Raw genomic sequence first — 144,179 nt, forward strand, 5'->3', positions numbered from 1 at the left:
ATTCGAGTGTACTTCCCACTTTCTCTTCTCTAAGGTTCAGTGTGGCTGGCTTTATGTTGAGGTCTTTGATCCATTTGGACTCAAGTTTTGTGCATGGAGATAGATATGGGTCTATTTTCATTTTTCTACATGTTGATATCCAGTTATGCCAGCACCATTTGTTAAATATGCTTTCTTTTCTCTATTAGATATTTTTTGCTTCTTTATCAAAGATCAGGTGTTCGAAGATGTGTGGATCGATATCCAGGTCTTCTATTCGGTTCCATTGGTCCTCCTGTCTGTTCTTATGCCAGGACCAGGCAGGCTGTTTTCAGAACTGTAGCTTACAGAGTATTTATTAAGGTGGAGCACAGAAGAGGTTAAATAAGGTACCTTAGCTCTTCTGCTTTTCTAGCACATCGGAGCCCAGCTGACAGGAATCCAGTAGAGATGGTGTCAAGGTTCACACTAACACTAACAGCTGTAACTTGAGCAGGATTTGTGATCCACATGAAATCCACAATGAATTGCAGCAAATCTGTGACCCTCAAACTTGCTCAGGCTCAGTATCTGAACATACAGATGTTTGCAATGATCACTGGCTTCAGGGTTTTCTTGTTTGTTTGTTGTTTTGTTTTGTTTTTCCACGAGACAGGGTTTCCTTGTAGCTGAAGTTTAATGGCCTGGTGGTTTGAAACGTCCTCCCTACTTCTATTTTTGTGTCTTACTGCTTCAAAGAACTTCTCCATTTCTTTATCCCTAAGGGAAAAGAAATATAATCACTAAATACTTCTTTTTTATTTATTTATTTTTTTATTGAAAAAATTTCTGCCTCCTCCCCGCCTCCCATTTCCCTCCCCTCCCCCTACTCCTCTCCCCCTCCCCCCAATCCTTTCCCCCCCCTCCATTCCCCCTCCCTCTCCAGTCTGAAGAGCAGTCTGGATTCCCTGCCCTGTGGGAAATCCAAGGTCCTCCCCCAGCTCCATTCAGGTCCAGGAAGGTGAACATCCAAACAGGCTAGGCTCCCACAAAGCCAGAACATTACGTAGGATCAAAACCCAGTGCCATTGTTCCTGGCTTCTCATCAGCCCTCATTGTCGGCCATGTTCAGAGAGCCCGGTTTTATCCCATGCTTATTCAGTCCCAGTCCAGTTGGCCTTGGTGAGCTCCCAATCAGCCCCACTGTCACAGTAGGTAGGCGCACCCCTCGCGGTCCTTACTTCCTTGCTCATTTTCTCCCTCCTTTTGCTCCTCATTTGAACCTTGGGAGCTCAGTCCAGTACTCCACTGTGGGTTTCTGTCTCTATCTCCATCCATCACCAGGTTAAGGTTCTATGGTGATATGCAAGATATTCATCAGTATGGCTATAGGATAGGGTCATTTCAGGTTCCCTCTCCTCAGTTGCCCAAGGAACTAGCTGGGGACATCTCCCTGGACACCTGCGAGCCCCTCTAGAGTCAAGTCTCTTGCCAACCCTAAGATGGCTCCCTTAATTAGGTTATATCCTTCCCTGCTCCCATATCCACCCTTCCTTTATCCCAACCATCCCATTCCTCCAAGCTGCCCTCATCCTCCCCTTCTCACTTTTTTTCTCCCCATTTCCCCTTACCCCCATCCCACCCCACCCCCAAGTTCCCAGTTTTTGCCCGGCAGTCTTGTCTACTTCCCATATCCAGGAGGATGACTATATGTTTTTCTTTGGGTTCACCTTCTTATTTAGCTTCTCTAGGATCACAAATTAATTATAGGCTCAATGTCCTTTATTTATCAGATATTTCTATGTTAGCTATGGTCTCCAAGGTTTCTAGTGGTGACTGTGCTCCCACTCAATAGTGTCTTATGACACAGGAGCATGCCTACTTTCATTTTTTGTAGATATTATAAAACTGCTTGTCAAAGTACTGTAGCACAGCTTGAAACAGATTCAGGGAACATGGTGGAACAGGAGGCAGAAAGAACGCAAGAGATGGACGATGGGGAGGAGTGTTGTGGAATGCTCTTTTCTGGATATGGCATGAACTCACAGGTGCAGTGGTGACAAGACTACACAAGACTTGGCCCATCACCATTCCATCACTGATGGAGGAGGGGACTTCTCCTTCCCAGAGAGCGCAGTTGTAAGCTGTTAAAAGGTATTGAGTGGAAGTCATGTTCCTCAGTGACATTGCCACTGGTACATTGTCCCCACTCAACCAAATACATACCACATACTCAGGCATGCAACCCTAATTCAATTTAGTGTGTTCACAAAAAATAGGCATGAAAGTAGGGAAGGAAATACAGAAGAAGGGATTTGGTGAGAGGGGGGGAAATTGATAAGAAAGAATAATGTAAACTTTGATCACAGAACATTATATATTATATACAATTGTGTATAATTGTAGAAGAATAAATAAAAAGTCTCAATGAGATGTCTTTCAGTGAAGTTTGAAAGGACTTTGTGAATATCATCTTATTTTATCTTCAAATAATCTTTAAAAACCTTGAAGATAGGGATTATTGGTCATAGGCTCTAATGTAACTGATAGCTCCTTGTGGCAACAAATGCATAACACTTTGGCTCTAAATTCCCATTTTTCTGAAGCAAACAGTGAGGCTGGGGTAGGTTCAGTTACTTGTTCAAGGTTTAAGAGTGGATGAGCACCAGAGCCAGGGCTTCCAAGGTGTCTGACTTTCAATAGACATAACTGGTTCCGTGGATGTCTTGAAGTTTTTAAGTCAATGTGGGCCTTAGGAAGGAAATGGGAGGGTGCCCTGTGTAGGGCCATGTCTGCCATTCATTCCTGAGGCCAAGCAGACATCCTAGAGCTTTGGGGCTATCTAGTTATGCAGCCCTCAAGCCTTTGTCAGGGCCTTCCATTGAGAAGCAGTCTCAAGAGGCACAAGAAATCAGTCATTTGGCTCAGAAAAAGGCATTGGGGAAGCAAATTGCTGTTGCATCATGAATGTAATAAGGCAGTTAAGTGGGTGGAAATAATTCTCTTTTGATTATATGCATGAGGACTGTGTAGCAAATTTGAAGTCCAGGCTGCCTTTTTTGGCCTTTTCCTCCCACTAGCCACACTTCTATATGTCCAAACTGTCCAGCTGGTGTGTGCTTGGGGAACACTTAATCTAACTTTTCATATTAGCCCAGGTAAAATAGAATCAGGGAGAAACTCTTCTGCCAAAAGAATCACACATCACTGTCAAATAGAGATGATTTTTGTATATCTATTATTTCCTTATTTGCATCAAGATTGACTCATAATTATATTGTACAATTTGACTATACTGCCAAAGATGATAGGAAAAAAATTAACTGAAATTTCATTTGTTTTCTCTTCTTTTTCTCCAAATTTGCACAGATTCACTTTCCCTGAAAGGAAAAAGGCTGGATTTTTATGGAGAAGGCGAGACATATGTCAGTCTGGCCAACACCATGCCCGGACTCAGCCGTCTCACAGCATGCATTGATCTGATATCCATGACCGACAGCTCCCATCACTGGATGGCTTTCTCTTATATTACTAATAATACTCTCCTGGGAAGAGAAGATATAGCCCTTGGACTTGCGGGAGACCAGCAGCAGCTGATACTATACAACTTTGGCAAGACCTTTTACATCAGCTATCGTCTGACTCCATTGCATTGGCATACCATGTGCTTGACATGGGATGGAGTGAAGGGCAGATTAGAGCTTTTCCGGAACAAAGAAAGGATACTCGCAATAATGGACCAGCCACACAGCCTGCCTTCTGATGGGACTTTGTTCTTAGGGCACTTTCCCGGGAATGGAGAGAGCCTGATTAAAACTGTGGTACCTCGCTTTACCAGTAGCTTGTATTACTTTCAGCTCTGGGACAGCATCCTGGAAAATGAGGAGTTTATGACATGCTTATATGGAAACGTAGTTAGTTGGGAAGATGACGTTTGGCTCATGCACAAGATAAGTCCAGCTGTTGACAGGAGACTGCGCTGCTGTGAGTAACATACACCTTTTTTTCCTCGGCAAGGGTAGAATTGGTGCATCCCTGCTCTGTTCACAAATAAGGCTGAAATTATCCATTCCTAGATCAAGGCTCTGTCTTCCTCCAAGGCACCCAAGGCTCTCACAATTTTGTCACCTGCTTTTTGATGTAGAGAAAACACTGTTTTCTTTTCCCTTTTATTTTTAATATAACTTCAAACTCATAGAGAATATATGTGAACAACAAAATCTATAGATTATTTACCTATGAATCAGTGGTTAACCCTTTTTTGTCCACCTGCTTTATCATTCTTCTCATTTTCATCTCTTTCTTGCTGTGCATTTGCCCATCTGTCTGTCTGTCAGTCAGTCTCTGTCTGTCTCTGTCTCTCTGTCTTTGTCTGTCTGTCTGTCTGTCTGTCTGTCTGTCTGTCTCTCTCTCTCTCTCTCTCTCACACACACACACCCCATATCACATTCCTCATTTGTTTTGGGGTCAAGAGAGTAAGAAGAAGGCATGATTCTTTCTTACTCCCATTTGTCTCAGCGTATATGTACCCTAAGGATTAGAAATTGTGTTAATTGTATCACAGTGAAGAAAATAAATTTTAACATGAATACAACATTAACATCTAATTGCTAGCTGATCTTAAAATTTAGTCAACTATTCTAATAATTTCTTTTGTAATTTTTGTTTGGCCTAAGATCTGTTTTACAACCATGCATTGCATCTAGTTACCAAGTCTCTTTACATCTTCAGTCCTTCCTTTGGTTTTGTAACCTAGACATTCCTAGTATATAGCCCACTTGTTTCATGGATCATCCCTTAGTTTGGATTTGTCTGTTGTTTTTGGTAGCTAAATTCTGGCTGTGTCTTTTTGGTAGGAATACTGCAAAAGTAATGCTGTGTTCTCTCAGTAGAAACATGGGGCCAAATTGTCCCCACATTCATGATGATAAATTTGATCACTTGGTTTTGATGTCTGTCAGAGTTTGTCACTGGAAATGTATCCTTTGCAATTAATTTCTTGGGAGATGTTTGGAGACAATGTAAACATCCTCCTATCAAACTGTTTTTTGTTTGTTGTTTCAAGACAGAGTTTCTCTGTGTAACAGTCCTGGATGTCCTAGAACTCGCTCTGTAGACCAGGCTGGCCACAACCTGGCAGAGATCCTCCTGCCTCTGTCTTCCAAGTGTTGGATTAAAGGTGTGTGCCATCACTGTCCAGCTTCTCATAGTCTATTATTCTATTTTAAGGAAGACATCTTCCTTTTTCCAAATTAATTAATTAATTCATGTTTATTTGTATAGACATGAACTTATGGATTCTAATTTAATCATTAGGTTTCCAGTTGTTACTATCGCTTATTTTGATATGACAGTTGTTGTATATTTGGCCAGTGGGAACCCTTCAACCTGGCTCCCCTGTCCCTTTGATACATTCCATCATTCTTTCCATATCCTCTGGCTTTCTGGTAAAAGAGGAATACTGCAGGCTCATTTCATACCTTTTTCTGTCAGCCTAGAGTCAGCCATTTTGCCAAGGAGACCTGGTTCCTTTTTGTAAATATATATATGTACATATGTATATCTAGTATTAATTATATATTGTAATTCATAAATATGATAACATACACACATAAATATTTTACTTTTCTTGGTATAATGATGTTAACCAAAGCCTTCTTGGAATTATATATATATATTTATCCTTCTCTCTGGTTTTGAGATGGCAATATAGGGTTACTTTTCTCGATGCAATGGCATTTTCCTTTCAACTTCTATCATGATCAACAATAGCATCCCTGAAGTACATGTGTTCAGTGACAATAGGATTTTTCAGAAATGTATGTGTTCTGTTCTTTTGACTTTGGCAACAAGTTAGGCAAAGAATAGGGCCTAGGTATAGACCCAGGAATGTTCACATAGGTTTGGGGCATATGCTTTCTGGGTGCAGAATGGGTTGAAGGCATCAACACATTGCACTGGGTTTCTGTTGCTTTGGGACCAGTATGGAAGAAAAACTATTCTTTATGATTTTAGGTGAAGACCCTGGTTTTGCTGTCGGTTTCCCTCCTTTTTGAGGTCTTCCAAATAAAGGAGATTGGTTCTAGGTGACTCTAATTACAAAACTGAGTTAGAGATTAAGAAATCAAGCCTGAATGGCTTATTCAACATATAATGAAATTTTACTTTTGTCCTAAGAAACCAGAAGACTAGCCCTTATAAATGCACAAGCTTTAGAGCAGCCTTTGAAAACACAAGGAAGAGTTCTCCCGCTCCCCCAACCAAATAACCAAGTCTAATTAAAATTAAGGTGCTGCAAACCCTCATTTATTCTTTCTCTTTTGCACACCTTTTCCTTTTATTGTTTAAAAGAAAACAAACTATCTTTTTTCATTTTACATACTAATCCCAGATCCCACTCCCTCTCCTCCTCTCATTCCCTCCACCTTCCCCCATTTCACCTCCAATCCACTGTCCAGCAACTGATGGAGAAAGGGACAGAGATCCACAGCAGAGCACTGGGCTGAGCTCCCAAAGTCCAGTCAAAGAGTCAGAGGAGTGAGAATATGAGCAAAAAGGTCAAGACCATGATGGGGACACCCACTGAAACTGTTTACCTGAGCTATGAGAGCTCACCAACTCTGACCAGACAGGGAAGGAACTAGTATAGGACCAAACTAGACCCTCTGAATGTGGGTGACAGTTGTATGGCTGGGCAGATTGAGGGGCCACTGACAGTGGCACCAAGGATTTGTCCCTATTGCTTGTACTGGCTTTTTGGGAACCCATTCTCTTTGGATATATACCCTGATCAGCCTAGATATAGTAGGGAGGGTCTTAGACCTTCCCCAAAGCAATGCGTCTTGTACACTTTTTAAGGTACAAATATACAATCCATTGTCATGGGCTGAGTCCTTCTGAATATAATACATAATAACCCAAAATACCAAACAGGAAAAACATTACCTAAAATGACAATTAAGCAAAAGAACAGAAGATGTTCTCTCTCCTATTCAGGTTTCTCCAAGTGTTCTTTCAAAACCTTTGAACAGGAGTTCCTAAACTGAGGGACAGAGTAGCCTAGACTTGAGTTGAAAAGGCCCTTGAAATTGTCTAAAGCAGCCACGTAGATTTTTTTCCCCTGAAGACAGAGGCTCCAGTTTCCGGTATATTCTGGAAATATTAGTTCCTGCCTTTTACCAAGTTCTTGCCAAGGTCTGGGCATTTTAAAGATTAAGAAAAGAGAGCTGATAAGCATTCTCTAAGGTTACCAGTCAAGCAAGTTGTGCTGCTGGCATTTAAGCAAAGATGTTACAAAATCCATGTTCCTTTCACTCCTACACCATGCAGAACAGTCTAAGCCAGGGCGTCTCTGCCTTCCTAATGCTGAAACTCCTTAATACAGTTCCTAAGGTTGGGGTGAGCCCCAACCATAAAATTATTATTGTTACTTCATAACTGTAATTTTGCTGCTGTTATGAATCGCAGTGGAAATATCTGACATGGAGGATATCCAATATGAAACCCCTGTGAAAGGGTCATTGAACCCCCAAAGGAGTCATGACCCACAGTTGAGAAGCACTTGACTAAGGAGAATCTGCGACTCCACATGCTTCTAGGGTCAGAGGTGCTTTCTTTGCAGGGAATTTCTGCTGCTGATAGTCTCCCTGCAGAAATTAGGCAAGCAGCTTGAGTCACTGCCATCCTCACCACTAACGGAAGGGTAATAGCATAACATTTGTCTCATTTCTGTCTTCACCGTAGGACAGCTAGGAACATGGTGGATAAGTGTGAGTGATTACAGCATACCTAGCTTCAGCTTCTAATACATTTGTATTTATGCTCTAGAGAAGGATTATGACCCTTAAAGATCAATTTTAATGAGCATATTACTAGGTCACAAATCTCAATAAATCTGTTTACACATAAAAATATATATACATATACATTTTTATTCATGAGAACAAGGTTTTGGGGGAACATGTAACAGAAAACCATGACCCCTGTCTAGGTTTAATGACCATGTACTCACGACAGCTGGAGCTAACTCAGAAATATTTAAACAGCATACTGATAAATAGTAACCGTAAAGGTGCTGGTCATTATGAATTTATTTCTGGGACGATTAAAGTTTCTTTATTTTTGAAAATTTCATACATGGTTGTGAATGAAATAATTTTAACAATACAAAAATGTGCAAAGCAAAACTTCCCCTTCAGTTTTTTCATAGAGGTATCTATTCTTAAAATATATTTTTATGTTGTATATAAGTACATATGCACATATGCATGTATATGTATGGTATGTACAATTTAATAAATAAAACATACATACTTAACTACATATTGTCCTACAAGTTGATTCAACAGTAGTATTATCATGGACATAAAAGTACATTTAAATCTATTTTTGGAGTTCTCCATATTTCATAGTATATATGTAACTTAATTTATTTAGCTGACCTACGATTGATGAATATTTAAATTGCTTCACTGTTTTAGCCACAAATAATGCCACAACAAATTTCCTCATGTGAGTATGCATCTTGCTCTTCGGCTTGAAATGTTGTAGAATTTTTTTCTAAGAATACTATTTTTCAGAAAATGTAAATGAGCTTTTATAATTTTATTGATCAGCATTTAGCCAGTTATTTTTTATCAATGTTCACTAAAATTAATATACCTTTCCAGGTAAAATTATTAGATACATACAGTAAAAAGATAATACATAAAGGTATAAATAAAATCTCCTTTCACTGCAATCCCTTACCCCAAGTGACTCTCCTCAAAAGTAAGAGTTGTTAGTACTTCTGCAGAAAGGAACTTTGGTTTAAACACAAATAGTTTGCTGCTTCACTGTTAGGTTCATTACTGTATCTTTTTCTTAACCAGTATGGATTGGTGATATTTCAATTTCAGAAAATGTAGAACTCCTTGATTATTTGGAGGTATAGGCTATAGAATGATATAGTAGAGTGAGGGTACCCTATACTTTAGTCCGTAAGGTCAAGCCATTTAAAGGACTTTTTGTTTCCAGTTTTGCCCAAGACAAAAGCCTCCATGATTTTAAAGTGGTGGTGACAAAAATCCTTGAAGCAACCATTTAGCACCAATACAAACTTCAGATCTTCTCTTGTTTTCCGTTCAGAAGCATGGCACAACAAAGGGTTTGTTCTAATGTGTGAATGAATGCATGAAGACAACGAGTCTTCCAAATACACAGAAATAAAATTCCTCTTGGTTATGTATCAGAGACCCTCCTATTGAAAAGAATGAAACGCTATGAATTGAGTCCATCTTGGGAAATCTACAGTCTATTAAAGCATAGCAGTCCTCCATCTGTGGAGGCATTGATTTGTTGAGCTTTATTAATTGATAGAATGTTCCAGCTGCCTTGGATTACTTTATGAAATATGCAGAGATGGATTGTATTGTCGGTGTACTTTCTAAAGGCCTTTGTTTGCCCCGCTATTAATCCTTCTATCCAATTATCGGTTCTCATCCGGACAATTCTGTGGTGATGGGCTCTCCAGCTAACAGGCAACTTGGCCTTGCCCTTGTGCATCAATTCTTTCTGCTAGCCTCATTTTTCATCAGGAAAGATAAGCATGAACAGTTGTAGTTCACTTCGACCTCCCTTATTGGTATTCTCCCGCACAAGGTGACATTCTGTAGATTCAGAGATGAGGTTTGTAGCTGCTCTCTCTCTTACAAGATTCATTTTCTACTTCCTTACTTGAGAACTGAAATCAGGCACCATTTTGGCAAAGCACTTTTTTTTATTATTATTTAAAGATACTCATTTTGGATTTTCATACCCCATGGGCAATTCTGTTTGTGGCAGTTTCTGGTCACCATTAGTTCTCACAAATTTAATCAACACATTGAATTATATTTACAGGGGTTGTGATTGAAAGAAAAGCCAGATGCAGTGTGTGAGCTAGAACAACACACAGATTTAATATGAGTTGATATATCCAAATCACAACCAGAATTTGGTATCTTGCTAAATGTTCTACTTAATATTCTGTTGGCAGGTACATCTGCCACCAAATGTCTCATAAATATTCAGCTACTCTATACCTCTGATCTCCAGCTCCAAATGACTACACTAACACAATTTAATGTAGAGTGAAAGAGCAAATGGCAATTAAGCCCATAGGCCCCTGTGCTTTCGCATGGATTATCTCCACTTTACCATACAGACAGGGAGACTCATGTATGTCATTTCTGAAGTGATCATTTGCTCATAAACAAAAACAGAATGAGGGTGGCAAAATAGGTTGGATCCCATGGATTTTGAGATCCCTGCAGTACAAATGGATATTTGTATTTGATATTTAATATTGCTTTACTGTCTGGGCAATAGGAGATTTTATAGTTGTTGTATTCATTTAAAATTTAAAAATGTGTTTCTATTATGTGTATGCCGTTTTACCTGAATGCATTTCCACGTACCATGTGTGAACCTAGTGCCCACAGAGAGCAGAAGAGGGCCTTGGATCCCCTGGGACTGGAGTTACAGATGGTTGTGAGCCATCATGTGTCTGCTGGGAAATGAGCCTGGGTCCTCTGGAATAGCAGCCAGTACTCTCAACCACGGAGAAATCTTCCCAACCCCCACCACATGCTTTGTTTTTAATCAAAAGTTTTAATAAAATAACTGTAGATTCCACGGCAGTTCGAGGTTCCTTCTATACCTCACATAGTTTACCTTAATGGCAACATTATGTAAGACTTTAGTATAGGAAAAAGGATACTAACATTGCTATAATGCACCATCGTTTTCAGATTTCTCTAGTTATACTGGTACACGTTTTTGTGTGTATATTAAATTCCGTGTGATTTTATCATGTGTGTTTATTAGCATATCCACCACCAGAGTCAGTTTTGAGTACTTTTTACACCATAGACCTTCCTCATGCTGAACTCTCTCACCGAACCCAGCTCACGTAGTTTCCTCCAGGCCCTGCCCCTTAATGATGATGATTAGATCTCCTGTTTCTAAAATTTTGTCATCTTAAAAATATAAAAATATGTGGCTTCGGAAGCCCTTTTCTGGCCTCAGAGAATACTGGGTATATGTGTGGTACACAGACAGGCATGCAGACAAAACCCCCAGGCACAGAAATAAATTAATAAATAATAAAATTGAAAAAAATATATGAATGCAATTCTGCAGCCTGTGGCCTTTAGAGTGTGACTTTCTGTTGCTCAGCCTGACACTTTGGAGAGCAGGTAGTTATTGTGTATCCACAGTTTCTTCCCTTTTGGAAATCTTTTTTAAAATTTATTTATTTATTAAAAATTTCCACCTCCTCCCCACCTCCCATTTCCCTCCCTCTCACCCCCCTCGCTCTCCAGTCCTAAGAGTAGTCAGAGTTCCCTGCCCAGTGGGAAGTCCAAGGCCCTCCTGGCTCCATCCAGGTCTAGTAAGGTGAGCATCCAAACAAACCAGGCTCCCACAAAGCCAGTACATGCAGTAGGATCAAAACCCAGTGCCATTGTCCTTGGCTTCTCAGTCGGCCCTCCTTGTCAGCCACATTCAGAGAGTACGGTTTGATCACACAATCCATCAGTCCCAGTCCAGCTGGCCTTGGTGAGCTCCCAATAGATCAGCCCCACTGTCTCAGTGGGTGGGTGCACCCCTCGCGGTCCTGACTTCCTTGCTCATGTTCTCCCTCCTTCTGCTTCTCATTTGGACCTTGGGAGCTCAGTCCAGTGCTCCAATGTGGGTCTCTGTCTCTATTTCCATCCATCGGCAGATGAAGGTTCCCTTTCATTGCGGATGGAGTGCTTGGTTCACAAATCTTCTTTTAACCTGCGGAGAGTACCTGGATTGATTCCAATGTGAGTCTATTACAATAACGTTATGAATGGTTTCATGCAAGCAAAAGTTGTTTTCCTTTGTGGCCAGTGCTTAGTTTAGCTTGTGGATCATGTGACAGTTGCAGGTATAGTTTTATAAGGAACTTTTGTACAGGTGGACGTCCATTCCTTATCCACCCTGGCAGAGTAATCCAGTTTCTCTGCTTCCTTGGTGGCATTTAGAGGTACATATTTAAATCATGCTTGTCAATATGTAGTGATGCTTCACAGTGCTTTGAATGTGCATTTCCTTGATGCCCAGTGTTGTTCAACATCTCTCCTTGTGCTTTCTTGACATCTGTTTGTTAACAGTCTTGGCTGTCCTGGAACTCGTTCTGTAGACCAGGCTGGCCTCGAACTCATAGATCTGCCTGTTTCTGCCTCCTGATCGCTGGGGCTTAAGGTGTGTGCCACCACCCTGCTGTTCTTGTCTCTTGCTTTTTTTTTAAAAAAAAATAGAATCAGGACATTTGTTTGTATTACTGTTTAGGTTTTAAAATTTGTAGCTATTAAATTTTATTCGCTCTTTGAAAGTTTTGTACAACATATTTTGATCATATTCACCCCTCCTCCAGGTCTTCCCAACAGATCCACTGTCCTTTCCCATCCTTTTGGTAGTAGATACACTGAAAATACTTGACAGCTACTTTGAAAATGTCTTCATTTCTGGTCTACAGAGCTCCAAAGAATTAAAAAAAAAACCTTTCATACCGGTTTTCACAGGGCAGAAACTTAATAAAGTCTAATTTATTTTTGCAGTTTGTGGGTTTGGGGTTAAATGCAAGGACTCTTAGCCCTAGAATCCAGTACTTTCTATTTCTTTTTCTTGTGTTACAATGAGGAGATGTAGCTAGAGTCTCTATCTTTTGCCTTATTCCCAGTCTTTGTAGGAAATCACTCAGCGTTTCACCATTATAACAGGCTTCTTCTCATTTTAACATTTACTTTTACTGAAAATCACACTGTGTTCCGCCTGTGTATGTGTCTGTGCACCACGTTCATGCTCAGTGTTCACAGCGGTCAGAAAAGAGTGTTAGGTCCCCTGGAAGAGAGTTACCCATGATCGTGAGCAGCCACGTGTCTGCTGGGAATGGAACCCAGGTCCCCTGGAAGGGCAGCTAGTGTTCTTCACCTCTGAGCTATTTCTCCTGCCCCTGCTGGGGATTTCTTGACCAAGCTCTTTTCAAGTTGCTGCAAATTCCTTCTATTCCTTACCCACAGAGAAATGTTATCGTGAATGAACGTGGTAAAGATTTTGTTAAATGCTTTTTATGCATCAATTGATAAGAGGATGTCATTTTCCATCTTTAATCTTTGGATATAGTGGATGTTGATTGTTTTCCCAATGCTTAACAAGTCTTGCATATCTGGAGCTAGCATCACTTGATCATGGTATGGACTTCTACAGACTGCTGCATTCAGGTTGCTAATATTTGGTTGAAGATTTTTGTAGCTGTCACATTCTGCAGAATAAAGCAAATTCACAAAGTTGAATGTAGCTTGTTTTTTTAACCTGTGTGGAATATAGAAAATGGAATATATGAAAACAGAAGGGACTATTAGAGAAGAGGAGCAGACTCAGAGAGGGGAGAGAGCTAAATATGATTAAAGTACATTATATGCCTGCACAAAAACATTACAATGAAACCCAATGCTAGGAACAATAAACCTTTGGTAATAGAATTCATCAAACATTCTTGTCAGAGAATCCCAGCACTTGGTTCATCTTGGTGTTACTATGAATCGATTGTCTTTTCTCATTCAGATTGTCTTTGTGTCCGAATGTCTGGTCCATGTGAAGAGAGAATGGGTCTTATTTACATTTTTAACTTCTGCAGCGAGCCATCATGTTTAGGTTTAGCACAAAAGACTTACTCTGTCTTTGTGAGCTGTGCTTTTAAATGCAGATCAATTTTTAGAGTCCCTTTGGTGTTTGGTGTTACTTTGTCTTACTTGGTTTATTTTGTGACTCTGTGGCTCCCACTGCTCCCTGGCAGGGCTGCCTGTGTGAGAAACATAACGATTCTCTTCAGGTTGGGAATCTGGATTCTCTCATGGAGGGGTTGGGGTGTGCTGTGATTTCCTTGGTGATGTCTCTTGACTTTGCTTTATCTGTGTCTTTGAACCAAAAAAGGTAAATTTTCAATCAGGCTTCCTGGGTCAGGCCACCTGCTGCCACTGGGTCCCCATTGTTTGCCTTGTTGTCCCTGAATGGGGAGAAAAATCTCAGGGCTCCAGAGACAAAGAGGCTGCTAAACCAGACCACTTGTTGTTACTGGATCCACCATTCTTCCTTTTTATGGATTTGTGTTTCTGTATGAGCTCAGATACTCTTGGGGCAATGGAAAAAAATAGTCTTCCTGACCCAGGTACTATTAAACAGGTATCTACTGGTCAGGCAAGGGACCTCAAGCCAGTAGGGATAGAGAGGCATTTCATTTGGCTGCTTATTGGTAGCAGGCCTCCCAGTTAGTTGCCTTCGCTGATAGTGTCAGGCTTGTAGAATGTTGTTAGAGATCCTCCTATTGGATCCAGAAAGAGAGTAAGTCCACTTGGACTATATTCCGTCGCCAGGTTGGTGACTGGGATCCCAGCTCTTAGGTCACATTTGTTGTTTGGTTGAGGGGAGGCTTTCAGCTTATGCCATTCCTTTACTCCTAGGAAGAAGAAGAAGAATGATCACAATAACAACAACATCAGGAACTAGGCAGCCAGTGGCCTACAGAGTAACATGCCCAAGCTTTATTCCTACTATTGTGATATGTATTTTGCCCATGACTCCCCATCTGTGAGAAAGACTCACTGCAGTATAGGAAGTGCAAAGAGACTATGAAAGGCTGCTACCAGAAATGGATGGAAGGGAAAGCCCGAAACCTGTTGGACAATATAGCAGCTGCACTTCAACAACAACAAAAAAAGATATAATCTCTTGCTCCATTCTTTGTTCTTTCTCCTGCAGAGGCCAAGATCCCACTTCCTCCAAGCTCCCCGAACCTCTGTGTCCTGGTACGATGATGCATGGGAGGTCCTCCTATGATGTCAATTATGGCCCTATTCTTTCTGGGATGATGCCCATGGGACATATTTCTGGAATGAGGCCACAAATGGAAGGTCACAGGTCCATGATGCCTGAGCCTCCAATAATGAGGCCTCTTGCTTGTTCTCTGATAGTACCTGGAATGACATGACCAGGCAGATACAAGCCGAGGGGCTCTTTTATCTGTTGCGTGGCAGGGCTTTCTAGCTGCATGCAAGAGACTTTCCCTCCTTTCCTAAAAAAGAAATAGTTTTTTTGGGGGGGAGAAGTGGGGTTAAAAGTCACTTTTCAGTTGTGCTATGAAAAGAGAAAACAAAAATAGAAAGGAGAAAACCATCTACTCTAATAATAAAAAAAACAAAATTTAAGGTTTTAAATAAAAGAATTAAAATAGAGGCTCTTCTGGGAGTCAGCTGACTTGGGAGATGGAAAAGCAGATGGGATCAAATTGATTGCCAATTTAAAAAATTTGTTTGAACCGCATGGCTGCATTATCTGTTTAAAATATCATAAAAGTGAGTTTTTAACAACACCAAGGGAAAAAAAGCCCAACTACTTGCCTGGGTGGTAAGCATTAATGCAGCTTACTTTCTTGAGTCTTGGCCAAGATTCTTTATAATTCCTGTCATAGTTTTATGTTCCCTTACCAGCAAATCTCAACCTTCCTGATGCTGAGACCCTTTAAGACAGTTCCTCATGATGTGGTGACCCCAACCATAAAATTATCTTCATTGTTACTTTATAACTGCAATTTGGTTACTGTTATGAATTGTAATATAAATACCTGATAGGCAGGATATCTGATATATGACTTCTGGCAAAGGGTTGTTCTAACCCTAAAGGAGTCGTGACCCACAGGTTGAGAACCACTGTTCTGTGCCATTTCCCCGACTTGTAGTTGTACTTAGTGGTGAGGTGCTGCAGGAGAAAGTAGGTTTGTGCCATCTTGTTCTGTTGAGAAATGTGCTTTTTTTTTTTTAACACCAGTTCTCAGGCAATAGAAGCGCGCATGTGCGTGCGTGCGTGCGTGCGTGTGTGTGTGTGTGTGTGTGTGTGTGTGTGTGGACAGATAGCATATAACAAAATGACAGAGCTGACATGGTTAGCATTGTAGCTGCCTCAATCACTTGCAAAATTTTATTTCTGAGTAGGCCAGTCATTATATTCAATGGAGATAAGTATAGCATTTAGAGACCATAAGAAAAAATCTTTACCACATGGAGAAAAGGGACTGATGAAGCAGAAGTGCAGCGAATTGAACTTGTCCAAAATGATGGGGCTGGAGGAAGTCTGCAGTGCTCAATTTGCTAAAACCCAAAGTGCATGTGGATGAGGAGCCCCAATGAAGAAATTATTGAAGCAGTTTATGTTCACAATCAGCTTCCATTGCACACTAATGAGCGTGAACACGTTTGTTGCTTCGTTGTCATGGATTGCTAAACTTAGCGTTTGAAAGCCAGAGACTGCCTGGGAAATAGTGAGGCTTATATTGCTCTATTTCAACCACGGAAGCTTGCGTTTGTATATTTCAGAAAATCACCCGTTGAATCTTTTGATGCAAAGTTTTCTCCCCAGAATGACTGCTATATCAATCCCTCATTCTTACAACAGATTCCTGTTTTAAAGATTGGTTTCTTTCTGAGATATGAGCAAATTTAAGGTGGATATTGTTCCAGGGAATGTCTGTAATTTGAGATCCCCATTGGTTTTCAATTCCTGGACTAGCAAGTTCACTGTAATGTTTAAGTTTAGCAGTAGGATGCCTTCCATTGAGATGCGTATCTTGGACGCTATTTGGATGATTGCTGTTCAGCATTTACAGAACTTAGCTTTTTAGTATCAAGTTTGTTTTTCCTTGGTTATATTGAGTAGTCTTTGCATCTCTTTCTCTTGCATTTGGAGTATTTGGGGTTCATGCATTTAGGGGTGCAAGTTCCTCCTTCCTGTTTCTCTTCCTATAGTCTCCTTCCTTCTCCCAATCTCTCTCCATCTTTTATTATATATGTATATATGTATGTAATTTTTTGTATCTATAAATAATTTTAGGACCCACAATTGAGAGAAAATATGTGGTATTTGTCTTTCTTATTTTACTTAATGTGATGACCTCTGGTTGCATTTATTTATCAGCAAAGGACACAATTGTTCTTTATGGCTGACTAGAACTCCATTATGTATATATATATATATATATATATATACATAATATATAATATATGTATATAATATATAATAATATATATATGATATTTTCTTTATCCATTCATCACTTGACAGGCACCCAAGCTGATGTTTGCTTTTTCAAATAATGCTGTGATAAATGTGGATGTGCAGGAATGTCTGTGGTATGCTGACTCAGAGTCTTTCGGGTATATACCTAGGCATGGCATTGCTGGGTTATATGGTAGTTACATATTTAATTTTTTGAGGAACTTCTATTGCTCCGTACTTATTTTCATAGTGCCTGGGCCAGCGGGTATTTTTACCAACAGTCTGTGAGTCTTCCCTTTCCTCCATACCCTTGCCAACATTGATTGATAGTTGTCTTATTAATGATGGAAATTAAGACTGGGTGAGATAAAATCCGTGGTTTTAATTTGCTTTTTCCCAAAGAGGTTCTTGTGTGCTTATTGGTTGCTAAAGGAAAGCCTGGTGAAGATGCTTCAAGATAAGAGGTGTAAGGTAGAACTCTCTGAGAAGGACTCCAATAGCTCAGAAAATATGATTAAGAATTGACAAATTAAAAGGTTTTGAAAAGCAAAGGAAGCAGTCAAGATAAGATAACTTGTAGATTGGGAGAAAATCTTTATTATACACTTGACAGAGTTAATATCTGGAATACTCAAAGAACATTAAAAAACCTATATACCAAAATAAACAAACAACTCAATATTTCTGTGATTTTTCAATGAATGAAGATTTGAATCTTTAGTAATAATAATTTTATAGAAAAAATAAAAGAAGAAGTCTTTGCATCTGAAAGATTCAATGGAACATTTTCTGAAATATACAAACCCAAGCTTCAGGTTAACATGGATCAACACAAGATACATTGTTTCCTAAGCCATCTCCGGTATTTAAAAGTCGGCCTGCTTGCAATTTTGTTCAACTCATTTGCTTTTTTTTTAAATCTTGGTTTAATTTTAGTTTTTGAAACAGGGTGTCTCTATGTAGCCACGACTGTCTTGGAACTCACTTTATAGTCCAGACTGGCCTTGAACTCCGAGTTCATCTGCCTCTCTGGAGTACTGTTGTTAAAGGCAGGCTGCCACATGCGGCCTTCTTTTTCTAAAGCTTTTTCCAAATCTTAGTTTCCTTTTTGATAGACTTACTGGAAAAAAAACGAGACTAGTCATATCTGTGGCTCAGCTCATTCTGATGAAATTATTTCAGAGTGCTATCCTCTGCTTGATAAAAATAAAAAATGCTTCCTGTTACATATTACTACAGATTACTCTAATAGTGTTCTGAATGCTGCATCTGAGCAGGTGACGGGCTTTTTGTGTGTATGTGATATTTAAGGTTACCCCCAAAATACAAAAAACAAAACCCCAAAACCTGACTGCAGCTCAGCTACTAAAGGAGTAGGAGTCGTAGACTATTAATACCAGTAGTTAGCATGTCCAAGAGCAAATCCAGCTGTGTGACCACTCTCCTCATGTGGGTTAGAAGTGAGGTCTTAGGCAGAGGATCACAAATCCAATTAGCCGAGAGGAAATCATTGTAAAACTCTCCTCATGTGTGTTAGAAGTGAGGTCTTAGGCAGAGGATCACAAATCCAATTAGCCGAGAGGAAATCATCGTAAAACGAGAAACCCAAATCCTGCCACTCTTTTCACTTATGGCCACTGTCAAATTTAAAAGCAGAAATCTTAAAATGAAAAGTGTACTAAAGAAACAAAATGGCCTCCTGGCAAGGCCTAAGAGAATGGAACTCTGGTAGGGACAACAATGTTTTCACTGCCTTAAAGCAAGATGGACTTCTTATACAGCTTTGATTTTCCTCCTTTATTCATTCATGCACTTTAAAGAACTCATCTATATAGTTGATTGAAGACTTCTGACTGTTAGCTTTTTCCTTTCACATGGCCACAAAATCTTAAAAGCATCCTATACAGACTTTAGATTTTCTGTATATGCAAAGAGAATTAATTGTAATCAAGGCTGTGTCATAAGCCAGTAGTTGTCTACTGCCATAATTATTTCTACATCATAGATAATATGCTTCTCAGGCAGGTAAATTCAAAATACCAATTTCTCTAAGATAAATATGCGCAATTTTATTTTGAGAGATTTGAATTGAAGAAAGATTGTGACTCACTTGTGACTTTTACTGAGTGCCATTTTCTCTCGGATGTTCTGTCCTCACCTTAAGTTACACATATCCAGGTCTAGCAGGATATTTTCCTGTTCCAGTGAGCTTCATCCATCCTCTGTGATTTTTCCCAAAAGCAAAATGTGTGACCTCTGAGGGTCTTCTGTCTTCTTTGCCTCTTCCTCTCCTTTGTTACCATGCAATGCCAGCAATTCCTCTCCGGTAGCTGTAGGCGTAGGGATCTTCATATTATTTTGACCTCATCTTTTCAATTTATTCACTAAGCCAAAACTTTTGTCCTGAACATCTATCATGGGCTAGGCACTCACTAGCAACTTAGTTAAAATGGCAAGAAGTTAAAAGCTATGTTTATATCCCTAAGTTTTACTGAGGAAAGCAGGCATGTTACCACATGTAAAACTACAGCTGTGGTAAATGCTCTAAAGAACAAGGATGTGGTAGTGCAATAGTTCTTGATGAGCTCGTCATGGGCATTTGGGAAGGGAGGCTTCTCAGAAGGAGTGATACATGAGTAGATGCCTGAAGGCAGGATAGGTGCTACTGACATGAGGAACTATGGGGGAAACTGCAGTTAGTGGCATCAGCACGCGCAAAGCTCTTCTGGTAGAATTAAACGTTAAACACTGAGTTGGTGTGTGGGGGGAGACTCATAAAAAGGGTAAGACCTAGCCCAAATTTACACTAGCCAGTGAGAGAGAGAGAGAGAGAGAGAGAGAGAGAGAGAGAGAGAGAGAAAGAGAAAGAGAGAGAGAATTGTGTGAGACTCAATCTGATTTACATTTTCAAATGTTCGTATTTGTTGCATCTGAGATGGATTGGAAGGCATCCAAGCATACTTAGCAGAGACTTTACAGGTAGCTGGGGAGTGCTGAGAGTGGGAGAAACTGTCCTCTCCTGGGAAGAGCACACCAATTGGTTACCCAACAAGTGGTCATCCCTGAAAACATACATACTGCATGCTGGAATGTTTGAGGGGGCCCCTGGCAGTGGGATGAGGATGCATCCCTGGTGCGTGAGCTGGCTTTTTGGACCCCATTCCATATGGTGGGATACTTTGCTCAGCCTTGATGCAGGGAGAGGGCCTTGGTCCTGCCTCAACTAAATGTGCCAGGCTTTGTTGACTCACCATGGGGGAGGCCTTACTCTTTTGGAGGACTGGATAAGAAATGGGTTGGAGATCAGGTAGGAGGAGCAGAAGGAGGGGAGGGAGAGGGAACTGTGGTTGATATGTAAAATGAATAAAAAATTTAAAATAAAAAGAAAACATATGTACAAGTAATGTTATACAGATGGAGCAGATTATATTTAGGAATACACATACATACATACATAGTACATACATACACACAGACATATATATGTATATATAAACAATTAGTGAAAAAGCGGACATGAATTTGAAAGAGAGCAAGGGGGGTTTTATTGGAAGGTTGGGAAGGAATAAAGGGAAGGGAGAAACAATTATAGTATAATCTCAAAAGTAATAGAAAAACAAACCAAAAGAGGGTAGGACCTGTTGGGAGGTAAGCAATGGAGAGTGAAAGAAATTAATGGGGTCAAGGGATATTTAGTGAGTTGATCTCTAGGACAAGATGATAGGTTTGTTATAGCAAGGGAGGAAGACTATGGAAGAGGCACCTGGAGAAGGATGGGTTGGCATAACTGAATGGACTACTCAGTGAAGGAATACTAGAAGACCCAACATGGAGAGAAGCTAATGTGTTCAAGTTAGGGTGTGTTCAGTCTGAGGTATTAATGAACTAGCCAAAAGATAATGCAAAGTGACTGATTGGTTCTTAAAAATGTGGAGCTCAGAATAGAGATCTGACCTAGAGAGAGAATCATTTGCCTCTTAATGTAAGTTGCTAGCCTAGGTGGGAAAGTACCATGGAGTTAAAGGAGAAGAGGGGTTGGGACAAAGCTTGGTCCAGGCAATCTGGCATAAGTGACTTCAATGAATTTTAGATGTGATGGGAGGGGGGCTATGGCAAGAGGGATGTGGTATTTTCATCTTTATTGTAAGAGAGGAGAATAAGTTTTAAACCAGGAGGGAAAGGCTCATTAGGGAAAAGCGAGGCAAAGTCTGTGAAACAGCGGATGACAGGATCTAAATTACAGTTGAACTTCTGTCTGATGATCTCAATTACTTTTTCCTTTGAAGAAGGAGGCGTGATTATCTGATAAACATGTGGAGGCGGTGCTTGACAATGGGGCATGTTTGAAAGGGTTATTGTAGAATAGGAGCATAAACTGAACAGAGAGAAGTGGTGGGAGGCAGCGTGGAAGGCTCATTTGAGGTTGGCGATCATGAGTTTTTCAGAGGAGAAAGGCATCCTCTTGTCACTGGCTCTGTCCGTGCTTGACTGCTCAAGGGAAGGTATAGAGGACATGAACAGATGAGGAAGCTTGAACTTCCAAGTTGAACTTGAGCTAGTTGTGTGAACTTTCTGGAGCTCCATTTATTCAACTTTGAAATGGTGATAATTACAATATTTTCCACAAAAAGTGGTTTGGTGGGTTAAACAGGATAACATATGGCACAGCACTTGGCTTGGGAATAATAAGTGTTCCATACGCAAAGCGTGTCGCCTTCCCTTCAGATCCGTCTCATCTGAATGCTTCATTAATACATACTGCCTCTCACTCCTAGCTGAGCTGACATTTTCCTCCATATGTCTTTGTCTTCTCCCCTCAAGCCCCATCATTGCTCAAATGTGGCCATCTTCTCAGACAATGGTTATTAGTCTCCCTAATGCTGGGACCCTTTAATGGCATACTTCATGTTGTGATGACCCCCACCCATAGTTATTTTCATTGCTACTTCATAACTGTAATTTTGCTACTGTTATGAATCCTAACGTAAATAGGTGGTATGCAGGATAACTGATATACAACTCCTGTGGAGAGATTATTTGACCCCTCAAAGGGGTTGAGAGTCACTGTTCTAAGTTAGAATCTCTTCATCTTCAAGCCAGTTTTGCTGCACTAATTTTCTATTATGCTTTAAAGATATATTGAGGCTGATTATATTCCATTGTTGGCTTTATTATAAATCACATCACTTTACTGTTTTGTTTAAAATACTACTTTATCTTTTCTTTTAATAAAGAAAACATTTTAAGTCAAGCGTGGTAGCATGTGCCTGAGCTTCCCAGTGCTTGTAAAGCTACGATGGGAGGATCCTGAGTTAGGCTAGCCTACACTACATAGTGAGTTTTAGGGCTGAACTAAATAGTGAGACCTCATCTCACCCCAAGCAAACAAAAATCAAAAACAAAAAACAAGCAAAAACTCAACTGAGCAAAATATCTCAATAATATGAAATTTCCAATAAGAGTCTGAGTTCTCTAAGGGAAGGAAACATGGCCTAAAGTTTTCTCCTCCTCCTGGGGCTTCTAATGGCATTCACCATACTTGTGAAGTTTAACTGACATGAAAGGAAGCATAAACTGTGCTCCTGTGGTCTTCACAGTAGGATTGCACAGTCATATGGGGCGAATAGACACTATGATAGGGTGCTAGAAGGTATTATACTTTGTTTTATTTTATCACAGCCTTTGAAATTCCTATTACACGTGTTTATAATGTCTATAATGCAGATTTTTACAACATATACAGTCACGCATAATCTACAAATGTATATTCATATGCACAAACATAGATGGTCAAGATTCAAGACTTTTTGATCCAGTCTTCAGTGTTCTAATGACTGATAGAAATTTGACCAAGGCAACTGGTCATAGAGCTGTTGATGGAGAAGGGTTATCTGTCTATTGGTTAATAAAGAAACTGCCTTGGCCTTTGATAGGACAGAAAATTAGGTAGGCGGAGTAGACAGAACAGAATTCTGGGAGAAAGAAAGCTAAGTCAAGAAGACACTATAGCTCTCCTCTCCAAGATGGATGCAGGTTAAGATCCTTTCCAGTAAGCCACTACTTCGTGGTGCTACACAGATTATTAGAAATGGGTTAATCAAGATGTGAGAGTTAGCCATTAAAAGGCTAGAGCTAATGGGACAAACAGTGTTTAAAAGAATACAGTTTCTGTGTAATTATTTTGGGTAAAGCTAGCAGTGCAGGAGCCGGGTGGTGTGAAGCGGCCCGCCGCTCTCACTACTACAAACTGTGAGCCAGTAATTCCTTGAACCAGAAGGGTGAGGAATTGAGAAGAATCTAGTCTCCATAGCAAGACCCTGCCTTGTGGGGAAAAAGGAAGAAGAGGTTTAATCAACTCAAAAATCAAAGAAACTTTTCTTTTATTACTTCTATGCACCAGACAGTAAGCATGGTGGTTTACACACATTAACTCACAAGTGTCAGGTAAGTTTTATAAGGTAGGATTATAATTCTCATATCACAGACAAAGGTGCCGAAGCACAGAGAAGTAGACTAAGGCCATAAAGCAAGTTATAAAGCCTGAATCTAAAACTACATCTGACTGAATCCAAAGCTGAAGTTTTGGGGAAGATTTTTAACTCCGCAATTGAGTTTCAGTAATGGATGTGAACTAATCAGGCTATTGATTTCTTCTTCCATGAGCTTCGATAGGTCTCTTTGCAAAGGTGAATCACCTCAATCAGTGTACAGTTTTGTACGAGTGCCCATATCTTTTATGCAGATACTATGTAATGAATGTCTTCCCACTAGTTATTTATCCAGGGTATTATGAAAAGATAGAGATTTACAAAGTAGAAAATCATCTTAAGAAAAATTAAGTAATCAAATAACACGATTATTTCTGGCACTTACCTCTCTTTAAAAATGAAAAGAAATTATAGAGCTCTTTCTTAAAGAATTGTCTCTAATTTCTAAGGCTGAAGCTAAAGTAACACATGCTTTCTGATTTTTCAGTTGTTTCTGAAAATATGACAATTCAAGAAAGAAGTACAACTGTTTCCCAGCAAATAGACTTAACAACTCCTTCTCAAATTACTGGGCTAAACGCACAGAAAACTGTACATCTATCCACAGTGTCACCAGAAAGCATGCCTATCTCTACAGTCAATCATGCAGCTATATCACATTCTAATACAATACCCTCACCTCTAGCCACGGTGAGTGTATCAAAAGATTTAAAGACATCTATGGCTCAGACTGCTACATTTTCAGATGGCTTGTTTACTTCAACAGCCATCCCTCTGCCTACCCAGAGTACACCCATTCCTACTGCTACTGACTCCATGAAAGTAACTCAATACCCACATTTAGGAAAAACAAAGACAACAAAAATAGTGGAGGTCATGGCTACTGAAACCTTTCATCCAACTACAGCTGCTGATTTCTTTGACACATCTGGAATTACCAAGAATTCCGTTGTACCTGAAACTTTAACATCTAAATTCCAGTCAGCTGTTGGGAAGACAACTTTATTCTTGGTGACTGAGTCAACATCCATGTCTACAACGTTTTGGTGCAAACACAAACACACAGATGTTGCTACACTCCCTACCTCTAAATCTGTGCAAGAATTTCTTGTATCTCCAGCTTCCAGAACCGCACCTTGGTCCACACTAGAAGAGACTTCAGCTATTGCTACTGACATTGGAATTGCATCAACCTTCCCTCCAGAGTCTCTGCTCACCTCCACAGCTGCTCCCATGAATCCTGTTTTTTCTGGAAATCACGTGACATCTACATTGTCAACAACTAATGTGGAAATGGCATTCCCAGTCCATTCAGTGTTGCCTATGAAGACCACACCTTCCCTAAGAACAGCGAAAACAGAGTCAGTATCTAGAAATTTCCAAGATGTCTCTTCATCCAAAATGGAGGATGCTATATCTACCCCTATGCCTAAAGAGACCTCTCCTATGGCCTTTTCTTCCACTACATCCTCTCCAGTCATTGGAACTCAGGGTGTACCGACAGTTGATACTGAGAGTACACATTTAGCCTTAACTCCCAGAACCAAACTTGTCCCCCCATTGGCTACTTCAGTATTCTCTACCATAGAAGGGCTAGTACACACCCAGAATATGCCCACCACTGATGAGCCCATGCTCACTTTGATTTCTACTGAGTCATCTTCTACATATAATGCATCTGAATCAGGTCTCACATCTGTAACTGAGAAAACTGACTATCAATTCTTCACCACCTGGACTCCAGAGCCAGATCAGACACTGTTGACCTCTAGAAATACAACCACTCCACCTACATTCATGCCTAATGAAAATCTTACATCATCATTCCAAGATAATATTGCTAATATAGACAATTCATCCATGACTACTATTATCACTCTACTTGAAACATCCACAGACAGCAAGGGTACCACCAACTCTGATGCTACTACTGCCATGTATACAACAGTTCTATCCAAACCAACATCCCAGTGGCTTAGTAATTTCTCCAGTGTTGCTGGAATCACATTTATAACTAGTCAGCCTGAGTCGAAACGCACCACCTTCTTATGGCAAAGCAACTCTAAGCCCACAGTAGCTGCAAATGAACTTCCCTCAATACCAAGGGAGACAGTTGTTCCATCAGTGGCTATATCTACCCTCACTTCCAGTAAGTCAAATTTTTCTACTGAGAAGAGCACTTCTGAGACAGCACAGCTATATACAAATGGTATGAGCACATTGGGTGATACTATGGTCCCTCCACCAATGTCTGGGACAACACAGAGATTCCATACCACTGTGGCAAAAGAAACCACTTCCCATCATCCTAAAGTAAAATCAACTATAGCAGCAGTAGCTGAGGTTTCTCCATTTGCAGCAATGCTGGAAGCAACAGATGAATCAGCGCAAATGGTGACAGCTTCCGTCACTGCTTCCCCCTCTCCAGATATAGACAAATTGACTACTGCATTGGATAACCAAACTGCAACTACTGGGATAGGAGTGAGCTGGCTTTCAACAAAACTGATGCAAAGCACACCTAAGAGTTCACCAGAACCCTTTAACTCAACCCATACCTGTACAGTACACAGTACTGCAGAGACATCTGAGGGGAATTCAGCTTCATCGCCCATTTCTCTGAGCACCCATTCACTCCCTGAACTTCTGGGTTCTTCAACAAGAATAATAGGAGCCACTTTCTCCACTACTTCTTTGCAGAAGACAGCTGTTTCTTTCTCTGCTTCTATCTCGCCTCCACAGGCTACAGCTACTCATTCCTCAGAAATCCCTCAACCTACTACCTACAAGTTCTCACTGCCAGTTAATGTCTCTGCTGTCATCTCTCCTGCCACCACTATGGTGTTTTTCTTTGAGACCAAGGTTACCCTGCCTCAACCTTCTACTTTGGCCGGGGATGTCACAACATCTACACTCTCAGTTGGCCCTCCTCCGCCAACAGGGACAATGACCACAGCAGCGGTGCCACCAGTGAGCCCAACAGCTTCTAGAGCCAGTGATATCTTGCCTACCCACAGTGACTCATTTCTTAGGACATCAGGAGTCACAACTGTCCCTTCCACAACAGCACCCGTGGCAGCTTCCTCACTGAGACCTCCCACTCCTGTGATAACTAAGGCTATAACCACCCTCCCACCTATCTCAGCTGACTCAGTAAGTCCATCCGTACACACTCTTGTCTGCTCAAGACCTCCCCTTAAGAACAGTACTCTTGTTTCCTCTACTTACGCTAACTCTACCACATCTACATCGGTAGCAACACCATCTGGATCTCAAGTTGAGGATTCCACACATGTTTTTAGCTCTCCCTATACTTTAAGTAGCAGCGGAGATGTTGGTATGGCTTCTAGACCTGCAGAGACATCTACTGGTGGTGAGACCATGTCCCTCGGCACCTTTGTCGATAAGCTTACTACCTCAGCAGAAACCAAATCTACCGCATATATTGTAAACATACCCGTCTCCACCCAGTTGGCGGCTGCAACCTCTATGTTATCTTCTGAGAAAGAACAGACCAAAACCTCCATGGGGCAAATTCCCAGAACTACAAGGGTGGCAGAAATTTCTCCATCCAAGACTTCCTTTATTTCGGACTCCCAGGGCACCTTCCCCTGGGAAATGTCAGACACAGAATTTTCTGAGACCACAGAAATCTCCAGCCACCAAACACATTTGCCTTCCGAGATTCCACCTGGGAATCCAACTTCTCTGAATTTCACCACATCTTCTTCTGGGAGCACACAGACCACAGAAACATTGACCTCAAGTACCATAGTAGGTCTTCATGTTTCAGAAGGGTCGACTAGTCTTGAGGAAACAACACTCTCTTCACAAATTCAGACAATAACCAAGTCTTTGTCTCCTGATAAAGAAAGGACAAGTGCCCTTTTGGAATATCCTCCCAGGACTGTGGAAAAGATAGAGAGTCCCTCTGCTGTGACTCATTCAGACACAAGTCACCAGGCTACTTCATCCATAGACACTACAACTTCCAGGACACCTAGAACATTCCATCCTGTGCTCATCAACACAGTTCTTTCACACCTCCTTTCACCAAAAACACAACCCGAGTCAACATGGATTGCTTCTTCCACGTCTGAAAGCGCACAGACTCTCCCTCAATCCTTCTCTCCTCTCACACCTGGACCACTTGACACCAATTTTACAATGATCACTCCTGATGGGAGCACCACCGTCTTTTCTGCTCCAAATAAACCTATAAACTTTCCTGGAGAGACCTCTACGGGAATGTCCACTCCTATTCACCAGGTGTCTTCGTTGCCACTCAGCATTACTACCTTCACCCCTAAAAAGGTTTCTGACACCCCTACACTACTAATGACTAAGTCTTCCCGAACAACAAACTCAGGCCATTTGAAAAGTGTCTCTATAGGTACTTCAGGACTGATGTCGGAGAAGTCATCAATGCCAGTTAATAACTCTGTTTTCTCAACTACAGTGCTTTCTTCTAACAGTCCCACAAGCCTTTGGGCATTCTCTTCTTCATTGTCTTCACCTTCCCCTAAGCCTACAAAAACCACTCATGCACTGACATTGGGTACCACACCAGTATCATATGCTGGACCTCCTTCACAAAGCATAGTTGTTTCCCCTACTTTCACTAATTCAGCAGAGGTAGAGGTGCCATTCAAGAATACAACTGCACCTGTTTCCTCTCCAACAGAGCTAGATTTTTCATCTACGAAAACTATTCCAACCGTTATGGTGGCTGGGACAGTGACTTCAGTTATAGGTGCCACCTCCTCCTCTCCGCTCAGTTCTAGGAATACTGAAGCCATTTCCTTCACCCTAAAGACCATGTTTTCTTCGTTACTTTCAACAACCCAGCAACCATCACAAGAAAATGAGGCTACTACTCTGGACATGTTGCCTGGGATTACCAACAGTTCCCCATCTCCTGAGAGCAGTGGTGGAGAGACAGAGCTCATTAATACCTATTCTGCAACTCCCATCCCTGGAAGTGGACTTTCAGCTACACCTTCAGATAGTTTTTATACTTCCTTGAATATTCAGGTTTCCCCATCTTTGACTAACTTTAAAGGCACCCCTACACCTACAGAAGGTGTAAAGTCCACACAGATATACCTTTCCCGCGATACAGGAAAGATGACTTCCTCGTCAGAGAATATTTTGCTAACCAGTGAACTAACAAGTAGCAATGGATGTGTGGTTACTCCCGCTTTATACCCTTCACAGACCCAACCCCCTGGAACTCCACCTTCTTTGGCATCGTTTCTTTACTCACCTCATAGCACTGAGGCCAAGTTTCCCCTTACATCTCAAATGGGTGAGGTCCCAGCATGGGGAACAAGAATCACACCGGGTATTGCCCAGTCACTACCTACAGCCTCCAGAAACACGGCCGGAGGTGAAGAAGATGCTCCGCTTCCAGTTTTCACAACTAGTGTAACGACACCAGACAGAGTGGGAACAGAAAGCCCTCGCTTTACTCTTGGGACTTCATCAACATCGCAGATTGGTCTGGTTTCTAGAGATAGTGAGACAATGCCATCGATTTTCACATCAGAAAGCCTTCCTACTTTTGGGTTTTCTGAGAATACTTCCTTATCAATATCTTCCACAGTTCTCCCTACCACGTTGGCTGTCATTTCCGGAGCTACCTCACCGTCTAAAACTTTATCTAGTCTCCCTTCAGCCTCTCTGGCATCTGTATCTAATCCTTCGCATCTTCTAACTTCACCTGCAGGAGAAATGGCAGAATCGATGTTTTCAGTTTCAGACACAATAGCAGCATCCCCTAACTTTCCAACAGTATCCTTTTCTGATGGAAGCGCCACTCCCACCCAAAGCACTCCTCCAGCTACACTAGGTGTCATCGCTGCTGACTCTCTGACTTCTCCGCTCATATCTACAAAAGCCAAAGGTGAAAGTCCACACACGTCTACATCCCTTAAATCATCCCCCAGGACTACTGTGGCTCATAACTCCAGGACTGTGTCTGAATTCACGTCCTTTAGCAGAAAGAGTATATCACCTTCTGTAAGCAGTCACGACCTATCTACTACATCCACAGCTATAGGGCCCTCATTTCCACTGATGTCTGCTGAGATGACACACCCTTCTACAGCGACTGGGTCTTCATTAATCTCTTCATCTTTTAAGTCAACTTGGGTAGACTCCACGTTTTCCTTTCTGTTTACACAAGCATCTACTTCGCCAATTGCTACAGTGTCTACAGGTATTTTATTCGTATATCTTTACAAGTACTTTGTTCACATATCCTTAACGGAGTACATGAACAATGAATGGGCCATTTGTTCTCCGAGTTTTCTGAAGGCAGAAAATGAGAGAGAAGGATGTATGTGTTTCTTTTCCCCTTAACATCTTTGGCACACAATTGCCTTTTCTAGGCACAGAACTCTCCAGCTGTCTTTCTTGTCTCTACTTAAATATATTACAAGTGGGTCTTTTCACAAAGTATGGCATTTTGAAGCATTCTGTACAGTTGTCTTGTTCTTGATGTCCTGAGTGTGACTCTGCCCATATGAATATAGACTAGGAACATCATCTTTACCCTGTAAAAGCATTATACTGGGGGTGGGAGGGATGGAGAGATGGCTCAGTTATTAAGAGTACTGTCTGCTCTTCCAGAGGACCCTGGTTCAATTCCCAGCATCCACATGGAGACTCAAAACCCTCTGCAACTGTCATTCCAGGAGATCTGATACATTCTTCTGGCATCCTGAGGCACCAGGCATGAACATGGTGCACAGACATACATGTAGGCAAAACACCAATGCATATAACAAATAAATAAATGAAAAATGATCATATACCTTTAGGTTTGATGATGTTTTCCACACAACAGAAATTACACACACACACACACACACACACACATGCGTGTGCACACACACACACACCACCACCACCACCATCATCACCGTAAACAACAACAAAAACCAAACCAACACATACACACAAAACCCAAAATTGTATCGTTGTGTCTTGGCTCTTGAATTCCTCCTGTGTAGGTCTGAACCCTCTCTAATCCTTACATTTAGCTGACTAGAAATGCTTAGGGAGTATTTGACTTTCATTTTGTTCAAATATTAACAGTTCTGCATCTTTTAAACCATTTGCTTAATTTATTTCATTTTTATTATTTTTATATTATTTTATATGTAGGGGTATTTTGCTTGCATGTATGCCTGGTGCCCAAAGAGACCAGAAAAAGGTGTTGAGTCCCCTGGAAATAGAGTTACAGGTGGTTGCGAGTCACCATGTGGGTCTGGGAACTAAACACAGGTCCTCTGCAGAAGCAGCAAACGCCCTTAACTGCCGATTCATTTCTCTACCCCCTATTTGTTTATTTTCTGTATGCATGTGGGGGCATGTGTATCACTGTGTACTTGCGGAGGAAATTGGACAACCTATGGAAGCCAGTTCTCTCTTTCCACCATCTGGGTCCTGAGAATCAAACTCAGGTCAATAGGTCATCAAAGCTAGGTGGCAAGTGCTTTTATTTGCTGAGCCATTTCCTTGGCTTGGGCCAATAACTTTTAAGATTCTAAAATAAAGATATAAAAAGATAAGATCAGGAGGAACATAAAGAAAGAAAACTCTGAAGTAGGAAGGAAAGCAGTGGGGAGAAAATAATTATTTTCTTAGGACAAATAATCTTAAGACACAGCATGTAGCGTGTCTGTTGAATGAGCTAGAAATCAGTTGGCCAATAAAAGTATGGATTTTTAGGGGATTTGCAGCAAGTCTGTATAGAAACTTCATAGAGACCCATGGGAATGGCCACATCATCAAAGCAAAGATGGGATGGTAGTACCTTGCATATTTTGTTCTTAGTTATGCAACCTCAAATGCCAATTCTTGGTGTTAAACTAAGCAAAATTTAGGAATGAAAATAAATTGTCGTTTTGTTTGCTATACAATGGAGAGCACTTCTCAAATTTTGAGAAATCAGATTTCTTCATGTAAATAGCTAAAATCAATCTGTTTATTTTTTATTACAGTTTCCTTCTACAATATCAAAATTACCTTCTCTGTGTTTGATGAAGAGCCAAGAGTCCTTCTTACCACTGCTATACATGACTTTACAAAAGATTGGGTAAAATGCTCTTTTAAATATTTATGGTACTTATTGAATACATATGACCAAGGCCAGGTAGATTGAAAGTAGCCTCCCTTTTCTACTGATAATCCATTTCACAGATAATCAGTTCAGATTGTTTTCACTGCATATGTATTTACTCTGCAGGCAACATTCTGAAGATGTATGCAATCCCTTTCATAGTAGCAGTGTTGAAAGCTTTTATGAGATGTTATTTTCATTTGTTGAGATCTGTACATTTTCCTCCACAGACACAAATTTTTCTAGTTAGGGGAAATAGAGCACTGGCGACCAAGTCTATGGCACAGTGTTTATGTAGCTCTATTTTCTGTACTTTATTTTTTGTTCGTCTACAGCACAGTGAAAATTTTACTTGTCCTTACATTTTTTGATAATAAAACTGATGCATACTGTGCAATTGAAGTTCATATGAAAACACCTAAAACAGACGACACCTGTCCTCTACTGCTCCTCCGAATAAGTTAAGATATATTTTAGAAGATTTTTCTATACAGTTACAGAAAAAGAATTGGTATACTAATTATGCCACTCTTTACCTTGCTGGTTACCTGTGGATTTCTTCTTAATTCTGGGGAGAAAACCCAAATCCTTGCAGACTAGGCAAACATCTTACCAGTGATAAAACCAATAGTGCTTTTCTATGTGTCTCTGAGCATATTTGTGGTAGTGGGTATAGCTATGCTTATACAGTTTAGCAGATGCATAAGATTTTACTATATGTATGTAACAGAAGTTTTCATTTCACTTTCAAATCTAGATGTCTGTTGGTAGGCATTTAGGTTGCTTATATATTTTCTCTATTTTAAACAGTTCCAAAAATGTTCCTTCAATCATTTTAGAGATCTTTAAATATTTTTATGGGATTAATTTTTAAGTTTTTAATCATTGGATCAAAAATCATGAACATTTTACATTTTAAAGGTTATCTTAAAATGGTCTTCAGATAAGTAACAACACCAGTGTGCACCTTAGGCCCAGCAGTGAATGATCATACTGGTTTTCCTGGCCTCCATTAGCACTCATGTTCAAGTGTGTATGACCCAATTCTAAAGTGCTTGGAAACAGTGAGTGTTTCAGAGTGTTCAGGCTGTCTCACAAAAATACACCAACCGAATGGCTTCAGAACAGCCATTTGTAATCTCCCAGTTCTGGGCAGTAAGTAGTCAGGGTTGGGTAGAGAAGCTTAAGACAACAGTGCTGGGAGGGTTGCATTTAGGTGAGATTTCTCAGTTTGGCCTTTTTACTGTACCTTCGAATGGTGTTTCTTTTGTGCAATACATCTCTGCTTTCTCTTTGTTTTCTTATAAGGATAACAGTTTTTATTGGATTTGGGCTCCCTAATGGCTTTATAAACGAATATGATCAGATTGCTGATTAGGGTTTCCAACTTGAGCATAGGTTGGGGGGCCCCTTAGCTCCCAACAGTGTGTACAAATGTTAAATGAAATCTGGAGCAAGTTTGGGAACGTTGGGTTCACTGAAATGATTACTGCAGCTCACATTGTCCCAAGTGACTTCCTTGACTTAAAATGGAAGAGTGGCCACACAAACACTGATCTTCTCCTTTTTTTTTTTAATGATTTTTGATTTTACAGCTGAATTATATGCTTCAAAACAGCGAATTTTCTCTTGCTAACTTGACTATTCAAATCATAAGCAGGTATGTAAATGGCATCTTTTGTGAGTTGAAGTGAAATTGAGGGACCACCTGGGCCTGTGAGTTTCCTTTGTTGTTATCTAGGAATGAAGAACACATTTGTCTCTCTGTAGGTTGTAAAACCAATGGAAGAACAAAATAAAACAAAACAAAACAATTCAGAGAGAAAAACAGGGAAATCAGAGATTCATTTTGCAACGTTCTATTCTCAGTATAACAAATCTAGTTTTAGGAGAGTGGAAATACACTCACATGTGTCGATGGAAGTTTCTGTCCTGCCTAGTTCTGTAGCCATTCAGTCCCAAATAAACACAAAGAGGCTTAATTAATATTAAACTGTTTGGCCTATTAGCTCAGGCTTATTATTAACTAGCCCTTATAACTTGAATTAACTCATAATTCTTGTCTATGTCCAGCCATGTGGCTTGGTACCTTTTCTCAGAAAGGCATTCTCATCTTGCTTCCTCTGTGACTGACTGACGACTGACTGCCTTTCCTCTTCCCAGAATTCTCCTATTTTGGTCACCCCACCTGTACTTCCTTCCAGGCTACTGGCCAATCAGCATTTTATTAAACAAATTCTAGTGACAAATCTTTACAGTATACAAGAACATTATCCCACAGCATACATGAGAAAGGCCACATGTCCCTCCGTGTGACTGCCTACTTTCAATATGTTGGCTCTTTGGTTTCTCTTATGTGTTCAAATAAAATAGATTTATGAAGGTTTATTTATAACTGCAGGTTATCATAGGTGATTGCCTTAGTGTAGACTTCAATAGTAATACTTACCACAGACTGGTAAGTTTTAGCCACAAAAGCTGTTTTCCTCACTTTAGTGTGGTTGGGTCCTGAGGAAGGACCTTCTTGAGTCTTCACATGCTAGGGAGCACAGACAGGAAGCACTTCTGTCTTTACTTAAAATGTTTGCTAGTTCACAAATGCTGTCCACGGGGGCTCCACCCTCATTAACTATTACCCCCCAAAGAACTCACCATCTAATACCACCTCATTAGGCTTCAACATAAAAATTTTGACTAGACACACAAATTCAACACTCCCCCCCAAAAAAATTGAAAGCAAATAGGAGGTATTTGGAGTCTTCAATATTGTTTTAAAAGTCACATGGTGATTTTATTCAATGTAAAAGTGATGTTACCATTGTAAAATCTATGTAGAAATAATGTATAGAAATCTATGACTTGGATATTGAAAATCTATAAAACCCACATTTTCCCACCCCTTGAAGAATACTTGTGGACATCTAATATGTAGCTCTTTTTAATGTATTTAGTAAAAGAGTTCCAACTCTGTATACTGCTTAAGAACTTTCTTTTCTTGTTTCATAATAAATCATGCACATCTTCTATGTCATAATATAAAAGCTAGGTTGTTCTCTTTTTTTTTTTTTTGGAGCCAGGGTCTTGTTGTATAGCTCTGGCTGTTCTGGAACTTGCTATATAGACTCAGGCTGGCCTCAGACTCATAGAGATTTACTTACTCTTATCAGGGGTAGTGTAATTAAATGCCTGTACTACCACTCCCACCTTAGCATATTCATTTTAATGATTGCATAGATATATTTGAGTAATTCCCACCATTGCATATGTCTTTTTAATGCACTGTTGCTGAGTAAAAGTCTTACCACTACTTTAGTGTGCAAATAATGATCAAGCTCATTTCAAGGGTCCCCTTGGAGCCCCAGCACGACTGGAATTCTGCTGCCTCAGACCTGTTGTTAACCTTATCTTGCAATCCATGTGTTTGGTCCTACATTTCATTTTCCTATGATTTTGTGATGCTTTAACAGAAAGACTTCTGAAGAAGAGGTGGCCATGTACAGACATATTGTAAGTAATTTTTCTAAATGAACCTACTTGTGACCCATTCTGAAAATGATTAGCCATAAGTAAGTAGCTCTGAACTGACCACGTGGCAGCAATTAAAAGATTTTGTGGGCAGAGTGTGTGAAAAGACTTAGGGATCATAAATGGTAACATATTTTCTTGATTGTGGACATCTCTCAGAAAAGTCTCACTCTCCCACGATCCAATTGTTTGTAAGTCCACAATTTGACTAAGAAATCTAAATCCCTCCTTTCTGTATTTGTCGTTAGAGTGCAGCAAACAAGCTCTCATCTTTTTTGACCCAAATTTCAGTACTTATTTCAGTTCCTCAGAACTGTGCAGTGGCACACTCCAAAGTGGTTAGAAATCACACAGCTTTTAAGGCATTTAAATATGACATAAATATTTTGACTATATAGAATACAGTAAATCCAATAGTTCATTCTAAGTCATCTGCCATCCTTTAAAATACTTGCTACAAACAGCTGTCAAAATTTAAAAAATGCAACACACAGCTAACACAATATAACTAAAATTTCTGTAAATACTATGTGTAAATGCTCTCAGGTGGCAATCTGCCAAAGCTCCTAGTTCCTTCACATTCTGACTGTGGGACCTGGGGCAAATGAACCAACCTCTCTGTGCCTCCATTTCCTTATCTATTAGATGGACAGAACTAAGTAGTATCTGTTAAGTGCTAGCTCGGCTTAGGATGATAAAACATTTTATGTTTGTCATCAGCACCATGTCAGTATCCAGACTGGGATGCTGAGTAGATGATTACCATTCCTGAGAGTCAGCTGTTTCATCGAGAAAGTGGGGTGACAGTCCTTGTACGGTCTGCTCTTCAGGCTTGGTTTGAAGGCTAAACACATTAGTGTTCTGCTTAAGGGATATTTGAAGAAGGCATTGGTTGTGTGAATGTAAAGAATAATTCTGATTTTCTTGTTAATGATAAGCCCTCTGTTTAAATTTGATGTTTGTTCTAAGACTTTAGTGACTATATTATCTTTTTTCCTATCAGTTGGAACAGAAAAATGGGCAAGGAATGGCCACAATTTTTCATGTACCATACAGGCAAGTGATATGTTTATTCATAGCCGGTACATTCAGTTCTGATTCGCCTTCCTTCTGACTCTGTGTGTGCAATGTGCAGCCTTTTTTTTTTTTTTTGGTCAGCATTGTCAAAAGGAGAGTAAAGTACCTGGTAGCTATTTCACAGATGCTCCAGTTAGGTTTCCACATTCATGGGGCTAAGTTGTTTTCATCCGTCATAGCATAGCCTTAGCTGCCTCTTTGTATGGAAGAGGAAATGGGGTTCAAAGTAGCTATAACTTGGGGTTGGGGAAATAAAATGTTTATCATGGTCAGTAAGGTCAATGACATACTGAGAAAACAATGAGAACCCCATGGGAAACACTCCAGATAGTACACACTCATGGGCCAGATCCTCTTGGGACAATGGCTATTGCTTGTCTTTTGATACACACCATGAAGGACATAGAGTGAAAGAAGGGTCATGAAGAGATTGTTGATATGTCCAAGGTGCTGGATTGAGAGTCAACTACAAGTGAGGAGGAGAGGTTCGAACAGTGGTGTCCTCTTTATAGAGAACTCAGAGAAGAGATGGGCTCCAATCGGAAGTGATAGGGTGATGGAGTCTAATCCACCACTTCTAAGTCAGGGAAAGGATAGGAATTCTTTTGATTTGCCATATAGCGAAACTTGACCTAAAGGCCAGGGCATTTAATTTCCAACAATTGTTAGGAAGCTCAGTGAATTTGTTCATCAAAAGCTATATACAAAAATAGAAATAAAAAAATGTAGGCAAGTTTTGAGTCTGAAATATTCTCCCCAGTAGAATACTAGATTAACCTAAAATATTTAAAGACCTTATTGTAGAGATTGAGGTCAAGGCCTGCTTTATTCTTTATTATCTTTTTGTGAATAAAAAGGCTTGGTAGATTTTGCAGGAAATGATATCTCCCTAAACCTCAGTTCTTTCATCTGTAGAATGGGAATCATGACATCACTATCTTGGAAGGTTTTTGTGAAAATTAAATGAATCAAAACATGTGAAGCAAGAACTCCTCAAAAGTTAGCTATCATTACCATCCTTATTAGTCTTTTATAGGGTTAAGCCTTCAGCAGAACACTTCCATATCGACTAATTGGACATGTGCCTATTTGCCTTATTGCAGTAATGATGGATAAATTGAAGGGCCAGAACGATAAAAGGTTTTCTCTGAAATAATAACTCCTGAGTACTCTGCCTTCCCTCTTAATTATTACAAACTCCTAGAGAAATCTCCTGGCTAGGCAATTTCAACCTAATATAAATGTTGTACACCGTTCTTTTGAAAATAGGTTTTGAGTTGTCCTTTTTGGATGGATGCAAGACAATTTATTAGAATACTTTCTTGTACTGTCTTGCATCATTTCTCAAGGCCTATCACTTAGTGGCTAAACAATATTTACTATTTCTTGACTACCAACTTGCACTCTGGTGACCTGACTGTCGCGTTTCATTTTTGCCTTGTTTGTAGTTGTGCCTGTTGGGTCATTATAAAAGCCAATTCCTCTTTGGAACCAGCAGAACTGATCAGCAGAATCCAAATGAAGATATACGGGAACCTCACACATGCGAACTTCATACAAGATCAATTGACTCTGCTGGTAAAGTCTGACCATGTTGTAGTGGAAAAGCTAGGTAATTCTTTTGGCAGTATGAATGCACTTTTCTTATTATAAAACTCATAATGAATATACTGTAAGGGTGCTAAGTTCAAAGGAAAGAAAAGGCCTATCTATCTATCTCTCTATCTCCCTATCTCTCTATCTCTCTGTGTATGTATGTATGCATCTCTATCTATCTATCTATCTATCTATCTATCTATCTATCTATCTATCTATCTATCTATCTATCTATCTATAGACAAGGTCTCCCTCTGTAGCCCGGGGTGGTTGGGAACTCACTATATAGCCCAAGTAAGCCTTTAACTCACCGAAACCCTCCTATCTCAGCCTCTGCCTCCTAAGGCTTATAGGTATGAGTCACTATGCCCAGCTGGGAAGTCATCTTTCCACATAAATTTATGCCCACATGCCCTGATGATTCTTTTACATTTAAGAGCTTATAAACGAATAACAGAGACTTTCCAAGGGACTTTTGGTCAGCTGTGACTATCAGCAGTGGCCAGTCTATGATCAGTATGAAAGAATTGCCTCTCTGCTACAAAAACCTGGAAACATGGGGGGCGGGGGGTTTCATCATTACACACAATACACGCCCTATAGATAATTGCTAATTTATTGACTGATTCAGCCAACCTCTTCATCTTAGGAAATGATCTGAGCACTGTCCCAGATTTCCCTCATAGGCGTTTTCTTCTCTAATTAGGAAAGCTTCAGTGGTAAAAGGGAAAGGCTACCGGGCCACTCTACCTCCTCCTTTCCATTGCTGCCAGCTTTGTCCCTTTCCCCCAGTAGACGGCTGTAAAAACTTTGAGTTAACACAGATGCATTAGAACAGACTGTCCCTGAAAGCGCTAATTAAATAGCAGAGGCTGGTGATTACACAAGGTTAGAGTGGGTTGAAGGCAGAGGAGAGTAGAGGTCACCGTCAGAGCCCACCGTGTAAATGGCACTAATCAGTGTGTACTGGGAGTGAGAAGGAGGTGTTTCTTTTCTTGTTCATAAAGAAGGTTGGACAGATCTGGCTGGGTCACTCTGCCACCATCTAAGAGAAAGTTTCTGGAGTTAGGAACATGGACGCAGTAGGCACTCTGTAAGGACTGGGGACTTTTACATAGACAGCCTAGACCACATCTGCCTTAACATGACAAAGCCTGAAAAGTAAGTGTGTGGCTCAGCAGCCTTCCATGACAGAGTTAGTCTTACCTTTCAGCACTGTTAGCAGAGACATCATGGCCCTGGGTGTATTGGTCATGGCAGGCATACTGATTTTAGTGAAACCAAACGGCCCTGAGACCATTAGGAAGGGGATGACTACCATAGGGAAGAGATGTCTGCGCTCAGCCTCCTGTGTTTACATAGCAGAACAATAACAGTGCATACTTTGAAAGAAAATCAGCAGACAGGGTCTCCAGATGTGTTACGTTAGTACCACTTTTCTGCTTTGATTTTTTTTCTCCAATGCATATCTAGCACTTTAAACATCAATTTCCAAATTGCATAATATGCATGTATGAAATTGTCAAAGAACTTTTGAAAATGGGCAAGAGCAACCCCCACCCCCATCAATGGGTCTAATGAGAAGGACTAAACTTGAGGTTGCACTGAAAAAAAAAGGCTCATTTAAACAAAGGCTGACCTTAAAACTGGTTTCCATGAAGCTTAGTTTGTATGTCCTGATTGAAACGGTCCTCTTGTATCTGCTGATGGTCACATGCAGGGTAATAATGATGGGCCATAATGTATGTTCATCATACTTTTAAGTGCCTTTTGCCCTTGAAAATGGTGCATACATTTTTCTTTGTAGAGCCAGGAAAATGCGAAACAGATGAAATGCCTTCGAAATACAAAGGGACATATAAGTGGCCATTAACTGACCCTACGGAGACAGCCCAAGTACGGTGCATTAAAAATGAGAATGAGAACGCCACAAGAATCTGGTATGTATCTGTGAAGTTCCAAATCCGAGTTTACATGCACTAAGGTCTGCTGCATTTGGGGGTGTTTCTGTGTCCTTTTTTTCTAAGTCCCTTCATCCCGACTGCCAATTCTTTTTCCTTCTCTCATCTTTCAGAGTCAAATATGCATGCCTAATACAAATTTCAAGAGGACAAAATAGAAAACTCCCCCACAATCCCACCACCTCAACATAGCCAGTTTTAGGCTGGCAAGCATTTGTGTTGCCTCTGCCCCACCCCCAGCCCTCAAATCTGGCCCTTCTCTGTATGCCTTTAAGTTTTCTGTAGTGGTTACCATGGTTTACATACCAATAATGTAATTTACCCTTTCATTCAATAGTTTATTAAACATTTCCATGCTTTGCATTTATCTTTTTAATGATCATTTCGAAGGCAGTCTCAGCTGCTCTCCCATTGATGGGCCATCATAATTTACCCCATCCCTCTTCGATTGTTCGGTTTATCATTTCCCTTTTAAAACCTTCTTTTCTTACTCTCCGATGTTAATGGCGTATGCCAAATAACTTAAATGGGCAAGAACAGAGGGGCAGCAGGTTTCAACCGAGGCTTAAAAGCATGGCTAGAAAGCCACATCTCTGCCTGTATCATCCCCACTCCCGCTTCCATCTAACGAGTCAACAAAGCGAGCAGCTTTGGCAGCCATAGCAGGAGCTCACATAGAACCTCTCCTTTGCAGTCCACTCCTTGGTACAAGCCCTTTGCTAGCTCTTGCCTACTATTAGAGCTGTCTTCATGGTTTCTCCCAGGCTGCTACTCCCCACTGCCAGTTCACTATGCTGCCAGTATGATTTTCTGACGTCTGCCTGCTACCACGGCAGACTTTTTGTTCAAGAATGAAGTCCGAATCTGTAGCATAGTCATCAAGGCAGCAGGTTGCCTTTCCTGTCATTGCTTGGTTCCATCATTTCACCATGTACTATAGCTGAAGAGATAATTTGATATTGTAGACATGACTACTACTTCTTTGTGTCTCTTTCTCTGACTGGTGGTAGCAGGGAGGTCTCTGTCCTTCCTGTGCTAGGCTCAGCTCACTTTAAATGTCGAAAGTTCTCCTTAACTAGGTATGAGTGCTTTGTATTTGTAGTCATGTAACTCCAAGAGCTGAGACAGAATTGCTGTGAGTTTGAGATCAGCTCCTTAGAAAGTTCTAGAACAACCTGGTTTACAGAGTAAGACCCTGTTTAAAACAAAAACAAACAATCCCCCAACAAAAAGCCCCACCCAAATCAAAACTCACCACTACCACAACAAACATACAAAGGAAGAAAGGAAGAACAAATGAAAGAAAGAAAATAAGTTCTTCTTGTGCGGTGTTTTGATAGACTCAGTTTTGTTTATGCAACCCTTTCTCATATTTTGCACAAGTCAGAGTGTAAGATCACGCAGTTCCAAGCTCCTAGTGAGGTTCAAAACCCTGTCCTGTTTATCTAATGCCTCCCTAGAGTCTGGGGATGCTGAGTGAGTATATTGGCTGACTTGAACTGGCCTGAAGTAGATGAGGCACGGGTGACGGTTAATAGCTCCTTAATCACTTGGAGACATGTACTATGTAGAGACAAGACTGTATTCCAACAGGATTTTTTTCTTAAAAGAGGCAAGAGAGGGAAGAGATGGGAAAGAGTCGTATCTAGAGGGGCAAAGCCTCTTCACTGATTTTTGGTGATCTGACTCTTGCCCTGATCCATTCCTAACTATTTGATTTCCATCTGTGTTAATTAATTAATTAATTTAAGATTTCTGTCTCTTCCCCGCCACCGCCTCCCATTTCCCTGATTCATCTGTGTTATTTAAACACAAAAGCTGGGAATGGGCACAGGAAGGCATGCCATGGAGGAGTCCTCCCCCTTTTGCTTTTATTTAGTTGATTAATTGGTTAGTAGTAATTATTCTTCATTTTGAGACAAGGTCTTATCCTGTATCCCAGCCTGGTCTGGATCTCATGGTGATCCTATCAGCATCTCAAGTGTTGGCATTATAGACATGAGCCACTGTACCCAGCTAGTACCATTTCTTTTAAGACTACTCTTATCTAGCCCTTCAATGAGAAATCTGTTTCATGCCTCTTATTTCTCTGTTCCACTTTTTTGTAGTTCCATCAACATCCAAACTGGCAAGTGTCAATGGGAAAAACCAAGATTTAAGCAATGCAAGCTGCTTCAAGAACTCCCTGATAAGATTATGGATCTTGCTAATATTACCATAAGCGATGGTAAGACAGTTTTGTGCATGCCAGAGAAATCATGGGACCTCCTTTAGTTGGCCTACTTGACCTGAAATAAGAGAGAGTATAGTCAGAACTTACTCTATGAGAATTTACCTTACAGAAGTTCCATTTTAGATACCATGTGCTTATTGGTGAAGGTGGCGGTAGGGCAGGAATTAGGGCTATCAGACTTCTCTCTTTTGTAGATTTTCAATTTATATTTTTAGTATTATTTTCCCTTTCTTTTCCATATTTAAAAACTTTTAAGAGGATGGCCTTGTGGCACATTTCTTTTTTTTTAATTTTTTTATTACTTTATAAATAATACCAATCAAAGTTTCTACTTCCTACCCTCCTCCCACTTCCCTCCCGCTCCTCCCTCCTCCTCCCCTCCCAGTCCTAAGAGAGGGCAGGGTACCCTGCCCTGTGGGAAGTCCAAGGTCCTCCCCCCTCCATCCAGGCTTAGGAAGGTTTGCATCCAAACAGACTAGGATCCCAAAAAGCCAGTACCTGCAGTCAAGACAAATCCCAGTGCCATTATCATTGGCTTCTCAGTCTGCCCTCATTGTCAGCCACATTCAGAGGGTCCAGTTTGATCCCATGTTTGTTCAGTCCCAGTCCAGCTGGATTTGGGTGGCACATTTCTTTTCTTTTGTTCTTTTTAAAAAAGAAAACAAGTTATCTTTTTTTGTTTTACATAACAATCCCAGTTCCCACTCCCTCCCCTCCTTCCATTTCCTCCACCCCCCACCCCATCCACTCAGAGAGGATAAGACACATTGCTTTGAGAAAAGGACCAAGCCCCCTCCCCCCAGTACAAGCAGCAAGGATAAATCCTGGTGCCACGGCCAGTGGCCCCATAGTCTGCCCCAGCCATACAACTGTCACATTTAGAGTGCCCGCTTTGGTCCTATACTGGTTCCTTTCCTGTCCGGCTGGAGTTGGTGAGCTCCCATTAGCTCAGGTAAACTGTCTCAGTGGGTGTCCCCATCATGGTCTTGACCTCGTTGCTCATATTCTCACTCCTCCCACTCTTCAACTGGACTTTGGGAGTTCAGTCCAGTGCTCTGCTGTGGGTCTCTGCCTCTGCTTCCATCAGTTGCTGGATGAAGGTCCTAGGGTAACATTTAAGATATTCATCAGTCTGACTACAGGGCAAGGCTAAATTGGGCACCTTCTCCACTTAGGGTCTTAGCTGGGGTCATCTTTGTGGTATTTCTCTAGTGCTAGGTTCTTGCTTGCCCCATAATGGTTTCCTCAATCAAGTTATCTTCTTTCTTGCTGTCATCTCTGTCCTTTCCCCATCTTGACTATCCTGTTCCCTCAAGTTCTCCTCCCTGCTCCCCTTCTCCCCTTCTCCTTGTCTTCTGCCCTCAATACCCTGCATAGGCCCAAAGCTGTTCTTTATTAACCAATGGTGTTCACAGAATACATCATCTGTTTGATTATTTTTTTCCTGGTTTTCTTGGGTTTCTTTAGGAGATTTGTTTATTTCTTCCAATTTTTTGTTTTTCTTTTCATCCATTTCTTTAAGGGATTTTTTCGGTTCCTCTTTAAAGGTCTCCATCCTCATAAAGTTACATTTAAAATAGTTTTCTTCTGCTTCTTCTGGTTAGACTGATCAAGTCTTCCTGTTGTATGACCACTGGGCTTTGGTGTTACCATGTTGCTTCTTAGGTTGTTGAATGAATTCTTGCATTGGCACCTACCCATCTTTTCCTCCAATTGGTGCCAGCAGTGTCTTTGCCTCTTAGTCCAATCCTTGAAGTTGTTGTCCATGTCTTTGGGAGCTGTTCTTGGTCTGCTCTGTACTGTCGCTGTCTGTGTCTCAGGGAGCTGCTGAGGTCTCTCTTGACCTGCTTTCTTGGTCCACTCTCTTGGTCTGATCTCTTGGTTTGTTCTCTTGGGCCACTCTGAGTAGTAGTCACAGCCTGTGCTTCAGAGTTTATCTGAGCTTACAGGGGATAGGAGGGGTTGGGGGTGTAAGGGGACTTGTAGCGTACAGTCTCCAATTGATGGGATGGGGGTGTTGGAGCAGCCTACCTGCAGGAAGTTTGCCTGCTGGCTGGCTAGAGAAGCTGAGGCAGGTGGGGGAGGGGGCCCGGGGTTTTGCCTAGAGAGTGGCGTGACCCACTAGGTGGGTGATCTCTCACTTCTTCATCCTCTCTGTCTAGTTGCAGCACAGGTTCAGAAGTTCAGTCCATTATCATCGTGGCAGGGAGCATGTCAGCATTCAGGCAGACATGGTGCTGCAAAGGCAACCAGATTTTGGCTCAGCCCATTTCTAGAATCCTAGCACTTGGGAGGCTGAGACAAGAAGATCCTGGGCTCAAGGCCAGCCTTGGTCACATAGTGAGAGAATCTGTTTCAAAAACAAACTAAAACAGCAAGTACACACACACACACACACACACACACACACGACTCCTAATTCAGGGATTTATCAATTTCAAAGAAACAGAATGCTCCAATGGATATTACAAATATCACAATATTTTACAATTACAATATTCAATTTTATAAACAATTTGGGCAGTGTAAATTAGTGTTAAGCATAAATTCTGGAAAATGCTCTTTGTACTGGTTGTATCAATTTATAATCCAGTCTACAGGTTGTGGAAGTGCCTGGTTCAGAACACCTTCATGATCACAGTGATAATATGTTAAAGTTATCAAGCTTTAGAGCCTTAGGTGATTTGATTAGCAAAATCTGATATCTCAAAGTAATGTTAAAACTTTTTCGTGGTGGTATGCACAGGTTCCCCCATTTAGCAAATACAGTCTAGTGGGTCATCTTATTCAGTGAGGTTTTCCTCAGTAACTCGGTTGTGCTACCAGCATTGTGAATTCTATGAAGGGGATTTGTAACAAAGACCCTTTCATTACCCAAATTGCTGTACGTGTTAGCATAACCTCTATTTCCTTCTTCCCACAGTTCCTGGCAGCCATCCATCCACTTTCTACCTGTGTGAATTTTGCTAATTGTAGGCATCTCAAAATGTTGGTAAAGTTTCTTCACATTGCAGCATGGGCCATTACCCCATTCTAAATAGTTGAATAATACTGTATTAAATTGACCTATATCACATTTTATGAGTCAGTTATCAGTGGATGGGCATTTGATTGATTGCATGTTGGGGTATTTTTTATAGACAGATTGTGAATATTTGTAGTACAAATGGCTAGTAGACATGTTTTCTTCTCTTAGGACATACTGAAGAGTACAATTCTGAAGTCATCTGGTAACTCTATACTTAGCCTTTGAAAGAACTGCAAAACTGTTTCCCACAGCTGCTGAGCCATTTTGCATCCCTGCTGACACCATTCGAAGGTTCCAATTTCCTCCTGTTGTTGTGAACACAAGCCCATCTTTTAGTTACAGCTGGTACCAGTGCCTTCTCTCCCCATCATGTATACATTTACTCTGGATTTTAGTAATTTATGTCTTTTCTCTTGATGTCCTGCTCAGTCTAAGGAAGACTTTTCATAAATTTTCATAAAATCTCTTTTTCTAGAAGAGAAACAGGTTAAGAACAATAGCTAGTCTTTTGAGATAGAGTTATGCTAGGTATAATCTGTACCCCAAAATATGATCTTGCCCCAGCCTCCTAAGTGTGGGGATTCCAGTCATATACCACTATGCCCAGCAACCACCACAGCAACAGCAATGACAATCTAGAGCTCCTCTGTGTGCTTGCCACACACACACACAGTCCCCACTGTCACCAGACAGGTGGCTTTGTTAAAATGGATGACTCTACCTTGACCCAGTTGACACTTTGTATTGGGGTTCACTCTTGACACTGCACAATGCATATCTTAGTGAGGGTCTCTACAGCTGTGATAAAAACACCACAACCTAGGGCTGGAGAGACGGCTCAGTGGTTAAGAGCACTGCCTGCTCTGCCAAAGGTCCTGAGTTCAATTCCCAGCAACCACATGGTGGCTCACAACCATCTGTAATAAGGTCTGGTGCCCTCTTCTGGCCTATTGTATACATAACAAATAAATAAATATTAAAACAAAACAAAACAAAAAAAAAACCCAACAAAACACCAAAATCGAAAGCACTTGGGGGAGGAAAGGGTTTATTTCAGCCTATAACTCTCAGGCCACGCTCCATTACTGAGAGAAGTCAGGGCAGGAATTGAACACAGGAACCAGGAGGCTGAAACTGAAGCAAAGGCCATGGGGAAATGATGCCTACAGGCTTACTCAGTCTTCTTTCTTATACACACGGTACCACTTGCCCAGGGATGGCACTACTCACAGTAAACTGGGCCATCCCACTTATCAGTAACTAAGAAAATGCCTGACAGACTTACTTGCAGGAAAGTGTGATGGAGGCATGTTCTCAATTGATCCCAAATGACACTAGCTTATATAAAATTGACATAAAATTAACCAGGAACTAACCAGGGCAGTGTATACTGGTAACTCTGAGTATAAATGGGCATGACATGTATCCATAGAATCACACTCCTCTAAGGCCTCTTTGTAGTACATTTATGCATTCCACACTGCTTCCCCCCCTCTGGTCTTTGGCACTCCGTGGTCTTTATATTATCTCCACGGTTGTCTTTCCCAGAATGTAGTGTAGTTGAAGTCATGCACTGTGTACCCATTTTAAGTTGACTTCTTGCTCTTAGCACTGTACACTTCCACTCCCCTTTGTCTTGTTATGGTCTGCAAACTCATTTCTTTTTAGTAATGACTAGTATTCCATTGCCTGGATGTAGGTCAGTTTATCTATTCTCCTACTTGGGGACATATGGTTTGCTTCTAAGTTTTTTTTTTCTTTCCCTACATCTTCTGCAGCATTTGTTGCTCTCAATGTTTTGGATTTAGGCCATTCTAATAGCTGTATGTTATTACCTCATTGCTTCTTTAATTTGGAGCTTCCTAGTGACATATGGATTGAGTATCTTTTCATATGCTTATCTGTCATCTACATATCTCTTTTGGTGAAATATATGCTATACTCTGAATGTTTCTGCTACCACTCCACCCCCAGCCAAATGTTTATGTTGACATCCTAATCTCAGAGTGATTGGGGCATTTGAAATGTCATGAGTGCTGGTCCTTTAGGAATAGAATTTGTGTTCCTCCAGGAAAGACCTGAGAAGCTTTGTTTTTCCTCTTCTACCACGTAAGGTTACAGTGAGAAAGGAGCTTCTTTGAACTAGGAAGTAGGGCCTGAAAATATAGGAAATCTCTTTTCCTCATAGAATTTCAATTTCTGCATAGCTTTGTAGATATGCCTGGCTGTACTACCAGATTGGGTCTCTGCCTCAATGAATGGCCATCAGTGTAGGCATAAGCACAATAGCACCTTACAGAAGGACCAAAGGATTGACCGGAAGGCAGAGGACTGTTTTGGCTTGTCTTCCTCTACCACTAATTTTGCTGATTTGTTAGCTTCTTTTCCAAGTTTTATGCTACATTTGTGTGTGTGTGTGTGTGTGTGTGTGTGTACACAACTTGAAGGAGTTGGTTCTTTGCTTTCACCATGTGAATCCTAGGGATCCGACTCAGGTGGTCAGGCTGAGCAGCAAGTGCCTTTACCTGCTGAGTCATCTCCCAAGCCGCCGACTTCCCTGTTTCTGAATGAATCATAAGATAGATATTAACAGGGACAAAATATCAATTTAGAATCAATTTCCTTCCTTTCTATCTCCTCGGACAAAACACTGACATTGCTTGTGAACTTATTTCTGCCTAAGCCATGGGTAAGTTGGGGTAATGGGCAGCAGCTTGAGAAGGCCTTCCTTAGAATTGCCAAACTTCCGTTGATGAGCTCAGACTTGCTCATGAAATAAAAAGGAAAAAGGAAGAAAACTTGAAAAAGAGAAAATGTCCTGGGAATAAAATTGTGTGGAGCTTGAGGTAGGGAAGAGAAGGAGGAGGAGGAGGAGGAGGAGAGGAAGTGAAATTTGCACTCAAATTGTTTTCTTTTCCCAAACAGAGCTGCTTATTCATAATATGAGCTGTATTAAATTTGCCATGAGTGCTCTTGCGTGTGCTCTCTCTCTTTCTCCTGAATCTTTCTCAATAGATCAATTCTTCTTCAATTTTCCCCTGCATATTTTGGTTGCTGGGTTTTAAGTTAGGAAGACGTAACCAGGAAGATGAGCTTTATGTGGATTATAGTGAAGTAATATCTAGTTTGCATTGTATTTGTTTAATAGTTTTCTTCACTTTAAAAGGGGGATTGATGACTCAAGGAAAGAATGATTTAAACAAGCATTTATGAGGCAACTAAGGATTATCTGAACACTGATTGGACATTTGATTTGGTGCTATAAATATCATTGGCAATTTTCTTAATTTTAACTTAATTAGGATAATGGTAAGACAAAAGTTGTTTAATTTTAAAAATATGTATTAAAATGTTTGTGAGGGAAGCAATAGGATATGTAGATGGGGCAAAGGTAGATGAGAGAGGATATAAATTCTTTTCTTTTCTTTTTTCTTTTTGGTGTTTCAAGACAGGGTTTCTCTGTGAAGGTTTGAAGCCTGTTCTGGAACTCACTCTGTAGACCAGGCTGGCCTCGAACTCACATAGATCCACCCTACCCCTGCCTCCTGAGTGCTGGGATTAAAGGTGTGCACTACCACCAGCCGCCATAGAGAGGATGTAAATTAAGATTAGCCTTCCACTGACATGTGTTGAAGCTGGCTGTTTCATAAAGTACATGGCGATTCATTAGACTATTCTCTTGCTTTCTGAATATGCTTGAAAATTTCCATAATAAAAAGTGAAGAAAAAAGTGGGCGAGCTAATAGCTATTGTTCTTCCTCCTTAGAAAATCTAAATTAATTGCTTCTTATCATGTGGTCCATATTTTCTTTCTACCTGTGGATTGTCTGTTCTTGACAGGGAATAGTAATCACTACTCTTGATTATGAAAACTTAGACTCAATGTTTGCTGATATTTGAATATAGGTGGGATATTAACTTGAGCCAATACTCAAAAGTTTTAATTAGCATCAACCTTCAAGATAATTATTCAGTGACAAAAAGATTCCCCTAGCACAATTGAAATCAGAGTTAATGAAGACAAAACTGGCTTTCATTCTTCCCAGGATTATGTCTATTGGAGAACTTGAGATTCAGTAGCTTCCTTTGGTGAACTTTGCCCACTTGATGTGTGTTCCAGTCACTGCCTTTTCTCTTTAAAGGGGAGGAGGCCATGTAGCATAGCCCAACACTAAGGGTGGAAGTGAAGGTTTCCATTTTGTCCCCCCCTCCCAGAGAATGCAGACGATGTTGCAGAGCACATTTTAAATCTGGTGGACAAGTCTACAGCTCTGGATGAAGAAGAGACAAAGATTATTGTTTCTAAAGTAACTGATATTTCCAACTGTAATGATATAAGTGCCAACCTAACCCAGATGATACTCCAAATCATCAGCACAGTGACAGAGAAGCAAAGCGATTCAGCTTCCAACCTCCCTCCCGTAAGCAATAAGTAAGTCCGAATGCTTGGCTCAGAGACACGGCTTCATGAAACTTAGACGTTAGTGTATTACTTCCTCAGCAACCAGGCAGTTATGCATTGATAGGGTCCAGTGCAGTGGATAGAACCATTTGAATATGAACAAACTCTCAGTGATGATGACTCTTCAAATAAATTCTTATCCAAGTCCCAGTCTGAAATCCTTCCGACTGTTGCACATGTCTACAAAATGCATCCAACCATGGAACCCTGAAAAATGGAGAAATGGTTCTGGTTGATACTTTCTACCTCAGTCAATAACCAACTCTTTGTTTTCCCCTTGAGAGGCTGACTTATGAGTGTCTTATTTTTATTTATTCATTTCATTTTATTTATTCTTTGAAAACTTTCTATATCTACCCAATATAGTTTCATCTCTCTCTCTCTCTCTCTCTCTCTCTCTCTCTCTCTCTCTCTCTCTCTCTCTCTCTCTCTCACACACACACACACACACACATACATGTATGTGCGTATTTATCTCACTACTCTTTCCAACTCCTCCTAGTGATCTTTCCCCATCTTATAGGCAGTGTTAATTGGACACAAGAGGCTATTCATAATAACATTAAAGAAGACATCAACTTTTATATGAAGCACTATCTATACACCCTTAAACCTCTTAAGATATTCTAGTAGAGTCAATGAATCCAACCATTTCTCCCTCCTTCAGTTCTACTCCCAGTTCCCTCCCCTGTGCTCTGTGCATCTGCTCAAACCTTCTATTCCAGACCTCTGCTTCCGCCGCTGCCCCTCTGTGCCCCTCTGTGCCCCTCTGTGCCCCATTTTCTATACAGCAGTCACCGTTGTGTTTCACTGCTCACATCAGATCATACATTGCTTTTCAAACCACTTGGTGGCATTCCTTTATAGGTCAAATAAAATCTGAACTTCTAAGGCAAATGAGACCATGAGAGATCTGACTTCAGCAATAAGATACATGCTATTACTACCTATGACTTTGCTTGCAAGGGGACCTAAGCTCTAGGAGGTCATTTTGTTCACCCCTACAGAAGTTAGAGGCACTGAGATACAGACCTCCATCTGCTGGGCTCCAAAGTCAGGGCTCTTACTAAACAATATCAAGATGACAATGAAGTGACCAAGTGAAGCTTTGCAGTGAGACATCGTGGGAGGATGAGTTTTATCAAGGCAGAAAGAGTGCTGTTTGCCTGTGATTCCTTTCAGGATCCTGAGGATAATTGAGCGTGCTGGTCACAAGATGGAGTTTGTGGGGAGAACGGCAAATCTCACTGTGGCCAGACTGGCTTTGGCTGTGTTACGGGTGGACCACATGTTTGAAGGTATGGCCTTCAGCATCCATGCCTCTGAAGAAGTCACAACCCCCCAGGTGAGTGCAACTCAGGAAACTGAGAGCCAGGCAACCAAATGTATGCTCTTCCAGATCTTCACCCATGAAGGTCTTAGGAAAACCGAAGTGCACCCTTGGAAACTATTAACCTGAATGGGAATATGAGAAAACATCGAGATCCCAGGGAAGACTTGTGTAGAACCAGTGGTAGGTTAGCATCTTAGTTGTACTGGTGTCTGTGTGGTGTGCAATGATGTTACAGTTGGCTCTGTCACTTAAAATCATTCCAAATATTAGTTGACTGTTGACTATCATGCAAGGGAGAACTTATTGGGTGTTGGATGTTACACTACTGAGTATTGTTGGAGCACATAAGGTAACAGGAAAGTCAAAGAATGTGCCCAAGGAAAGATAGCCTAACAGTTAAGCTGGAACTTGGACCTATGTTTGGCTGGATTTAAAGTCTGGGTTGAAGTTAGATAACAGAAGCAAATGACAAATGTTTCTTATGATGTGGATGTTAGTTACCCTGATTCATCATGCTGTATCCCATAGCTAAATGCAACCATGGCATACCAATTATAAAAATTCTCAGCCCTTTCCTCCATCCAGCAGCACTTCAGCCTCTGGCGGGTCGCATGCTACTCAGAGCAACCTGAGGGACCGGATTTTATTTTTACACCTTAAAATTATAAATTTATGTATGGGAAAACATACAAATTCTAAGCCCATGGTCTCTGAGTTTAGCTAAGGCATATGCACACCTAACCCCACACGCTCTCAAGAGCATACTATTGCTATTGCTCCCGAAAGACCCCCACTTTCCTCCAGGGCCACCACCATCAGGACATTTTCCTGGCATTGTTTGTTTCTGGTCTAGATCTTTATAACTCCAAAATGAATCATGTGGTATATACATGATTCTCTTCTTTCATATATATTACTTTGTTTTGAAATTAATCATTTTGTTTTCCATATTAATCACTCAAAATTAGTCATTTTGTTTTTACTGATGAATTTATTGTTGAATAATATTTCATTGAATAAATATATTGTGCACATTTTCATTTATTCTACTGTTTCTGTATATTAGGCTGTCTGCAGTTTGCAGGTACTACAAATACTGTGCCCTTGTGAACGTTTGCATGAAAGTCTTTGTGTGGACTTGTTTTCATGTGTCTTGGACAAATACTTAGAAATTGAGGAGCTGGCTCATAGGGTATATATACTTATACAAATTCCCATGTTCTTTTCTGCTGTGGCTAATGATGGGCAAGAAGCTTTCATTTTCATCTTGATTGCTCGCATAACTTCTTTGTTGACTTAGCTGTCAAAGTCTTTTGTTTGTATTTTAATTGGCTTGTTGTTCTTTACAACTTTCCTGTCATTTTCTCAGTGGTGTCTTTTCATAGGCACACATTTAGAACTTTTTCTGAAATCTAATTTGCAGTTCTTGCAGTTCTTTTACCTTACTAGTAACTATATATGATTTGTCCGGAAAAAAAAATGGCAGGGGGTCCATCATGAAAACATTCTCTTATGTGTTTTTTTTTTTAAAAAAAACTCTTTGGTTTTTAACTTTTATGTTTAAGAGGAAGCATCTCCATGAGCTAATTTTCTTACAAGGTATGAGATCACTTTGTTACAAATGAATATTTAGTTTTGCAAACAACACTGCTTATTAGGGACTTTCCCCTTCCCATTGATGTTCTTTGTTACATTTAACAAAAGAAAATCAAGTGATAATACATTTCAAACAAACAGTTGGGGAAAGGATCTCATAAAACCTCACCCCTAAATGATGAGCTGCAAGCAGTTAATGGCTGCTAAGAGAAGAAGAATCAGTCTTCTCCAGGAACAAACTTCTAACAGGTGATCCAGTCTCAAGCCCTGAACACACAAATATACTAAATGAACTTAGCAGGTTGTATTCATAAATGTATATACATCTACATCTTTTCTCTCTTTGTGTGTGTGTGTGTAACAATAATATTTTTTTTCACTTTTTTATTTCATTTTTTTATAAAAGAAAAACAAACTATCTGTTTTCATTTTACACACCAATCCCAGTTCCCACTCCCTCCCTTCCTCCCATTCCCTCCACCTTTCTCCCACCCCACCCCCATCCACTCCTCAGAGAGGGTAAGGCAAATTGCTTTGAGGAAGGTCCAAGGCCCTCCCTACTATATCTAGGCTGAGCTAGGTATCCATCCAGAAAGAATGGGTTCTGAAAACCCAGTACAAGCAGCAGTGACAAATTCTGGTGCCACCACCAGTGGCCCCACAGTCTTCTCTAGCCAAACAACTGTCATCCACATTCAGAGGGTCTAGCTTGGTCCTATACTGGTTCCTTTCTTGTCTGGCTGGAGTTGATGAGCTCCCATTAGCTCAGGTAAACTGTTTTAGTAGGTGTTCCCTTCATGGTCTTGACCTCTTTGCTCATATTCTCACTTCTCCCACTTTGGGTGCTCAGCCCAGTGCTCTGCTGTGGATCTTTGTCCCTGTCTCCACCAGTTGCTGGATGAAGGTTCTATGGTGTCATTTAAGATAGTCATCAATCTGATTACAGGGCAAGGCCAGTTCGGCCACTCTCTCCACTGTTGCTTAGGATTGTAGCTGGGGTCATCCTTGTGGATTCCTGGGAATTTCTCTAGAGCCAGGTTTCTCACTAGCCCTGTAAAGCAAAGGATAATGAGCCTACAGTCCATGACCTTAGAGAAGCTAAGCAACAAGGTGAACCCTAAGAGAAACATATATAGATCCCCCTGGGAAGGGGAAAATAGACAAGATCTGACAAAATTGGGAGCATGGGGGTGGGGGGAGAAGGGCGGGCAGAAGGGAGAGGAAGAGGGAAGAAGAGGAGGTAGGAAGGAAGAAGGGGAGGTGGGAGGAGAACTTGAGGGAACTGGATAGTCGAGATGGGGAAGGACAGAGACAAAGAACAAACAATAATGATTTAAGAATAAGAGGTTATGAATATGAATTTGATAAGGAGTGGAGAGGACATAGGAAGAACTGGAGGAAGAAGAGGGAGGGAGATAGGATATACAGTGCTCATATGTGAAATTCTCAAAAAAAATAAAAAAGTTGGGAAATAAGCCTATTTCTAGGCTTTCTGTGTTGTTACATTTGTTTATTTTTTTTTATAAATCCTTGTGTTATTGCTACACTGTATTGGTACCTATACTGGTGTGTGTGTGTGTGTGTGTGTGTGAGTGTGGTATGGTTTGTATGTGCTCGTGTGTGTATATGTTCACCTGTGCATACATGTGCACAGGCTAGAGGAGGCTGTCAGGCATCTTGATCTGTCATTAAGACAGGGTCTCTCACTGAACCTGAAGCTTGATTTTAAGGCTACCTCCTCTTGGCTATTTTCTTATTTCCCTGGTACCTGCAGTGTGAAAGTCAGATAGTATGAGCCCTTCATTTTTTTTAAGTTTGTTACTCTAAGCCTTTTCTAAACCTACATGAATTTTTAAATCTACCTGAAAATCTATGCAAAAAATTATATTGTGACTGGAATTGAAACTACTGATCAATTTTGGAGAAATTTAGTCCTTAACCATATTGAGTCTTTTAACCCATGGACATTTGCTTAGTTTTCTAGTTTGTCTCCGCAGTGTTTCATAGTTTTCATGTGAAGAGCTGATATGGTTGTTAATCAACATTTTTTGCAGTGCTGGGGGTCTAACCACTATAGCCTTGCACATAGTAGACGGATGCTCTACCATGGCGCTCCAGCCCCTGACCTCAAGATTTTAAATGAAATCTTGCTTTATAGGTCAGGCTGACCTTGAACTCACTATGTGTTCCAGGTTGGCTTCAAGCTCACAGTCCTCTTATCTCTGACTCCAAGTTGCTGGTATTTTAATAGACTTGTGCCACCACACCTGGCTGTGTTTTGAGTTTATTCTTGAATATCTTTTTTCTATGCTGTTGTTGCAAATGGAATATTTTAAAATTACAATTATTTTATGCTAATATGCCAAATGCAATTGATTAAATGTAAAATATAGAGTATGAGTTGACTCATTTGTCCTAATCTTAAACTCCAAAGTGCAAAATATTTTATATTTTGGGATTTTGAGCATTTCTAATTTCAGATTTTTGGATTAGGAATTGTGCAAGCAGTAAGTAGAATCTATGTAAATATTTCATCCAAAACCTGCAAAATCTGAGACACTTCTGGTCCTATTATTTTGGACAAATGATATTTAACCTTTGTACATCATTTATGTATCATGTACATTTGTAAGATTAGTTTGATAGTTTTAGATATTTTGTAGATTTTTCACACAACAGTTTTGTGTTTTGCTTAGTGATATTTCTCTTTTTGAGTGTGAATGTGTGTGTGTGTGTGTAAACAGATTCCAGAGGAGAAAATGGGGTGTCCGACTCTGTCACTTCCTACCCTGCTACCTTGAGACAGCTCTCACTGAGCCTGAACCTAATATGGTGGCCACAGCAATCCCCACTCCTCTTAGTGCAGGGCTGCAGATGCACACATTATGCTTGACTTGCTACTCTGTTGTCACGCTAGTGTAACAAGCACTCACACTTCTCCAGCTGTTTTCCTACCTCTCACTTTATTCCTTTTCAGTTTTTTAGTTTTTAGCATGTGTGTATTTGTGTTTGTAGGTGCACTTGCCTGTGCATGTATGTGTGGAAGCCAGAGATCAGCATTGGGGAAACAACTTCTTCTTCTTCTTCTTCTTCTTCTTCTTCTTCTTCTTCTTCTTCTTCTTCTTCTTCTTCTTCTTCTTCTTCTTCTTCTTCTTCTTCTTCTTCTTCTTCTTCCTTACTGAGCCTGATCTCATTGCTTTGGCTAATGACTGGTTAGTGAAAGTCCAGAGTCTTCCTGTCTTTGCTCCTCAGTGTTGGGGTTACCAACATGTAATGTACTGTCCAGACTTTTACCTGGATCCTGGGGATACAAATCAGGTCCTCATACCTGCACACCATGCACCTTATGAGCAAAGAGATTTTCCCCCAGCCTTTATTAGCCTCATTTTGATGTCTACTATTTCTAATAGGATGTTAAAGGGATATGGTTGTAGTGGGTGTCTTGTCTTATCCTTGATATGAAATGGAAAGTCTTCATTATTCTACTGTTGCTATCAGGCTAGCCATGGTCCTGATTTTCAGACCCCTACATTTTTACTTTGTTAGAGGATGCTATGATTCTCTCTTTTCTTTTCCTGAACTGGGGTTTTATTCTGTTGCTCAGGCTGATCTTGAGTTCCTGAGCTCAAGACATCCTCCCAAGTATCTAGGACTAGGCACACACATCTGCACTCATCTAGAGTTACCAATTTGCTGAAAATTTGTTATGAGTTTTGTTAAATGATATTTTGTGTCTCTTGAAATAATAATTTTCTTTCATTTTTAAAATTTTATTTTTTTAAAAAAACTATCTTTTCTCATTTTATATACCAATTCTAGTACCCACTCCCTCTTCTCTTCCCACTGCCCCTACCTTCCTCCAGCCCATCCCCATCTACTTCTCAGAGTCAGTAAGGCTTCCCATGGGGAGTCAACAAAGTCTAGCACATTGCTTTGGGGCAGGACAAACTTGTCTTTTGATCCTGGGTAATTGGGTGCAGGTTTTGGGTCCATGAAAAAAGGTGTACATTTTATAGTTCTTAGGTATATTATAGCATAAGTATTAATAAGGTAAAGGTGGTTGATAATATTTGAATCATCTATGTGTTTACTAATCTTTTTCTTGGTTAATTTCTAGTTGAGAGGACTATTAAAATCTCCAATTTTGTAAAACTATTTTCCCTTTAATTCTTTTAAATTTTGTCATATTTATTTCATATACATTTATGTTGTGGGGTTTTCCTAATACAATCCTTAATCATAATTTATTTATCATTATAAGATACCTCTATCTCTGATGTGTTTCTTTGAGGCAAGGTTTCTCTATGTAGCCAGGATTGGCTTTGGATTATCTATATGGTTCTGGCTGGACTGCAACCAATGAGCCAGCATTCTCTACTTCCTGCTTGCTGGGATTATATGTGTGTGCCACCATGCCCGCCAGTCTCATCTTCCTCACAGCTTTCTTAGGATGCATATGTGTGAGCAGAAGCATGTGTGTGCCCTCTATTTTCTTTATATTTAAAGTATAATACTTGTAGACAGAGTATAGTTTGGTTTGAACTTTTTTTTAATCAATCCTGGAGATTTCTACCTTTTATGTGTATACTCCTTTGATGGAGGAGGATCATCTGTCCATGTGTTACTTTCATTGGTTAATAAAGAAACTGCCTTGGCCCTTTGATAGGACAGAAAATTAGGTAGGTGGAGCAGACAGAACAGAATGCTGGGAGGAAGAAGGCAGTGAGGCAGATGCGATAAAGCTCCGGCCCAAGATGGACGTAGGTTAGAATCTTCCCGGTAAGCCACCACCTCGTGGTGCTACACACATTAATAGAAATGGGTTAATCAAGATGTGAGAGTTAGCCAGTAAGAGGCTAGAGCTAATGGGCCAGGCAGTGTTTAAAAGAATACAATTTGTGTGTTGTTATTTCAGGTGTAAAGCTAACCATGCCAGAGCCAGGCTCGCCTCATCACTAAACTCCTTAAATGTTTAAAAAAATTATTGACATGATTAAACTTTAAACTTAAAGCTATAATTTTAGCAGAGTGGTGATGGCATAAGCCTTTAATTCCAGCACTCAGGAGGCAGAGGTAGATGGATCTCTGAGTTTTAAGCCAACCTGGTCTACAAAGTAGCAAGTGCTAGGACAGGCTCCAAAACTATGCAGAGAAACCTGTCTCAAAAAACCAAAAAAAAAAAACCCAAAACAAACAAACAAAAAACCCCACCAACCCCCAAATCCTGTAATTTTATGTTATTTTCTATATGCTGGACTCTTATTCTGCTATTCTTCCTTTTTGTTATATTTATTTTAAAATATTTATTATATTTCATTTTAATTTTCTTTTGGTTTTTCTGAGACAGGGTACTTCATTTTAATTTTTATTAGTATTTGCTTTTCATATTATCCTAAGTCAGCAAATAGTTTTACAAAATAGTTGATTTCATTATGACATTTCATGCAGTGGCTTTTGATCAAATCCACACCAATCCTCCTCTCTTGTTGTGTGGTTTCCCCTCTTCAATTGATTCTTCATTCCTTCAGATGCTCTCCTTTATACTTCTTTTAAAGTTAATAGATCCTGCAAAATGGGCACATGCAATATTTCTATCTGAATCTGACTTATTTCACTTACCACGACAATCTCCAGTTAGACTCATTTCCCTGTGGTATATTTTATTCTTTCGCATGGATGAATTAATATTTTATTGGGCATATACAATCACAATTTTAGTCCACCATTTATATGTCAATGGTCAACTCGGCTGATTCAGTATCCTTGTTATTATGAATAGTTTCACAATAAAAATGGGTGTATAGATGTCTGTCATACATGTGACTTTGATTCTTTTGGGCATATACTCAAATGTGATATAGGTAGATACAATGACTATGCTACTTTGGTTTCTGATCGAACTTTCATAATGATTTCCATAGTAGCTGAACAATGTTATGTTTCTACCAGTAGCATTTGTCCTTTCTAGCACAATGTCTTAGGGTTTCTATTGCTGTGGTTGAACACCATGACCTAAAGCAAATTGAGGAGAAATGGGTTTATTTGGTTTACATGTCCACATTGTTGTTCATCACTGAAGGAAATCAGGACAGGAACTCAAACAGGGCAAGAACCTGGAGGCAGGAGCTGATGCCGAGGCCATGGAGGGGACCTGCTTACTGCTTTGCTTCTGTGAGTTGTTCAGCCTGCTTTCTTATAGAATCCAGGACTACCAGCCCAGGGATGGCACCAACCACAGTGGGCTGGGCCCTCCCCCATTGATCATTAATTGAGATAATGCCCTACAGGGATACCTACAGCCTAATCTTATGCAAACACTTTCTTCATTGAGGTCCCCTCCTCTTAGGTGACATTAATTTGTGGCAAGTTGACATAAAACTATCCAAACACACAATTTTATTAATGCTTGCTCTAGATATTGAAATATACAACTTAATATTTCCATAGTCTCCTTAGAGTTAATATTGACTGCTTCACAAAAATGTAGGAATTTAAAACCATAAATACTTAAACTCTCTGTTCTCTATTCTCTAATTTTCATATGTTGGTTATTTTTTTAAACCAAGGAATTTTATGATTATCTATCTATCTATCTATCTATCTATCTATCTATCTATCTATCTATCTATCTATCTGAGATTTTTGAGATCTGGTCTCAATATCTAGCCCTGGATGCCTGGAGCTGGCCTAAGCTGGGCTCGAACTAATAGAACCTGCCTCTGTCTCCTAAGTTCTGAGGTTAAGGACATCTGCCATGATGCTAAAGGAGTTGAGAGAAAGGGTTTTCCCCCATTAGTCAGGTACTTACTGAGTTGGTTATTTGCTGTCCTTTTCTGAAGAGCAGACTTCCATCCAGCATTGTATGCCTTTAGCATCACAAGTATCATTTAGCCTACCTCGTAGTCCAGGCAGGTGTCGTGATGATTTGTCTTAGTTTTAATTTTCTGAAAACATCTTCCCTTGATTTGTTGAAGGATGTTTGATCCCTTCCCCCATCATGTTTTGAAAATCTCTCCCTCTCTTCTAGTCTTAACCTTCTTTTGGTGAGAAATTGGTATCCTTTAAATTTTTTTCTCTGTATAAAATATGAAATATATCATCTCACCTATTGGCTTTTTAATATTTTCTGTAGTTTGACTACTATGTGCTTTAGTGCGTTTTTTGTTGTATTTATCCTGTTGGGATTTGCTGAGTTTCATGAATTAATAATTTATTATTTCTTCAGATCTTGTTTCTTACCATGTTATCTGTCCAGTTGAGACTCCAATTTCATGTATATGAGACCTTTTAATTCTGCTTCAAAAATCCTTGAGATTCTGCTCAGTTTTTTGTTGTTTTGTTTTCTAAGATGAGGTTTCTCCATGTATTTCTGTTTTCCTGGAACTCACTTTGTCGACCAGACTGGTCTTGACTTTACAGAGATCCCTCTGCCTCCCATCTGCTGAGATTAAAGACATGCACCACCACCACCTGACTTCTGTTTATATTTTCAATCATTTTATTATCTGTTTTCTGATGAGATGATCTCTATCCATGTATCTCAAAATAGTAGCATTTGTTATTATTGTATAACTGATGTACTTGTCTAGTACAACCAGAATACTCCAATGGCCATCCTAGAATTTTCTTTTCCTCTTCATATCCTTCTTATTCTTATTGTTTTATTGTTTCTGCTTTTCTCGTATTATTCATTCTCTCTGCATTAATTGAAAGTACATTTTATTTCAAATACCAGGGCACAGCTGTACTTGAGGCTTTAAAATCATTGTCTGTTGACTTCAGTTTTGGTTGTGAGCCTAGCCTTTAACAAACCTCTCCAGTTCTCTCTGTTAATTTTAGTGTCTGGGTCCTTTCAAGATTGTTCTTCGTCATTTGTCTTTGTAGTTAAAAAGTGGATCATATGTATTCTTTCTCCATATATTCAGAAAATTTGGATTGCATTCTGAACACTGTGAATTTTATTATGTGGAAATTAATTTCTAATATATTTCTCCGAAAGCTGTTGATTTGGTTATAATAGGCTATTAAGTTGTCTGGAATCAAAGTAAACTCCATGTCCTGGAAGGCAGTTCAAATCTTAGTTGAGTCCCTTGATATTTATTTGGACTCAGCTACCAGGAGCATAGTCTGTGCAGAATTTACTTCTCTCCATCCCATATGTTCCCCATCCTGTCGTTCTCTTGATCCTTTGCTTCATATTCTTCACAATAGGAAGGAGTAGATTTTTTTCTAGCAACATTTTCAGATGCCCTTCAAAGCAGTAGTAGTTTTAGCCCAACATCAGCTGAACAGCTGAAAAACAAATAGTTCACCTTGCGCTTTTACCTTTTTCTGAGTGCTTCCTCTGCTCCAGAATCTATTTGCCAGCGTTCATTTTCCCGGGCTTTCAAAGGACTGTCAGTTTATATAGCTGTTAGATGCAGCAAAATCCTCATCCATTAAGAGCTATTTAGCTATACTAGAAACAGGCTTTGACCTCCTTGTTTACATATGGAGTCTCCAGTATAAGCATCAGTGGATAAACAGACCATCAGCCCCAGTCACATCTTCAGCCTATATTACCTATAGGCTGAAGCTAAATCGTGACCTACAAGGTCATCAAGTAAGTATGGGTCCTCTGTGTTAGAAAATCCATATGGGTTTTACATTCATCAAGTTACTCCGCAAACATTATACACTACCATCCATACCTCCCTTACTCTATACTTGACTAGGTTATAGCTCACTGAGCAGCACCATGGATAGTAGGGAAAATATGGCTTCAAATACCGTGTTTTTGTTCAGTTACCTCCTTGCCTTATGATCTTTTTGCTTCCCTGAGAGACTGTTTACTAATATCCTACTAAAACATACTTCTCAACTTTGATTAGGATATTAAAAAAAGAATGCAAGTAAGGTGCCCATACACCCCTTTTTGCCTGGAAGATCCAGGTTTATGATTGTAGTCCAAGCGTAATTTCTAATAAATCCCGTTTTCATTCTCAAAAATGGTCTAGTGTGTACCAAATGCTATTTATTCCCAATGAAACAAGCATATCCTTCTCACCGTGAGTCTCTAGCAGAATTGCTAAAGGCTAAAGGCTGACTTCCTTGGCTCACTTTCAGTGGAAGCATTGCTCAGTGGACTGTGCCTAATATTGCAAGGTTCGTTGTTGCGTCTGCTTTCAGAACTACACGGGAGATGGTAACCCGATGTCTCAACTCGCCTTTATTTCTGAACATTTGGAAAATCACCTAATTTGCTATTCTTCTTTTCACCAAAGTGTGGGACTTAGGTGAAAGGGAGAGAACTTTGGAAGGAACAGTGTGTGTGCACGTGTGTGTGTGTGCACGTGTGTGTGTGTGTGTATGCGTGTGTGTGTTGGTTGGTGTATGGATGTGTAGGAAGTGTGGTAGCCTATGGAGCCAGGCCCCATCCCTCAGCTTCAGCCCTCTGTGGGAATTCTGAATTGGTTGGGATGGGAGGAGGAGAGGCTGTTACTATGATGGGTGAGGACTCTGGCTTTCATTTCCTGATTTTTCTTGGCAGATTTTCCTCGGCAGTATCCCTGTAAAAAGGGTTTTGGCTTCCATATATTTGCCTAAATCGCTGGGAGAAAAAGTTCCTGTTAACGGCTTAGAAACTATCTTGTTTAATTTTTTTGGCCAAACTTCACTCTTTAAGGTAAGTTCTTGCCTCTGGTAACTGTCATGAACTGACATGTTGACTCACTTTAATTATGAACTTCTGCTATTTTCATGATGTTCTGTTTATTTTAGAATATGCTCTGATTGATTCCAAAGTCTTTTAGCACAACCCCACGTGAATCAACATCGACTTTAATGATGTTTTACACTTTTGAATTTTCACAGCTCTGAAGCTTTGGACGGGACCTTAAGGGTTATCTGGTGACCAAACAGAGGCCTTAAAATGTTTCAAAGCTAGAAAAGAACAGCATGTTCTCCCGAAGAGATTGTCTTTCAGCTTATTAATAGTCCCTCCTCTATCTCACACGACTTCTAGGTCTGCGTGATCTAAACCTCTCCTTAAGTGGTGAGGCTCCTGCTAGGATTTGAAGCCGACATTGCTGTCTTCTACCTGTATGATTTCTGGCAGGCGATTCAACCTCTGTATGCTGTAGTTTCTTGTAACGTGAAATAGTCTAAGAACAGGACATCATGGACCTGTTAAAGGACTGAAGGAGTTAACATCTGTAAAGTACTCATGATTTGCCTGGCACATCCTAATTACAGACTAAATTCTTTCGTTTTCTTTTCTTTTTTATTCATTTTCCATACCAACCACAGTTCCCCCTCCTATGTCTCCTCTCACTCCCCATCCCCCATTCCCCCAAGGGGAGTCAGCAAGCCTGGCACATCTAGTTGAGGCAGGACCAAGCCCCCCTCCCCTGCATCAAGTCTGGTCAAGGTATCCCACCCTGAGTAAATGTTTTTTCATTATTGTTGTTATTATGGGATTGGGTCTCTGCCTGTGACCATCTGTCTCACTGTGCTGTGGAGATGACAGCAGCCAGAGCTGGCGTGAGCTTCATGAGAGTGAGTACTACTTATTTGAGACAAGCTCTCATCATACACCTCTGTCTGGCCTCGAACTTTCTAATAGACCAAGGTATCAGAGATGCTACTGCTTCTGCCTCCTGAGTTCTAGGATTAAAGGCATGTGCCACCACATCCGGCTTTAGTTGTTGCGATTTATGCTTCCTGCCTCATTAACTTCTCAAGGGAAACTGAGGCTCACCAAATAACTTCACCCAAGGCCGCACAGTGGTGCAGTGGTATAGTTAGGGATCAAATTCAGGCTGTCTAAGGACAGAAAGTTCTGAGATCAGTGTGTGTTCATGTGCATGTGTGTATATGCATGTTCATGCAAGTTTGTGTGTACAGGCACGTAAGCCCACACATATGTGGAGGCTGCACATTCACATGTGTACGTGGGCATGTGGAGGCCGGAGGATGATGTCAAGAACCATTGTTCGTCCACCTTATTCTTTAAGGTAATGTCTCTTAGTCAAACCCAGAGCTTGCCAATGTGACTAGTCTGGGGATCTCATGTATCTGCCTTCCAAGGCTGGAATGAATTCTTAGTGGTCAAACATTCACAAATGTACTGGGGGGCGGATACTGTACTGGTCTAAAAAGAATATAATACGTTTAGTGTAGCAATTTAAGTGTACCACATAAGAACGGAATGCGTTTACAAGGTGTTCTGTTTCCCTGGCGTACTGTGATCATTCTTCTATCCAGCCAAATTTTATTTGTTCCTGTAGGTTTAGTTTAAATCCTACCCATGATGCCTTCCCAGAATTAATAACTCTGCTCTCTCTTCTTTGTACCCTGGAAAAAAATTAGTGGACAAAATTTTGTAATAATGATTTAAAATGTGTTCCTTAGCTGTCTGAACCTTTTGATATTCTTGTCACTCCTCTGTATCATCAGAGATGCCATTATTTTTGGTCTTAATTTCCCTCCTTCCTTCACAGGGCTGTGCTTGTCTCTTAGAATAGGAGATAAACTTGCTTTGCATAGATTTCACACTTAATAAGTAATTTTGATTCGCTAGCACCTTCCGTTGAAATAGACTAAAGACCTTCGCCAAAATTAGCCTGCAGACGTCATAGTGCCAGATGAAGAAGGGTTAGAACCAGCTTGGCATCAAATGCAGAGCTGGATGGGCGCTCATAACTCAAAGCGTCCCATATCTTCATTGTGCCAGTGAGGTCACCAAGACCCAGAAAGGCGAAGGCGCTTGCTGAAGGTGATACGATTCATTCTTTTAGTCATTCAATAAATTATTCATCCAGCAAATAGTCATTTCATTCCTGGGTGCTGGGTGCTGAGTGCTACTCTGTATCTTTCATGGCATTGGGTGATGGGTGCTGAGTGCTATGGCTGCAGTGTTAAGCAAGGGAGAGGTAGGGGCCTGCTCTCATGGAAAAGGCAGTGAGTTGAAAGAGAACAGAAGCTACTTGGGGTGGCGCATGCCTTTAATCCCCCACACTCGGGACGCAGAGAGAGGCAGATCTCCGTGAGTTCGAGGCCAGCCTGGTCTACAAAGTGAGTACCAGGACAGGCTCCAAAGCAACAGAGAAACCCTGTCTCAAAAAAAAAAAACCACCTCCCATTAAAAAAACAAAACAAAACAAAAACAGCAACAGCAAAACCCAATAAAAGAGAACAGAAAGTAGAAGTTTCTAACACTGAAAGCGGGACATGAGCCTGGGCCATGTGTCACTGGTGACTGAGGAGTACATGGACGAAGACATGCTACCCTGTAACTACCTACCTTCCTCTTCAGTGCCCAGGCCCCACAGCCTTAGTTTTTACACAGCTTCTGCTAACATCTTTTGATCGAAATCTTGACAGGCATTGCAACCTCCTCCTTTAGAAATTGTTACGACTACCCCCACTCTGGAACATCTTGTGTCTCCTCCTTCCTTTTGGCAGGGGCAGCTCTCAGGGAGAAGCAAAGGCATTGAGCCATCACACTGTGGCACAGGGACTCTGGGACTGTAGGAGATGGAAGAGCAGGAGCCACTTGAGTTGGGGAGATCTCAGCTGGGAAGGGGCCACAGAATTAAATGAAGAGTGAAGAGAGCTGACACAGAGGAAGCATCTGTGCAAATGTTGAGAGGTCTAACAGGCAGAACTCGAGGCTAGAGGAGTGAGAAGTGATTTCCCCTCTCTCCATGCTTATCGCGTTGTAGGTGAGAAACATGAACCCAGAGAAGAGGTTTGTTAAGTGGGTCCCTATGGATATTTCCTCCTTTGGTCTTTTGGCTGCAGAAAACTGTATCCCTTAAGCTAAATTGGAGGACAGTTAGAGGTCATCTGGTCTACCCTCCTTCCTCATGTTACCAATGGCCCAGAGAAGAGAAGGTCTTTGGAAGACCCAAGGGGCTTAGGCTAGCTCTTAGGCTTTTGAGTGTCAGTAATACCTTACCCCCATCCTGGTTTGATGGTGTTCCACTTTAGCAGGCTATCTCAGGGAACTCTGAAGAGAAAGGAAGACCGAGTCACCAGAGTGTGTATTTGTTATTTTCCTAATTGTTGGAACTGAAGCAAGGAAGGGTTGATTTGGTTCACCGTTTGAGGATACTGTCCACCATAGTAGGGATATCCTTGCGGCAGTGGCTTGAGAAAGCTGTTTGCATAGTGTCTGCAGTCAAGATGCAAATGACTGCGGTGCTTAGCTAGATTTCTCTTTTTTTATTCACTCCAGGACTCCTAGTTGAGGTAATGATGGCACTGACATTTAGAGGGGGTCTGTTGATTAGCCTAATCTAGATAATCCCGCAGAGGTATACCTAGAGGCCAAGCCAATATAATTGATGCTTCTCAAACATGCCCTGTATGAGTCTAGATCCTGGCATGTTACAATAGTAACCATCACATGACTGTTTAGGATGAACAAAAATGGTCGTAAACATAAAGTCGGCACTCCCAAGTTGACCAAGACCACATTCATGGTTAGTTACTCAAGTGCTTAAGTTGACTAGGGAGTAGCTACTGCACACTATTTTCCCAGTGGCATCTTTTAACCATGTCCACTAGGCGCTTCAATGGATGTCATCTGAACATCAGGCTTTCTTAGAAAAATTTTAAAAAATTTTATTCAATTTCTTTCCATCTTCCTTTAGCCTGTTTGAGCTTTCATATATGCAACAGAGAGGCGATCACTCAGCTAACTGGCCTTCTGGAGTCTTGGCCTTTGGAACTTTGCCCTTGCTAATTAAAGGATCTCATATCTGTAGTTTAGTTTGTTGTCTTTAAATCAACGTATCTGTAGGGATACGAGACTCTCTAATTAACAAGGTCAAAGGTCCTGTTTTGCCACTCATTGGCTATGCGATCTTTGTACATACAGGTATTAAGCCTACCCAAGCCTCAGTTCAGTTGAATAACAATGGCCATGCAATGTCACTGAGAGCTGAAGCATACACATGGGGAAAGCACTTAGCCAACTATCTGAATCCTAGGAGCCCAAAGAGGCAATACCTGCTGCATAGTAGACTGAGCAAGACATGCTGGCCTATAACGTCTGGACCTCGACCTCAGAGCTTGTGGTCTTCTAGAGTACAGATGACTATCCTTGAAGACGTATTTCAAGCTGGGTGTAGATAAACCTACTTCCTTCTCCTATGGGGGGGAGGGGGTAGACCATGAAATGACTTGTAACTAACATGATGGATTCAGATTCCTTATCAGAAAATCTTATATGGATGGTCAAGAGTTAGAACCAAATTACACTGTGAAATGTTTAGACCTGGAGCAATATCAAGGCAGAATATTTTACTTTGTCACAAGGGCAATATTAAGTATCTGGTACAAAGCCAATGTTGGTTGGAGAGATTTGTTCTAAATGGATGGATGGATAAATTAATAAATTGTTCGAGTTTTTTTTTAAAAAAAAACACTGTGCCTTATGTGAAGAGGTGAACTTAATGACTCTGAAAGTTCACTATTAGATTGTGATTTCCCCGCACTTCTGTGCCAAAACTATGTAACACATCACCGATTCTAGACTGATAATGATTATATAAGAAATTAAACATTTAGGACTTTTATGTTTCTTCTGCAGACTAAAACCATCACTACTGCATTAATGACATATGTTGTGAGTGCAAGCATCTCAAATATGTCAATTCAAAACTTGGATGATCCAGTGATTATCATTCTGAAGCATATTCAAGGAAACTGGGTAATATATCTATTTTCATCTGGGAACCAAACAGGATCCCTCTGTGGTTTTCCTGTCGAAAACAAAAGGTCAATTAACATTCAATTCAAAGACTTTATGAGGATTTTCTAACTCCAGTTAGGAGAAGAATGTTATAATTGGGTATTTCTAGAAACAATGCTGTATTCTCAAGGGATCATGAACAGTGGACATTCTAGCAAGACAATAACTAAGACTATGGAGATCTCTGGTTGTAACAGTAAAAGCCATTGAATTTCATTCATTTTTGAGTGAGACAAACAACACTCATTGAAAATAACATTTTTATTCTTTAGTTTTCCGTGAAGAACATTAAAACATGTATTCATTATCCAAGGATTAAAATGATAATCATGGAATAACATAAGGCTTCTCTTACTAAAATGATCAAATTCAGTCTTAGTAAAAGAATGAGTTACTGTTTTATTCTTTGATGTTAATATGTGTCCAGTGTGGAGTTTTAATAATTTCCTTCATTCCTTGTCTAAGAGACCATATGGTCTAACATATTTTCCACTAGTCTTAAAGAGAAGGGAGAGTGGAACAGGGAATTTAAAAACCAGATTGGAAATAAAACATGTTAGGCGGGTAAGATCTCTCAATTTTGACTATGACTCTGAGATTATGCCTGGGAATTAATTATTCCTTACCTACAGTCTCTCAGAGATTGTAGGAGCTCGGGACATTTTGGGAATCTTCAACAGGCTTAATGAGGAAGCAACTCAATCATGTGTCCATAAAGGATGATCACAGCTGTGAGTCCCCAGTTCCGAAGCCTCATAAAGAACACCTACCATACGCCAGTCTCTCGCTGATTCTCTACAGCTTCTCCCAGGGCCTTGTACCAACCGACAGATCCCAATGCTACTGAATGGCACATGCCATACAGTGAAATGCTATTTTCTTACTTCTAACTCGAGAGCTAGGTGGAGTAAGACTTAAAACCAAATCATAAATGATCTCTCTTTTTCTCTCCTCTCAGTGTGTGGGTGTGGGTGTGTGTGTGTTCCGATGTTGCATGCTTGTGTGTCCGCTGGCTAACAACCTTGAAAAAGCACTTCTATGTATTATTGCTGTGCAGGAGCCCTTACAAAGAAAGTTATTTAGCTGTAATTCTCATTTTTGCAGAATTATGATCAAGTTTACTGTGCCTTTTGGGATTTTGACACCAACCGTAAGTATTTATAGAAGCAGACTGTGACCTGTTTGGTGGCGGAGGCCAAGGGTTTGTTGTGCAGCTGTTGTCTAATCGGGCCTCACAGAGCACTCTGCATGACCAAGACACCCTCTATGAGTTTTAGGGCATGAAATTTAAGAAAATTCATATTGGTAAGACATTTGTTATAGAAATTACAAAAATAACTCAACTTATGGGTAAGCAAGATTGGAAAAAATATAGTTAGAAGGCCCAGTGCCGAATAACTGTGAACTATTGAGAGAGGGCTGAGGAACGATCACCTGCCTCTTTAGGTGTACTTTCTTATCTTTTTGGTTGTGAGCCTAGCCTTTAAGAACTGAGCCTTCTCTCCAGCCCTGGGTGTACTTTCTTACAGAGAATATCACTAGTCACTTTCCCCCCATCTTTTCTAATGATGGTGAATCCTTGGGTAGGCCCTATGCCCTCTAAGGGACCCAATCTTTTAATTATGTCATTGAGGAGATGAGACTTGTTCATTAATCCTGAAAAGTCCTTCTGCTTGGATAACCACATCTATGAAGGTGCTGGGTGTGATTACTCCTGACTGGCTTTCTCTTAGATTTGCTACCTCCACTGGAATCTCTAGTGTTAATGCCAAATCTTAGAGAATTTTCCCACACAACCAATCTCTCCCAGGAATGTCATGGTTGGTGGTGAGAAGCGTTCTTCTACCTAGGGAGCTCTGCTTGGGTACTTTTCCCATCTAGAAATCTGAGAGTAAAGAGACATTCGTTTTTGTACTTAGCTCCTTAGGGAACAGAACACTACCTTTTTCTGACAAGCAGAAACAATGTGTCCTCCCCTGGCTCCCCCCAAGTCTGTTAAAAAAATGGTTCTATAGAGTGACAAGCTGTTGATAATTTGGTTCCTGTGTTGATTCTTGGCAGTTGTTCCCATTCCCAGGAGACCTTTTGCCTCTGGCTCTCTATGCCGGGAATCTAGAACATCTGGAATCTATAGCATTATCCCATGGTGACAGTTCTGCTCACACCTGGATACTTGTCCTGAGATAAATCTTTTGGTGCAGTACCGTCCTCAAAAAGCTGGAGAACCCAAGATCTACAAGGCTCTAACGGGGCGAAAACATCTCTAGACCATGATCACGTGAGCCCATTTAGTTTCTGGGTGCAACTGGCTGTTTCTAACATAAATGCCTGGGTTGGCTAAGTGGCAGCCTATATTCCAAAAGTCAAGGTCCTTATGAAACTTCCAGATCTGTCTGTTTATTCTATTGGCCACTTACATAACACGTGTCTCCAGCATGGTGGCAGGAATAGTGGCTCATGATTAGAATCTGCTTTAATCTGTAGAGGTGTGGTACAGAACCAGGAGCAGTGAGTGACAAGAAGAAGTTAGACTATTTACAAAGCCCCCTCCCACCCTGCACCCCTGACACACACGTCAATTTGGCCTATTAAATGTAATTTAATTTTGCTGTTCAATTGTATTTCTATCTTGCTGTCTTAACAAACAGTGCTAATTATAACACACGTTTGGATGGTTCATATAATGAAAAATTAAGCATTTCTGAGAAAAGTAAAATTGCTTTGAAATTCCCTTCTGTCCCCTGCAGATGGGCTAGGTGGATGGAATTCATCAGGCTGTGAAGTAAAGGAAAGCAACGTAAATTACACAATCTGTCAGTGTAACCACCTCACCCACTTTGGAGTTTTAATGGTGAGTTGTCTCTTTATCACTCCTCAATGGAGTCTTGACAACTTTTAGCAGGCTCTAACTATTAATGTACATGTAAACCAAATAATGAAAAATGGCATGTGAGCAGAAAAAGAATGGCTCTCCTCCCATTGTGTTTACTAAAATGGAGACAATCGAAACAGGTGCTTATATTTCTCTTAAGAAAATGAAGGCCCACTATTCAAATAAGAAGCTCTGGATAGCACGCAGTGTCAGTGGGTAGCCCAGGGTGGTCTGGAACTCATGATCTTCCCAGCATAGCCTCTCAAGTACTGGTTGCATAGGGATGCCCATCCACACCTTACGTGAGTATGTTTTATATTCCCCATGGACATTTTATTCACCATATTAGATATGGGTCTATTTTCATTCTTCTACAGGTTGATATCCAGTTGTGCCAGCACCATTTGTTGAAGATGCTTTCTTTCTTCCATTGTATACTTTTAGCTCCTTTATCGAAAATGAGGTGTTCATAGGTTTGTGGGATTAAATCCGGGTCTTCTATACGATTCCATTGGTCAACTTCTCTGTTTTTATGCCAGTACCACCCTGTTTTCATTACTGTAACTCTGTAATAGAGTTTGAAGTCAGGGATGGTAATGCCTCCAGAGGATCCTTTATTGTATAGGATTGTTTTGGCTATCCTGGGTTTTTTGTTTTTCCATATAAAGTTGATTATTGTCCTCTCCAAATCTGTGAAGAATTTTGATGGGATCTTGATGGGGATTGCATTGAATCTATAAATTGCCTTTGGTAGAATTGCCATTTTTACTATGTTGATCCTCCCAATCCAAGAGCAAGGGATGTCCATCCATTTTTTGGTATCCTCTTCAATTTCTTTCTTCAATGCCTTAAAGTTCTTGTCAAATAGATCTTTCACTTCCTTGGTTAGATTTACCCCAAGATATTTTATGCTGTTTGTGGCTATCGTGAATGGAGAAGCTTCTCTGATTTCCCTCTCTGCTTCCATATCCTTTGTGTATAAGAGGGCGACTGATTTTTTGGAGTTGATCTTGTATCCTGCCACATTACTAAAGCTGTTTATCAGCTGTAAGAGTTCTTTGGTGGAGTTTTGGGGGTCGCTTATGTACACTATCATATCATCTGCAAATAACGAAAGTTTAACTTCTTCCTTTCCAATTCGAATCCCCTTGATCCCATTATGTTGTCTTATTGCTATTGCTAGAACTTCAAGCACTATATTGAAGAGGTATGGAGAGAGTGGACAGCCTTGTCGTGTTCCTGAGTTAAGCGGGATGGCTTTGAGTTTCTCTCCGTTTAATTTGATGTTAGCTGTCGGTTTTCTGTATATAGCTTTTATTATATTTAGGTATGACCCTTGTATCCCTAATCTCTCCAAGACTTTTAACATAAATGGATGTTGAATTTTGTCAAATGCTTTTTCAGCATCTAATGAAATGATCATATGGTTTTTTTCTTTCAGTTTATTTATATGCTCGATTACATTGATAGATTTTTGTATGTTGAACCAGCCCTGCATCTCAGGAATGAAGCCTACTTGATCATAATGTATAATTTTTCGGATGTGTTCTTGGATTCGGTTTGCCAGTATTTTGTTGAGGATTTTTGCATCGATATTCATGAGTGAGATTGGCCTGTAATTCTCTTTCCTGGTTGAGTCTTTGTGTGGTTTTGGTATCAGAGTAACTGTAGCTTCATAAAAGGAATTTGGTAATGACCCTTCTGTTTCTATATTGTGGAATACATTGAGGAGTATAGGAATTAGGTCTTCTTGGAAGTTCTGGTAGAATTCAGCATTGAACCCATCTGGCCCTGGGCTTTTTTTGGTAGGGAGGTTTTTGATAACAGCTTCTAATTCTTCGCGACTGACAGGTCTGTTTAGATTGTTCACCTGGTCCTGGTTTAATTTTGGTAAATGGTATTTATCTAAAAAAGTGTCCATTTCTTTTACATTTTCCAGTTTTGTGGTATACAGGCTTTTGTAGTAAGATCTAATGACTCTCTGAATTTCCTCTGTGTCTGTGGTTATGTCCCCCTTTTCATTTCTGATCTTATTAATTTGCAAATTTTCTCTCTGCCGTTTGACTAGTTTGGATAGGGGTTTGTCAATCTTGTTGATTTTCTCCAGGAACCAGCTTTTTGATTCATTGATTCTTCGGATTGTTTTCTGTGTTTCTATTTTGTTGATTTCAGCCCTCAGTTTGATTATTTCCAGTCTTCTACTCCTCCTAGGTGAGTCTGCCTCTTTTTTTTTCTAGAGCTTTCAGGTGGGCTATTAAGTCTCCAATATGTGCTTTCTCTGTTTTCTTTTTTTTTTTAATTTTTTTTATTGATAAAAGGAGAATAAAGAAAAGAAAGAAAAAAGAAAAAAAAACAAATTTCCACCTCCTCCCAGCCTCCCATTTCCCTCCCCCTCCTCCCATTCTTCTCCCCCTCCTCCCACCCCTCTCCCTTTCCCCCCACTTTTCTCCCCCTGCCTCTCCAGTCCAAAGAGCAGTCAGGGTTCCCTGCCCTGTGGTAAGTCCTAGGTCCTCCCCACTCCGTCCATATCTAGGAAGGTGAACATCCAAACTGGCTAGGCTCCCACCAAGCCAGTACATTGCGTTGGATCAAAACCGCGTGCCATTGTCCTTGGCGTCTCATCAGCCCTCATTGTTCGCCCTGTTCAGAGAGTCCAGTTTTATCCCATGCTTTTTTTGGTAACAGTCCAGCTGGCCTTGGTGAGCTCCCAGTAGATCAGCTCCACTGTCTCAGTGGGTGGGTGCACCCCTCGTGGTCCCGGCTTCTTTGCTCATGTTCTCCCTCCTTCTGCTCCTCCTTGGGACCTTGAGAGCTCTATCCAGTGTTCCAGTGTGGGTCTCTGTCTCTATCTCCATCCATCGCCAGATGAAAGTTCTAGGGTGATATGCATGATATTCGTCAGTATTGCTCTAGGATAGGGTCATTTCAGGTTCCCTATCCTCAGCTGCCCAAGGAACTAACTGGGGGCCTCAGCTTGGGCACCTGGGAGCCCCTCTAGGGTCAAGTCTCCTGCCCATCCTAAAGTGGGTCCTTTAACTAAGAAATGGGGTTCCGTGCTCCCCTATCCAACCTTCCTTTATCCCGATCCTCCTGTTTCCCCAAGTCCCCCCTCCTTTCCTTCTACCTTTTCTCTCCCCATCTCCCCTTACCCCCATCCCACCCCACCCCCAACATCCCACTTTTCTCCCCAGCAATTTTGTCTACTTCCCTTATCCAAGAGGATAACTATATGTTTTTCCTTGGGTTCACCTTCTTACTTAGCTTCTTTAGATTCGCCTATTGTAGACTCCGTGACCCCTATTTATGGCTAGAAACCAATTATGAGTGAGTACATCCCATGTTCATCTTTTTGGGTCTGGGATACCTCACTCAGGATAGTGTTTTCTATTTCCATCCATTTGCATGCAAAATTCGAGAAGTCATTGTTTTTTACCGCAGCGTAGTACTCTAATGTGTATATATTCCATACTTTCTTCATCCATTCTTCCATTGAAGGGCATCTAGGTTGTTTCCAGGTTCTGGCTATTACAAACAATACTGCTATGAACATAGTTGAACAAATGCTTTTGACATATGATAGAGCATCTCTTGGGTAAATTCCCAAGAGTGGTATTGCTGGGTCGAGGGGTAGGTTGATCCCGAATTTCCTGAGAAACCGAAACACTGACTTCCACAGTGGTTGCACAAGATTGCATTCCCACTAGCAATGGATGAGTGTACCCCTTCCTCCACAGCCTCTCCAGCAAAGGCTATCCTTGGTGTTTTTGACTTTAGCCATTCTGACAGGTGTAAGATGATATCTCAAAGTTGTTTTGATTTGCATTTCCCTGATTGCTAAGGAGATTGAGCACGACCTTAAGTGTCTTTTGGCCATTTGAACTTCTTCTGTTGAGAATTCTCTGTTCAGTTCAGTGCCCCATTTTTTAATTGGGTTAATTAGCCTTTTAAAGTCTAGTTTCTTGAGTTCTCTATATATTTTGGAGATCAGACCTTTGTCTGTTGTGGGGTTGGTGAAGATCTTCTCCCAGTCAGTAGGTTGCCTTTGTGTCTTAGTGACAGTGTCCTTTGCTTTACAGAAGCTTCTCAGTTTTAGTAGGTCCCATTTATTCAATGTTGCCCTTAATGTCAGTGCTTCTGGGGTTATACCTAAGAAGCGATCACCTGTGCCCATCTGTTGTAGGGTATTTCCCACTTTCTCTTCTATCAGGTTCAGTGTATTCGGGCTGATATTGAGGTCTTTAATCCATTTGGACTTGAGTTTTGTGCACGGTGATAGATATGGGTCTATTTTCATTCTTCTACACGTTGACATCCAGTTGTGCCAGCAACATTTGTTGAAGATGCTTTCTTTCTTCCATTGTATACTTTTAGCTCCTTTATCGAAAATGAGGTGTTCATAGGTTTGTGGGATTAAATCCATGTCTTCTATACGATTCCATTGGTCGACTTCTCTGTTTTTATGCCAGTACCACCCTGTTTTCATTACTGTAGCTCTGTAATAGAGTTTGAAGTCAGGGATGGTAATGCCTCCAGAGGATCCTTTATTGTATAGGATTGTTTTGGCTATCCTGGGTTTTTTGTTTTTCCATATAAAGTTGATTATTGTCCTCTCCAAATCTGTGAAGAATTTTGATGGGATCTTGATGGGGATTGCATTGAATCTATAAATTGCCTTTGGTAGAATTGCCATTTTTACTATGTTGATCCTCCCAATCCAAGAGCAAGGGATGTCCATCCATTTTTTGGTATCCTCTTCAATTTCTTTCTTCAATGCCTTAAAGTTCTTGTCAAATAGATCTTTCACTTCCTTGGTTAGATTTACCCCAGGATATTTTATGCTGTTTGTGGCTATCGTGAATGGAGAAGCTTCTCTGATTTCCCTCTCTGCTTCCATATCCTTTGTGTATAAGAGGGCGACTGATTTTTTGGAGTTGATCTTGTATCCTGCCACATTACTAAAGCTGTTTATCAGCTGTAAGAGTTCTTTGGTGGAGTTTTGGGGGTCGCTTATGTACACTATCATATCATCTGCGAATAACGAAAGTTTAACTTCTTCCTTTCCAATTCGAATCCCCTTGATCCCATTGTGTTGTCTTATTGCTATTGCTAGAACTTCAAGCACTATATTGAAGAGGTATGGGGAAAGTGGACAGCCTTGTCGTGTTCCTGAGTTAAGCGGGATGGCTTTGAGTTTCTCTCCGTTTAATTTGATGTTAGCTGTCGGTTTTCTGTATATAGCTTTTATTATATTTAGGTATGACCCTTGTATCCCTAATCTCTCCAAGACTTTTAACATAAATGGATGTTGAATTTTGTCAAATGCTTTTTCAGCATCTAATGAAATGATCATATGGTTTTTTTCTTTCAGTTTATTTATATGCTCGATTACATTGATAGATTTTTGTATGTTGAACAAGCCCTGCATCTCAGGAATGAAGCCTACTTGATCATAATGTATAATTTTTCGGATGTGTTCTTGGATTCGGTTTGCCAGTATTTTGTTGAGGATTTTTGCATCGATATTCATGAGTGAGATCGGCCTGTAATTCTCTTTCCTGGTTGAGTCTTTGTGTGGTTTTGGTATCAGAGTAACTGTAGCTTCATAAAAGGAATTTGGTAATGACCCTTCTGTTTCTATATTGTGGAATACATTGAGGAGTATAGGAATTAGGTCTTCTTGGAAGTTCTGGTAGAATTCAGCATTGAACCCATCTGGCCCTGGGCTTTTTTTGGTAGGGAGGTTTTTGATAACAGCTTCTAATTCTTCGCGACTGACAGGTCTGTTTAGATTGTTCACCTGGTCCTGGTTTAATTTTGGTAAATGGTATTTATCTAAAAAAGTGTCCATTTCTTTTACATTTTCCAGTTTTGTGGTATACAGGCTTTTGTAGTAAGATCTAATGACTCTCTGAATTTCCTCTGTGTCTGTGGTTATGTCCCCCTTTTCATTTCTGATCTTATTAATTTGCAAATTTTCTCTCTGCCGTTTGACTAGTTTGGATAGGGGTTTGTCAATCTTGTTGATTTTCTCCAGGAACCAGCTTTTTGATTCATTGATTCTTCGGATTGTTTTCTGTGTTTCTATTTTGTTGATTTCAGCCCTCAGTTTGATTATTTCCAGTCTTCTACTCCTCCTAGGTGAGTCTGCCTCTTTTTTTTCTAGAGCTTTCAGGTGGGCTATTAAGTCTCCAATATGTGCTTTCTCTGTTTTCTTTAAGTGGGCACTTAGTGCTATGAACTTTCCTCTTAGGACTGCTTTCATAGCGTCCCGTAAGTTCGAGTATGTTGTTTCTTTATTTTCATTGAATTCAAGGAAGACTTTAATTTCTCTCTTTATTTCTTCCTTAATCCAGGTATGGTTCAGTAGTTGACTGTTCAGTTTCCATGAGTTTGTAGGCTTTCTGGGGGAAGCATTGTTGTTGAATTCTAACTTTAATCCATGGTGATCTGATAAGACACAGGTGGTTAGTGATATTTTTTTGTAACTGTGTAAGTTAGCTTTGTTACCGAGTATGTGGTCAATTTTCGAGAAGGTTCCATGAGCTGCAGAGTAAAAGGTATATTCTTTCCTCTTTGGGTGGAATAATCTATAGATGTCTGTTAAGTCCATTTGCTTCATTACCTCCATTAATTCTCTAATTTCTCTGTTAGGTTTCTGTCTGATTGACCTGTCCATTGGTGAGAGAGGAGTGTTGAAGTCTCCTACTATTAGTGTGTGCGGTTTGATGGCTGTCTTGAATTTTAGCATCCAAATTGTGAGAATTTTGGTTGGCTCATTCCCACCTGGCTTGAGCTTTATAACAGGCATCGAAAGTCTCATGCTCAGGTTCTAGTTCTGTCAACAAGTAGTTTTGCAGTTTTGCTTTGAGGGGTCTGACTTGCTTGGAACTTAGCTCTTTCTTCTGAGTTGCGAATGTTAGAAGGTAGGATTACTCTTAACACTATTGATACTTAGAACACATCATTCTATGGTATGGTAAACAGTGCATTGGAAGATAGTCAGCGACATCCCAGGCCCTGACCCGGTCACTGTCACTAGCATCCTCCTTAGTTGTCACAACCAAAAAACATCTCTAGGTGCTGGAAAATGCCCCCGCAGGGGCATGAATTCCTTCTAATTAAAAACTTCCTGGCTTTTATAAAAAATGCCCCAACTTCTTATGAGGCATTAGAACAACAAGTGTTTAATGAAAGCTGTGGATTTTCTCTTCCCAAACGCTCGGTTCAGGTAATGATTCACTTTGCGTCCCCAATTCAAATCCATTAGCTTGGTTATATTTTCAAGTGGCGAACATGTTAATGACAGGGACCAAATGTTCTTTCAGCGTTGCTGATGGCTCTCCGTGCTCTGTATACAGTAAGCTGTACTAGGCCTGGTCAAGCTGTGGCTGGTCTTCTCACATGCCCAATCCCATCCCCTGACTGTAGAGACGCTCTCACAGAGTGGCTGTATGTCCTGGGAGCCACCTGATTGTAAGCACCAGAAGCGTTGTACTCAAAGCTTGTTCTGATAACTATGTAAAGTATTCCATATTGCAATTCTAGGATTTGTCCAGGTCTACGGTGGATGCGGTGAACGAACGGATATTAGTGATTATAACATACACAGGATGTGGGATCTCGTCCATTTTCCTGGGGATTGCAATGGTGACATATATAGCTTTCCAGTAAGTTGATGCACTTAGCTCTGAGTAAGTTTAATTTAGTCTAATGGATGAGTTGTCGTTGAAAACCTTGTTAAATTCATGAATAGAACACAGCAGCAAGAGGTTTACATCATCAGATTATGAAGTGGGCAAGATAAAAATAAAACAAAATAACTTCCTGGAGTACTTTAAAAGCGAAAGGTTTGTAATTGGGAGTGCAATCTCTCTACCCTGATTCACGGACAGGGACCATAAGAGAAATAAAGTTTCATTAGAAACAAGAACTCTTACATCAGAGGAAAAAAAATAAAGTGAAAGGACAACCACAAATTGGGAGATGATATTTGGATAGTAGCAGTGTGTTGTACATGTGTGTGCACGCGTGTATGAGCACGCACACAATGCAATTTAAAAAGCAAGACAGAAAATTGAAAAGTGATCAAAAGAACTGAATGAACACATCACAGCAAAGGTTGCCCATAGACAGCCCTGATTTGCATGCAAATGGTTGGTGAGTATATGATCATATGATAAATTTCTCAGCATCTTTACTTGTCACAGACATGCTAATTAAAACCATAACTATTTTAAAAACTGACCTTACATTGAGGGGGAGATGAGTTGAGGGAATATGGAAGGAGTAGGAGAGGGAAATGGAGGTAGATATATTTCATGGCAATTCTCAAGAACAAAAAAAATTAAACAAGCAAAATACTTAATTTTATTAACGATAAAAACTAACCAACCAACCAACCAAACAAACAAACAAACAACAAAAAATCCAAACACCACAGTTACATGCCCAGGCAGGCACCCACCAGAAGGATGACATTTTCAAGTATCAACAGTAGAAAGTGTTCACAAGAAAATGAAGCCACTAGAACTCCCATGGATCGCACAACCATTTATTACCGAGAGCTCCGCAGAGAGGGACGGGACTTGTGAGTTCCTGGTGCACAACCCTTGTTCTTTTGCTGCCTAGATAAGATGAGGCAGTGCTTAATTTGGAAGGGAGACCCTGCCTGACCTAACATTTGTTTCCTTGTTTTACAGCAAACTTCGAAAAGATTATCCTTCCAAAATCCTGATCAACCTGTGCACAGCGTTGCTGATGCTCAACCTAGCGTTCCTGGTTAATTCCTGGCTGGCATCATTTCAGAGCGTGGGACTATGCATCACAGCTGCCTTGGCACTTCATTACTTTCTGCTTGTGTCTTTGACGTGGATGGGGCTGGAGGCAGTCCACATGTACTTTGCTCTAGTCAAAGTCTTCAATACATACATTCCAAATTATATCCTGAAACTTTGTCTAGCTGGTTGGGGTGAGTATTCTGCAGCTGGGCTTGATGTCTCTTTTTAAATACGGTCTTTTTTTTTTTAAAAAAAATTAGCTCTATCTTAGTCTATTTTTCTTTTTCTCTTCCTTCCTTTCTCTTCCCGTCCCTTTCCTCCCTCCCTCCCTTCTCCTCCTTCCTTCCTTTAGAAAATCTGAGACTGGGTAATTTACAAAGAGATATTATTCCTAAGTTTCATAGGAAGGGAGGTATCTGGTGCAGGCTATTCTACTGTGCTAACAACATGGTGGAAGGCATCACATGGCTGTGAATGAGGGGAAGGGAGCAAAACTTATCTTTTTATGAGGAACCTGAAGCTGAAAAAGCATGAACTGATTTGTTGCAATAAAGCAATAATCTATTTCTGAAGGCAGGTCCTTTATCACCTAAGCAACTATTGAAGATTTCATTTCTCAGTAATGTGCCAATGGGGATCCAGTTTCCACCGAATGAACTTTGGAGGACCTCTTCAAAGCACAGCAGGCACCACTTGCCATGTTGTTTCGGACCCATCTCTTACTAGTGTCATTCAGGAATCAAGGATTGCATCCCTGGAGTTTGGATGGGCATCTCTCTTCCTGTTTATGTGGTTCTCTTTACATTCAACTGTAAAACTTTAGAGTAGAGAGTTTGTGCACAAACAGTTATTGAACACCCATTCAAGTGCAATACTAAAGGCTGGATCCATAGTAATAACCTTGTGAGGTTTTAGCCTTCCCTTTACAGAAGTATCAACAATACTTATTGATGTAAAAGCGAATGGTCAGCTCTCCACTATAGGTGGCAGCTGATATTCTAAGAGCTTTTTGTGTCCATGGAGTTTTCACTGCATCTATATAGAATGCATTCCATTGTTATTCTCACTAAGACATGAGGGGAGGGGGGTGGACTTGCTAAAACACATGCCCAAGATATGAATCAGGGGGCCTCTCTCCAAAGTTTGAACTTTTAATACTGACCATCTTGCCATATTGCTTAAGGGACAGGAAAAAGACTTCAAATTTGTAGCATGGTGTCTAGACAGCCATGATTAGACCCTTACCACCTCTTTTGACTGTCAAGACCACCGTTGTCCTCAGGAGAAGCCAGGAATGGAAGTCAGCATGGATGCATCCTCCTCTCTCGCCAAGCCTTCTCCTCATCCAGTCATTCTCGCTCCGTCTCCCCTCCATCCTTTACTCCATTCCGTACATGGTGATGGTGCCTACAGCTTGTTTCTTTTCTCTTGAGGCATCTCTTTTTTATACAACTTCCTCAGATACAGAGACAGGCAGGAAAGGCTAAAGATTGTATTCAGAGACAGGAGAATCTCGAAAAAATGCCAAGCATAATCACAAGCTAAGGTCAAGCCAAGGCTAAGGTCTGAGTGACTTTTGAGAAAGGTACAAAGAGCCACACTTTGATACATTTGTTACTTACAAAGTAAACAGGGGAGTAGCTAAAATTGCCGACTTCCACTTCTCACCCCAGGCTTGGAAAAGAGTAACACCAAAGAGAAAGGGGACAGATGACGTTGTATCAGTGGCAGGATTCTCCATGGCTGAGGGGCCAATTCTAAAGGGAAGCTATGTGATTTTCTACTCTACTGCTCCATTTTGTGGGGTGCAGGGTATAAAGCTCCACACCTCTGAAGACACAAGAGACGATAAAAAAGTGTCTTGTGACAGATTCCCAGAGGAAAGAGGGAGAGTAGAGAAATCACCCCCAAGGCTCTTGGCTTCTCCCATTGGTGAAGACCCCAAAGTACATTCTGTCAAAACTGAGATAGGCCGAGATGCAAGGCCTTGCAGGCATGACTCACGTGAATGCACACAAGGCCATGGATGAGGGCCACTGCTAAGCTGCTGCGGGGGTTTGGAAGCATTATACAGTCAACAGAAAGACAAATGCTAAGATCTCTGTAGATGTAAAAGCTCGTCTTCCTAAGCCAAAGCAATCTCTTATGAAGGTGGGTGTCTTTAAATTTCTGTCCAAGAAAGTAGATTTTTCCACATTTTATAAAACTAACAGAGAAACCCTGTCTCGAATAAACAAAAATGAACAAACAAACAAAAAACTAACAACCGAGTGCAGTGCCCCATGCCTGCCCTCCCAGATTCAAAGACACCCTAGACTACATACTGAGTTCTAGTTCAGCCAAGTCTCCAGCATGATACTGCCTTATAAATCCAAACCCCAAACAAACAAACACCCAACAGAACGAATAATAGGGATATTTAAAAGACTTTTTATTATGTGTGGGTGCATTGTGCTGTGGTGTACAAATGGAGGTCAGGCGACAGACAGCTTGAGGGAGTTTGTTCTTTCCTTCCACCAATTGTGTCCTCAGGACCAAGCTCAGGCTTAGAAGCAAGTGCTCGAACCTGCTGGGCCATCTTGTCAGCCCCAGTAGGGATTTTTTTAAAAAAATATGAACATACAAACTTGAATACTTCCACACAATTTGATCCTAAATATGAGGCCCCCTTTCAGGCCTGTTTTACAGTTTCTGGGGACATTTTTAAGCTACCATAGCAAGTAACGGACCTCATTATGGTATTTTCATACTATACGCATTATACTTTATTATTTTTCACCCTTCTCTTCCTCTAGTACTCCCCGCCTGTCTTTCCTGCTCTCCTCTTGCTGGTCCTCTTCTTTCCACCAATAGACCCCTTTCTTCTTTCACGTCCATGAAAAAGAATTATGTGCATGAGGGTCGGCCCTGGGCCAGGTGTGGGCTAGCTGAGTTGGAAGGGATTGATATCTGTTTATCATAGTTGGGGCAATGGAGGATTTTTCAAGATGCTTACCACTGTAGGGAACGGAATAGCTTTGCAGAGTATTTTGCAACCCCCCTACAGGGTGTGTGGGTGTATGTGCTCCCATTAGGAGAAATGCAAGCTTAGAAATAAAAAAAATCAGTTCAGTTTTGCAACTGTACATGAAATTGAATTTGTATAGCCCGTGCCCATACTCCTATCACGTTTGACCGTTTTAACTGAGCTGATTGCTTTATTATAGTGTGGCTGAATTGAGCGGCCGTTAACTGGTCGATCTAGTCAAAATGTCAAACTAGTAACGAGTGTGGAAACGGCTTGCCTGTCAAAAAAGCAATGAAGGCTGCAGCTCATGGTCTGTGCCCCTTCCTCCAAGGTGACCTAGACAAAGACATAGTAGGAATAAAGGGGTAGAATCAAAAAGCAGAAAAAAATTGGTGGCCCATCATCTGAAGAGAAACGCTTGGTGTGGACCTGTGTTCCGAAGAACTAGATGCTTCTATTGCCAAACTGATTTTTCTTTCGGCGCCTGAGCCATTTTAATAAGTAGCAAGTGTTGCATTGGAGCCACGGGCGTCCGGCTTAGTTTAGCAGATTGGAAAGGTTTGTCTTGGAAGAATTCGCAAACATCTTGCAAACAATGTTAGATGAGTTCAGATGTGGCCCCTTTAAACGGTGCCTTAATGTGTCAGCTTCACTGCAGTTTGGTTAGGCTCCTTGCCCCTAGATTGACCAGGTTCTCTTGCCTTGCTCACCCTCTCTAGGAATCCCAGCAATCACGGTGGCCATTATACTCAGCATAAGAACAGATCTGTATGGAACCCTAAACCCAGCAACTCTGTTGTAAGTACCAACATCTCTTGCTTTCAGGCAGTGAGTGTTCTAGGCATGGTGGGATGTTCCTGGCCAGGAACATAGTCTTAGCACTGTCTTCATGGAAAACTCCTTGTCAACCTTTCTGCTAGAACACAGTCATGCCCACTCGGAGAATGGGTAGGTGTTTGGTTTCTGTACGATTGTGGCCAAGTCACCTTGCCCTTTACATGCCTTTCTTCTGTGAAATGGAGCTAATATAATTTGCTCTCAGTGGCAGGTGCAAGTTTCAATGACCTTGCTTATATGAAGTGCTTGACCTGTTGCTTGATCTGTGGCAAATGCTACAGACCTGCCAGCCTTTTTGATTGGAAAAACTCACAGGCCATGGGAAAGATGTAATGGATAGTCTATGGAAATACTGAGATGAATTAGAAACCATGGTCTGTCTTTTAGCAACAAAGCTTTTCCCAGAGGGAGTCTGAAAAACTTCCCATTGTAAACTAGCCAGATTTATTGTTCTCTATTTGCCTGTTGTTTTTCTCTCTGTGTTTTAAAAATTGATATATAAGCCCATCTCTTAACTACAGTCAGAAGAACAGCTTTTTAGTCCACTCCATCTCTTTGGAGCCTTATTTGGAGCTACACAATCCTCGGACTGCACATCTTTTTATTTGATTTCTCTATATCCATTCCCTTTGCCACAGCATCTCGAAATCACGACCACTATATAGATTTCTTGTCCAGCTGTGCTGGGATCAAGTGCAGGAGGCCCTGTACCTAACCCTCCTCTGTCTTTCATACCGAGATGGCAGTTGCAGAGGGTCAAAATGACATTGCCCTCCACAGCAGATGCTTTCTAATTAAATTCCTAGTTCTCCCTCAGTTCCCTCTCTTCTCTTTCCTTTCTTGTCTCCCGCCCTGTCCTCCCCCTTTGCTGGTTGCGTGACTTAAAAGGCCCCCAGTATCTGTCTCATAGCGATTCTTCTTCAAAGATCAAAAGCAAAACCAAAACGAGAACAAAATCAACTCTGCGCTCCCCACCCCCAAAGAGCCTTTTCTTATGTGATTTGTTAGGAAGAGGCAGATGGCTCTGAGAGTTTTGTTTTGTAAATGATTATACTTGGAAAGGTAATTCATCACAGGGCACAAAATCCAAGTGTACAAAAGGCTAGAGGCTGAGAGCTAAAGCTAGAAAGTTTTTCTCCTTCCAGGTAACTCTTGTTAGCAACACTCGAACATGTGACCATTTCCTTGCACACAGTTTTTGGCTGGCTGGTTTTATTTTTTTAAGGTTATTTTATTATCACTGTTTATATTTTGGATCGTGTCTTGCTATATAGCCCAGGATGTCCTGGATGTGTAGCCCAGGCTGACTGCAAACTAGGTAATGCTCGTGCATCCTCAGCCTCCTCAATTGTTGATATTACGAGCCTGAGTCACAACATCCAGATAGTTATTTTATTTTTGACATGTTATTGTATTTATTTGTGGAGTACAGCAAAACATTTGAATACAGACTTATATTATATCATGGGCAAGTCGAGATAATGAACATATCAATTATCTCAAATATTTATTTTTTATTTGGGTGCCAATATTCAAGCTCCTTTCATCTCAGTAATCTGAAATAAACATCACAATATTGCTTACTATAGTCATTACACTGTGCAGTAGAACACGGGGACAGATCCCTTCTTTCTGCTGGAGCCTGGTGCCTTTCCTTCTCCTCTCCCTAGGCTCTGATGACTGCTAATGTCCTCTCCCATTCTATGTGATAAACTGTAACAATTCTTTTAGATCTATTTATTTTATGTGTGTGAGTGTTCTGCCTGCATGCATGTATGTGTGCCATGTGCATCTCCAGTGCCCAGGGAGTCAGAAACGATATCCGGTTCCCTAGAATTTGAGTTTTAGGTGGTGGTTAGCCACCGTGTGTGTTAGGAATCAAACCCAGGTCCTCTCCAAGAGCAACAAGTGCTTGTAACTTGAGCCATCTCTCCAGCCCCAGGATCCCCTTTTCGTGTGAGTGAGCTCTCATACACTTTATATGTATGGTCTTTTGCACAGTGATGTTTTCACTTGCTGATGATTCTGTATCCTGAAATATAGTGCTGCCCCATTTTGAAGGTTTTCTATAGTTTTGTTTGAGGCTGTAGATGATAGAATGAGAATCCCACGTATGAGACTGTATTAGGGAAATTAAATGATTTTTTTCCCTCACCCTCCTAATTCACATCCATACAAACACGCACACACACACACACACACACATACACACACACACACACATACACACACACACACACACACACACACACACACACACACAATGTGACATGTGCCAGGATGGATAGCATGTCCCAAAGAAAATTTTCTGGATTCAGAAAGAGATTCCAGTTAATTAGACACACAGTTGATTTAGTCAAGCTTGTCTGCCTTCAAGACTCAGAAGCAGTGCGTCTCCTAGTTAGAGTTGTTGTTCACTGAAGCATCTGCTCACAGGAACCACTGTTCATCTCTTCTTTAACAGAGACCATAGAACCGATAGGCCATCCAGTCGTCACGGCTGCCTTTTGTGGCCCAAATCCGTCATCCTTTAAAGCAGTGCAAAGAGGGCTGTCTTCTTTTGTTGCATCTTCATTAACTCTGATCATCTCATCATTATTTGATATAGCACTCGGAATGTTCTTGCTTGCTCATGTCCTTTTATTATAATATTTATGATGCAAAGCAGGATTCATCTGGCAAATAAAAGCTCTGGTTTAAGGTGTGTGCAGGGTGGGGAGGAGAGTTCCGTTGGGGGAAAAATACATAATTTTTTCTCTTGTTGAAGAAGAGAATAATTTCTCAGGGAAATTTACTGAAGTTTCTGTACGTGTGCCCTGTAGGATTCTAGCTTGTTTTGGAAGGTACTCGAAGCGGGGATCGGGGGAATAAGGTTTAAGTCCAGCTCCGCCTCTGGGAGACATGAGTGGATGCCATTGTCTTGCTTCATCTGTCTCAGTCTGGATGTCCCACGATCCACTGAAACCGGCCAGGTGATCTTAGCGTGCCCCAAAAGCAGGAGTTTCTGTTTATATGCCTCACAATGTCTACTCTTCCTTGTCCTGTACAGCTGTTGGATTAAAGATGACCGCATCTTTTACATCTCTGTGGTGGCTTATTTTTGCCTCATATTTCTCATGAATCTCTCCATGTTCTGCACCGTTCTCGTTCAATTGACTTCAGTGAAATCCCAAAGCCAGAAGACCCGGAAGAAGATGATCCTGAATGACCTCAGAGGCACAATCAGCCTGACGTTCCTACTTGGCCTCACCTGGGGCTTTGCCTTTTTTGCCTGGGGGCCTGTGAGGATCTTTTTCATGTATCTTTTTGCCATCTGTAATACTTTGCAAGGTAACTCCTGCTTGCGGGGCCTTTCTGTGGCTAGCTAGAAAGTTTTGTTGCTTTGGAACACATTCCCACCTATCAAAATTTAAAGGAGGAAAAAACAATACACTTCAGGCGCTCCCTCCTCCCAGTGGGTCAACAAGTGGTCTCTAGAAACACTACTTAGATATCAGCCTTCACTGAGTGAATAGGCAGCTCTCTCTCTCTTACTCAAGGCTGGAGGGAGCGTTACAAACGAACTAGCACAATTCTTTCTAGTTGGTAATGTCTGCATTGAACACTGATTGGCAAGGTTTCTTACAGTACTCGCCGTATCAACACACTGTTGACGTAAGGATTCGCGCTTGTGTTTAAATTTTGAAGTGTGTGGTCTAGTTGAATATACCAATTACTAGATGCAGGGGCATTAAACTTGTAGCTTTATAGGCTCCAACTGCATCATATGTCTTAATAAACCACCAGGCTAGAAAGTTGCAGAGTCATCCAGAAATGAAAGTTACATGTAGAGTCTAGGGCCAAAGTTCTGGGTGGAATATGTAAAATCACGAAACCTGCTGCTTTTCTTTTCTCTCTCTCTCTCCCTCTCGTGTGTGTGTGTGTGTGTGTGTGTGTGTGTGTGTGAGAGAGAGAGAGAGAGAGAGAGAGAGAGAGAGAGAGAGAGAGAGAGAGAGAGCACGTGTGTGTGATATGTGAACGCGGGGGTTTACGGGTACACGTCCAGGCTGACCTGTTCTTGCCCTCATTCCTTACTCCCTTGAAGCCTGGAGCTAGGCTGTCAACCAGCCAGCTCCAGCAATCCCTCTGCTTTCACCCTGAATAGCACTGAGGTTACAGGTGTATGTGCAATTCTAGCTTTCAACATGAGTGCTACGGATTTGAAAACAGACCCTCAAGCCTGCGCAGTCAGTGCTCTTACCTGCTCAGTCATCTCCCCCCCCCCTTATGCGTCTTTTGATTGCAACTGGCAGTGGAAACAAACGTCTTGGGGACTCATGATGTACTCTTTCTCAGTGCCTTTTGTGGCTGCTCATACTTGATTATAACTGATGTAATGACTCTACACTGGAAGAAGCCACCCGCCTCAGACTGAGGTGCTCTGATTTGATATTCTCACATGTCACAAGAACTAGCTAACCTTGGTAGGGAGTGCCCGTAGACGTGGATTAGCATCCTGTGCTGGTTCCCTTCTTCGTGCTCACTCCAGGATGCTCCCTGGCTAACTAACGTGAGGAGAAATTTGTCCCGAGTTTTGAAGGTGCGGTTGAAGGAAAACTATAAAGCTGGTTAAACCTTGAAAAGCAAGGAGGTTTTTGGGAAACAGCCAGTGCCCCATCACTTGGCAGAGGGGGAAAACGGTATGTAGAATTGAATTACGTGTTCTCTTGAAGATGAAAGCAAACGTCTTGTAGGATCAATTGAAACAAAGGCATGCTGTTTGTCTGTCAGCCACACTCTCTGTCACTCAAGTGCTCCTAGTCATGCCTACAAGAGAGTTTGTGCCATTGTAGCACAAGGGTGTTGTTAGAACCTTGAGTTTCAAAGTCAAGTCTCTCTCTCTCTCTCTCTCTCTCTCTCTCTCTCTCTCTCTCTCTCTCTCTCTCTCTCTCTCACACACACACACACACACACACACACACACGCTGTGATGGATCATTTGAACAAACTAGCAATTTGAATTCCAAATGGTTAATTTGCAACCGTGACGGAAAGGTGGATGCCCTGTGGTCAGGTGAGAGAAAAATTAAGCTTATGATGAGCCCTTTGTGCAGGAGAAGGCACACACCGAGAAATGATGGTGGCAAAAACCAGAACAAACAAGCAAACAACCTGGCATTTTCCCTCCTGCCTATCTTATAGTGAATAAGCAGATCAATGTGTTGTGGGAAAGCGAAAGGAAAGCTGCCAGAAGAGGAAGAGCTGGCAGGCAGCTCATTGGAATGCACAGAATAACCTTTAAGTAAAAGAACTCACAGGGCCACATGCGGGAGAACAGAGCGGCAATGGGCGCTCAATGTCACTGTTGTCTCTTGTCCATGCTGCAGATGGAGCTCCCTGCTCCGAGGCTGAGGCTTGGTCTCCTCAGGTTGCTGCACTGCCTTCCAGGTGACTGTCGCCCAGAAAGAGTCAACGCTACTGAATTTCATCCCTGCAATTGTTTGTTTCTCCATAGTGCTACGGCCCTTGGGAGAATTAGTGAGACATGCCTCCAGATTGTTGCCTCCCACCTGGAATCAGGAAGTCTCAGGGCTGGGACGTGGGAACGAGGATCTTGCCAATCCAACTCTCCATCAAGTGACAGAAAATCACTTGACTCTTCCTGCTGCTTCCCAGGGACTGAAAGCTCACCATTCCATGAAGCCAAGCATTTAGCTCCTGATCCTCTCTGATTCTTATCCCAGTTTTCTTCATGGGATGAGTGCCATGGTTTTTAAGATCTTGGGGTCTATAGTCGGGGGGCCGCTGCTCAGTGCCGAGGTGGCTAGCTCAAGGCCAGCTCTGTGACCTAGGCAAAGCTTACTAAGCATCATGGAGTTCAAAGCCTCTCACTATAAACATGAGGATAACAACACAATGTCTGCCATGGTACCAGTGCTTAGTAAACACTGGCTGTTGACCTGTTAGTACATGGCTATCGTGGAGGCTCTTCCCATCCCTTTTAGTTGCGACCTGGCAATCATACAGAGCAGGCAGGCATGATTTGTCTTCTTTATGATAGTGCCCTCAGATCTGTGACGGATGCTTTCACTTCTCCACACCCTGGATTATTGACTCCAAGGATTCCTTATCCAGACACAGCATCCCAACCTTTTCTCATGGCCATCACCATACCAACTGGCCCTACTTTTGAGTACTTCTATTTGTTAGCATCCTTTGAAAACAAAGCCCTTCCTCTGAACATAACTGGTGGGAGCTATGGTCAAGCTCGGGGCAATTTCAGCAGATTTATCACTCGCCTCAATCCAAGATGCTTTTTGCCTGACCTCAGGGCACAGATCTGTAATCACAACTATTTTGGAGATTGAGGCAGAAGAATTGCAAGTTCAAGGCCTTTCGTGGGCTACAGAGTAAGGTACTTAAGGCCACCCGTGGGATTACTGAGACCTTGCTTCAAAATAAAAAGTTTTTTAAAAAAGAGGGCTGGGGACACATATTTCAGTGGTTACAGCACTTTTTGAGCATGTATAAGGACCTACGTTCAATCTCCAGTACTTAGCAAAAGCATTTACTTCCACTAAGGTAGTAGGTGATATAAGTTTTGAAGTTATTTACCCTTTTGACTTGTGCTCGGTTTGCAATGAGTGCCAGGAGTAATTTACCAGCAGGACAATTTGCCAATGTGGAGAGGCAAGTTGAACCCTTTATAGTGCACGAATATTTCCAAATAACACTTGTGCCAAATATATATATTTTGAGATCCAAACAAGTATATTGTTATATTGCTGAGGCTATAGATGACAATGAGAATTTATGTGTCCAATGTCCAGAAGTTCAAGTCAACGACTGTTTGTTGAGTTGCCACACATAGGGCTGGAGGCAAAGGGAAAGGTGATGCGAAGATGAAAGGAGACAGAAGTCAGACCTTCAAAGACTTGGCAGCTGGAAGATAAGATGGCTAATATGCAGAGAATTCTGCGGCTAAGTAGTGGCAAACTATTACGGCAGCTCAGAAGAGAGAAGGGCGCTTTTCAGGTTGAGGTATCTCCAAGGGCTTTGTGGATAATGATTTTGAACATGGACCATAAATAAAAGTCAGAGTATTGACAGGAATTACTCCTGCCAATTTAACCTCCATCTTGAGGAAATCCAATTAGGCCTCCAGGGAATTTTCAGTCAGGATCATCTTAAGTCCTACTTTCATTTCCCCAGGAGCTATTTTACAAGATGGAAATGAAAAATATCTCACATTACCGATTGATATCTCCGGCACTACCCTCTCATTTGCTGGGCAAAGTCAGAGCTGGATCTGCTTTGCACAAGCTTCAGCTTTGCCAATGGTCACGCACATCAGATATTTATGGGTGTGTAACAACCTACACCCCAAATTTAGCAGCTTTAACACTACATACATTTCTAATTTCACACAATATCTGAGGGTCAGGAATCCAGACACCACTTAACTATATGAACTATATGCTTTCAGCTCAGAGACTGTCACGAATTTGGAGTCAAGATGTATTCTGGTCCTGTAGTCATCCAAGGCCTTGTCCAGGGCTGGAATGTCTGCTTCCTAGAAGATTCAGTCACATAACTGGGCCTCACTATGTAGACATTTGCAGGGGAATACCAAGATTGTCAAGATACAATGATTGATCTCTTGAAGAATGGGTGGGTGCAGGGGGTATATCATTTATAGCTTAACAGCGTGACACATCATGACTTGTGCCACTTGTCATTAATATGTGAAAGAATGCTGTGTGCCAAGGATGTGAAGATGAGGATGGTTGAGCGCTCTCTCTGAGTCTGGGTATTCTCGTAGCCCTTATGTCCCATGCTTTAGGGGAGATGGAAGCCTAGGGGGAATGGTACTGGATATGAAGTCTTAATACTGATTTTGTGCTGTTGCTGTCTTTGGGGAGGCCATAAAGATGTTAGAAAGACATCTGGGGTTCACTGGAAGCAGCAGTGATGGCGCCAAGAACAGGCCTGAGTCAGGGGAATGATGCAAGCCGAAAAGTCTGATCTTCTTCTCCTGGCTTAGGGTTCCTCATTTTTGTGTTTTACTGTGTGATGAAGGAGAGTGTGCGGGAGCAATGGCACACACACCTCCGCTGCCGATGGCTTCGGCTGGGCAACTTTTCCGGTAAGACGTCCGTTCCCTTGGGTAAGATTTTAAATTGTACATAGTTTATAGAACTGATCATATTCATTTGTCTCTGAACGAATTCTCACTACAAGACTACCAAAATAGAGACTGTTTCCATGTTATGGAAATGATTTGTGCTTTCATGCTAAGATGAAGAAAGTCAAGGGACAAGTGTGACTTGAACCATGTTTTAACCTGGTAGAGAGCTCTTTTGTGGACCCAGATTCCTTGGATTGCTTGTCATTTCTGTTTGTCATCTCACCCATGATTCAGTTAGGAGAAGACTGACTGAGTACTTCGTGTGTTTCAGGAGCTGGGTCATAGGGCCTTCAGGCCAGCAGCTAAGAGTAGGTCGAATGGATGTGGGAAGCCAGGACTGGCGACAGTGGGGGTGAATGTGTTGGCATTTCTAAGACGCCTCCCAAGTGAGCTTCCTGGGTGGGTCTTCTGATGGGGCTCTCTGCCAAGTGGGAGATGTAGTGGCCTCTAATGTTTCTTCTTAACACTGGCACTTTCCCTGAGGACATCTTCAGTGCAGGCAGACTTGTGTTCTGTTATCAAATGATTGTCTCTTTAATTTTTGGCAGCTTGTCTCAGTCTCTATTCAAAGCCCAGTCTGCTTCCTTTAGGGAGGCAACACTCATGCTCTAGGGGTCTACAGGTAGTGCCCAGGGATCTTTCCCCTGGGTGTACCAGTGACCTGCAAGTCCTTATGGTCTAGGGAGAGCAGACATCCTTGGTGAGCGCAATGGGTTTTCATGTAGCACACACTGCAGAACAAATTCACTTCTCGCAACTTCTTAGAAAAGCCAACTCCCAGAATGAACAAATATTGAACACTGGACTTGATAATTTTTGACTTCATATTTTAATGGTATTATTGAAGGCAGTATAAGTTCTATACCACAGTCTCACCCGTTTTAAATATAGAATTTGATAAATTTTGCATTTAACTTTTTTCTGGTGTCATTTCAGATGGGAGCAACAGGTTTGGGATAAATATTAGGTATAAACAGAAGAAACTGAAGAAAACCCATGAGTCCAAATTATTGACACCATCGCTCAAGTCAACAACAACCAATTCCATTTTCAAATCTATAGGAGCTGTGCCCAGCACTCCTTCAGAAATAAACTTCCCAAATGGTAAAGAATAAGGCACTGTTGTTTGCATTTGTGTTCCAATAAGATGAGACTAAATGTTAAATCTTGGATATTGCCTCTTCCTCAAAACAACACATAATTTATGTACAATATAACATGATGCTATATTCTATAATAATGTATGTGATATGATACATAATATAATTAATGTAAATGAACACCATCCATGCTATAACCAGGTAAGCACGAAATCAAATATATATATATGTACTTTTATATAGATATATGGTGCTCATTATGTATATATCTATATTCAATATCTATATTCTATGTCTATAGAACATATCTACATTCTATTGATATATTTGTACTCATTCTTAGCTAAGAAAAAGTATATATAGATTGATGGGTTGTTAGACTAATGGGGAAGGGAGGAGACAAAGCTTAAGGACTTCAAAAGCTCTTTTTAAATTATTTATCTTTATTTTATGTGCATTGGTGCTTTGCCTGCACATGTATCTGTGTGAGGGTGTCAGATCCCCTGGAACTGGAGTTGTAGACAATTGGGAGCTGTCATATGGGTGCTGGGAATTGAACCTGGGTCCTCTGGAAGAGCAGCCAGTGCTCTTAACCACTGAGCCACCTTTCTAGCCCCTCAAAGGCTCTTAAAAATAATTATCATAGACTATTGAAACCAGGAAAAAAATACTCTAGGTATAGTCTAGATCAAATTTCTCATTTTACCCAAAGGAAAGCTAATGGCTACGGACAGTCACTAAGAGCATTGGTGAGAGACTGAGCCAGAACTCAGGTCTTGTAGCTCTAATAGCCACTGCCTCCTACCATTGATTCTCCTTGAGTTACTACCACAGACACCTATACTTCTAGGTAGAGACAGATGTTGACCTGAGGATGGCACATTAGGAGGGAAACTGCAGGGAAAGGATGAGTATACAAACTAAAAATGGGAAATCTTCTTGAAATAAAGAAAAATAATAAAAAGAAAGTAAAAATGATCAAGAATGTTTGAAAACTGTAAGTTAGAAACTGGATGTACATGCCTATAATTCAGCTCATAGGAAGGTTTTCCAGATTTGAGACTAGCCTGGGCTGCACAATGGGGCGCCATCTCAAAAACCTGAAAAAAAACCCAAAACACCCAAGGTCCTTAGGCCAATGCTGGGATAAATGTATCCTGTTTTACATGGACCATGATGCAATGGCTTGTGCTTGCTTGCCTTAAAGACCCAACTAAGCTTCAGCTTCACACATAAGCAGATCATCTCGATAGCCTGACGGTGGTCAAGCTGTCACCTTTGCAGTGCTAATGGACGAACTCGCTCTCTCACTTCTAGACTTTCTTATACTGGGTCCAAAAACTCATTCTATTTTCTAGACCTATGACTTATTTGGAAACTGCATGGTGTATTTGGAAAATGTTTTAGGTCAGGGTCAGGTTTTGTTCTTCACTTTGTGGACTGCTTAGAGATGTATTCACAATGTAGAAAGTGCTTAGATACCTGTTGTCTTGCCAGTGCTGTCAGAATGAGCTTATCTCCCCCATGCTTATGTTAGCAGGATGTTTTTCACAACCTTCGCTTCTTTTCTACTTATTTGTGGCACCATTCTATGATGTTTTCATACTTGTCTTCCTTGTGTAAAATCCTTTCTGCACCTGCCTTAAGCATTCTCCGTTTTCATGCAGGTAACTTTGATGATGGTCCCTATACTTTCTCTTCCTTGGATTGTGAAGCTGCACCCACTTCTATAAGAAGAGCATTGACTGCAGAAATCAAAGCAAATTCCATTCAGAAACAAAGATCATTTTCAAGAAATGCTAGCAGAGATGTTCACCTGGCTCCCGGCCCTGGACTGGGGGAAATTTTCAATTTGTGAAGCAAATCTGTCCCTACCTTGTATTCTAAGATTGTTTTGGGATAGGCAGAATGAAATTGTGTTCAGTAAATATCAATCTTGGAATAATTCTGTTCTTTAGTGTTATTTTTTTATTGAACAAAACTTTTTAATTAAAGGCTTTGTACTAGATAGAAGACAATGAAGAAAAGACAGTCCTTTTAAAATTTATTTATTTGCTTTTATGAGTCTGTGCCTATATGAATGGATGTGTGTCACATGCAGACAGGAGCCTTTAGAGACCAAAGGGCTTCCAATGGCTTCCAATTCATTGGCATTGGAATTACAGGTGAATGTTAGCCACCTTGTGGGTGTCTGGTATCGAACCTGGCTCCTTTGCAAGAGCCGTAAATGCTGCTCTTATCTGCTGAGCGACCTCTCCAACACCAGTGAGTTTTTTCTTCATTTTTGAAGAGGATATTGAAGCCCATGTATGATACATTAAGGGAGAAATGTCTATAACATTGGGGATTTTGTTTCAAAAAAATTGTATGTCCTAAACCAAACAAACAAGGCCAAGGTCTTTATTGCTCTGTCCTGAGGCAAACAACTCCAGGTGACCTAAGTGTCAGGATTCCTAGCTGGCTAGATACCCACAGAAGAAGTAGGTAGGAAAGCCCCAAGGTCAGAGCTTCTGAAAAAAATATTCCTGCCTTGTTTGCCCGTCACAATAAAAAAAATAAAATTAAAATACCTCCAGAATTCAAGACTTCTTTTTGATTGAAACCTTTTACTTAAACTTGTTCTGTGGAAATGGTGAATCATCTATTCACACACGCAGGGATTCTATCTCAGCCAAGATAGTCCCCCAGGGGGTAGCAAGCAGGGTCCTGGTGAACAGAACAGAACAGGAACTAGCTGAAGCTGTTGGCTCTCTAAAAGAAACAGAGGAGGAGGATTGGATTAGGAGGGGGAGGTAAAACTGTATTAGAGATGTAAAAACAAAAAATAAAAAAGCAAAACAACAACAACCAAAAGAATTGAAGGGTGGGTCAGAAGAAGCAGTGTGGAAGGGTCTGGGACAAAGAAGGACCATCTGATGACAAAATCAGCAAAGAAAGTGAAGTCCCATGGCTTTGTGTTCTATGGCTAAACAGGATGAGAGCTTTTGTATTTGTTTCAGATGGGTTGCATGTGTGTGTGTGTGTGTGTGTGTTTGTGTGTGTGTGTATGTGAAAGGACAAACATAGAAATGATTGCCAAAGTGTCCTACATGTTATATGTCTTTGAAATTATAGCATTAATTTACTGCTACCCCAAAACAGAATTAAGGACAAGATTTGGTTGCAATTCAGAAATCTAAAACACTACCACCAGTACCAGCAATAAAACCACCAATACATTCTGCCAAAGATTTGATTTGAGGGGCTCTTTTGGCTGCATAATGTCCGCAGTTGTATTTATTGTCAACAAGTAATAGGATCCTGAATTGTTTGCTGCCACTGGGACGATGAGTTCACAGCTTGCCCCTAATGCCTTGACGTTCTGTGACAAACAGGAACATTATCTGATGTAAGAGTTCATGATTCTTGCCATGACTCCTCCTGCTAATTAGTAATAATAGTAATAATAATCTAGCTGCAAATTAGATAACAATTTAAAATCACAGGGACAACACAGATAAATGCCCGTATATTACATACTGATTTACCCTTCCTGAGCCATCAAATGGTTGATACTTCTTTTGTGGAAGATGGATCCAAGAGATTCCGGAAAGGAAGCCTCAGAATTTTTATAATGCTTTAAATCAGCAATCAACACTTAACTATTCCCTTGACTTGGAGCGAAAGTTAGACACCCGAAACAGTCTCCTCTCTCTAGTGGATGTTTGACTAGGGAGGTCAGGCACACATACTACAACAAAGAATGATTAATGCATGGGTGTGGTGGAAGACTCGTGGCTCATGGGAAGAAGATGATGCCAGGGCTACTTAGCCTGGGACCAGAGGGTGGGCAACTTGAGGAAGGCAAGTGTCCATTTACAATACTTCAGAAAAATACTCATTATTCAGTTCTGGCCAACAAACTTTAAAGCCCATTAAAGCTGCAGGGCATGCAAGCTGGATTCCCATTATCTTCTGTGCCTGTGGGTATGTTGCCAAAAACAGAGCGGTATCAAATACCAAGGCTCAAGAGGTTCTTGACTAGGACTCAGTCTTTACAGTTCTTCTTCCGAAATCCAAAAGGTGACTGTGACCATCCGTGATGGCTCATTTTCCTTACATCTAGGGATATAGGAAGGTAGCAAAGAGCAAAAGGGCCAGGGAAGGTAAGGATTCTAATTATATTGTCAATAGTTCAAGTCTATGATTAATTGATAGACTTGGCCATTACTTTTAAGCATTTAGGGGACACAAAGAGTCTAGAACAATAGGGAAAGGTCCAGGTATACCTCGAATGATTAGGTAAACCGAGGGAAGCAGTATGAGCTCACACTTGGAATGCCCAGCGCTTCATTGATACTTTATATTTTTCATGTGTATAGCAGGACGTGCATGACAGAAGGGAGCGAAATTGTGAATGAAGGAGGAGAAACAGTGCCCTCACTACCGCAGAAAGTAATGTTTCCCAAGAGGGAACCCAACTGGATTTTTTTCCCCAAAGACTCAAGGGTTGAGAATCTGTGACAGTCACTGAGATAGGAACAGATGGCATGTCATCCTTCCTTAGCTGTTATGTTTAAATGAGTGGGCGCAGGGTGAGAACGATAATTGTTTTCACCAATTTCTGCCAGATTTGGTCAATGGATAGGATCTTTCTGCCTCCTCTTAGCTGGAATTATGGGACATCTTTATTATTTGACTGATTATTTGGGAATTTCAGCATCACACGCCCTGATAACATGCATTGCTCAGTCTTTTCATGTCTGCCCCTCCACCCTGGTGACATCTCCCCTCCCTACCCTGAAAACAGTAAAAAAAGGTCCAGTTCGTGTTTTCTATCTATTCACTGGAGCACGGTTAAACTCTCAGTGGCCTGCCCCCTTAAATGCAGCCGAGTCGTTCTCATCACACACAGAATTATGGGAAATCTTGTCTTTTCAATGTGTCTATAGAAATTTTCTTTAGAAAACTGGAGGTCCTATCAGTAACCTTTTAGCTATTCTTAAACAAAATCATAAACTATGATCTTTTCTACAGAGGCAATTTCTGCTTAAATCAATAAATGCGTGAGCAATTTAAATTTCCAGATGAACTTTGATATTGGTAAACCAATCTATAATTAGGCAGGATAGTTAGGTCAGCTGTAAAATTAAACAGTTACTCTAATCTCATAATCTTTAAAGTTTCTGTGTGTGAGTCAATTTGCAACAAATAGAGTATATAAATTAATACATATGAAAACTGTTCATCATTTGCTAGATTTGATCAAAGATAATTGATCAAGATGACTTTAAAAGTCCCTTCAGCCTGAGTGTATGTGTGGAGGGCAACAGATAGGCTTTTTCCTGATAAGAAATCCTAAACCGTCCTTTTCTTTTTATAGAATCTTTGGAATCATGATTTCTTTCTCGGTGTCATTAAAATGTAAATCCTCTCCCAGCCTCGAGAAGCTGTGTTGTTTGCTTTTGCAGTTCTGGGAGGGCACCTCGGGCTCTGCGCATGCTGGGCAAATGCTCTCTCACAGGCTGAGCTGTCTGGCCCTTGTTCTATCTCCCCTACATCTGCCTGTGGTGCTTATGTATGTATTTATGTGTTCGTCTGTGTGTTAGGTCTAGCTAGCCAGTTGGTCCCCGGTAACCTCTGTCTATCTCGTAAGTGCTGCCACACCTGCCTGTGGCTTTGAGGGTTCTGCACTGTGGCCCCAAACTAGTATGGCATGTCCTTTCTCCATAGAGCCTTCTGCCCCAGTTCACTCTTGCTTTTTTTTTTTCTGTTTTGAAAAATTGTCTAACTTTGAAACTATGCTGGCCTGGAATTCTTGGTCCTCTTGTCTCAGCCTCCCAGACACTGGGATTGCAGGTGTGAGTCACCATACCCTGACAGGAATGCATTTTTTAAAGATAGGGGCCATCCTTTTGAAATGAATCATCAAGAAATCTAGTGTTTCTATCTCTTAGTCTTTGTGAGACACAGTGAGCCCAACTGCAAGTACATTTCTTGATGCAAAAACAGAACTGTGAATAAAATGGATACCTTTTCCCTCAGCTTCCTCCAGTGAGTTTTCTTTAGTTTGTCTCAGCACTTAAAACTCCTTCAGATGTTTTGATGGAGTTGAGTTCAAGATCTCTCAATAATGCTACAATAATGCTGATAGCCACACTGTAATAATCCTAGATAAAGTATTCCTTGCATGTTTAAAAAATAAGGATGCACAAGTCTCTGGAAAACAATATGAAACTCTTCACACTGAAGGTGCTTAAGGCTGAGCAAGCACACGCTTTCCATTAATGTGTGCCCTTCACAAAGGGGCCCTCCTTGTCTGCATGGTCTTGCTATACTGTCAGTGCCACCAGGACAATGATTCTGGCGGAGCTCTGGGGTTGCCAGCAACCGAAAAGAGGATGTCTTTGAACTCACCATGTTGTCCCCTCCAGTTAATCAAGCAAAGGGACCTTGCTGAAAACATTTTGGCAACTAAATTCATTTGTGGAAAGGTTACAGAGCAAGGCAGAAAATAAGATACAGGTGTACAAAGCAATAAGCTTTATAATTTCCTGGGGACAGTATCCTGGCAACGGAACTTCTCATGAGAGCGTCAGTTTTGGAAGTATAAACGGAGATTTCTTGTATTCCCGCATTACTAGTTTAGACTCAGTTGTAGGAGACTGTGTCTGATCAGCTTGAATTGTGCTGTACTGAACAATGAGTGGGAAGTGTGGTGCCAAAACCTTTAGGGAGTATTTTGTTTTTGATAATGGTGGGAAAGAACTTTCTCTTTACCATCCCTCCAAGAATACCCACGGCGGAGAAGGCATTCTACAAACAAGTGGTATATTGTAGGTCTCAGTGGTGTTTAGCTTAGTAACACACTATTTCAGTGAGGGCTACAGTGCTTAGAGGAGGAAGTTTCTTTCCCGACCACCTGAGGTCCCAGCCATGCAGTCACTTGCTTGCTTTGTGTAAGCCAGAGGTGAGACAGGAAGCGCTCTGCAGGCTGACGAGTTCCAGATAAGCGAGCCAAATGCTAGAGCAGAGCGCCTGTTAGAAGAGGCACTCTTCTACCAATCTTCCCAAAAGCAATCTACAGATTCAATGCAATGCCCATCAAAATCCCAGAAATATTCTTCACAGACCTCGAAAGAATGGCACTCAACTTCATATGGAAAAGCAAAAAACAGGATAGCCAAAACAATCCTGTACAATAAAAGAACTTCTGGAGGCATCACAATCCCTGACTTCAAACTCTACTACAGAGCTACAGCACTGAAAACAGCCTGGTACTGGCATAAGAACAGACAAGAGGACAAATGCAACCCAGATACCAATCTACATATCTTTGAACACCCAATTTTTGACAAAGAAGCAAAAAATATCAAATGGAAAAAGGAAAGCATATTTAACAAGTGGTGCTGGCATAACTGGATATCAACATGTAGAAGAATGAAAATAGACCCATGTCTATCACCACGCACACAACTCAAGTCCAAATAGATCAAAAACCTCAACATAAAGCCAGCCTCATAGAAGAGAAAGTGGGAAATACACTTGAACGCATTGGCACAGGAGACCACTTCCTAAATATAACCCCAGTAACACAAACACTGAGAGAAACAATTAATAAATGGGACCTCCTGAAACTGAGAAGCTTCTGTAAAGCAAAGAACGTGGTCAACAAGACAAAATGGCAGCCTACAGAATGGGAAAAGATCTTCATCAACCTCACATCAGAGAGAGGTTTGATCTCCAAAATATACAAAGAACTCAAGAAATTGGACACCAAAAGATCACATAATCCAATAAAAAAGTGGAGTACAGACCTAAAAGAGAACTCTCAACAAAGGAATCAAAAATGGCTGAAAGACACTTAAGGAAATGTTCAACATCCTTAGTCATCAGAGAAATGCAAATCAAAACAACTCTGAGATTCCATCTTACACCTGTAAGAATGGCCAAGATCAAAAACATTGATGACAACTTGTGCTGGAAAGGTTGTAGGGTAAGGGGAACACTTCTGCATTGCTGGTGGGAATGCAAGCTGTTAAAACCCTTTGGATGTCAGTGTGGTGTTTTCTCAGAAAATTAGGAAACAACCTTCCTCAAGACTCAGTAATACCACTTTTGGGTATATATCCAAAGGACTCTCAATCATGCCACAAGGACATGTGCTCAACTATGTTCATAGCAGCTTTGTTTGTCATAGCCAGAACCTGGAAACAACCTAAATGCCTCTTGATGAAGAATGGATAAGGAAAATGTGGTACATTTACACAATGTTGCACTACACAGCAGAAAAAAATAAAGACATCTTAAATTTCACAGGAAAATGGATGGAGCTAGAAAACATTGTTTTGAGAGAGGTAACCCAGACACAGAAAGGCAATTATCACATGTACTCACTCATAGGTGGTTTTTAAACATAAAGCAAAGAAAACTAGCCTTCAAACCACAATCCCAGAGAACTTAAAGAACAATGAGCTCTTCTCTTGGTAGTGCCACAAGGTGCCTTCTGAGAGTTCTCCTAAATGTCAGACAACACTTACTGATCCCTTTAGAGGTCTTCAGCCTGGGTTAGGAGAGGCAGTTGTCAGAGCTGGAAAGCTGGGAGGAGTGCTACTTATCTTTTCTCGCCCTCTGTGCTAACGGTGGTGCTCTCACAAAGTGCGATTCATAGAATGATGAGAGGTGGGTGGCGCTCAGGAGCCCAAATTGGACAAGCCTGGTTTGTTGTATGTTAAAACAGACACAGGCCCATGCATGGTGGTCCAGACCTTTAATCAATGAACTTGGGAAGCTAAAGCTGGAGATGGATGAGTTGGAGGTCTTCCCAGCAATACAGAGGAAGTCCAGGGTTTGACAAAAATCACAGTCCGGGACAGCCAGAGTTACATCAAGAGACTTCCTTAAAAAGAAAAAAGGTGCTGTGAATGTATGTCAGTGGTACAGTTTACAAAGACCTTAAGGCAGAAAAAGAGATTAAAGCAAGAACAACAGCAATAAAATAGGCTCCAGATAAATCAGTAATAAACAGTGTCTTCAAATATTAAAAATACCTTCTCATCTAGATGCACAGGGAATGTAGAGAGGTTATCTGAGCATGAAAACCCTGGTGTAAACTGAACACTAAGTTTAGACTGGTAAGGTCCCAAGTCTCTGCGATCTATTTCTATGAACACAGTGTTTGTCGTAGAAACCGAGTTGAGGACTTTTGCTTACTTCCCACATTATTTAGAGGTGAAGGGAGCCAAGACTGAAGGATGTGCTCCATTAATAGGGTGACGGCACTCAAATCAGGAAACAAGGTAGATGGATGGTTAGATAGTTTTCGCCTTCAAATTGTTATCCAGCTCATCCATCACGCTCAGTTGGTTGTGGGTAGCAATGGGACTGGAAATGGAAATGAATCTCAGTTGCAGTGAATTTTGATGAGGGTCTAGTTCATGCAAGAAAGATTTTTTTTTCAATCCTCAACCCACAAACTCTCAGAAGAATAGATACTTTAGCTGCAGCTACAGGGAAAGAATAAAGACCCAGTATAAAATCTTCAAACACTGGTCCTTTCAAAAGGAGAGAGAGAAGGATACACATTATAGTGAACCATATTTCTCCGATCTACATCACCTAACAAATCAGTGGACCTAACAAATCAGAAATAGCCAATGGACTATTTCCTAGCATTAGGGCTAGTGACCGTGCAGTGAGTGAGTGAGTGAGTGTGTGTGTGTACGCGTTCGTGCGTGCATGTATGTGTGTGTGCGTGTGTGCCAGAGGGTGTTAGGGGAAGCTGCTCTCTCTTCCCTTTGTCTCTTCTAGACCCTATGCCAGAAACGGAACAGGTAAAGTTCCAGACAAACATCTCAGTGACATTTGACATTATTTAAATCCATTCTAATCAAGCATAACATGCTGATCACTGTGGATAATTCTTTGTGCCAGGTCCTATGCTAAGCTCCTTAGAGGAATATTCAGTGACATAAAAGCTACAGTTCTATCCATAAAATGCAGGCACTGCCCTTGGGATGCTAAAACATCTACATCTACAACAATTTCTCTGAAGCAGCATATGTTAACTCTTCAAACCGTGTGCTAGAGCTCTTTAGACATAACTCACAGTCGCCTTTCTATTACTCATCTAATTTGAGAAGTATTTATTGAGTATTCCCTGTGTTCAAGGCATTGGAAAAGGTAGACACAGCTCATGCAATTGTCTGGGAAGCAGACAATTAGTCTTCAGTGACAATGCAGTGTGTGTTATTCTCATGCAGGCAGAGATGAACAGGTTCAGCCCATTTGTAAACTTTGTAGTTTCCAATTGCATTAAATGTACCCCAAGACCCAACACTTTCACTCCTGTGCACATATCCTAGAGAAGGGGAAATATTTGTACACAAATGTCCATTGCCATTTTATTCATAATAGCTCAAATAGAGAAATAATTCAAATACCCTCACGTTAAAGGACGATTTATGAGATATTCATATAGATGAATATTGCATAGCAACAAGCAGTGAAGTATGTTTAAATAGAACAAAATGAATAAATACAAAATGTTCAGTGTCAAAGAAGCTAGACACCTTCTTGTTGTTTGATTTCATCCATTTAAATAAAATCATGAAGGATTAAATAAGTCGAAATAGTTGCGATCTCTGTAGAAGAGTTACATACTGGAAAAGGTACAGAAGAGAACCTTCTGGAGAAATAGAAACGGCATATATTTTTACAGAGATGGTGGCTACAGAAGTAATTGTATCTATAAGAATCCACCCAGTAGCACACTCAAAAAATTGCACTTTGCCATATGGAAATTGTCCCTCAATAAACGGAGGTGGGAAATATTTCTGAGGGTACTTCACTGATAGTAACACACACACACACAAACTTTACTATAGTATGTAAGTTTAGCTCAGAAATCCCACTTCTAGCATTGTATTTAGTCAGAAGGAAATAAAATTTGTGGTAAAGGTTATTTATTGCAACCTTGAGATAATGAAAACTGAAAAGGAAAGATCATTAAATTTCAGATAGTCTGTGCATAGCACAGAATAATAGCACATGGCCGACAAAAGACTGAATTATGGCACTGTGGTTAATAATTCAAAGATATCCATAATGCATTTTCTGCAAAAGAAAAGTTTGCATTATGGTACATACATAATAAAGGATATGCAAAAACAAAACATATGTATATGTGTATATCTACGTATACACATACAAAAATCTGCTAGCATACACATAATATAATTAATAGTTGCTTTTCTCTCAGGATAGGCATTGCTGAGGCTTTTACTTTTTGCTACGTATTTTTTTTTTGTATTGCTTTAAGTTTGATACCAGGAATCTGCAACTTCTCTAACTTTAAACTTTACTGACAGGAAAACTATATACTGCCTAATGAGTTTCCTTGAGATAATAATAGTGGAGATGACCAAAAGAGGGCTGTCTTGAAGGAAGACAAATTCAGTCCTTTCACAAAGGATTTCGAGATGCCTCAGGGATGCTTAGGTAGAGATGTTAAGAAGGGAGTTAGCTATGTAAGCCTGGAGCAGAGAAGACCAGTTAGGAATGGAGACAGAGATACAGGGAATGGACATGTCAATCAAAGCCATGATGGGGTTTCAAGTGGGGGAAAGAATGAAGAGAACTAGAATAAATGAACTCGTCCTGAAACAGACAACACGGAGAAACAGGTCTACATCAGCCTGAAAAGGGCATCTTGAAAGAAAGATCAGAGAAACAGGCAGATAAATTAGGAGGAAAGGAGAGGCTCCATGTGACCCAGGGAAGTAGAGGTTCTACAGTGGCGACAGAAGTTGCTGAGGGTGTGAGTCCTCTAAGGAGAGAAATGTGGCTCCTGGTTTTATGCACAAAGGAGCTTCCAGGAGATCAGGCATTACTGAGTAGTGAGGAAGGGGCAGGTAAGTAAGTTCCTTCTGGAGCTGTAGTTACTGGGTTGCTGGGGCTGGAAGAGAGGCTGCCAATGGGTTGGACTGAGCTTAAGAGAAGCCTTAATTTTAGTTTTTAAATTGACATAGAAATATACATCATAATGACAAAGACAGGTTTTAAAAGTATAGTATTATGATCAGCCAAGACCCAAACAATTTCACAGGGTCAGGGAAGTAGTTGGTAGAGATAGAGTTGGTAGAGATAGATCTTGGTAGGGATAGAATTTAGCCAGCAAAGCAAAGGTGGTGACGCTGTGTGTGTAGCACAGATGACTGGATTCCTCTCACACAGAATGTAGACACCCTATTGTAAGAAGAAGAAAGGCGGCAAGGAAGGCATGGATATAGGCAAATTTACAGACTGATAATGAGGATTCCAGAGAGCTCTCATCTGATAGCTTCTATTTTCCTCTCTAAAGCAGGAGGCGAGGTAACCTGCTGAGAGTGCGGGCAGAAGGCATGAGACGGAGAAGGTGTGAAATAGCTACCATGGAGAAGAGCTCAGAAGTGAGGGCAGATGTGGAACATGATGTCAATAGATTCAAATAACTACCTAATAACACTCACACATGTATTTCCAGCAATTTGGTAGGCTAAAGCAGGAGGATTTCCATGAGTTCTAGGCCTGAACAGGTGGTATAGTGAGTTTGTGAGCCAGTCTGGAACACACACACATGCATGTACACACACGCACACACGTGCACACACACATACATATATCCACACGCACCTGCACTCATACTTGCATACCACCAGCATTCTAATTCTGTAAAGAGAGTATTCTAACTAAAATAATGATACCACACACGGCCATGTGTTGACTATCCTCCCAGCTGAGGCATTGGATTTAAACCCATCACCCAAAGTTCTATAGCACATTGGGCCAGAAGAGACCCTAGCAGAAGCGCTTCGCCATTCCCATCAGTGCACAGAAGCAGCTCCCTTCTCACACCCTCACCTGCAATTCTTTTCTAAATCGGAATGCCTCACGTTGCAGCATTATTTATGGTGACAGAGACTTGCAGCTAGTCTGACATCCATCACCGCGAGTGGATGCTTGAAGTGTGGTAGATGCGCATTCTGGAGTCATTTGCAGCAATTGGAAACAAAGGGTTAGTTGTAATGTAAGAGCAGCATGTATAGATTTTTTTAAAGATGCAGTGATGGGTAAAAATGAGCAAGAAATGCAATAGCATATTTGGAAGCGCAGCATCTTACATACAGAAACTCAAAATCATGTTCTCAAAATGATAATGAACATTTAGTAGGAACATATGCAGACAAAATATAGTCATTAAGCAGGAGAAATGAGTTGCTAATGAGAGAGCAAGGAGAATTTGAGTGAAGTGTGGGGATGACAGGAATAAATAAGTTAAACAAGGTACCAATGATGATAAATGTGCCATGAGCTGAGCTTGATGAATTCAACCTTCTGCAAAAAGCACCAACTAAATACAGAAATAAATAAATGCATCAAAACGCTTGCCTAGCTTCTTTTAGACTTTGTTGAAAGCAACATCTTTATCTTTAACCGAGCACAACAGGCTGACACAGGATCAGGGCTAGAGGAAAATAGGAAGGTTGTCAAGGGCTGACCCTCAGCTAACACTTAGTTTTCCCCCAGCCTTTTAATATATGATCGACAACTAAAAACTGTGTGTGTAAGATATACAACATGACACCTTAATATTTGTTTATTTTTGACATCATCACCACAATCGAGACAATTAAAAATGCCCCATTGCCACATAGTTGGTTTCTTCATGTGATGAGAAGGCACATGTACAGGTGCCTGCAGAGTCCAGAGACATCAGATCCCCTTTAGGTAGAGTTACAGGCGGTTGTGAGCTGCTCTACATGGGTGCTTGGGATCGAACTCAGATCCTTTAGCGGGAACAGGATGCGCTCTTAACCATTAAGCCATATATCCCCATGCCTTCCCCATTTTTTTTTTGAGATAAAATTTTATTATGTGTAGTTCTGGCTGCCTAAAACTCTTTATGTTGATCAGGCTGGTTTCAAACTCGCAAGGATCGTCATACCTCTGCCTCTAGAGTCCTGGAATTAAAGATGTGAGCCACAATACCTGCCAAGATCCACTCTTAAGTACCCTTTTAATCAAATATCAAGTCTACAATATGGTATTATCAACTAGAATCACTACGCTGTACAGTAGAGCCTCAATGCTGATTCGCTCTCTACCTGGAAATATATATCCTTAGAAGAGTGCTTTCTTAGAGGACAATGAGGACTACTGAGAACTCAAGAACAATGGCACTGGGTTTTTGATCCTACTGCACGTACTGGCTTTGGGGGAGCCTAGGCAGTTTGGATGCTCACCTTACTAGACCTGGATGGAGGTGGGTGGTCCTTGGACTTCCCACAGGTCAGGGAACCCTGATTGCTCTTCGAGCTGATGAGGAAGGGGGACTTCATAGGGGGAGGGGGAGGGAAATGGGAGGTGGTGGCGGGGAGGAGGCAGAAATCTTTAATAAATAAATAAATTTAAAAAAAAAGAAGAGTGCTTTCTCTTTTTTCCCTAATCCCGGGCCCTGCTACAGCCCTTTCTAAAGTTCCTGCTTTCCTAAGTTCTATTTTTTAAATTTCTACATGTAAATATCACATGGTGTTTTTTTTGCAGCATCTGGCTTGTTTTACTTAAATAATATCCTCCAGATGTTCCCATGTTGTTGTAAAGGCCAGGATTCTCTCTCTCTTTTTAATCATTTCAAATATGTATATAATTTTGTTCTTTTTTATATTTATTTATTTATTATGCATACAATATTGCTGGGGACGCAGCCCCGCCTCCCTTATTACAACAGAAATGGCGCCTGACGTGGTAGCAGCAATTTCTCGGGTCTACTCTGCTTGCTAGAGGCAAGCAAGCACCTCATCTAAGAGAGGCTTCCTGACTCAGCTTTAGCTGCAAAGCTTGCAGCTCTTTTAAGAGGTCCTGCGACAAAACACTTAAACAGTGTTGATGAAAAGCTGAACGCATGCTTTTCGGTTTTCAGGTTTAGCAGGAAAAAAGCTGTGCCATTTAAAAATGCCAGCTTTCTGGGCTGTCCTGCCAGGGCAAACTCTGACTCTTTTACACAGGCGGTTCGTGCGGTTTGCAAGCACAGGCTGCTGAAGCTCGCTTGCTGGCAGGGACACTGAAACACTGTAGACTTGTGGCACTGAATGCGGCTCTGGCCGGTACTTCAGCTACAAGGTTGGAATGGCAGAAAGCTAAGGAATGGGCTACATCTAGCCGGCAAAGCCACGGCTTTAGTACTACTGATATTGCTTGGTAAATTAAAGACTCATGTGGTCAGAAAAAGAGAGATATACAGTACAGAGAGATTCAAAGACAAAGAAAATTTCTAAATGGTTTACAGTGTGTTAAAAATACATGCAAGCTAAAAGTTGAAGTTCTTAAAGTAAAAAAAAAAAGGAAGAAAGTTGTTGTGTGTGGTAGTACACACCTTTAATCCCAATGCCTGGGAGGCAGAGACAGGCAGATCTCTGAGAGTTCAAGGACAGCCTGGTCTACAGAGTTATTCCAGGTCAAAGATATATGCTCAAAAAGCAAAAAGTTAAAAGTAAAAATAAATGAAATAGAGGTTAAAACAAAGCTGCACAAAGATGGAAAATACACAGAGAATTTTGATACTGTATGCTATTATGCTCTCTTTGAATTGTTTGAATGCTGAGGAAGGAGCAACAGCTGCTAAAAGATATTTGTTTATAAATGCTGCTGAACTAATCCAACATAGATATTTTGAAAATGTCTTGACTTTGAAATTTGGATGATGTGGGAGTGTCATATATCAATCTGTTGATTTCATTGGCTAAGCAATAAAGGAACTGCCTCGGCCCATTTCATTGGTTAGAAGATAGGTGGGAGGAGTAGACAGAACAGAATGCCAGGAGGAAGAGGAAGTGAGGTCAGACTCCACAGCTCTCCTCTCCAGAGCAGATGCAAGAGAGACGCCATGCTACCTGCTCCAGGGAAGACGCACGCTATGAAGCTCCGACCCAGGATGGACTTAGGCTAGAATCTTCCCGGTAAGACCGGTGCTCACAGATTGTTAGAGATCGGTTGATTGGGATATCAGAATTAGCCAGTAAGGGCTAGAGCTAAGGGCCAAGCAGTGATTAAATGAATACAGTGTCCGTGTAATTATTTCGGGGCATAAGCTAGCCGAGCCGGGCAGGCGGCTGGGGTGTTTGGGGACGCAGCCCCTCTGCCACCCTTATTACTACATTTGGATCTAAGGACATGATGCTTTGGAAAGGAGTTTCTTATTTTGTTTTCACAGAGGATGAGACCCTGTTCATTTCTTCTATTCCGATTTGGTATGATGGACCACGCCCTCCTGAAGGGTTGGTGTGAATATCTTCAGAAAATTGCTTCGCTCAACTGCCAACTGAGATGAAACTAGCACACAGGTTATACCATGAAAGACCTAATTAACAATGCCCCCATTCAGCAGGAAGCAGTTTGGAGAGAAAAAACTGCGCCCATGTTCCCAAATATGGTTTATAAACATTCTTTAACATTTAAAGGGGGATATGATATAGATATGAATAATTTGTATTAGTATAGATTTTGCTTTATTGATAGAGATTTAAGGTCAATTTTGTTATATGTATATGCATATTTCTGCTATTGATTAAGATATTGTGATTGTGTAGTTTATTAAAAAATGTAATGTATAATTAAGAAATAGGTTAATGGATAATCTTCAGTAATGGTCAAGCTTATAGTCATGTTAGTTAGATTTTCTAGATATAAAGAGATACATTTCAGTTAGATAGACACTCTTCATATCTTTCAAAGACTGCAGAATATGGCATTTAATGTTTTAATAACTTAGGACTTTTCATGACAATGAGACACTCTGCTCCTGGCAGCACCAATCTACTTCAAGAAGAAGATGGGCATCGAAGAGGATCCTTATGGAGTTTGATAGCCATTTGGGCAAGAAACTGTTCTTGCCTGGACTATTGCATAAACTGGACACAGAGAACCCACAGAGAGAGGACTACTGAACTTGCCTAAAGGTGAGATGATCTTTCGGGGTTCCTGATTCATGAAGGAGTCTGCAAGACATTCTGCAGGACATAACAGATAGTGACTGAACTGACTTTGAATTTTCCTGCTTCATGGAAATGTCTGCTGGATACTATGGGCCTGAAGGTTGAAGATTGATGCCCCAACGGTACAGAGGAACTTTGGGTGACTGGCCAGGCAGCGAGATGTCTCTGTGATTTCTAGAGTTTTGTAAGTTGCTTACTTCTCATTTACTTAGGTCTTTGATGGAATTGAAAAATAGATAGTTATAGTTTTCCATTGTTATGATAAAAGATAAGGTAGATATAAATATTGTAACTGTAATTCTTGCTTAATAACTGTTTTGTTATATGTAATTTTGCTATGTTAAAGTTAAAGCCTTTCCTTTTTGTTTAAACAGAAAAAGGGGAAATGATGGAGGAAGGTCATTGTTTAAAAAAATAAAGAAACTGCTTGGCTGGCCCTCATAGGTTAAAACATAGGTGGGAGGAGTAAACAGAACAGAATGCTGGGAGGAAGAGGAAGTGAGCTCAGACTCGACAGCTCTCCTCTTGGGGGCAGACACCTCAGAGAGAGGCCATGCCCCGCTCCTGGGCAAACACACGTGATGAAGTTCCCACCCAGGATGGACTTAGGTTAGAATCTTCCCGGTAAGACTGGTGCTCACAGATTATTAGAGATGGGTTGAACGGGATATCAGAATTAGCCAGTAAGGGCTAGAGCTAAAGGGCCAAGCAGTGTTTAAAGGAATACAATTTGTGTGTTGTTATTTCGGGGCATAAGCTAGCCAGGAGACCGGGGTGCTGGTGACGCAGCCCCGCCGCCCTTATTACAACACAATGTTGTCTTGTGTATATGCCTGAAGGCCAGAAGAGGGCACCAGACCTCATTACAGATGGTTGTGAGCCACCATGTGGTTGCTGGGAATTGAAAGGTCTTCAGGACCTTTGGAAGAGCAGGCAATGCTCTTAACCTCTGAGCCATCTCTCCAGCCCTATAATTTTGTTCTTATATTTTGATCATATCTACCCTCATCACCTTCTTCTAACACCCCTTCACTTCTGTTGACACCTTTATTCTCAACTAGTTCTCCCTACAACTTCCATGCCTTTTTTTTTCTTCTTGCAAACCTTGTGTGAGAGGCCACAGTTGCTGTGTGCTCATGATTGCAGGACCTGTCTCACATCAGAAAAACAGAATGTATGGCACACCTCTCAATTTCCTTCTTTTCGGGGCTAAATAATATTTCATTGTGTAATACATGATAGCGTCTTTCTACACTGTTGGATATTTAAGTTGTGTCCACATCCTGGCTGTTGTAAACAATGCTGCTCCAAACATGGTGCTTGAAGGAAGCATTGACACAGTGACTCTTTCACAAGCTGATTGGGTTTCTGTTTGATGAATGCCCAGGTGAGGGATTACTTAGTTACATGGTAGTTCTCATGTCCCCCTCAAAAAACAATGTAAAGTTACTCATTTAGTTGTGAAGTTTGGGCTAGAGCCAAGTGTCTTTTCTTTTCTTCCCTGTGAACATTTGGAGAGATTCAGGAGAAGCCTCCTATGTTTTCTGTTTATTGCTTTGCTGTTGTTCACTAAATCCCTTGCTATGGCTTCTACCTTCTTAGTGATATTTTAAAATATAAAAATCAAATTGAGGAAACAGTGTGCTGTCCAGTCAATCCACTGGAAAGGATTTTAAAAGCTCAGTTAACAAGTTAGTCACAATCATGATGTCATTCCTAGTTTACTATAGCAATGTCTCATGGGGCCTTAGGAAGTATTGGCGTTTGTTAACAGGTCATCAACACTTTGTGCTGAACAGCTATCTGCCTTAATCTTACTTGTATTCCCATGAGTCACATGAGCATCCCGTCTTTCTGTGTATCTCAGATTTTTGGTGCTTATTAAGTTTTGTAAAGAACTTGAACATTTTATCTAAGTACAATTGGTATGTAAAATGAAACTACCTATTTGTACAGTGTAATGAGTTGAAGCATATAAACACCCTCGACAGCATTGCCACAGTCAAAGCAATAGACATATGGAGCCCTGTAGGTTTCCTTGTGTCCATGTCCCAACTTGAGATCTACCCTCTTAATAACTTTTTGAAAATTACCGTACCATATTTGTAAAAAAATAAATAAAGTTATGCGCTATGTGAGCTTCTGATTTCTGGAACTCAGCCAGTGAACATAACTGGTACTTCATTCTCTCTGAATACCAACTATTTACTTTCCATTTCTCCGCTCCTGGAAACTTGTTTGATGTTGTCCTATATCTCCTTCTCCTTACAATAATATGAATTCTATATTAGTAGTGCATCACCTACTCAAACCAATGTGCTGAGTGTCATCACCACAACACTCAGTATGCTTGGTTGTAACAACACAGTGTCTTCTTGGCTGACAAAAGGGTTCCATGCACTGTCTGAGACCTAGGGCTCTCTCTTGAAACAGGAAGCAGAAGGGAGGAATCATTAAAATGTGAGTCTTAGTATTGTAATAGCCAAAGTTAAACTTTAGGTCCCACTTTTCCAAGGACAAGATAATTTCCTGGAATGCCAGGAGTTGTAGCTCTTGGGAAATAAGAAGCCACGTTTTTACTACCCTAAGCAAGTTTGTTTGGACCAACTACACTGGATGCACTTGATCACATGTAGGTGGGAGTTACATAGGCAGATGTATGCTTGCCCCTATTGGATCTGATGGGAAAAGCATGCACATTAGAAAGCATATTACTGATGACAGCTTATGCTGGAGAGATTGTGGGGAAAAGGGAACACTTCTGCATTGCTAGTGGGAGTGCAAACTTGTATAGCTCTTTTGGATTCCAGTATGGCAATTTCTCAGAAAATTAGGAAACAACCTTCCTCAAGACTCAGTAATACCACTTTGGGGTATATATCCAAAGGACGCTCAATTGTGCCACAAGGACATGTGCTCAACTATGTCATTGCAGCTTTGTTTGTCATAGCCAGAACCTGGAAACAACCTAAATATTGCTCAACTGAAGAATGGATAACGAAAATGTGGTACATTTACACAATGGAGTACTACACAGCAGAAAAAAAAATAACGACATCTTAAATTTCACAGGAAAATGGATGGAGATAGAAAACATTATTTTGACTGAGGTAGCCCAGACACAAAAAGACGGTTATCACATGTACTCACTCATAAGTGGTTTTTAAACATAAAACAAAGAAAACCAGCCCACAAATCACAATCCCAGAGAACCTAGACAACAAAGAGGACCCTAACCTAAGAGAGACATACATAGATCTAATCTACATGAGAAGTAGAAAGAGACAAGATCTCCTGAGTAAATTGGGAGCATGGGGACCTTGGGGAAGGGTTGAGAGGGAGGGGAAAGGCAGGGAGAAGAGCAGAGAAAAATGTAGAACTCAATAAAAACCAATAAAACAAAACAAAGCAAAAAATCAAAAAAAAGGAAAGCATATTACTTGATTGTGATAGGCCATAAAGTTTTGCCCTTTTCTCTCATATGTACATTAATTTTTCTGTCATCCCCCAATTGCCATATTAAAGCATATGGAGGCAAATTGGCATGGGAGAGTTTACTCTTGCCCAACTTAATGCTCCTTCTACTCTCTTTGCTAAGAGGACGAAACACAATATTACAACTTAGGAAGGCAGGGCAGACTTAACGAGTTTAGTTGTGAAATAAAATCAAACTTAAAGGTAAGGAAACTTGACAGGAAATATGGATGGGTATGCAGAATTGCTAGAGCGACATATGTTAACTGGGCACAAGTTGTTATGAGCATTCATAATACTCATAATTTAATACATTTGAGCCTGACTGCATCTTTCCTCTTTAATTCTTCAGACACTAATATTTCTATAGATGAGGAGGGTATTTTTCAAACCAGCACATTCCATTTAGCTCTTAATCTCTTCCTATTTATTTTTTCTTTTCAGTAATTATTTCTCACAATATACTTTGATCGTAGTTGCACATGCACTCAACTCCTTGTATGTCTACCCTCTCCACCTGCACCTGTCTGTATTAGGATAGAGAGACGGCTCAGCCATTCAAAGCAGCTCACAGCTGGCTATAACTTCTGTCTCCATCCAGTAGATCTGATGCCTTCTGGCCTCCGTACAAACCTCACACCACACACACACACATTAATTTTTTTAAATTAAAAATCCATTTCATGGCAAGATGGCTCCTCAGTAAAGAAAAGCGCTTGCTGCACTAACCTGACACCCTGATCTCAATCGCCAGATTCCACGGTGGGAGGAGGAAACCAACTCTGTTTTGTTTTATATTTTATTGTCATTTTTGGTTTTTTTTTTCATGAAATGAAATGCAGACCCTTACTGAAAATTTCTTAGGGCCAGAGAGGAAAGGCTGACAGTACGCACCACAGCAAAAACTCTGTCATTGTGTAATGTTTTGTTTCAGTAACCCCTAAATTCTCCTGTAGACAGCACCCAGTGATGTTATTTTTCCTCCGGTTTACTTATTCCCCCCTATTCCTCTCCTTCCCCACTTCTGGTCTTTTTATCTGCACTCACTCTGTTTTTGTAAGGTTAAACCCACCCTCTTGCAATTATATTATCTGTGTGTTACTCTCTTTTTTATTTTTAAAATATATTTATTTTAAAATAAATATATTTTTATTCATCCAGACCAATCCTCTCCTTCCTCCTTTCTTCCCATTCCCTTACCCCTCCTCCCCTCCATCCTCATCAATACCCCTCGCCCCCTGATACATTCCCTCAGAAAAGGGCAGGCTTCCCTTGGGCATCATCAGTGAAGCATGTCATATCAAGCTGCCGTAGGACCAAGCACTCCCCCCTGTATTCAGGCTGGGCAAGGCATTCCAGCATAAGGAATAGGTTCCCAAGAACCAGCTAACGCAACAGGGACAGCTCCCATTACCAGGAGTCCCACAAATAGACCAAGCTACAGAACTGTCTCCTATGTGCAGAGGGCCTTCATCAGTCCCATGCGGGCTCCCTTGTTCTTGGTTCAGACTCTGAGTTCCCATGAGACAGTCTCTCCTTTTCTGTGAGTTTTACTGTGATGTTCCTGACCCCATTGGCTGCAATCCCTCCTCCCTTGCCTCAGAAGGACTCCCCAAGCTCAGCCCAATGGTTGGCCAATGGGTCTCCGAATCTGCTTCCTTCAGCCACTGGATGAAGGCTCTCTGATGACAACCGGGGAAGTCACCAATCTGATCACAGGGGATGGCCAGTTCAGGTTATGCATAAATTGCTGCCAGGAGTCTTAGTTGGGGTCATCCTTGTAGAAACTCCTGGGAGTTTCCCTTACATCAGGCTTCTACTGGACTCTGTAAAGCCCCCCCTCCCCGAGTCATTTCTCTCAGCACTCTCCCCCTAACATCCCCAGCCTGGTTCCTCAAGTTTCCATATACACCCACCCCCAGCCCATCCAGGAGATCTCTATGCCCCATTCCCAGAGAGATCCATGTTTCTCTCCCCCCACCCCCGACCGGGTCCTCCTTATTATCTAGTCTCTCTGGGTCTGTGGATTGTAGCATTTTCAGTTAATACCCACTTATGAGTGAGTGCATGCCATGTTTGTCTTTCTGGATTTGAGTTACCTCACTCATGATGTTTTTTTTTCCAGTTCTACTCCTTTGCCTTCAAATTTCCTGATGTCACTGTTTTTGACACCTTGAGTAATATTCCATTGTGTAAATGGACCACATTTTATTTATTTATTCTTTGGCTGAGGGGCATCTAGATGTTTCCAGGTCCTGACTATTGCAAATAAACCTGCAAATAGTTGAGCTATTTACTTTCAAAGTTGTATTTATTTTATATGTGTGCATCTCTCTCTCTCTCTCTCTCTCTCTCTCTCTCTCTCTCTCTCTCTCTCTTTCTGTGTGTGTGTGTGTGTGTGTGTGTGTGTGTGTTCAGGTGCTTATGAAGGCCAGAAGATGGTGTGTGTCAGATGCCCTGGAACTGAAGCTTATGAATAGTTGTAAGTCACCATGTGAGTTCTTGGAACCAAATGGGTCTTCTGCAAGAGCAACAAGTGCTCTTGCTTACGAAGTCATCTCTTCGGCCCTTCCTTCCTGCTGCAAAGCAAAAGGTGCTCTTCCTTTCTGAGTTGCATCCTTCTGTCACCTTAGCAGGGGTCTACCTCCACCAGTGAGGGCCCCCTTACCTCCCAAATGCATCCCTCCATGTCAGAGACCCAACCCTCTGCCATAGTAAAAGAACCAATCTTCTCTTTCCACCCCCTCATTCTTTCATTATCAAATCCATCATAGTTTTCAGTTTCTCATTTTGCTGCTATCCTCCCTTTGTCTTTATCCCTCCAAACCACAGAAGCTGCTGAGGCAGACAGTACTCAGGGTCTACTAATTCACTAATATGATCATTGTAACCACACTATACAGAAACATCGATGGAATTTGTGTCTTTCTGTAATGTCAAGGTTTTTTTGTATAGTTACACATTCACAAACAAATGAAACACCAGTTTCATTGGCAGCAATTTCTTAATTAGTCCTGATTTCTCCTGCTGGTTAGTCGAGACAAGCATGTTTTTTAATCCAACCTTAAGTATTAATATTAATGCTCAGTTCACACATTCCACACCCTGCAGTAAGTATATGTATTCAGATAGATGGATGGATAGATAGAAAGAAAGAAAGATAGATAGATAGATAGATAGATAGATAGATAGATAGATAGATAGATGCTATTGTGTGTCAGCTGCAGAATATTTTCCAAAGGTTAATAAAACCATAGTAGAGATCAAGGAGTTTCAAAGAAGCCTAATAGAGACAGAAGCAGGGAAGTCAGGAGAGACGGAAAATAAGTCTCTGGAGGGATCAGATAACTAACCCTGTTGAAGGTCTCCAGAGGCACTGGTATAGGGTCAGAGTTGAACTGAGCATGCAGGTCTCCTGGAGCTGCAGAAACAAAGTAGCATCATGGACACAGCAGAGGCAAAGGGCCGGGTCAGAGACACATTAGTGAAGAGGTGAATGGATGACTGTCATTGTGTTGGTTACTTTTATGTGGCTGTGGTAAATACCATGACCGAGAGTGACTGAAGAAACAAGAGTTGATTTTGGCTTGCATTGCCACAAGGTAAGTGTCTGCGATGGCAGAGGGGGCGTGGCATTCTGGAAGTAGCAGGAAGCTGGATGGTTATATTTTAATGCATACAGGAAGCAGGGAGTGGGATGAGACTATAAAGCCATAATGCTCACCCCAAGCAAAGTACTTCCTCTACCTAGGTGTCACTTCCTAAAGGTTCTAGAACTTTCCCCAAGTAGTTCCACCAACCATTCAAATACAGAAGCCTTTGGAGGACATTTAGTTATTTATATTTTAAACTATTTTTAATTTATTCTTCTCTCATACATTACATTCAAACTGAAGTTCCCTTCCCAGCCCCTATCCCCCCACACACATACCTTCCCGCTCTCCCCCAGACATACTCATCCTCCCTTTCCCTTCAGAAAAGAGAAGGCCTCCCAGGAATATCAACTGAACATGGCATAGCAAATTGGCAATGAGACTAGGTATTTTTTATTTAAACTGCTAAATATGTCAATTTGAGAGGCTATGCCAACAGGGAGGGCAAAGCCCCAGCTGAAGTCCCTAGCACAATCAAGAGCTCTCAAATGGCCTGTCTCCTAATACACCCACCAGGTGGTCAGGTGACAGGCTGTGTAGGCAGTCACCACTGCAGTGCTCAGTGACTTCTTCACGGGGTCCAGGTGAAGGCTTATACCCCTTCCTCAGTCTGGTGTGTCTAATAAGCTTTTTAGAAAATCATATACCTGGCTTTCCAGATATGATTTTTGATGTGGGAGTCCCCTCTGTGTACTGTTATTACCATTAATGAATAAAGAAACTGCCTTGGCCTGTTGATAGGGCAGAACTTAGGTAGGCGGGGAGGACTGGACTGAATGCTGGGAGAAAGAAGGGCAGAGTCAGGGAGATACCATGAAGCCACCACTGGAGACAGACGTGCTGAAACTTTGCTGGTAGGCCACGACCTCGTGGTGATGCACAGATTAATGGAGATGGGTTAAATTAATATGTAAGAGCTAGCCAATAAGAAGTTAGAGTTAATGGGCCAAGCAGTGATTTAATGAATATAGTTTCTATGTGGTTATTTTGGTTCTGGGCAGCTGGGGCAAGCAGCCAGCCCCTGCAACAGATTTTAATATATGTAAGCGCTCCTGTGGTCTCCACTTATTTGATGAGTTTGTAGGGTGGTTGAAAAGTTTTACTTTTAGGAGTAAGTTATTTATTACTCTCTGCCTCTCCGGTAGGGATAAATGGTGCTGCTTGTGCGTCCACCAAGGTACAATCACCCTCTAACCTCAAAATGTATCCAAATGCTCTTTGTAAAATGAAGTCTCTAAGGGCAAGACAAAGTAGGAGAAAACATTGTTTTATAGAATAGAGAATAACTTCAGGCAGGTACACCCCAACCTCAACACTGGTGATATTATCTAAGCCCTTAACTCTTGTAGCATTGAAAAATCCGAATGACCTTGCGTATCTTGACATTTTGCCCTTGCTAGTTTCTTTATCATCTTTCAGTAGCTGCCTGGTTCTTGTTGTCTTTTCCCAGGGTTCTTTCCCCATTCTTTGTTTTATTCTATCTATTTCTATGACTATCATTACTAATATGCTCAGCTGGACAGTGGTGGTACACACCTTTAATCCCAACACATGGGAGGCAGAAGCAGGCAGATCTCTGAGTTTGAGGGTAGCCTGGCTACACATACAAACCCTATCTTGAAAACCAAAAACACACAAACAAAAAATCAGGGGCTGGAGAGATGGCTCAGCAGTTAAGAGCACTGGCTGCTCTTCCAGAGGTCCTGAGCTCAAGTGCTAGCAACCACATGGTGACATATAATCACCTATAGTAAGATCTGATGCTCTCTTTTGAAATGCAGGTGTATATACAGATAAAGAACTCATATTCATAAAATAGTTAAATAATTTAAAAAATTCTTTAAAAAAAACAATATGTTCATAACATCATCAGTATCCCCAGACCAACATCTGCATTGCACTTCAGTCCCACACTTCCGTCTGTTGCTAGACACCTCCAGATGCATGTGTTCAGGTTCTACCTCACTGTTTTTATCTCCTTGGGTCCAGCCTATGCTGCTACCCAAGCTAGAAGTCTGTGTCATTCAATTCTGTCAAATCTCCGGCTACCCACATTCTGTTAGTTCTTCAGTCTTGAAATATGCAGTCCTTACTCTCCTATTCCCTGTGTCCCATGGGCTTGGCTCAGGGCCTCTATCAGGAATGTCCAACCTTTTGAGATTGCAGTACAACACTGTCATCTACACAGCTTATCTTCAAGAACTGTACATTGAGTTCTTAAAAATTCACAGAAATACTATCATAACACTTAGGTAACTGAGCATTTTTGTGTTACCCTCAGGCCACAGCTTGGACATGCCTTCTAGATCCTTAACATGGACTCACTATTTTCCCTTCTTACGCCCCACCTGCTCCATTGACTCCTACCACAATGGATTTCTTTAGTCTTCCTTGTATTCCCAGCAATCTTTTTATAACCAGGAACAGAATCTAACTCAAATTTCTGAAATTTATTTCTTATATTATAGAAAATGTCATTTGCATTCAATTTATAGCAGATTCGGGTTACAGTCCATTCATGTTGCATAACCGAATAGCCAGTACACAGAGGCCCTGGGGTATATGTGTTGTAACCTATTCTGCAGCATCGACAGAGCCCAGATAAATCCCACTGTGTCCCTGGCTTTTTGGCTTGTAATCTACTCCCTCTGCCCCTCTCTGGAACTATTATGCAGATTGTAAGCATTAGGTTAATGACTGGATTTCATTCAGAGAACCCTTGCCTTGTTCTACACAATACATATGTGTAAAAAGAAAATGTCCATTTTATAACCAAAAGCAAAATGGAACCCCACAGTGTGCTGGAAAAAAAAGCAGACAACATCCTTTTCAGTGGCCTCCACTCAGTCCACTTGGAGAGAATGGGCTTGATTGCAGGCTCGGCCCAGTTCATTGTTAAACATTATTCATGTTAAACACAGGTGTGCTTTAAAAATATTTTTAACAACTTTTTGCTTTGTTTTGTTTTCAGATAAGAAATTCTAGTCTCACGCTGGGTTTCTGAGATTCTTCCCTAGCTATGACCAAATGTAGCATATCATTTTGGAGAAATTACAAGATGTCTCCATTTCTCCAGTTAGTGGGCAACTCCTGTTCTTACCAATGCCATTCATTCACTGGTTTCTAGTCCTAGCCCTTTGTCAGTCAGTTAGGGCTACTGTTCACTGAGTGACAGCGATGCACTGATGGCTGTACTAGGCCCTGAGACGGAGGTGAGGGAGGACTGTGGAAACTCTAGCAGATTAAGCACTCCACCCCCTGTCCAGATCACGCTTCTATGGGGGGAGGAGATAGGAACCTTTGCTTGATGAGACGCTCTTCTCTGTGCATAACCCATCTCTCCGCTTTCAGCATCTGATCCACATAGCAGGCATAGTCATAGTAATTCACTGCTCCTGTGTTCCTCCAACACTTTGCACACACCTTCGCTGTGCTTGGGTCGGTCTGAATGTTCTTATTATTTTTAGACAGTGACCTCCCTGAGAACAAGATCTATGCAGTGCTTAATGAATTAGAGATAGCGCAAACAAACAATGTTTGTCTAATGAAGGAAACCAGAAAAAAGAAGCATTAATGGTACCCTGAGTTCCAGGCTCTTTCTCCAGCTAGAGAAGTCTCCATGCCCTTGCAGGGGTGATTGCTAGCCCACATTTCTTCAACTCCTACAAGTCCTGCTCTGGGCTCACTTCCTGTCTGTATCTTCTAGAATCCCTTGGGAATTTCATGGCAATGCAAATTTGGAGAAGTGAGACCATGATCCTGCATATCTAAGATCCCCCAGTTGAAAATGGCTGCTACTGAGTAGCAAAACGTTCAGAAAATTTTCCCCACTCTCGTTCTCCTGGTTCCAGAAGTCAACACCAGCACGTACCATCAGTTAGAAAGGCCCAGGCCCAAGGAATCCATCCGAGGAGAACAGTGGTGGTTGAAACCCAAGTTCTGCTTCAGACAGGTCCTGGCCACATCCACTGAGAGGAAGTGGCATATTCCTCACCCTTTCCGTTCAGTACAAAGTTTCTGTGAGTGACAAGCAGTCTCCTGACTGCATCCTTCAAGGAGGACACCTTGCCTGGCTACTTCACACAAGGGTGCCATGGAGTCTACCAGTTCTAGAGATGAGTGACTCTCCAGTCCGTGTCATCACATGTCTTTTGCACATTTTCAGGCTGTTCCTTCAGGCTGATAGTTTTACAAATGCTTCTCTGTTCCCTCTGTTTGCCTCCGCAATGGCTCTGGGAGAAGCAGCGGGGTGGAAAAGAATACCACAATCTTCCTCAAAGGACAGGAGCACCTGCTCCAGCCAGCCACTGTTGCTTTTCTTGTAACTAACCTCATGACTTCAGGCCAGGCATGCAGACGCTTTGAACCTTGGATTCTTATTTAGCATTTGGTAAATATCTGTGCTACTGACTCATCTGGGTTCCTGTGGGGATAAAAGGGGGAACCTAGGAGGGAAAGTCCTTTGTAAATCGCAAGAGTCTGTACCCATGTTAAGAATTATCACAGAGGGGTTAGGAGGTATATCTTTAAATCTCTGCAATTCTACCCAGCTCAGAAAGGCAGTACCTTGTACCTGGTGGTTTCGGAGTGAGTCTCCTGTTGGTGACTGACTATGGGAGGGAACACTCTGAATTTGTTTCAACAAAGCCCTGCCCATCTTGGTGAAAGGCCCCATGTGCCCACTTTTGTGGAGTGGTAACTCAGCTCCACCAGGTAGCCTAGTTATCAAGAAGATAGACAGCGTCACTACTGCAATCAGGATGGCTTAGCTGGAATCAGGAATCATTGAAACACCAAAATGAAGATACCAAACTCCGCAATGGATGGATTCCTGAGGAAGCTTTCACTGACAATTTTTTCTTTCAGATTTGGAGGGTTGACTCACCTGTTTATATGCTAAAAAGAACCCCCTTATTTTGATTGCTGAATACTTTTTCTCCTAGTAGTCAAACTTATTATGGAATAAACCATTTTGATAATTGCTTTTTAATATGATGAAAGGTTGGAACCTATCCCAATGACAAGGAAATGAGGGAATATAATGGAATGATGTTTTGTAATTTTTATAACTTCCAAATAGCAAATGAGAGAGTCGTTCATTTATTCACTGAAGTTTCCTTCCAGAATCACAGAATCACTCCTACACAGCAATTAGAAAGGGAAGATGAATGTTTGAGCGTTAACTGTAACTTGTCTTTCTTGGGAGGAGGGGGCTGGGTTTAAGCTGTTGGCAATGAGAAAGTTCATTAACAAATAGAAAAATTTAGATGCTTCTTCTATATTTTCTACATCGATAAACAAATGATTATTATAATTTCCTTTTTAAAAGGAAGCTGAGGTAAATCGTCTAATGTTTATGTTTGAAGTGTCAATCTTCCCTTTAAAAATATGGTTCTGAAGCATGGTGTGGTAGTACATGCCCATAATCTTAGCTCTTGGGAAGTAGAGGCAGGAAGACCTGGGGTTCAAGGTCATCCTCAGTTTCATAGTGAGTTAAGAGACAAGCCTGGGAGACAGACACTGACACACACACACACAGAGACACGCACAGGCGCACACACTGAAGCAGCTCAGTGATTAGGCACACAAAACAACCAGTGTCTCCACGGTCGGTCTGATTGTAGGTCACTCAGCTTCCGTTCATTCAAGCGGCTCAAAAGCGCACCAGATAAGAGAGTAATTTCTAGTCCTATAGAGTTCCCAATCCATGCTTCCATTTCTGATGGGACGGTTGCTTTCTCTCATGTTTTCCTTTACTCGCCTGTCTGTCTATCTGTCTGTCTGTCTGTCTGACTGTCCATTTGTCTCTGTCTCTCCTCCTCCCTCCTTCTCTCTTCCTGTCTGTCTCCATCTCTTTTCCGTGTCTTGCAATAAGTCCCATCGAATCTTTAGAGTCTGGTGGCTGTTCCGTTTAAGGACAGCTGACTCATGGCACAGCACATCTCAGTGGGCAAAGGTTACTTTCTCAGCGGGCAAAGGTTACTTCCTCTTTTGGCTTGAAACTTTATTTCTTTTTGACACTTCTCTTCATTTCCACTCGATAGTTTTTTTCTCACCTATGTCCTCTAGCAGTTAGCTCCGAGAAAGGAATAATGAAAAAGGGACATGAAGACCGTTAGCATTTGAAAGCTTTCTCAGCAGCGCTATTGTTTGGGGGGAGGGTGTTATATATGTGTGCCAAGAGTGGAAAATCAGAGAAGGAGCTGGAAAGATGGATTTTATTCAGTGCTCTAAACTAAGGTATTAGCCATTGCAATAAATTACTCATTTGCTGTCCTCTTCAAAACTTCCCTGATCCAAGTATTTTTAAGTACATTAAATCCTTTTTGAAAAAAAAAAAGGTGCAGAAAACATTGCTTTTAGAATCATGTCCAATTTAATGTTTCACATGCCAGGCTTTGTCTCCACCATTAATTCATGAGTTCAGCATCCCATAATCATCCATTAATTCAATAATCATTTATCAAGAGCCTTGCTTTGTGCTAATCCCTTTGTCAGTCTCTAAAGAACCCGAGACAAATAGAAGTAACAAAGATTCAAGCCCCTATTCTGTGTACAAGAAGAAAACAAAACTATCCTTGAAGAGCTCAAACATTAGTAAGAAGTAGGTCACGCGAAAGTAGAAGTTCCATGCTGCAGACTGAACAAGGGAAGTTTGTGACAGCGTCGAGGATAAAGTGGATTAATTTGAAATTGGGAAGGATGAAGGAAACTTCGCAGAGAGAGTGATTTTTAAGTTGATCATTGAAAGATGAATTGATATCGCTGGACCAAGGGTGTGTGTGTGTGTGTGTGTGTGATGGGGGAACACTGTGATGAAGAAACAGCATGAGGATACAAATTGCTGCTTCTGCGTTAGTGTGGGAAAGGTAGGTAGAGAGGCCCCAAAAAGAAAATTGAAGCCCTCAGAAGGCCAAGTTAAATTTGATACTTTTTTTGGTTTTTCCAGACAGGGTTTCTCTGTGTAGCTCTGACTGCCACAAAACTCACGCTTTAGACCAGGCTGGCCTTGAACTCACAGAGACACCCTGAGTGCTGGGATTAAAGGTGTGCAACATCACCACCTGGTCAAAGGTAAATTTGGAAGGATCACTTGATAAACTCTCAGTGACTTGATGGATGGAGATAGAGACAGAGACCCACACTGGAGCACTGGACTGAGCTCCCAAGGTCCCAATGAGGAGCAGAAGGAGGGAGAACATGAGCAAAGAAGTCGGGACCACGAGGGGTGCACCCACCCACTGAGACAGTGGAGCTGATCTACTGGGAGCTCACCAAGGCCAGCTGGACTGTTACCGAAAAAGCATGGGATAAAACTGGACTCTCTGAACATGGCGAACAATGAGGGCTGATGAGACGCCAAGGACAATGGCACGGGGTTTTGATCCTACTTAATGTGCTGGCTTGGTGGGAGCCTAGCCAGTTTGGATGTTCACTTTCCTAGATATGGACGGAGGGGGGAGGACCTAGGACTTACCACAGGGCAGGGAACCCTGACTGCTCTTTGGACTGGAGAGGGAGGGGGAGAGGAGTGGGGGGAGGGGGAGAAGGGTGGGAGGAGGGGGAGGGAAATGGGAGGCTGGGAGGAGGTGGAAATTTTTTTTTATTATTCTCCTTTTATCAATAAAAAAAACTCTCAGTGACTTATGGTCATTTTTCTACCATGTTCCAGTTGCTGTCTGCCATATTCTGGGGCCTCTCCTGAGGGAGGGCTATGGTGACTAGGATGCTCGACATACCCTGGTGTTTACTTCTCATCAAAGACTTCTTCTTCCTCTCTTTCTGCTTCTGAATGCCTTGACTCATTCCCCACTTTAGCCTCCAGCCATTGGGATCCAAAGGCGACAGTCTGTGATCTGTATGTTGGCCATGAGTTTTGAAGTCTTAGTATTCTAATCACAGTGACAAAATTCACGCTAGCATGGGTCTAGCTTCTTCTTGGAAAAGGACATAGAAGAATGTTAACTATTTAGAGCCAGTGAAGCTATGCTGAATTTCATTTTTTCCTGAGCTCCTTAGTTATATGGAGAAATATGTGAAGATACATTTAAGCCTCTTCCTTTTTATTCTCAGGGGTTAACAGAGTAAATGACTTATAGGGAGGGCGTGATTAAAACAGATCTGAATTTGGATTCTATTTCCCACATATCAGCCATGTGACCGCAACTCAGTTATTTAATTTCTTGGAGCTTTAATTTGTTCTTTTATTATCCATAGAGAGAGTAAGTGGTATCTGTCTTAGAAGCATGGTTTAAAGATTAAGGTAACATATTTAAGGTCTGTGCTACCTGATTGTCTCATTATCATTTCATTATGCTCCTTCTTACATCTTCATTTCCAATTCCTCTGTTCAACAGTGTTGCTTCAGTGTCCTCAAAGTGATCAATAATTAGAGAGGCCAATGGATTCACAACCCCCCCCCCAACTGAAACAAATAGAAGGGTCATTGGTTATCTGTACTTCAAAGTTCAGTGTTTCAACCGACATCAGTTGGAGATATTGATCATCAAACTCCTGTAATTGCTCTGATCGTCTCCGCAGAAGATGATCCAGGCATGACAGACGGCTGAAGTTTCTCTTGGTGTGAGCACAAGCTTTCCTACCCGGACACTGGGGCTACAAGGCTCAGGAAAGAGATGTTCTGAACTTACATGCTGAATAACTCTTTCAGTGGACAGAGCTACCTAAATAGCATCACAAGGTCCTGGGGGCTAGAGAGAGCTGCTGCTTCGCCCTGAGATTTCCTCCAGTGGATCGGTCCCTTAACTATTGTGCTCTTATGTAAGAGCACTCCAACTGACTCATAGCAGAAAAGATTGCTGTTTCATTCCAAGGAAGAAAATTTGTGTGGCCCAGGTAACCAGTTTTTCAATAAAAGTATAGACTCTTCCCATACTAAAAAGATCTATTTTTAAAATTCCAAACAACTACTAATGGAGCAAAATAGAGGATCATTCTTATTTGCTGTGATTATTATCTCTGAATTATTGAAGGGCGTTAGTAAACTAAAAGAGAAAATGTACCTCAGTATATAAGCACCTTTTAGGGACTACTCATCCCTTTATATTTCTCCGTGTAAAACAACTGGTATTTATTAGTAGTGCCAGGCAAGTAGTGAGAGGTGCAAGATGGAGCCAGACACAGATTTCTGCCAGGAAGATCACACTTAGAGGGCCTGTAGAAGGGCCTTGAAGATCCTGAGAAGGAATGTCTGGCTGGAAAGTAGGAGAAAAACCACAAAGTATGGTATCCCGGACACCAAGAATGGAGAACATTTCAAGAAGTCAGTAACCAGTGGCTTCTCATGCCACTGGCAGTTCTGGGAATCTGAGGACTCAAATGTGTCTATTGGATTTGCCATAACAAACATTGTTGTTGAAATGGTCCCAGAACTTTATCAGTGTCGCGATGAGTAAAGAAGCCAGTTCTAAGGAAGGCATAGTATTTACGGAAGTGGAAACAGCATAGCCCATGAAATGAGTGGGGGCAGGAAATTCTTCGATGGGTGTCAGATTTCTTTTCTTTATTTATTTTACACCCCTTCACTCCCCCTCTGCTCCTACCCCTGGTGCCCTTCTCCTCAAAGATATGAGATAATAGAATAATACCTTTGACCTATCAAATCCGATGGAGAGAGAGATATCATTCATTTGAACATATGTGCAAGGAGATGATCATAATATTGAATCCCAGGGTCTGGGTTGAATAAAGAAGGAACTGAAGAAGTGAGGATTCCAACATGTCAGAAAACAAAACAAACAAGCAACTACAGCAAACAACCCCAATCACATGGACAGGTAAGATTAATGTGATGAGAGCGCAGGTAAGATTGGAGACTGATTGGGGGGAGAACTTAGAGAAGCAAGCAGGAAAATATAAAGGTAGTGTTATAGACAGTGCCATGTGTTAGGCAAGGGAGAGTCAGCACCGGGCTGAGGAACTATTGACAACTGATGGCTGCAGGGAGAAGGAAAGTCAGTTTTCTTCAGGAATGAGGCCATTGAGAGGCTACTAATGGTCCGGAAGATGGTCCTACGGCCATGCACTTACAGACGGCACTAAGTGGACTCAGTGGATTTAAGACAAGAGCACGTGAAGTTGGGAGGGAATGTAGCATGAGGGAATGGGGGTATTGATTCTATACAAATATTTGAAGTCACAAAAGACAAATGAGGGGATGAACAGATAGCTCCGTGGAGGAAAACACTTCTGCAAGAATGAGGAACTGGGTTCAGTCCCCAGTATCCATGTAAAAGAAAACAAAGCTAGGCTAGGCATGACTGTGGGGATGGAACCCCAGTATGGTGGGCAGAGATAGGAGGATTCTGCAGGTTTACAGGCCAGCTAATCTACCCTGGTTCAGTGAGAAACGCTGTCTCAGGACAATACTCTAAAACAAGGGGCCGTGCCTCTGGTTACTCATGAACACGCACCACACACACACGAAGTCTGAAAGTGAGAATATATACATGGAGTTTAAGTTGGGAAGACAGTAATCAGGAAACCGAAATTCTCAAGGGCTTGAAGGGATGACAGATAACTGCAGTATTGTGAGGATTCAGGGCTTTTAGCTTTCTGTTATCTCAGTGAATTACAAAATGAGGTCATCGGTGGAGAATGAGGGGTGGAGAAGGTTTGAGGAGAAGAAAAACACATGGGATAATTATTTTAAAATGAGAAAATGAACTTACTAAGATTACCTGTGATGATGGCTTTAAAGTGTAAGCAGGCATCCCAGTTCTCTGGTAGTCTCCAGGAACACTCAGTGCGTGCGCACACGCATGCACTCTCTCTCTCTCTCTCTCTCTCTCTCTCTCTCTCTCTCTCTCTCACACACACACACACACACACACACACACACACGGTGGGAGAAGGGCTGGGGTGGAATGCTTACATGCAGTTTCACAGAGGTGTTGCTTTAAGAAACCTAAGATGAGCAATGGAAAGAAGATGAGAAGAAGCTAAGAAAATGAAAAAGAAGTGATGAGTCAACTCGAAATAGAGTTCCAAGGACACAGGTGGTTAGACTAAACAAATAGGCTCTCCCTGAAATGGCAGATTGCTCTTCTTCCCAGAAGACATTCTGATGAGGTACAGTGGGATGGCGCTGGTCAGGCGTCTAAGCAGGGAGAGAGGAGGACCCAAAGGCCCTATAGAACTCTCAATCCAGAGAGCATTTGCTGGATTTCCAGTTTAGGACCCCACCCTGAGGGGATCTGTTTGCAATAAGGCTGTGACTCCGTGTTTCTCTGTGGTGGCTCAGCCTATCTTTCCTGGACATTCAGTTATTTTTCTGTCCCATGGAACAAACATAGTAATTCCCTAGTTGTCCACACGTACACCCCTCTTCAAAACGTTTGGGAAATCTCAGTGAAGTCTAAGAAGTCAGATACATCTAAATCCTAGGTAAAATTCAGCTATGAAGTCTTTATCCCTCCACTACCCTTGCCAGAGCCAAATCCTAGCATCTCCCCAGCCAGCTGGATCTAAAGCAGAGCAATTAATTGTTAAAACATGTATTCAGTAGTTGAGATGAAAATTACATTATTATACAGACTTTAGCTATGCTTTAGCTACATAAACACAAGTTCAAAAGACTTAAAAACCGAACTTTGGGCTAGTCACCTCCATTCTGGTTTTGTAGACACTGTTTCGGAAGGTCCCACCAAATTGTCGGAAAGTCACGCGTTTGGGGTGACACCCTCTGAGTGATTTTACTCTGAATCTTTACGGTTGACTTCTGCTGCTGAAAACACGAAAGCTGCCTGCTCTGGGCTTCATTCCATGGAGGGGCAGGTTCTTTCAGGATCTGGGTGACAGGGTGTTCGATTGAAGCTACCTTGGGTAACAAATACATTCTTAGATGACTTTGAACTCAGGACCTAAGGCACAAATATGTGTTTTAGTCCTCTTCCTTGGTGAGCTGTCCTTCTGAGGCAGGCTGCCACTTCCTCAGTCAGAGGTTAGGACAGTCTTTGAGATGATTCTTTATCTTAGAATCTCAATCCGGGCATTTCTGAAGAACATCAGTCTCAAAAATCTCCTTTGTCATTCCTTTCCAGAGGCAAAAGGGTGATCATTTCCATAAGAATCTGCGTCCCAGCCTATTGGCTGGGAGTTTTTGATAGGACTTCCGCAGATTAAGGTTTTACCATTGTAGTGGGTTCTCTTCAAAAGAAATCGTGAACTATTAAAAGACTCCCTGACAGCCAGTTGCTGATCATAACTACGCACTTGCTAGCCAGTCAGGTGGTCATCAACTTCTTACCCACAGACTTCACAAGCAAGCAGACCAGGACCCCGCCGCTCACTAAAGATGATGTTCGGTGAGTACCTAACCTCTCTAAGTCTGAATTTTCTCACCTGTACAATAAGGCTCCTGAGAGCTAGCTGGGTTGAAGGAGACAGGTCACGGAGATTCTATGTGGCGTATTGTAAGTTTCTTACTCTGAGGATACAAGCGCTCTAAGAGCAGGGAGTTTTTGTCTGTTTTGTTCATTGCTTCCTTCAAAGAGCCTGGAATATAGATTGGTACATTGTAGCCACCTATTATTTGTGGAATGAATGAAAAGATGTGTCTTCTCTGTTTCCTTGTAATTCTCACAGTTCGGTACATGTAAATGCAGACCAAATCATTTAATATTGGAGTCGGAGAGATGATTCCATGGTTTTTGACGCAGTATGAATTTTTTTTTTTGGTCTGGATCGCTTGGATAACTCCGACCGCGGCATTGAAGTTTCTATGTGTGTGGTGAATGAACATGTTTGTGAGGGTGCAGTGGCTAGAGGAGAGTGCTGGGGCTTTCTATTATCACTTTTCATGTTATTCCTTTGTAGGGTCTTACTGAGTCTGGAGCTAGGCTGGCAGCCCGCAAGCCCTAGTAAACCCTCATATTTTCAACTACCTCAGTCCTGGGGACCACGTCCGGGTTTTATGTGGGTGCTAGGATCCAAACTCCAGTCCTTAATTCTGGGCTTAAACTCTCAGACCCCAAAATTGAGCTACATAGATTGTTTTTTTTCCCTTTAAGAATTTTAAATTCTTACCATAGTAATTAATTGATTAACATGCAGAGTGGAGTGTCCTTGCCATGGTACCTGTGCAGGGGTCAGAAAACAACAACCTGCCGAACTTGTTTCTCTGCCTCCACCATGTGGGGCTTGGGGACAGAGCTCAAATCATGAGGCTTGTCAGCAAGTGTCTTCACCCAGTGAGCCATCTTCTCTGGCCCAGCTCTTAATTTTCTAACTTCCCAGTTATTAGCTGTGTGACTTGTGCAAGTTGCTTCACTTCTCTGTATTTCAATTTCTTTACCTGTAAAGGGAGTATAATAATAGTTGCCTTGACCCATAAAATATTTATGAGCAATAGAGAAATTAATATGTATATCTGCATATAAATAAAGACGCCCCAAATATCTTTCTCTGTTTCTTACAGAGTTAGACATCTTCGCCCTTTCAATCAAATGTGTTAGTTTGCTGGGATAATCGGTTAGGTGAGTTAGGAGATTTTCAGCTGAAATGAATGACAGCCTTCCAGTTTTCTAGAAAACACATAATTGCTTCCATGAAAGACAGCAGATTAATCTGTCTCAGATCGCCGTGCTTGGTGGCTTTTCACAGTAACGCTCAGATTTGATGTTTGTCATTGTTTGCTCTGTCCTATGAATCTGTCCTTTCTCCTGTTGCTGTGTGTGTTTCAGACAAACACTATTCTGGACTTCTGTGATCTTAGAATTTCCCAACCCCTGACACTTATTAGAGCTCAGTACAGTATCAGCCCCTTGTCTGCTGAGTATTGTTTAGACCTCTTGTCGGAAAATCTTTCGGAGGTAGCAGGAGTCTGTAAGTTGGTTCTTTTCTGTAAAAAGGACAGTAAATATTTCAGATACGTGGGTGATATGTTCTCTGTCACAGTTACTTGGCTGTGCTCTGGAAGCAGTCACAGACAACACAAAAACGGAGGTGTGTCTGTCTTTCCTTAAAACTTTACTTCCAATGGCTAATGGTTGTCATGGTTTTCTAATTGCTAGATTATTGAATGATAAGGGACGAAACTGATAAAAGCAGCACATTTAATTAGGGTCCTGGACTCAACTGTATTGTTTTTATTTTCCATTTAAAATGATCAGATGTTTAAGCTGTAGGCAAATTCATCTGCGTTATGTGCTTTTCTATTCAGTATTGTCTAGATTGGCTTCACCTACAGCAGGATATGGATTAAGACAGAAATCAAAATAAAATCTGTAAATTAATGAACCAAACAAATTGATGTAAAGGTCATGGGTGTGATTGCTCAGGTACAGGACCAATGTCCTCTTTGGGGTTCTTTCTAAAACATTTCAAAACAATATCCAGTACGTGTGCCTGTGGGTGTCAGAGAAGAGTGAGTGGAGGACAGAGCGCAGAGACAGCTCTCTCTTTATACCGCATGGGTTCCAGGGATCAAACTCAAGTTGTCAGGCTTGGCTGCAATCGCCTAATCTATTGAGCTGTCTCTTGGGTCTCTCTTCGGGCTTTTTGCACCTGACTCTTTTTATATGTCCGGAGCTGTGGACCACATTACTCAAAGGGGACTTCATAGAGACTGTGAAGCACTATGAGCCTTCCTGCTACTTCTTCCCTGGAAGCTACGCAACCAAGTCACTAAATAGTCCTGCAAAAAAAAAAAAAAACTTTTAAAAGAGATTTTAAAAATTGAATTTAGTTGTTTTTCTAGTTTTTGAGAATTTCATGCACGCGCACTGTTTATATCTTCACTCCTCCCATACTCCCCCTTTAATAGGCTATTGTGATCCACATATGCCTACATGGAGAGGGAGAAGGGGCCCGAGACAGGGACAACAGAGCGCTAAGAAAGAAAAACAGAAAGAGGAAAAAGCAAGGTGGGGGACTATAGCTGAAGAGGAGGAGGGTAACACAAACACTCCTGCTTTTAAGTCTGTGACTGAAAACAGCGGTGGGCGGCACTTATTCATTAACTCATTCACCAACTGAGCGAGCACATTTTCTGTCCCAATATTTGTGGAAGCACAGAGAAGAAAGGTTAAAGGCTAAAAAACCCAGCGCCGTCCAACGTCCTCCATTTTTAGCGCTCACAAACTGATAAGGGAGGCAGCACGGCACAGAGGCAGCAATACCGGATGGAGCAGTATGCCTGATGGTTCTGGGAGACATTGGCCAGGCCTCCATTTGAATGGTAGAGGTTTCCACTGTAAGTGACATCAGACCTGATGTTTAGTGCAAGTAAAATTAGTTACTGCTGCAAGTGTTTATTGAATAGACATATGTACACACTTTAATTTTCACCCTTAGAAAGAATATACTCGGAGAAGATAGGACTTTTAAATGTTGATTGGCTTATAGAGAAGCCATTGATGATTCAGATTTCCTTTAGCATTTTTGGAGAAAGAGATGAAAAATCGACAGAGACTTTTTCTTCTCATAGGCAATCCTAGGCTGTACAGAACAGGATACAGAGGAAGAAACGATCCCTCATTATAAATATGCATAGTGACTAACTTCTAGCTGAGGCACTTGCCATAGGAGAATAATTAGAAATTTGAATTATGGTCCTATTTACGCCTCTATTGCCAAAAATAATGACTTCACAGAAGTGAGAATTTTTGCCTATGTTCATTAACATCATTGCCTGTTACTAAATTAAAATGGGTTTGCATTTCTACAAATCTCGATTTTCATGTCAAAGTCCTAGACTCAATCAGATTTTATTCATGAAAAGTTTTAACCAGTCACTTACAGTCTCACCTGAATTAATAAAGTTCTTATGTTTTAGATTTGCCAAGTACTGAAAGCATACAAGAAAGGTATAACAAATGCATACTGGATAATAATAAAACAAACTGTGTTTACCAGTAAAACACAAGAAATAACTATACATTTTTAAAAATGGATTAATTTTTTAGTTTTTCTGCTTTTAACAACTAATTTTATTTATTTATTTTGATTTTTTATTTTATTTTATTTATTTATTTTTCTTTATTGAAAATTTCCACCTCCTCCCATTTCCCTCCTCCCATTTCTTTCCTCCCTCCCCTCCCCCTCCCTCTCCAGTCCAAAGAGCAGTCAGGGTTCCCTGCCCTGTGGGAAGTCCAAGGTCTTACCCCCTCCATCCAGTTCTAGGAAGGTGAGCATCCAAACAGACTAGGCTCCCCCAAGACAGTCCATGCAGTAGATTCAAAACCCAGTGTCATTGTCCTCGGCTTCTCAGTCGGCCCTCATTGTCAGCCACATTCAGAGAGTCCAGTCTGATCACATGCTCTATCAGTCCCACTCCAGCTGGCCTTGGTGAACTCCCAATAGATCAGCTCCACCGTCTCAGTGGGTGGGCGCACTCCTCGTGGTCCTGATTTCCTTGCTCCTGTTCACCCTCCTTCTGCTCCTCATTTGGACCTTGGAAGCTCAGTCCAGTGCTCCAATGTGGGTCTCTGTCTCTATCTCCATCCATCGCCTGATGAAGGTTCTATAGTGATATGCAAGATATTTATCAATGTGGCTATAGGATAGGGCCATTTCAGGTTCTCTCTCCTCAGTTGCCCAAGGAACTAGCTGGGGACATCTCCATGGACACTTGGGGACCCCTCTAGAGCCAAGTCTCTTGCCAACCCTAAAATGGCTCCCTTAGTTAAGATATCTTCTTCCCTGCTCCCATATCCACCCTTCCTACATCTCAACCATCCCATTCCCCCAAGCTCTCACCATCCTCCCTTTCTCCCTTCTCTCTCCCCATCTCCCCTTACCCCCACCCCACCCCCACCCCCAAGTTCCCAATTTTTGCCTGGCAATCTTGTCTATTTCCATATCCAGGAGGATAACTATATGTTTTTCTTTGGGTTCACCTTCTTATTTAGCTTCTCTAGGACCATGAATTATAGGCTCAATGTCCTTTATTTATGGCTAGAATCCACTTATGAGTGAGTACATACCATGTTCATCTTTTTGGGTCTGGATTATCTCAGGATAGTGTTTTCTATTTCTATCCATTTGCATGCAAAATTCAATATGTCATTGTTTTTTACCGCTGAGTAATACTCTAATGCATATATATTATTTATCCATTCTTCCATTGAGAGACATCTAGGTTGTTTCCAGGTTCTGGCTATTACAAATCATGCTGCTATGAACATAGTTGAACAAACGCTTTTGTAGTATGATAGGGCATCTCTTGGGTATATTCCCAGGAGTGGTATTGCTGGATCCTGGGGTAGGTTGATCCCAAATTTCCTGAGAAACCACCGCATTGATTTCCAAAGTGGTTGGACAAGTTTGCATTCCCACCAGCAATGGATGAGTGTACCCCTTTCTCCACAACCTCTCCAGCAAAGGCTATCGTTGGTGTTTTTGATTTTAGCCACTCTGACATGTGTAAGATGGTATCTCAAAGTTGTTTTGATTTGCATTTCCGTGATCGCTAAGGAGGTTGAGCATGACCTTAAGTGTCTTTTGGCCATTTGAACTTCTGTTGAGAATTCTCTGTTCAGTTCAGTACCCCATTTTTCAATTAGAATCTCTCTCTTCCCTTTATTCCCTTCAAACCCTCATCACACGACACAAATCAAAACTGTGCAAAAGGATAAACACAGACATTTTAGCCTTTTCTTCTGTTTCAAGAATGTAAATCACTTCCTTGTTACAATGCAAAATAACCCAGTATTGGTATTGGATTTAACAGATGTCTGTTGATTTATATTTCATTTTTTCTAATATTTTACTGGCACAAAGAATGCTACAATGGCCAGGCAGTGGTGGTGCACGCCTTTAATCTCAGCACTTGGGAGGCATAGGTAGGCGGATCTCTGTGAGTTCGAGGACAGCCTGGTCTACAAGAGCTAGTTCCAGGACAGGCTCCAAAGTAACACAGAGAAACCCTGTCTCAGAAAAAAAAAGCTACAATGACTCTAGGTTTGGAGGAGAATAAAAGAGGGCAATAAAAGATAATTATGAGCCAAATATCTTAAACAGTGGTATAAAATGCCATGATGAAAACTCATTATTTTGTACAATTAATAAATAGTAAAAAAATTAAAGTGCCTCGATGATCATTTTACATGTGAACATGCATCTCTGCAGAATGCATTTCTAGTAGTGTTAGATCAAAAGACAGGTGCGTTTTTAGCCACACAGAGAAAATGATAGTGCTCCTACCGGCAATGTGTGAGTGTTTGCTGCCTCAGACTTATGCCATAAAGCATGTCATTCAACCTTGTCAACATCAGAGCTTACTACGAAGGTTTTAAATGTGCATTTCTTATTATTCCTGGAGCCCCTCTTTAACATTTCAGCAGCCATTTGTATTTGTTCTTCTGTTAGCTGCCTATTCATCTCTATGTATCTTTTTCTCTGATGTGTTGGTCTTGTTCTTACTGATTTATAAACACAATTCTTTTGGGGCAGTTAATTCTTTATGTAATATTAATCCTCTCTTGCACTCCCCCACCCATACAACCAGTTGTCATTTGCTTTGTTTGGAAGTTCCTTGTTATGCAGAGATCCTTTATTATTATCTAGTCAAATTTATCGGCTTTTTTCTTTTATGGTCTGTGGCTTTTGTGATTTCGTTTTGAAACATCTTTATTCCAAGAGCAAAAACAACAGACGCCTAACACAGAAATGTGATTTGTGGATCTATCTGCTCTTGAGTTTAAAGATCATTTTTACCTGTGGCATCTTCACATTTAACCCTCAGCCCTGAACAGAATAGACTGGATATAAAGAAAAGATGCTGTACAGTGAACCTTCAATCCTGAAGCATAGTTGCTATGGAAATTTGATGTATCTCTGTTGTTTTTAAAAACACTCATTATTTGTCTATTTACTTTATTATGAATAAAATCCTGTGTTAGGCACCCTGTGGGATAAAAATATGAAATAAAAATTAGACCTTGTTCTCCTTGCTGTGCACTGGGGGAGATCAATGTGATTTCAAAACCTAGAGAAAGCCAAGAGGAATGTGGGCTGAGTGGGGCGGATGGTTCGTAGCTAACTATAGGTTGAGTGCAGACCTGCCTGTTACTGATTACTGATGTTTTTATCGTGGAGAGCTGGGCTTGTCAAGTTTTATCTGTACATGGCCAAATAGCTAACATTTTAACCTTTACCACCACTTGGTTCTTCACGCACAAGGACAGTAGCTGTGTTCCAATGAAAAGCTTGGCTGCCGAACACTGAAATCGGAATTTAATGTAATGTTTACCTGTCACGATTTTCTTAGGGAATTTTTTTTGCAAGCATCGAAAATGTAAAAAAATCAACACAACATATGGGCAATAGAGAACCAGATGGGCCCCAGGTCAAAGCTTGCTAATCCTGCTGTGGTGAAACAACTGGGGACAATTTATCTCTGAAGACAGAATGATTTCAGAAAGATCTATCAGTTATTGATAAGCCCAGAAGACTAACCCAGAACACATGGCTTTATTAAAGCTTTGCAAAAGAGATTGGGAAGCAGTGACCCTTAATGGGGCCATGGTAAGTTTGTGACCTGCTGCCGTCTCCTCAGCTAAACACTGATTTGAAGTGGAGAGGATGGAGTCCTTTGAATCAAATTCACGGATTCCTTCTGTTAAACTGCCTTTCACCTAATATTTCTGTCAGAGAAGCTAGAAACTATGGTGATTGATGCCATAGAAACACACAGCGAGCGAGCTGGGTGATGAGCTTGTGGATCGTGGCATGGCTGAGAGGCACAAAGCTTTTTAGCTGCCAATCTAGAGGCAAAGTAATGGAATAAACTGCACTGTGGCTACCATGCAGGGAGCTTACTGTTTACAGAGAGCTTTGCACATACACCATCACCCTTAATTTTAGCCTACGTCCACAGTGACTCTTTGAGGTAGGTAGCTTCAGGATTGTATAGATAAGGGTCTGAGACACTGTCATAAATTTAGACACCAGATGTCTTTCAATGCTAAATCCAAGACCACCACTAACAAATCATCATCAGAAAGATGATAACATTAAAAGCGTGCTATTTGTTGCATGCTGGCTGTGTTCCAAGCACAGCTCCACAACCGACATGTGATGCATTACTTAGCCTTACAACTACCCAGCTATGGGTCTCTGATGGCCTTTTGCATAAAGTCTCAAGTTTTGCAGTCAGGTGGACACCAAGGTTCAAGGCTCTGGTCTGTCGCCTACAGTTTTTTAATTTAAGACAAGCTATCCAATCTCTACGCATTTCAAATTTCTGATCTGAAAATGGGAATGCCACAATGCTATCTACTTATGAATACAAGGCAATCAATGTAAACTGTTTATCCCAGTGGCCCAGTAACTCTTCATTATTACTTAATAAGGTTAATAATACCTCTGTCAACCCTGCTGAAGATGATTAAAACACGGCATTCGCACCCTTCACATTTTAAATAACTTTTAAATTACAAATAATTATATCAACAGTTGCAAACTGTAGAAAAAGTCCTGTGTGCCCTCCTTTCCCCAATGACGTATTTGTATACAGCTGTTGTACAATATCAAAACCCAGAAAATTTGCATTAATACAATACTGTTGAGAAAGACCTTAGTCAAATTTTGTCACTTTACATACGTTTATATATATATAGAAACAGTTTTGTGCAGTTTTACTTCATGTGCAGATTTGTGCAATTTGCTGGCTTTATTATTATTTTAAAAGTTATGTGTGTAGAATCATAGTATACTACCTATTGAGATACGTTTTTATTAAGTGCAACGCCGCTGAGCTAGCCAGTGAAATTTTCCAGGCCGCTGCATGTTGTCAGTAGCTCATTCCTTTCTGTTGCTGACTCACTGTCTATTATGTGGCTAGAATGGAGATTACATAACTGGTACCCATTGAAGGAGATTCAGACGATTCCCAGTATTTTGTATTATAAGGAAATCTGATATGAGTATCAGTGATCAGTTTGGATGTGAATATATGTTCCCATTTCTGTCTGTCAGTTGCTGTGTGGTTATGGTAAATGCGTGTTTGGATTTAGGAACCTGAGGCACTGTTTGCAGAGCCCGCACTATTCTAAAGTCCCCAGCACTTCAGCCATGTTTGCATGATTCAATTTCCCCACATACTTGTCAGTATGTGTGTTATTATATTTTTATTTAATCTGTTTTAATAGGTATGTTATCTTATTGTGGTTTGAATTTGTATTTCCCAACTAGCTATTGTCTTCAAACATTTATTTTTTTGTGCTTATTTGATATCCATATCTCCTTTCTGTTATCATTTGCCTATTTTGTAACCATTTTTTTACTGTTGAGTTTTGATTGTACTTTACATATCATTAGTATAAGGTCTTTGTTGAGTACATAGCTTATGTTATTACCGTAATTAGTTTTATCCTCAAAGGAATCAAATCTCTGACATTTATTTAGAAATATAGTCTTTGGAGATATATTCAAACTAAACTAGGATCACAGGGGATTACAGTGGGTTCTGATTCAAGACCTGGTACCCTTAGAAGGGGAGGTTAGGGGATGTTTACACAAGGAGAACACTAAAGCTGACAGTTTGCACTATTGCAAACGCATTGCCAGTTTGCCAGCAGACAACAGAAGTCGGAAATGAGGAAGGCCCCTCCATACTTTCTCAAGAGAATGTGGACCTGCTGGCAGCTTCACGGTGGTCACCGAGTTGCCAGGACTCTAGGAGAATACATTTCTGTCGTCTGAAGGAAGCAAGTTTCTAGTCATTTATCATAGCCCTAGAAAAAAAGGATTTAGTCAACGAATATTTTCTTCCAGTCTCTTTCTGGTATTTTCATTCTCTTAAAACATTTGCAGAAAAAAAATTAATTTTAATAAAGTTGAGTTTTTTCCTTATGGGTCATACATTGAAGAACTCCTTTGTCTAGCCCTAGACCACAAGTTGTCCTTCCTGTATCTCTGTGCTTTTACATTTTGTCACCAGTCAGTTGAACATATTTATTCATAGTCTTTCATTCTATTCTATTGATTTGTGTGTCTTCCTGTCGGCCGATACCACATCACCTTGGCTACTGCAGTTAAGTCACAAATCTTAAAATTAAGTAGAGAAATTCTTTCTGTTTTATTCTTTCTTTAGAACTGTTTTAAGCTATCCTAGCTTTTCATTTTTCAAATATATTTTTTGAATAGTCCTGTTTATATCAATAAAACACCTTCCTAGAATTTCGACAGAAATTTCACTACACAGAGGTTTGTATGGTGGGAGACTCTGCAACTTGATAGCATTCCCCAATCCATAGACAAGGTATGTGATGCCTTCGAGTTCTATATTTTTTTGATCAGTATTTCTATAATTTCTAACAGATAAGTTCTACATACATGTTAGATTTGTCCTGAGAATTGCATTTTCTCTAACGTAACTGAAAGTAATGTTGTGTTGTTAATTCTCATTTCCACATATTTGATTTTAATGTATAGGGATGTAAAAGAATCTGTCATGCTATAACGAAACCGGTTACTGTGTATGCTAATTTTACTTTTTAAGATTCAAAAGCAAATAAAATTTAAGTAATGCATTACTATTTTCAAATTTCCAGTAAACAGACAAATCAGAAACTGTTATTTAATAACTCCTTGCCCTTTACGTTAGGCCTTTCATTATTCCCAGTTCAACCCCATTTTTATAGTTCTATTCGTGTGCTGTACCTGCACAGTTACAAACACATTTCTATATCATGTCTGTTATATAAATGTTATATATTTTAAAGTCTATAAATGTTTAAAATGTAGCAACATATGTTAAGACTATTGCTGAAGACACCACATATTTTGGTTGTGGGATACAGAGAATTCAATCTCGAACTTACCAGAAAACTCTCTCCCTGATGGCTAGTGCTAGAAGGTGCTACAAGCTGTGGGGGGAGAAAACATACCAATGGTCTTCTCCAGGGCTGGACCCTGCATGCTACAATACTGACTGGCCAGGCAAGATGTGCCTACTGGTTCAATCAATAGTGGCAAGAGAGTTTGTGGGAGTAGCCAATTGTTCTCTTGATTAGATTTGAGGTTTCCTCCAAAGAAGGTATTTCTTGGCTGGTATTATAAAACAGGTCAAAAATCCATGCCTCAAGAAGTCACAGACCCTAGAGGAGAACCTATTCAGGCTGCCAAGCTTCCTTTCAAATATTTGTGCTTATATCCAAAGAGTCATGTTGCTCCCAACTTCAGTTAAAGAAGTTTCTTATTACAGTAGAGAATGCTTTATAAATAAACTCTCTTCAGTGTTCCGAGAATTGGTGACTCCAAGTTTTCAGCTATAGGGCTCATCTGTATCAATCTCTTACCCTCAAAGCTCAGGAAATATTACAGAACATGAAGCAGAAAGACCATTAGGATGAGAGAATGGGGATGAGTACAGCAAAGTGCTGTCTTCTGGACATGGCATTGCTGTTGCAATATGAATTCTCAACAGCTGTGTTAACTACACAAGAACAAGCTGGCAAAATTGCAGCATGGACAGGGGAGTGACTCCCAGTGCCTCTCCTCTAGTGGAGGGAGCTACTGGCAGCTCGTAGTTTCCAGGGGAGGGAGAGTCCCTCATCTTCAAGGGTATGGCAACTGGTAGGTTGCTCATGCCCCAGTAGATGATGCTGTACCCATGGACATATGGGCAGCACAAACTGTAGTCAGTGAGTTAAAAGAATAAACAGACAAAAATAAATCAATAAAAAAGGAGAATATCAAATTGGGAGGGCATTGTGACAGTGGAGTCCAGTGGGGAGATGGCGAGAAGTCAGGGTAGATATGATCAAGAGACATTCTATATGCGCATGAAAATTTCAAAGAATAAATGAACTATTTAATAAGTAAAAATAAAAATTAGCCAAAAATAATTAGAACGATGGCACACAAATTATCAGAGATAATCATCTATCATGAAACAATTTAGGGTGCTAGTCTTACATTATAAAGTTTTTGTAAGCTCATTCACTGCTTCACAGACTTCAAAATACAAATCATCTATTCTTTCATCCTTCCCTGATGTGGGAAGGTCATTTGTCAATCTGTTGTTTCATTGGTTAATCAATAAAGAAAACTGCATGGTCTGATAGGTCAGAAAATTAGGCAGGTGGAGTAGACAGAACAGAATGCTGGGAAGAAGGGAAGTGAGCCAGACATGATGAAGCTCCAGCCCAAGATGGACGTACACTAGAATCTTCCCGGTAAGCCACCACCTCGTGGTGCTACACAGATTATTAGATATGGGTTAAAGCAAGATATGACAATTAGCCAATAAGAGGCGGAAACTAATGGGCCAGGCAGTGTTTAAATGAATACAATTTGTGTGTTGTTATTTCGGGGCATAAGCTAGCCAGACGGCCAGGAGTTAGGCGGCAGGAACGCAGCCCGCAGCTCATCACTACACTTCCCAATTTTCTATCTTTTTCCCCTTGATTTATTGAAGTGGCTAGAATTCCAGGACCATGAGGAATAAGAGTGTTAAGAGTAATTCTTAATGCCTTATTGCTGATCTTTTAGGAGAAAGATTCAGTCCCTCAGTATTATGAATGATGATGGGTTTTATAGATGGCCTGTACAATGTTTAGAGAGGCACTCTTCCCCCTTCATTAAAAAAATAAGAATTCTTTCTTTTGAACCATGAATGCATGTTGTATTAGATCAAATGCATTTGTACATCAATTTATAGAACCCTGTGGGCTTTCTTCTTGAGCCTATTAATATGGTAGAGTACATTGAGTAATTTTCATGAATTAGACTAGTCTTGTGCTCCAAAAATATTTTCCATTTGGCTGCTTTGTGCACCATTGCTGAATTCTATTTGTTAGTATTTTATTGAACGGTTGTATACCAAAGGCCACAAACCATATCAACCTTATAGTTCACTACTTAAAAAACAACAGATTCAGTTTTTCATTGAGAAAAGGTCTCACTGTGTAGCCCAATCTTACCTGGAACTCACTGTACAGCCTAGGCTGGCCTGGAACCTCAACAGTCAGAATACTGGCATTGTAGACATTGTAGACCCTGTTCTAAACTATTTTCAAATGATACATAAAATTGTGCCACTTATGGGTTAACATGTGATGCTTTGATACATATTATACATTATGTAAACATGTCTTTGCAAACAATCATTCGAAGTATTTCTTTCTGGATACTAAGGATACATAGTAGATTATTTTTATCTGTATCTAACCTACCTTGCTATTGCAGAGCTGAACACCTTACTTAGTCTACATGTATCTTAAGCCACGCTCACCAACAACTCCCTCCTTTACTTCTTTTACTAGGCTCCCTAGCCTCACTGATAGCTACTGTTATTTCCTCAACTTGCATGAGATCAACTTTTGGCAGTGTTAAGCTTAATATTGTCTATTGGGCAAGACCTAAAATCACCCAGGAGACAGGTTTCCCCAAGAAGAATTATTAAAATTAGGTTAACTGAGGTGGGAAAACCTACCCTAAAAGTGGGAAACACCATTTTCTAGGATTAGGTACTAGACTACGTAGAGGGGAGGGAGCCAGATGAGCAAAAACATTCATCTCTTTGTTTCTCGACAGTAGATTCCACATGCGGATGACATTGTGTGGTACTTGGCTTTTTGCTCCTGGTTAAGTTTGATGAACATAATTGTATCTGTTTCATTTATGTTGTCACAAATCAAAGTATTTTGCTTTTTTTAATGACAGACTAGTATTCCATTATATATATGCACTTCACTTTCTTTGCCCATTAATCAATGGGTTTATTTTAACCAAATCTGCCACCTCCACGTTCAGTGAGAGACCCTGTCTCAAAAAATGAGATTAACCACAGATAAGCACTGCTGAGCTCCGAAGAGTCTTGTGGAAGAAAGGGAGGAGGGATTGTATGAGCCTGTGGAGTTATGATGGGGAACCCACAGAGACAGAGAACCTGAGCTCATGAGAGCTCATGGACTCTGGACCAACAGTTGTGGAGCCTGCATGGGAGAGATCTAGGCCCTCTGCATGTGTGTGACAGTTGTGTAGCTTGATCTCCCAGTAAGACTTCTAAGAGTGAGAGCAGGACTTCTCCCTGGCACTTAGCTGACTTTTGATAACCTGTTCCCCATGATGGATTACCTGCCCTCTGCTTCGACATAAGGGGAGGAAGTTGGTCCTGCCTCAACTTGATGTGCCATGCTTTGCGCAACCCATGGGGAGGCCTGCCCCTTTCTGAAAGGAGATGGAGGGGGAGCAGATGGGGAGGGGATAGGTGGGAAAGAGGAAGAGTATGGGAGGAGAGTAGGGAGGGGAACCTGGTTGGTATGTAAAATAAATTTTAAAAGTTATTTAAATAAAAAATTCAAAAATGAGATTGAAAGTGATTGAAAAAGACACTCTGGCCTCCGTATACATGCGTACGTAAGCAAGACCCCCTCCCATGAAGTCAGGAAAACAATCCCTATTATAATAGCTATGAAAAATATCTACTAGGAATTTTTCCATAGAGGTAAACTAAATCTGTAATGAAAATTCTGAAACATTAACAAAAGTAATTTTTTTTATTAATTTATTTATTTATTAAAGATTTCTGTCTCTTCCCCGCCACTGCCTCCCATTTCCCTCCCCCTCCCCCAATTAAGTCTCCCCTCAGCCCGAAAAGCAATCAGGGTTCCCTGTCCTGTGGGAAGTCCAAGGAACCCCCACCTCCATCCAGGTCTAGTAAGTTGAGCATCCAAACTGCCTAGGCTCCCACAAAGCCAGTGCGTGCAGTAGGATCAGAAACCCATTGCCATTGTTCTTGAGTTCCTAGTAGTCCTCATTGTCCGCTATGTTCAGAGAGTCCGGTTTTATCCCAGGCTTTTCCAGACCCAGGCCAGCTGGCCTTGGTGAGTTCCCAATAGAACATCCCCATTGTCTCAGTGTGTGGGTGCACCCCATGCGGTCCTGAGTTCCATGCTCGTGCTCTCTCTCCTTCTGCTCCTGATTTGGACCTTGAGATTTCAGTCCTGTGCTCCAATTTGGGTCTCTGTCTCTGTCTCCTTTCATCGCTTGCTGAAGGTTAATATTCAGGAGGATGGGTAATGAAGCAAATGGACTTAACAGACATCTATAGAACAAAAGTAATTTAAGAGAACTCAAAAAGTAGAATGATATCTTATGTTCATGGGCTGTAAGAATTAAGACTGTAAATTGCCTATACTACCCAATGGATCTACTCATTCAGTGCAATCCCTCCCAAAATACCAGAAAAAAAATCTTAAGATTTGTATGGAAACACACACACACACACACACACACACACACACAAACAAACAAACATCAAATGCCAAAACAATCCCAAACAAAGAGAACAAAGCAGAAATCATTGTGACTACTTGTCGTTGAATTTAAAATATTGTACAAAGCCATAGCAATCAAATCAGCATGAGATTCGAATAAAATTGACACATGGGTGTATGGAAAAGAATACTAGACACAGAAGTAAACACTTGTATTCACAGACAAATGAGTTTTGACAACAGTGTTAAGAACAAACAATGGAGACAAGATTATCTTTTCAATAATTTATGTTGTGAAGCTAGCTCATCCACATGCAGAAGAATGACTCTAATCAGCAGGTTCAGAAGTCAACTCAATAGACTTAAATGTAATTTTCTCTCTTTTTCCTTACCTCAATTTTTTTTCAGTCTTCATGTTAGGATTTCTTATATTAAATTGGGAACTGTTGCCTCTTGTTCTACTTTTTCTGGAAGAGATTGTATAGCATTTGTCTCACATATTTAAATATTTGCTGGAATTTGATAATGCAATTATATAGACGTGAAGATTTCTTTTTCATGTACTTCAAATGTATGGATTCAATTTTTGTAGTACTAATAGGGCAATTCAGATCATCTTTTTCATGTTGAGTGAGTTTTGATAGTTTGTGCTTTTCAAGGCATTGATCAATTTAATCTTAGCAGCTAAATCTATGTATGAGAACTTGTTTGTAACAATCCCTCATTAACCTCGTAATAACTAGAAGATCTACAGTAATATCCTAGCTGGTGATTGATCATCCCTTTTCCTTTATCAGTCTTGTTAGAGGTTGACTAATCTTGGCATCACTGTAATAAATCATGTTCCCCAGAATCACTTATTTCTAACTTCCATGG

At 41.0% G+C, this 144,179-nt stretch overlaps 1 protein-coding gene across 1 annotated transcript; it reads left to right on the forward strand.

The window, feature by feature from the left end:
* Positions 1 to 3,401: 3,401 nt before the first annotated feature.
* Adgrg4 (adhesion G protein-coupled receptor G4) lies at positions 3,402 to 93,837 on the forward strand. The gene is made up of 22 exons (XM_075958281.1): positions 3,402 to 3,942; positions 24,028 to 29,760; positions 31,550 to 31,644; positions 33,264 to 33,328; positions 35,136 to 35,175; positions 36,197 to 36,249; positions 37,719 to 37,882; positions 39,674 to 39,806; positions 41,936 to 42,054; positions 49,304 to 49,520; positions 50,733 to 50,895; positions 62,009 to 62,143; positions 67,058 to 67,177; positions 68,324 to 68,369; positions 69,967 to 70,070; positions 77,637 to 77,758; positions 78,791 to 79,059; positions 82,595 to 82,673; positions 85,762 to 86,042; positions 90,736 to 90,844; positions 91,829 to 91,983; positions 93,647 to 93,837. The coding sequence occupies exons 1-22, from the start codon at positions 3,402 to 3,404 to the stop codon at positions 93,835 to 93,837; spliced, it is 8,934 nt and encodes a 2,977-aa protein (XP_075814396.1).
* The last annotated feature ends 50,342 nt before the right edge of the window (positions 93,838 to 144,179 follow it).

Source organism: Microtus pennsylvanicus, chromosome X (assembly GCF_037038515.1).
Source record: "Microtus pennsylvanicus isolate mMicPen1 chromosome X, mMicPen1.hap1, whole genome shotgun sequence".
NCBI lineage: Eukaryota > Metazoa > Chordata > Mammalia > Rodentia > Cricetidae > Microtus > Microtus pennsylvanicus.

What these genes read in the sequence shown, in the direction of transcription:
- Adgrg4 (XM_075958281.1), top strand. Translation starts at nt 3,402, where the DNA reads ATGCCCGGACTCAGCCGTCTCACAGCATGCATTGATCTGATATCCATG. An exon ending in ATGACTTTACAAAAGATTGG is followed by an intron (nt 31,645 to 33,263) that starts GTAAAATGCTCT and finishes TTGATTTTACAG; the next exon opens with CTGAATTATATGCTTCAAAA. An exon ending in TGTTGTAGTGGAAAAGCTAG is followed by an intron (nt 37,883 to 39,673) that starts GTAATTCTTTTG and finishes TTTTCTTTGTAG; the next exon opens with AGCCAGGAAAATGCGAAACA.